Source organism: Platalea leucorodia (assembly GCF_965183815.1).
Source record: "Platalea leucorodia genome assembly, chromosome: 3".
Taxonomy (NCBI): Eukaryota; Metazoa; Chordata; class Aves; order Pelecaniformes; family Threskiornithidae; genus Platalea; species Platalea leucorodia.
This window is the reverse complement of record NC_138825.1, coordinates 89307998-89425024: the sequence shown is the minus strand read 5'-3', so window position 1 is coordinate 89425024 and position 117027 is coordinate 89307998. Positions and strand designations below refer to the sequence as shown.

At 41.4% G+C, this 117027-nt stretch overlaps 1 protein-coding gene across 24 annotated transcripts; it reads right to left on the bottom strand.

The window, feature by feature from the left end:
- Window positions 1–427: 427 nt before the first annotated feature.
- Window positions 428–69414, bottom strand: SNAP91 (synaptosome associated protein 91; the record flags this gene model as incomplete). Of its 24 annotated transcripts, XM_082307804.1 has the most annotated exons (28): window positions 428–520; window positions 2566–2670; window positions 2741–2824; window positions 5041–5064; window positions 5945–6056; window positions 7295–7325; window positions 8688–8837; window positions 10127–10264; window positions 16413–16496; window positions 17369–17452; window positions 17925–17996; window positions 18101–18178; window positions 18384–18641; window positions 19198–19305; window positions 25532–25702; window positions 25848–25862; window positions 32114–32214; window positions 33378–33487; window positions 35442–35469; window positions 36842–36912; window positions 40536–40577; window positions 41911–42017; window positions 43427–43538; window positions 44811–44904; window positions 46868–46970; window positions 48801–48876; window positions 49943–50085; window positions 69285–69414. In XM_082307804.1, the coding sequence occupies 28 exons, from the start codon at window positions 69412–69414 to the stop codon at window positions 428–430; spliced, it is 2724 nt and encodes a 907-aa protein (XP_082163930.1). The 24 variants fall into 24 exon arrangements, with proteins under 24 accessions (XP_082163930.1, XP_082163951.1, XP_082163953.1 ...); XM_082307825.1 differs by lacking the exon at window positions 5041–5064 and having other exon boundaries at window positions 18384–18616; window positions 19194–19305; XM_082307827.1 differs by lacking the exon at window positions 5041–5064 and having other exon boundaries at window positions 8688–8777; window positions 10115–10264.
- Window positions 69415–117027: the final 47613 nt, after the last annotated feature.

The following is a 117027-nucleotide window of genomic DNA, read 5'->3' as shown; positions in this document are numbered from 1 at the left end:
ACTGGAACAAGCCTCTTCAGCACCATTTTGCCCCCAGTATTTGTAGCCTGTTATGATTCTATTTGTGTCAGTATTAATTTCATGGGGAAAAAACAAAAAAACCCAAAAAAACCCAAAACATGAACCCTTGGATTGAACGGAAACAAGGCAAAAAATGGAAGTTATAGATTGAAGATAACTTTTCCTGGCAGTCACTTTCGGCAAGAAGAGCAGCCAAAAGTCAACCTCTCAGGCCAAAATTAAGAGTGTGGACAGCGAATTCGGGTTTCTGTTTAAACCACCACATTATCAGTGCATGTTTCTACCTATCTCTACAGCTACCATTTTATCAGTCATATTCAATCTACCGGCCTAATCGACATCTGTGTGCCAGACACGTACCACAGCGTAACATGCTTAGGTAGGCAGTCACAGAATACCTTATTGTTTACAAGAAATCCTTGATGTTAAGATCCGCTAATGGGTCCTTTGTTGGAGGTTTCTTGGGACTCTGAGTAGCAGGAGTTGGGCTTGGAGAAAGCTAACAGACGCCAGCCAGGAAGGCAGAAAAAAAACCAAAGCAGACAAGGATACACAAGCATTAGGCAGATATAGTTGGTTCCCACACAAGCACATTGCAAGCATACAGAGTTCTAAATTTTCTTTAAGTTCGGCATGTTGCCATTTTGCTCAAGCATTGTTTAGACTCCATCCTTACTCCAGGGCTAACAATGTTTGGCTAGTTTAATGGACACTCCTACAGAAACTGCATATGCTAATTACTGTAGCTTCAAATCACTCTCTCCCTGTAAGACAGAATGGTGTTAGGATCATCAACCCAGACAGAAGTTAAGCAATTGTTAGATGTTAAACACCAAGGTGAAGAATAAGTAGAGTGTGTGCTGCAAAGTATGTGCTGGAGAATACATCTGAAAATCCCAGCAACTGGCACTTAAGTACAAGTTGTCCTACATTGGTAGCGTAAATAAGATCCCAAAGTGTACTGGAGATGTGACTATATTGCACTCTGTTCCTTCTCTAAACTGTCCAAACCAGTTAAACTTGCATTTGCTGAGAAACAGCTGTCATCCAAGAACTTGAGACCTTAGCTTGCTTATAAGCAGAAGGTCGGTTTTCTGAAGAATCCTCTTGGTGGGCTGGGAGGGAAGATGCAGAGTGCAGCTCTAGTAAATGTTGACAAGCTCTGAACAGAACAGGAATGCCCATCAGCTCGACTTAGAGCTTTACTCAAACCTCCCCCAAAAACAGATCTTGGACATAGTTAGATGTAGGAGACTTTTCAAACCTGTTCCATTGGTCTTGTACAAGGGAATTAAAAAAAAAAAAATCAAGGTGGTTCATGCAATCTGTTGCAAGTCAACGGTTGGCTTGGATGGGTATACTCTTCGATCAGTAAAAAACTGGCTGGACAGCCAGGCCCAAAGAGTTGTGGTGAATGAAGTTAAATCCAGTTGGCAGTTGGTCACAAGGGGTGTTCCCCAGGGCTCAGTACTGGGGCCAGTTCTCTTTAATATGTATCAGTGATCTGGATGAGGGATTGAGGGAACCCTCAGTAAGACTGCAGACAACACCAAGCTGGGCGGGAGTGTCGATCTGCTTGAGGGTAGAAAGGCAGAGGAATCTGGACAGGCTGGATCGATGGGCTGAGGCCAACTGCATGAGGTTCAGCAAGGCTCAGTGCCGGGTCCTGCACTTGGATCATAACAACCCCCCATGCAACACTACAGGCTTGGGGAAGAGTGGTTGGAGAGCTGCCTGGCAGAAAAGGACCTGGGGGTGTTGGTTGACAGCCGCCTGAACACGAGCCAGCAGTGTGCTCAGGTGGCCAAGAGGGCCAATAGCATCCTGGCTTGTATCAGAAATAGCGTGGCCAGCAGGACTAGGGAAGGGATTCTCCCCTTGTACTTGGCACTGGTGAGGCCGCACCTCGAGTACTGTGTTCAGTTTTGGGTCCCTCACTACAAGACAGACATTGAGGTGCTGGAGCATGTCCAAAGAAGGGCAACGAAGCTGGTGAAGGGTCTAGAGAACAAGTCTTATGAGGAGTGGCTGAGGGAATGGGGTTGTTGAGTCTAGAGAAAAGGAGGCTGAAGGGAGACCTTATCACTCTCTACATCTACCTGAAAGGAGGTTGTAGCGAGGTGGGGGTCAGTCTCTTCTCCCTAGTAACAAGCGATAGGACGAGAGGAAACGGCCTCAAGCTGCGCCAGGGGAAGATATTAGGAAAAACTTCTTCACTGAAAGGGTGGTCAGGCATTGGACCAGGCTGCCCAGGGAAGTGGTTGAGTCTCCATCCCTGGAGGTATTTAAAAGATTTGTAGACGTGGCACTTCGGGACATGGTTTAGTGGTGGACCTGGCAGTGCTAAATTAACAGCTGGACTTGATGATCTCAAGAGGCTTTTCCAACCTAAATGATTCTATGATTTTAAGTCAGGCAGCTGATACTATAAGAAATCTCTTTTACAGTCCTACAGTTAGAATTGAACTGAGATAATGCATACACACAAGTTACTTTCTAGAGAAATGGAGGGCAATTAAACATTCATCTAGCAGCGACACGTACCTGTACACCAGGGCCAGTGGCAGCTCCAAATGGTGGCCTCATCATAGGCTGCCCGTACATAACTGGCTGCTGAGGCATCATGGGTACACCTGTGCCTGCTGGGGGCTGTAAATTAATGCAGTGTGAGTAGGGTTCTGGGTGAAGAAAGGAGAATAGTGTAGCAAAAGAGACTCACCATCCCAAATGCTGCTCCTGGCTGTGGGACAGGTGGAGTACCTCCTGTGGCAGGAACAGCACTTGCTGGAGGCACAGCTCCTGTCTAAAAATTTTTTTTTTTTTAATTAAAAGAATGCAAGAATCTCTAACACCAACTATCTGGAAACTGCACAGAGTCTCCAGCATTCTCAAAGTTGTTCTGGAAAGTAGGACTGTTTTGTAGCAGATAATACCTAACCTCAAAACCACAATGCTTCAAAGAACGAGAGAGTTAAATGAGTCCTTACGCTGATGCTCAGCTTGCATTTTCATAAGAAAGTAAGGATGACAGACTCCATTCTCTTCATGAATGGAGTCCATTTACTGAATACCACTCAACATAGGCCCAAGAAAATATGTACTCTCCTCTTCCTTCTACACAGTGTAAGAAAGCATCCCAATTTCATAACTGATAGTCAACACACTATTGCACTTGTTGTAGCACTGTATTTTAGTAAAAGCTTAAGCAGATTGTAAAGCTAAGGGAAATAACTGCTATAACTAGTTTCCAATTTAAAAAAAGTAGTATTTTAATGCAGTGAGATTCATTTAAGTTAAAGAATAAGTTCACACATTTAAGCCACAATCACAGACATTACATACTTTACTAAGGAGAGTTCAGTTTATCTTGTTACGCTTTTCATTCATATGCCTAACTTGTTATGATTTTCATTCAAATAACACAAGAAAAAAAAAAAAGGTGATCTCTCACTAGGATTCAGGAAGAGAGAACTGTTACTGTAGTAGCCTGACTGGATAGACAGCACAACAGCATCTTTGAACAAGGCCACTCCACTTATCTAGCAGAACCTACACATCATCCCTTTTGGTTCTCTTGTCTGTAACCTCCCATGCAGAGTCTCCTCATGGCCTTGAAAGCATCCAAGTCTCTCCTTTTCATAGAAGTATGTACAATTCAAATTATTAAAAACTCTGAAGAGAGGCAGGAAGCATTCAAGGAATGAATTTAAAAATAATAAGATTTTTAGGGACCTCATTACTGCTATTGTGCGCCCTAAGTATATCGGCAGAATTTCTCAGGCTACTACAGAAGCTACAGGGTCACGCCTGAGCCTCCACATCCTTACTGCCTACCTTGAGTCAGTTATATCCCACCGCGCTTGGAGAGCAGCTAGCACGGTTTCAATTCAAAGGACAGTGCGTCTCTGGAGATACACTGGAATTACTCACCAAGCAGTCCACTTCTCTGAATACTGTATTTAGTTCCCTTGGTTGATCCTTGCTTCCAGACTAAAATATGCCAGTTTCTTAAGAAACTGGAGACAAGTCAAGATAACCTGTTCCAGATTCACTGATCAGCAAACACCCTACAGCTTCTGGCTAATAATTACAAACTTCTTTTCCAGTCTGAAAGTTTTCTGGGGAGCATTTCAATTAAAAGCTGTACTGAGCTAGCAGCACAGCTGTCTCCAAACTAAAATCAACATCTGGACACTCTCATATGGAAAGCAAGGAACAGAAAGCCACAGATTAATGACATCAGATGCAGTGATCTGACTGCAGCCACAGGAACACATTGTAGCTCAAAACCCAGTTAGGCAGATGCCAAGAAAACCCAGTTAGGCAGATGCCAAGAAAACCCAGTTAGGCAGATGCCAAGAAAATGGCCACACAAACTGAATCTGTTTTTGCCTCAAAGCACTAGGGTCACTCAAGGGAACGGGCTTTAACGAAATTCTGCTGATTTTAATCCAGAGGGTGAAAGGTCACAAGAAAAGGAAGAAGTGACCAAAACTTCAGTGGTTTAACGGTGACATAAAGGAAAGCTTCATTTTGGTCTCCACATTTATTTTTCCTACAGATCTGGTTTTCTTTGATTTCAAAAAATATCTAAGTAGTATGACTTTGAAGAAATATATATATATAGCAGCCATGTTTCATGAAATGCTATCAAAACCACCCAGTTTTCCAGAAAGGCTAGTTACTTATCAGATAGTAAAACCACTACAAGATCAGGCTGATGTTACAGAAGTTAGAAATTTCAGGTAGTACAAGTCAGACAGTTCACGTCCAAGTAAAGCAAAGACAGTTTGAAGCTATTATTTTCAAGCTTACAGCACAGAAATGATTAATCACTACTACCATATTCAACACATTGCCTGAGAATTCTCTGCTGGACAGACAGTCCAAGGAGAGCCATGTTAGGTAGCTTCTAGCTAGTTTTAAGCCAGCAGTAATAACTGCAGTGCAGGTGAGGTGCTGTTAGTATCTTGTGTTTAGTAAGTAAGTATAATAAGAGATCAAAAAAAATTCACTTACACTGTACAGTATTGCCCAGCCTTTCTATTAAGAAAAAAAGTTGACGTTACAACTAATACATTCAATGAAGTACCAAGTTCAGGGAATTCTTGTATCTTCCATAAAGATTAAGGAACAAGCTGGAACATGCTTAGAGTCACATTAACATCTGGCTGTGGCAGCAGGGAACTAAACTGGTCCCTTGACAGTCCTTTCCTTCCCTTCCCAACCCAACTTTTTTCAAATGGAGGCTGTTTTATGCCCTGTGTGACTTTGATGAGATGAGGTATGACCCCTTTTCGGATTACTCTTGTAGCTTACTCATGATCAAGTTGCTCTTGTTCCAAATTTAGATTTTTAGCTCAATTCAACCCTCTTCTCAAAGTTAGTGCCTTCTGATATATTTTACAGGGCAATCTTAACTTTTCCAACAGACTGCTTCACTCTGCTAAACAAGCTACCCACTTGCAATCCAACATCCATCACCTGATCAGTATGAATACTGTGTAGTCTTTTGATCCACTTCACTCAGGAAAGCTTGAGAAAAACCTATTTATTTTGTCTCCTTCCAGTACTTCAGCTTTGGATCAATACTGTTGTCTTTTGGGCAATCGACCTGAGCCTGGTACTGGCAAGACCTATACAGCTAACCACGCACTTGGCAATGTCCACAGCTATTAAGTGCACATGTAGAGTAACCTCTTGATACATACTCTAGCGTATTTTCATTGACCTGCACTCAATGATTTATCTATGCCCGCTGTAAATCTGGTCTTAAAAACGTGACTTGAAACAATCATATCATTTATACAGAAGCAAACTCTTTAGCTGAAGTAGACAGGAGCAGCGCCTACAGGTATGTTTGCATAGTCTCATAAAATATTGAGGTTTCAATACCAATGGTATTGATGGATTAACCACCTACCAATGGACCACTTGGGACACCACCAGTTGACCATGTTGCAGGTGCTACTTTTGGCTGCCAGTTGGCTCCTCCTGTTAACTTTTTCTCTCCAGCGTTCCACTGAAGGTCTCCCCTAATAAAGAGGGAGGAGACAGAGCTATTATTTACATACCCACACAGTGAAAATGAAAACCAGTTGCAGTATACATTAACATCAGGCTAGCAGCTACATTAGTTTATGGTGTATGCAGTTTAAGTTATTAACAGAAAGATACACTTTTAGTGCCACTCAGTTTCAAGGGTTGTTAGCAGTAGACACCAGTACACTCTATACTGAAGTCAGTTACATGGTTACGGCCTTTGTGGTGAGAATTAAAGAGAAGCTTTACTTAGTATTGACCAAAGGTAACATATTATTGCATATACCCTTGCAAAGTAGGAAGAGGGACTGCTACTGCCTATTCTACTGGGACCAGGCAGTAGAGCTGCCTGCTAGAAGTCTTTGAAAGGTCATTTCATTGCTGGAAATCTTGCTCAGACAGCTGAAGGAGGAAAGCATTCAGTTCTGAAAAAAGTTGATAGATACAAGAGAAACAGATCATTCACAGAATAAAAAGGCTGTTGCAAAACCAGGTTTTGTCAGAGGCTGCTCTACCCAGAATAAGCTACACCATTTGAATGAAGCAGATTGAAGGAAGCTAAGTTATAGGGATAAACCTCATGATGTGTTTACGCATATCGCTCCTCTCATCTCCACAGAGGCACAACACATTCTGAAGTACACACATCATAAACTGGTCTTGCATACAGAGGAAGACTCAGCACAGAAGTAAGCAATCAGTTAGATTAAGAAGATACATTAAAAAAAAATAAATGCAACACTGTAAATATTTCTTCTTTCAAAAAGAAGCTTTTCACTGCATGGAATGAACTTCTTTTCTATTTTACAAGTATTCCAATGCCTACACGATAAGCACATCCAGCGTCTGTAAAAAGATAACAAAACTATTACATATTAGCCTAGATTACTGAGGACAGCTATACAATTTATTATCTGGACTATTAGTTCATTTTAAGTTGTTTGGAAATCAGCTATCTGATAGGAAGACAGTGTGGTGTTGGGTTGTTTTTTGGTTTTAAGATTCAGATTAAAGCCAGTAAGTTTAAAAGCTATGTCAGGAACAATTAACCTTAAGTATTCAGTGAACCTTTATAGAATAGAATATTTTTTCCAGAATTTTTCTGAACTGATTTTTTGGGGGTAAGGGGCATATGACCAATTCATTGCTTCTTAATAAACACTGAAATAGACATAACACTATACAACAGATTTGAAAACTTTTTTTTTTTTTTAAACACAGTTGAACTTACTTTTTTGAAGTGGTACCAGAAATTCCAAGATCTGAAAATTGTAAGAAAAAGAGGAAAAAAAGTCATGTGTTGGTTAAATTAAAGCCTGTCAGAGTAACAGCTCACATTTCATTGCACACGGGTTCGTACAGAGTAATAAAGTTTTGGATGTCTTCATTTATACAGCATCAGAGGACTGGCCACATCTACCCCTTTCTCCAGGACAAACTTTTGAGGAACACTGTGGCTGTCTTATACTCAAGGAAGCCATTTTTGCTCCATAAGCAATCCAAAGGAACAATATATTTAGGTCTGCAAAACACTAAGTTATGTAAGAGCACCAAAACTATTTACCATGAATGACAACACTAGTTTCTGTTACTCATTACACATACTGAAATAAAAAGCTATTTTTATACATATAAATCAATGTTACCTGGAAGTTTTGCAGTTTTATCTGCTCTATCATACACAGGAACTCCAAGCAGTTTCCTTAATTACACTTTGGAAGAAGTTTTAAGCTAAGTTTTAAAGAATACTCTTCTCACATGACCAGTACAAGTCCTGTGAGTCACAAACTGCTAAGTTTAATTTTCTCCCCCAAACCTGGATATACCAAATGACTTGCAGAAAAGGTTTCAAGTGATTAAAAGTCCTGCTGACTTCTAAGCGTGGTAGTTGTTGTCCCCCCCCCCCGCAACTGACAGAAGAGTATGCATCATAAGATCAGTTATATCTTTGCTGTGGTGTTTTTACATATATTAAGAGTATTCCATTCCTCCGAAGTACAACTGTAGTAGTATTATACCTTAGCCTAGGTGGGCTTCTTAGTTTTTTTGGGGGAGTTGTGGCTACTAATCTCCAGGTATAAATGCTCTAGACCTTTTCCTACTACAGGAAAGAGAACATTTTTTAGTTTAGCATTTCAAGAACATGTTCACTGTCTGAGAAGGTCTGTTCCTGGCTGTTACGCACACCTCACTCCACTGCTACTCCTCCTCTCATTAAGCAAGAATTCAGCTATTTGTGTCCACCAGCTTTTCTGCTTAAATTCCACAGTGCTATCAAATGCTTTGGACAATTTTCACCTTTCCATCTGTTATTACACAGGGGCACATCCATTAAGAGTCTGATGTGCCTCTGAAAGTACCTGGGACATTCACACGTTACAAATCATACCAACCAAAGAGATCCCATTATTTGATTCAGATCCTGGGCACAAAGAGGGACAAGTTACAACCCCAGACTACAAGCTATCTGAATCAGACCTTATAGCTGCCCATAGCTTCCCCCATCTTCCCAGGGAAACAGGAGGACATTGAAAGAAGCAAGCTAAAATAGACAGGTATTTGGCTCCACAGAAGAGTAACATAGCTATATGCCACACCACTTTAAACCAAAATTCGTTACTTACTGCCTACTAAGTTTGCAAGAGACGAATCAAGATCACTTCCGAGGCCTTTGCTTGTGGCTGAAGCAGTGACTGTTGCTGTGGCTGAAGGTGCTATAGACTGGCCAGAAGGAACCATAGTTGGCATAAGAAGATCACCTAGGCCATCAAACACTGGAAGTGAAAGGAAAGCAGGTTAGAAACAGCCGCTGTGGTAGGAAATATACTACCTGCAACTTTGCTGTTGCTCCAATAAATATAGCACAGACAACCACGTCACAAGTGTTACCAAAACACAGTTTGACATTAAAAGTAATGCCAACAAGGGCATGCATTTCATTTTACTAGACACTGAATGTACAGTAATCCTGAAAGAGCTCTACCAACAAGAACTAATATGACAGGACATGCCTAGAAGGACTTTAATTGAAGAGTTGAATCTACATAGATACAGCACCACTTCCACATGACACTATTTTTCTTACAGTCATCCTTAAAGAGATGTCAGATGCACACACATTTGTCAGGAGATATTCATTTAAAGGCTTTTAAAATGAACATCTTGCAGCAAACACCAGTTAGAATTACTGTGGCAGAGGCAGTCTTACACCTTGACATCTTATGGCAATAGGACTGAAAGTCTCAAGATGTTACTATTCACTTGCAAGCAGCAGGGAGTTGGGGGGAACCTACTAACAGCTTATGAGAGCAGAAAGAACCAGAACCATCCATACTGACAGAGCTAGCCACCTTAGCCCAGCCATCTAACTCCGAAGTTCATTTTTTAGATCCCTTGAAGTCAAACCGCCTGGTACATCTCATGCCAGCATTCTATCTTCTGATCTGTATTTGACGTACATGCTAATGTTAAGTCAACAGGAAGGGGGAGCATGTGCACTGGCAAGCAACCAAATAACCAAGCAGCAGTACTACTTCAACCTTTTTTTCTTGTACAGTTGCAGAACTCACCAATTTTAAGTTTGTAGCAAGGACCCAGCATGGAAAATATAGAATGGAAGAGATACAAACAAAATGATAGCAGTGATGAAAGTTTAAGCTTATAGTCAGGCAAAGAACACAACCTCAGTCTCTGTTTTGTGTACCTTCCGGTGCCATGCAAGCTTAAGAACAGCTTCAGCAGCAGCAGCAAGACGACTGCCTATATACTTGATTTACAGAACAGTGTTTTCCTTGAGTTACTCCTGATTCATGCAATCAAGCACATGCAAGGATGATGTTCACACTAGTTTGTTTTTTACGACATGGAGACATGGTAGAATAAAGAATGGGTACAGAGAGCTCTTGGGCACCCACCAGCCTAAACACCACCCTGAGTTCTTCCAGCAGAGAAGGAACAGGGAAATCACTGATATTCCTTGTACTCAAAGCCTAAATAGGGTGTCATTAACTCATCTAACACACAAAACACATGAAAATTCACAGGAAGAAACCCTGTGGCTCACCTGATGCATCAAACGAACTGCCAGTTGTTGGAGCTGTTGTCCCAAAAGCTGCATCAAAGTTAGGCTGTAGTAAGCTCGTTTGAGCTGGAGTGACTGGGGATGGTGATGGAGAGGGAGCAATGAAAGAACCTCCAAAGCCTTGAAAAAGCCACATAAGAAAGGTATGGACATTAGAGTCAGTCTTGGTGGGCTGTGTTTAACAAAAGCTCAATCTATAGAAGGCAGAATGATAGAAACAATTCTTACTAGACCGTTGTAAATAACTCAGTACTACACAAGCAGCCTTGGTATGCCAGGTATGACCCAGGGAATTCAAGCTTTTGTGAGAGCCACCAATAAAAACTTTAATGTTTGTTATTTAGATTTCTGCAGAGGCAGACCAACGGAGTAGAGAAAACAATTCTTCCAGTACTACACCCTATAGGTCCAGGTAAGTCATCTCACAGGCAGAAGGCAACAAACAAGAATTAGTTCAGAAAAAAAAAAAAGAGAAACAGAAGACCACTTGAGAAAAGCATATGATCACCCATCAACTACTTTGGAATCACAATTCAGAAGGCAGTGTTTTATTGATCCAGTTCAGCTTCTCTCACCATCTTAAAACATCCTGGTCTCCCTTGTCAAGATGTCTTCAAGCTGCTGCCCCTCCCCACTCCCACACCAAAGCAGAATCAACAGCATCCACAAGTGAACTGCTTGTAGGCTGGAGAATCTCCATGATTAAGATTAATGTATATATTATAAACCCTACTTTTATATAAATAAACCCTACTCATGGAGATTCTCTAGCCTACAAGCAATGCACTCCCATGCTTGACTATTCTTAAAATCCCTCCCTTGCCCACTATATAATTTGATCTCCCTTGCAATTTAAGCTTATTTGTATTATCGACAGACTCTGGGAACTGATTAAATATGCAAAGACTCCGTCAAAACGAGAGCAGACATATGACACCTTCTCAATTCTCTTTAGTCTACAAGCCATTCCTCTTATTCAATCTCTTCTTGCCAGTGGTGTCCGAGACCTCTATGCTACATCTTCAGCCTCTCAGCCTTGTTTTTTTCCCAGCTGCCCTTGCATAGAAAGGATCACATCTGAGCTCAGTGCTCCAACCGCAAGTACGCAAATACAGCAGGAAGAGCACTCTCCACGACCTGCAGGCTGGACTTTTTTCCCCCCTATATCCGAGTAGGAAGCATATTATTTTGCCACAGCTGTGCACAAGACAGTGACGAGCCAGCACTCTACCACTGCCTTCAGTTTCTTTTCAGGGAATGTCCTGCCTTACAGTCTACTGTCCTTATTTGTCCAGCTAATCATTGCTGTCTATGGGCAGAAGCTTGAACATGTACTCATTTGAAATCTCTCCTTTAGATCATTTTCTCCAATTTGTCGAGACCATTTTAAATCCTATTCTCATCTAAAGTAAATACAGATCTCTTCACGTGGGTGAAATCTGAAAAATTAAGCATGCTACTCCAACAGTCACATTGTTGAAATTAAATACCAAATACAACTTATCAATTTAGAAGAGATAATCTGTTGACATTAAACCCTTATCACTACTTTCTGTCTTTTTACTAGACAGTTTGTACCACTCTTTAAGCAGTCAACTAATTCCTTTCTTCCTCTTCTTTATTCAGCTTTTTTTAGTTACCAGTTCAGTGGGAAAGTCAGCTTTTTAAAAATGGGAAAATAAAGAAAATTCTGAAGATTTTCTAACCACTTTTTTATCCAAACTGCTTTCCACGGTCACAGGGTCTATCAATTACAGCACATTATGCAGACATCTTACAAACAGTGACAACAGCACATTTCCCAGCTATGAAATCAAGCATCTGCCAGACATTTAACTATGAGACAGGCCAGAACTCAACATAAAGAACTTGTGCTCAAGTTGTGAGCATCAATTACATCAAACATTACGCTGTGAGATCTCAGATGCTTTCCCCAAAAACTTTGCTTTCTCAGAGAACAAAGTAAGACTAAACATCAAACACTTCACAAATGTTGAAAGAACAGGAAAAATTTATCCACACACTCAATGTAAGCATCAGGCTTATTTACACGTCAGGCATATGCATATTGTAGATGAGAAGCAAGTTAGCAGTAGCTAGTTGTATTCAAACCAAAACCCTCACAAGGGAAGTGAGTGGTGTGCCATCACTGGGTCCTGGGCACCTGGCCAGCAACTTGCTGTACCATCAGCAGACAGGCTTTAATTGTGGAACGCCTGGCCTATATGAACAAACACATCGGCCCCAGGCACAGCTGGGAGAGGACAGCAAACCCAGCCATGCACTACAGGTCCAGGAGAACACAACCTGATTAGAAACACCTCATAAATTACGTCCTTCAGCTGAAGCCTGCCAGATTGCAGGTAATGACTGAAAACACTCAGATTGTAACTTAAACTGGTCCCTTCAGATGCTACCAACCAAGGGCACTGCGCTGGAGCCAGGGACGCAGGAGCTGGAAGCAGAGCAGCCTGCTTTCTGCAGTCCAAAGTAAAGAGTATTTCAAAAGCCTGTGTGAGCTCCCCTGTATTTCTGAGGCCTAATCCAGGGTTCTGGCACCAAGAAGCCCTTATCACCCAAATCCTACTCCACAGCAAGTCACACGCTCGCAGGTGCTAACTCTGAATCTGGACAAACGCACTGGGATTGGAGATCTGCCCTCAGCTCTCCAAGGTCTGTTCTTGAAGTGGGTTTGTCATGGGTAATTTAGGTTGTAAGGGACCTCTGGAGGTCAGCCAGCCCAACACCCTGCTCAAAGCCGGTCTAATCAAATCAGGCTGCCCAGAGATTTGCCTTGACACCTCCAAGAGGGGAGATTTCACCACCTCTCTGGGCAGCCTGTTGTCATATCTGACCATCCTCATGGTAAAAATAAAAAAAAATTCCAGTATTTAACTGGAATTTCCCACCCACATTGCCTTTTTCCTATCACTGTGCACCTCCAAGAGGAACCTGGCTAGTCTCCTCTGTATCCTCCAGTGAGATAGTTTAGACACCTATAAGGCCTCCCTTTTGCCTTCTCTTCTTAAAGCTGAATGGACCCAGTTCTCAGCCTCTCCTTGTATGTCATGTGCACCAGTCACCATCTCAGTGGTCCTCCACTGAACTCACTCTGGTACATCTTGATCACCCACATCAAGAGATTCTCTAATATATTCCAGAAGTCCCCTGGATTACCTGCACTCAGCCATATTGCCTTTCCAGCACATACTATGGTGGTTAAAGTTGCCCATGGGTGCTGAAGCCTGTGATAGTGAGGCTTCCTCTACTGCCTCTTCTTGATCAGCTGGTCTGTAGCAGACACCTACTGTAACATCACTAGTGCTGGCTTGTCCTCTGATCCTTACCTACAAACTCTCTCCTGGTTCATTATCTGTCCCAAAACAAAGCTCCATGCATTCAACTATCTGCAAACAAGTACTAATCTCCAAAGAATCAGACCAGAAGCAGGTTGACAAGACACTGGGATGACAACGGCAGCTGACTGCAGCAATTCCTAAAGCACTACAGTCATCTGAAGACCCTGTGCTCCGTTAGATCCTTTCAATTTCCTGAGTGAGAACAAGGAGCTTCGCAGCAGGGCATGACACAATATCCATTTATAAGATACTTTTTAGAAAGTTATGTAAGTTTTTGCAAAGCCCCACGAAGTGTCTGTTTCTCCAACTACAGAAGATACCTCTCACCAGCTTCAGGTGAAGTTTGCATGACCACTGGTCTTAATTCCATAGCTTTTGGCCTCTTGTGCAATTTAACAGCAACACTGGGCAGAGAAGCCATAAAAATGCTTTAACAGATTAAGTTCCTAGTTGCCTAGGGCTTGCACAAGACCCAGAGTAAGTCTGCAGAAACAGCAGCACCCAAGTTACCAAGATGTGTTGTCTGGACATCCCCAACTGCCCGATTTTGAGGTTGCTTTTACTTACACATTCAAGTCAGATTTCTTACAGGAACATGCTATTAGAGTACATACTAGGATATACATGCACACAGTTTAATTGGATAGAAAGATCTAGAAGGGAAAATGGCTAGACTATCGTATCTATCAGTACAGTTCTAGTCTTGTCTGCAGAGAGGCTTGGAAGAGTATGAGAAATATTCCACTACATTTCCTAAGTGAGACAAGAAGAGACTAGTAACTTATTTGGCAGCAGAACACTTAAGACAATGATGCATAGTAAGTATACTCATAACATTATGCATATAAACACTTAGTACAACCATTCATAAACCATGAAGGATAAGCCTTCAGCCATCATATGAAATCTGGACAATCTTAAATTTAAAACTGGATTACACTGCAGGCTATACATCTGCCATTATCTAGGGTGAACAAATGCCTAGCAATATGCCATGATGTTTACAGACTCTCTGTATCTGCCAAATAGAGATCCAAATCTACTTGGAGACCTTTTGAATACATATAACAACAACAAAAAAAAAAATTAAAATCACTTGTTCACCCAAACTGCTTCAGGTCTGCTTGAGTGTTTAGACTTATGACAGCCCTTTAGGTTTTGATTTAATTTAGGTTTTGATTTAATGTGACTCATCAGATTCAGAGAGCAAACTACTGAAGTTTAAGCCATTTGGAGCATAATTCCTACTGGAATTTAAGCTTAGTTACAGATAAGGACATAAAATATTTTGTATTGTAATGCATAAGCAGGATTAGCTTCTTCCCAGCAACATCTTTGCACCCAGTCCCTCGATAATGCACACAACTGCAAATGACTGGCATGTTTCAGAATCTACTAGTTAAAGCCTGATCTCTGGCCTTAAGCTATCCATAGGCTAACTAATACAAAGACCTACTGAAGCAATATTAAAACAACAGGTGGTCTTCTACCTTAAAATCCTGAAGCTGCCTGTACTAAAGCTTTAGCATGCATTTAAGCATTATGTCCCACTTTAAGTAGACACTTCTCCCACTGGAGAACAGACATATGTGTTGTTATTCTCTAGACTACTTCTACGTTCCTGCAGCACAACTAGATGATGCCCACACTTAGAGCAGGTACTAGCAAAAGTGTCCTCTTCTGAGATGGCTTCAGCATGCAAGCACCCACCTGTATCAATTCACAGCACTTAGAGCAGATTACATACTGAGGTATCTCACGTTATATATTTCTCATACAATGGGGCATCTCTCACGAGCATATAAAGGCAAAACATACAGAGGGCTGGACTTCTGATACAATGTAGGCTGGCATGAGAGACCTGCAGACATACAGACAGCAACTGACATCAGGGCCCACCATACCTAGAGTGGTTAGGAGTTGCATAAAGGACAGACTATCGCTCCAGCTCAGAATTAAAGTCACAAAGGTACAACATGAAGCTAACAATCCTCTTTGAAGTTCATGAAGGATAACCTACCAACCAATTCTACTGACAAATTCACCTTTCAGAAACACAGGGGAAACTAAGCCAAGCCTTCCTCAAACCAGAAGTGCATTAGTTTCCTTTAAACCTGAGGAAGACATGCTGGGATCTTGTTCTCTACAAACTTCAGACTGGGATGGGAAGGAGTCACAATTGTTTAGCACAATCACTATAGCCACTAAAACACATCATATAGCACAAATTTTGGAGAATGGTACAAACAGAACTCCGGTGAAGCTGCTTATCTGTAGGATGCAGCCTACAACGATACAGTTATTCAACCTTTGAAATAGGTGTGACAGTGATGCCACATTCAGTACTAGCAGAGACCTCATCTCACCCAGTATAAGGAGAGGGTCTCTATCACTTCTATGCCCTTCTGCTCAGAAAAGCGCTCTCTCATCACCCCACTCTCCTTGGCTAAATACAAGACTGCTACCAAGTCATTCATTCAAGCTCCTAACATTTAAGTGTGTAACCTGCCTCAATCAAATCAACCAAGAAATGAAGATGAATTAGCAGTAAGGAACAAGTAGCATAGCCTGCAATACTACTTAAGTACCACTAGAGTCAGCCAAAGAAACTTTATATATACGCTCCTATGCAGTGAACAGCACAGAAAAACAAGGCTTGTGTAGGAGGTAGGAAAACAAAGAGCATGGGAAAAAGATAATCTAGGAAGTTAACTTGTACTTCAGTATAGTCCCTCCATTATAAATCACTGTAGTTTTAATTTAAGGCGTCTAAAATACTAAGAAATCTTGTGAACAAGAATTTTATTCCACTGCAAAAGTCCACTTACAACCAAGGAACACGAAAAGATTTCAAAGGCCATTTCTTAGTTTTGCCATAAAATAACAAGTTTCTAGAAGTTCTTTATTACCAGCAAGTAGGTCTGCAGAAGCTGAGGAACTAGAAGCAGCCTGGGTTGCGGGCTGGGGTTCAGAAGCACTACTTCCAAAAGCATCTAAAGGGAATTCCAGAAAGCATCAAGAAAAGGTAAAGAGTTCAATATTAAATGCATCAATTCATCACTTATCGTAAACAAAAGATGACAAAAGGATAACCACTTCATTCATCAGAAGAAGAAAATAAAAGTGCTTGGCCATGTTTATTGCAGAGCAGTACCATGGATGCAAAGCTCAGGTGGAAAAAAGGAGGTGCAACAAACCAGCACTTGAAAGAAATCTCTTTTCTTTTAGTTGGGCCTCTTCTCAGAAAACTCAAACTACAGCATTCTAGATGAGAGGGTTAAGCCCTTTGGAGAGGAATGCATCAGATAAGAGACTGGCATAATTCTAGCCAAAACCTACTGACTCACATTAAGTCTTTTTAGAGGAATATTTCACTCATGTTTGAAAATTCACTACTTCTAAGCAACATTCCTGTTCTACAACACTCCTAGAGCTGGTTGTGCTCATCCCAATTTCCATCTTGTCAAATTCAACACAGATCCTGTGATTCAGATACCCAGTTTGAGACAAGTCACCCTCAAAACTTCAGCTGCTTTGAGAAATGGAACTGAGAGAAAACAACGTGACCATAGAGAGTTGCAAAGAAGAAAAAAGAACACAACAGACTTGCATTGGACCTCTGAGGAAGAGCCATACATGCATTGATCAAAGACAGAATGGCAAGTGTCACATCAACAGAATGACCACACTGACAGCTTATTTGCAGTTCGTTATTGTGCAATACGAAGAACTGGACATGCTAGTATTAGCTGTGATGCTACACAGAAAAGCTGTGAGAAGGGGAAACGGCAGCTTTAGGCAAGCGCAAAGGCAATTAAAATGAAGTGATTCAACTCTGAAGTGGTGAGGAAAGAAAAATACCCACCACCAAATAGGTCAATCACACCTGAAGAATCCACCTTTGCTGGAGAGGCAGTGGGTAGAGGAGAGGGGGCTGCAAATGCATCCACTGCAGTAAGCATAGGATAAATAATATTTAGTATCAGCAAGGCAACAACGATAGCTAAATATTTCAAATTCGCAGGGGCTCCACCAGTTACAACCACAGGGTCGGTAAATTCAGGTAACAGTCTTCAGAACTGCAAACAGAAAGCATTACATTTCTCACACAGCAACTGAAAACCACAGTACTTTAAAGAAAGCATTGTTTATTAAGAATTTTCTTATGCTTAGAGGAGGAGTTACTCTCTCAACAACCACTTACTCAACTTCAGTGTCAGCCACTTCATAGTTTGCATCTTCAGCAGCTGCAAGTCTTGTGACCAAAGTGTCAAACCCACAACTTAGTATTTCAGCTTAAAGACGTAAATTGGCAATGTCTTTTTTTTTTTTTTACTCTTGAGGAGGGAAAAAAAAAACAAACAAAACCAAACCAAAACCCCCATAAGCCTGTAGGATGGCCTGTGAAGACAAGCACTCACCAGATAAGAGATCAGCAGTGAGAGAACTCTCAGGCACAGGAGAAGCTCCATGCGGCGGAGATGAAAAAGCATCTTCCAGAAGTGAAAGAGAATCAAGAAGTTAAGTATCATTCAAGTCAGTTTACACCATTACATAGCATCAAAGCAGCAGAGTATTGGAAGAATTCTCTCTTTACCTGTACCAAAGAGATCTATGCTAGGAGTAGCATCTGGTTTAGGTGCTGCAGGTGCATCAGGAACAGACTCAAATAAATCTAAGGCCAAGAACATAACACGTCTTTAACTCATTTTTGAAAGACAGGACTGAAAGCAGAACTTAAGTTTTGCACATCGTATTTAAAGTTAATAGGCTCTCTGGTTTGAAAGCCTAGCACACAGCATGCATGCAACGATGACTTGTTTGTTCTGTACTCCTGACAGATCAATCCACCAGAATCCAAGAGTTAAAAACAAAATTACCACCAAAGATATCTAGAGCAGGAGGAGCGGAGGTGGTGGCGGTAGCAGAAGTGGTGGCAGTAGTGGTAGTGGCAGTAGCCGTAGTAGCAGTAGCAGCAGCAGCAACAGCAGCAGCTGGAGAAGGAGTTGTTGCAGGAACTGGAGTGGCTGCACTAGTTGTAGGGGTAACTACAGGAACAGCAGTCTCTGTTGGCTTCATAGCAAAGAGGTCCAGCTCAGGAGCAGCCTCTGCACTACCTTCGGACGGGGCAAAGGGGTCTTGTAAAAAGGAGAGGGGAAATATATGTGTATGCATACTTAGGATCAGTGAGGGAGGAAGTCAAGAACAAAGCAACTACAGGCAATGCACATACTGCAAATACACGCACACGCACAGAGGAGGTCACTCTAACATCTAGCCTTCTTATCCACACACGTTACTTATGTTTTTCCAAAATAAAGACCACCTGAAAGGCTGAGCAGTCTAGTTACTAAAGGGCAGAGCTTTCAAAGGCTGTTTGACAAGGCCAAAAAAGACAGGAAATATGACAAAAGAATATCCAGTTTAAGAGGTTACTGCTTAGAAAACTCAGCACTGTCAGAATAATTTATTAGTGCTACTGAATAAGCATAAAGTTACTGGGACTCAGAAACAGGCAGTTTTGTTCAGCATGCTCTTCAGTCTAAGGTTTGTTTTGACCAATTGTAAACAGTATGAAAATTTCAGAAAAACACACTGCCATGTAGTTTAAACAACAACAACAAAAAAAACCAAACCAAAACAAAAAAAACAAAAACAGCAAAACAAGAGACTATCTAATGACATAAAACCCACCATTTCCTGAACATGCATCAAGAGCTGCTGCTACAGGGGTTGGGGTAGCTGGTGCTGCTGCCCCTTCAGCTGCTGCAGGGGCTTCCCCAGGAGAAGCTGCAAAGGCATCTTGGGTGCAGTTTAAGAACAGAAATTAAAAGGAAAAAGGATAAAGAGAAGAAAAATATAGTAAAAGAGCCAAGTTAAATTGCACAGGTAGATCCCCTTATACAACATGAATGTTGTTAACTCTGACAGCAAGACAAGTCATGCAGCGCAGAACACTTTGTCTCCCCCAACCCCACACGACCAGGTTCTAGACAGGGTTTGATGATGGAGCTTCTCGGCTTGCCCACAGGAAGTACAGTGAGTGTAAAAGAAGGCATTATTCTCATTGTATAAGGGTTCAGAGCAGCATGCTCATGTACTACCCAAAATTAACTAATGAAGAAAGAGCAAAGGTATGGCAGTAAGTTGGTGTTAATAAAGATATTAAAAACCTGCATGCTCAAAGCCTGTAATACATGTGATTAATCTGCAACTGTGAATTTACTTGCATAGTGCTTTGCAGACTTAGGCACTGTTACGAGTAACAATCCAATTACCTTGGCAGAGATCTGCATCTACCACTTCTAGCTTTTGAGCCAAGTCAGTCATGCAACATCTGAGAAATTGAACTTACTTGTTTCTTAACAGTATTCCAATCGGATCTTTCTGAAGCCATAACCTGATGCATAGGTTATATTTACTCAGCTTGCTTCTGACAGATCAAGAGTGTTCATCTTAACTACTGGCCAGCCATAGTTTGTCTCTCCTTCTTTAAGGATTACCTCTAACGCCAGCCAGTCAAGTCAGGGAAAACAACTATTTTGGGCTTTTGGAATGACTTGCTCATGAGTTTTCTTTGACTGGTGGGGTTTTTTTGTTTGTTTGGTTGGTTGGTTTTGGTTTTTTTGTTTGCCACTTGTTAAGTGGTATGTTTAAATTTCAAGCTCTGAACTTTTACAGTATTATTCCTAGGCTTAAACCACCACCTGTAGCTCTTAATTCCATGAAGTAGTCCTAATGGACAGTGCCATTTGGGCTATCCTCATAGGCAAGCATTTTCTTCACAAAAAGAGTGCGCAATTGAGATGAAATACTTCAAGATGTTCATAAAGGCCAGTGTTCTATTGCTACAAAGTTAGCAAGTTAAAAAAAAACATCTGTTGGGGAATACTACAATTGCACTGTCAAACTAGTAGAGGAAAAAGTTTAACGTGCTTTAACTTGAGTGTCAATTTTAAAATGAAAACAACCATTTTAAAAACAAGTTTGTGCCAGTTAATCTAAAAGCTCAAAAGAACATGCATTGAAACTTCAACAGAAGAGATGCAAGCCAATTAATCTTGTACAATAGAATTAAAATGAGTTAGTAGCAAAAGGCCTGCTAATAAGCCATTTCAAATATAATTCTATTTTTCATTAACAAGGTACAACAATAAAACTGGATGGCAGTTGTCCAAGTAAAAAAAAAAAAAATCATAATTAGTCAAACACCACAGTATTGTATGTATACCAGACACTGGCATACACCACGTAGAAGAAATTCAACACAGAACTGGACTGAAGAGTTTTGAATTGCACTACTTGAGAATTCACTATGCATACGGTCATGTCTGTTGGGTTTTGCTCTACAAGGCCAGCTTTCAGATGGAGGGTCACCCTGGGCTCTTTCAAAAGAGCACATTTCTATCCACACAAGCTTGTAGGCCAACAGCACAGTAGTCGGTCAACACTACTTGTAATTACTTCCCAGCACGAAAGGATAGACTCCAGATTTCACATGAAGTGGGATTTCAGAATGCATAGAGTTAGTCACAAGTTCTATGTTGGGACCGCTTCAGCCTTAGAGTAACACCTATTCCTGATGTAGAGTATTGAAGGTCCATGTGCAGCAGTCACAGAAATTCAGGTGGGCACAAATTTCTTCCAACCCACAGATGGAAGGGAACAGCTAGCTTGGCACTAGCTAGCTTGGCACCAGCTTTATTATTTATTGCCATTTCTGAGTAAGGTTCTAGCTAAGCATTATCATTTGCTTTATCAGCATACTTGGGTTAAACGGTAGGCAGGATAAAAACCTAAGTTTATAGTGGAATATAAAGGAAAAATGCCATATTAAGAACTTTATATATTAGTTACTCTGAGAAGTTCAAGAAACCTATATGAGTGTACAGACAGACCAACTAGAACAGGTGACCATACAACTCTCAGTTCAAACCAAGAGTGTTTTTTTGTTTGGGTTTTTTTTAAAGTTAATGCTTATCTAGTTCTTTGAAGCCTTTCAAAAGGCTCTGCTGCACCTGCACAGATGCCCTCTGCTAAAATCTAGCATCACATGCAGAAATGGATATAATTAAGTGAAGTACTGCACATTTTATTAGTAAAGAAAAAATTGAACTGTTTATTTCCTTTTTTTGTTTTTCCATATTGGCATAGTAACCCTACATTTGCATATCCAGCACTGCAAGAGAACTTCTCCCTTTAAAGCAGTTGCTATATTTACTCAGGTTATGCCACTTCCTTACATTTGGGCATCTTCTGCTTCAAAAGTGAATCTAGCTTTTGACTTCTAGAATATAGTAGCACATGATCCTCACTTGGGTTTATTGACAGCCTGGAAACTTAAAGAGATGTTGCTGAAACCACTCTAAGTTCACACTGCATGGAACGTCTATTAGGAGTGATAGGTACGTATTATGTACTGCGTAACACTTGAATTGTTAAATAAAAATAGTTCTTATTGCAATGACATGCAAACAAGGGCACGTTCTGAAATACTGAAGTAGTGCTTCAATACATCTTGTCTGCAGCAAATAAGTGTTCCTGAAGAGTGATCTGTTTAATTTCACAAATTCAGGCTTTATTTGATGCCATGGCATCAATACGTGACAAAAGTTCACGCATGATGGTACCACTGACTTATAATCATTTATGCAACATGTGAAACAACCCTATGGAAAGTCACGAGTCTAGGAAAGATCATAGAACTAAAGCGTACAGGTGAAAATTTTTTTCTGTTCCCATAGCTTCTTCCTCTTCAGTCATCCTTCATTACTTTTTGACATGGAGGACCTGACCTGAGCTAAGAAGAAATATTTCACTAGGCTCAGTGCTAGGAAAGAATCATAAGAAATAAGAATTATGGGATTTTTTTTGTTGTTGTTTGTTTTTTAAAATAAGTGCTAGTTTGCTATACCAGCATGTTCCAGCATAAGAGGTATTCATTAGCCCTCAAATGCCAAAAAGTCTTGATCACTTTGCCTTTAGTTTCTTTAAAGTGAAAACCACAGCTCTCCTGCTGGCTTGCAATTCATATCATCCGAATGCCTAATAACTGACATTTGCACAGTGTCTGTCGTGACCTGTTACTTGCACCACTTACAGTGTAATCACACAACAGAGTATAACTCAAGAGCACATCACTAGCATCCCAAAACACTGTGTCCGAATTCTATTATTGGAATACAGGACATTTTAAGATATTTAGCCTTTCTTCTACCTTTAGACTTCTCCCTCTCAGGAAAGATTCCAGCTGCACTTTGAGAACAGCCTCCTCTTGTTTCTCTTAGAAACGAGATAAGGAATTCTTCAAGTTGGCACAAGTAACTGAAAGCTTGCCCATTAATCAGATAGAATTCTTCAAAAAAAGCTATGCTGCATCAATCCTGCATTTCTCATCTGCTTCCCAAGACCATGTTAGAGATTAAGACATGCAGAGCTGCTTTTCCTCTTAAAGACAAAGCCCGCTCATAGGCAGCATGCAGGCTCCTATCAGCTAATGTACCAGCGATATCGTGCAAGAGAATAACAGTCAACAGTCATTCCTGCAAAGTCTCCTCTTCTGCTCCTCCATCAACTTGGCTGCCTTCTTCCTGCACCTTTCAGCTTCCTTTTCCTACCCAGGCACTCCCTGCAGACTTTACATTCTTTCTCCTGAGATCACGGTTTCTGTACCTTCCCCTACCACAACTCACCACAAGGAACCATGTAAAGCAACTAAGAACTGGCAAGCTGCAAAAAGTTAAGGTGACCCTGAAGACTGTATCTCTAGAAGACCTCAAAGGTCAAATACCTACTTATTAAGTGTCAGCATGCCTAGCACCACAAAAGCTAGAGAGTAGCGTCTGCCCAAAAACAACCGTTTCTTGTACTGTACATAGTCTTAAAGTAACAAGGAATGTTAGTATGGGACATCAATTACAGCAGAGGCTTCAGGAAAAAAAAAAAAAAAAAGAAACAAAAAACTCCGTAAGTAGAGAGATGGAAGTTCAATATGGACTCCAGGATCTTAAAAGGGTCAGGCCTGTGGGTGCCTTGAAGGCACTGTGAAAGTCCTTTCACTGCTGAGTGTCTTTAGAGCTTTTTCTTGAGAATTAGAGGTTTTCAAATCCAGAAACTTGATGCTATTATAAGGAATAAAATCTTGCTTCTTCCTGAAATGTTCTAGGAAAGACTCGGTATTCATCTAATATACAATCCACTAGAGATTTATAGTATCTGAGCAACAAAATACATTCTCTTTAAAAGAAGAGATCAAGTCATGGAAGTCTGGATACTGCGAAAGTAAAATTCTTTCCACATTGGAGGATGAAGGCAACTCCACTTAACATGTGCTGCTAAGTAATCTAATGATCAGTTAAATCTCTGGAAACTAAAAGCATCCAGCTCTTTGCCACCTTATAAACATGGAAGTAGACACATGATTTGGTAGCAGCCATTTTTCCAGGCACAAAATAGTGGAAAAGGGAGGAAAAGAGAAGGGTACATCTTGCTGCTGTAGTACTGGAAGAATAGGCAAGGGTAGGTGTTTTTCTAATCTGTTTGCAAGTTTACAGTGATTTCTAGCCATTTAGCTATTGTTTAGGGGTTTTTTTTTAAAGTCATATCTATGCTGAATTAATAATGCAATTTTAAAGTGCTGTATCCAAGATCGGCTCGACCCCAATGTCTACACACCAGAAGTTTCACACACTATGTGTCTGCAGGGACGTTAACAAGCACAGGCCTTGGCTTCTGAGAGTACCCAACATCAGACTGTTGCTCCTAGTGGTGTCCAGCACCGCTGCCCACAACTATTTTAAAATTGCTTCTGAACTGCCTGATCCTGCAGCACTTGGACTATTATCCACCTCTGTAAAAGGAGGGGTTAAGTAGCAGGTAGCAGCTGTACTCCTTTCTTACATCTTCACAGCAGTTTTATTGGGGATATCTTGGAGGTATCTGTTGAAGCCAGTCCTAAACAAAACTTCTAATTGGGAACTTTCAGTCTTTAGAAAATGCCTTTGTAGTCAAACTGTTTATGTACGAGACCTCTGCAGCACTCCTGTTACTAGAAGCAATAGATAAACACACCCCCACAGAGAATATACTGGAATTATTTAGTTTTGATAGCAAGTAAGTTATTACTAATTCCTGACATCCACTGTTACGCTGGAAGTATGCATCAGAGGAAGAGACAACTAGAAAAATACAGTGGTCAGGTGATCTCAAGCATGTTAGTGGTTTGGAAATCAGAACATTTGTCCATTAACCTCGGCTGGTTTAGTGTTGAAAAACAATAGTTTCTGACATGCTGCTGAGATGCCTCCTGCTCCATGAGAGCGACAAGAAAGCTGACAACATAGAGAGGGGACTTTATTCTTACTCAAGAGGTTAGCTGCTAACATTACAGACTGAAAGAGCATAACTAAACTAAAGAATATGTCTCTTACACATTATTTGTATAGTTGGCATTTACTACCAGTTCACTGCCACTTTGATTTACTGTTAATCCTATGTGAAATAAAACCCAGACTCAAGAATGCTGAAATATAGTAATTTCAGCTGGATCAATACTATATTTACAGGAAAGATCCAAAAGAAACACAACACAGCTCAAGCGTGGCATGTAATGAAGGGGCAGGAAGCTGCCACATCCATCCTCTCCAGTGCAATAACTATGAAAGCACAACTGCTTTTCCCAGAAGTTGTAGTGCAGCGCATAGTTATTGAATAATGGGGAAAGAATACCTGCTTAGCTCAGTGTGGACCTGAAAACTAATGTTCTTAGCTGTTCAACCATAAGGTAACTCAGTCTTAAGTGTGTACAGTTTTCCATTTCCATATATATATGCAGAGGAGTCTATTAGCTAAAAGCACAGCAAACAAAGAGGTAGTTGGACAGTTTACATTTCCTGTTCCATCTAGCATCCAACACACAGGCACCTCTGGTACAGTTAGTTAAATTAGAGGCCTCGTCACAACAGCAGAAATCAATATTGCTTCATCTACCTTATGAGCTGGCGTAGAGCACTAGAGCAACCAAACTAACCTCCAAAGAGATCCACTTCAGCAGTGGCAGCAGTAATAGTTGTAGTTGTAGCGGCAGCAGGTGAAGTAGTTGTAGTATCAGTAGTTGCAGCAGTAGTTGTGCTAGGCTCTGGGGCAAATGGATCTGAAATCTGTGGCTCAGAGGTAACACCGGAAAGCGCAGCCAGATTATCTATATGCAACCATATAGTGAAGATCAAACAGGAAAAGTAAGGGGAAGAGGGAGAGAGACCACAGTCACTCAACTCCAGAAAGCTGGAGCTTTTAATAAGGAGTCTTAATATTCAAAAGGCTTAGAAATCAAAAGTATTACTCACCCTCTCCCAAGAGGTCTAGTGATTGTCCATTAAAATGACAGCAAAATAAAGAAACAGACCAATTAGTAAAACTGCCAGATTGAAGATGTTCATCAGCCATATGTTCATTCTCTAAGTGACACGTCTAGGTTAAACATAATTTCTGCACTTGATTTTCCAACATTCAAGAAGTTATCGTTACATGACAAAGCTCATTCTGTTTAATAGCTCAATTAAAAACAGAACCAGTACATAAGTTTCACCTATTTGTTAAGTTCCTTAATATCTAATCAGCAACATGTTCAAACACCGGTAGTATTTATCACTTCTGTTTTACATAGCTAGTTTTCTTTTCTTAGACTGTAACAGAGAGAACCAAGTAGTGGCCTGTAAGGGTTGACAGGAAGGTCTCCAACCTTTCACTATCCCAGGGTAAAGCCAAGATCCGCTTCTTTAGAAGCTCAATTCACCACTGTACTAGTTCTCTCTTGCATTTGGCTTAGCAGTGTGAGAGTAAGACCAGAAGTAGGTAGACTTTGAAGTTTATGAACAGCTAACATCCCCCAAGAACACTGAAAATTTTAAATGCAAGTTCCTGGGCCTAACAGTACACAGATTCAAGACTTTCACCAAGTAAAAGCGTACATGGGAAGCATGAGCCCCAATGAACCCCAGTGCTCCCATACGAGTACAGTAAACAGGCATAGTTGAGGCTTATTTAAATCAATGAGCTATTAGCAGAACACAGATACCAGAGAGAATCTCAAGATAATTCTGCTTAGTTGGAAGTATTTTCTAGACCAAAGTAGTCAGAAAGCAGTCAAAACCAACATTACAGTCATTAAAAGTAGACAGAATTCAGCTTACTGTTCTGCCAAAGAAGTGAGCTGTTGTCATCCACCCATCAGCCCTAGAACCCTGCAAAAACTGGCACTAGGGCCAGGGCCCTCTAGCAGAGAGCAGCTTGCAAATACAGGGCTAAGTTACTTCAGGATACAATACATGGCATCCCTACTGCCCCAAGTATATTCTGGGAGGCAGACAGGCTGTGGTTCTTGTATTTGAGAAAACTGTTTAGCAGAAAAAACAAACCAAAAAACCCCCCAAAACAAAAGAGAAAGAGGAGCTCCTCTTTGAAAGCTTTTCCTGCATTTGCAATAGAGCAAGCATACTATGCAGAAACAACCACCTCTGTTAACACTTGCTGTGAGGAGTATGAATGATTGACAGCATTAGCAGGCTGGTTCTGTTCCAACTTCAGTTCCTTAGTCAACTGTTTCTGGAAACCAATGAAGCATCTTTAATAACAGATTTTCCTACAATTTTATGTCCTCTGAGATCAGTCAGATTGAGCTCAAAGACAGAGGAAGCTTTGCCTACATAAAAACCAACTATAAGCTGTAAAAACTCGTGAAAACTAACCAGTTTGTCCTATTAAATTTTTATACTGCAGTTAGAGTAGTCTGAGCTCAACAACTACCTGTTTACTAACCAGTAGCTCAGTGTGGCTCCTAGATTCACAGTAGACTTAACAGGGTCATGGGTTCATCTGATCCACACTGAACAGCAAGCACAGAGTCCAGATGCTTTACTATGTGTCAGTATGTAGGAAGCAAAACGGTTTGAGCAACCACAGCTCAATCTTACCAAGTATGTCTTTATGTTACAACGCTTGTTAAAAAGGCACCAAGAAACCACATGTAGGTATTTTCGTAATTGGTTCCATGGGAGAGCTCTACTTGAGACTGACTGCACAAGCTGAGGTAAGTCAAAATACCATTCTGAAAGAGCGTAACAGTCTAATAAAAATGCAGCACTCTGGTATCTCATTACTGCACACCAGGTGGATGCCTCACAGCCAGACTTGAAATAAACAACTGTTGGCAAATTTTTACCTTATATTAGCTTATTCTTCAATGCATTTTTGTTATCCAGTTATGTTATAGATCACAATACAGTGAAATTACCATTATCCAACATGGCAATCTACACTTACTCTTAACATGGGAAGGATTAAACCAATGTTTTATTGTATAGTAATATTAAAGTAACAATACTAATAGCAAATCCATGTTCTAAGGCACACTGCAATGTAGTTCGGAACAGGAATTCAAGTCAATTTGCTTTTTGTATCCGAGAGTCAGACCTCACGAGGATGCAGAATTTGACCTACTGTATGTTTTGTAATACTACAGTCCAGTTTGCCTGACAAATGCCTACCTATTCACCTTGTGGTATGCTGCAGGCAACTTATTACCCTACCTGGATCATCTCCTGTTATCATAGAAGTGTAGATTTTCCACAAGTTATAGTTCATTTGCTAGGTAGCTTATGTTGTATTCAGAAATATACCAGGTATACAACAAAATATACAGTATACTGTATATACCACTAAATACACAGTGTACTATACCAAATACACAGTATATGCCAGAAACCATAGAATCTACACTGCCAGTGAGACTGAAAAAGCAGGATCATTTGTTGGTGACAGGTATTCCTGATGTTTCTGTGACATTTACAGTGCCAATTTGATGCTGTATCTTGAAGTATTTGATATTCACATTTTCCTAGCTATTCTGAACCACAGCAATTCCTCCAGCTTCCTCCCCCTACTACTTCTTTCTCATTAGTTCCCACGTTAACTTGCTGTGGGCCAGAAGAGTTTTGCAGATGAGGATGAAGCTCAGGTAGCAGGGAGCCACTGTTACATATCCTCCCAAAAGTCCCGAGTGGAAGGAAGGTCGTCTTGTCCAGCCTCCTGCTCAGAACAACATTACGCCCAACACCAGGACAGGGCAGCCATGGCTTTGTCTAGTCAGGTCTTGAAAAATCTCCAGGAACAGAGAGTCCATTCGCTCATACAGGGGATCTCCTCCAGTACTGCCCTACCCTCCAAGTAAAATAATTTTTTTCCTCATGTCCAATCAACCTCTGTCACAATCCATTATTACCCTTCATTATAATCAACTATGATTTCCAAGAAAATTTTGGCTCTGCTCTGTAACTCCCCTTCAAGTAGTTGTAGGCCACTATTAAGAGTCCCCTTTAGCCTCCTCTTTGCCAGATGAGAGAGGCCCAGCTCCCTCAATCTCTCTCCAGAGACATGTGCACTAGATCCCTAGAGTCCTGGTAGCCCTCTGCCAACCCCCTCTCTCCCTTAAACAGGAGAGCCCAGACCTGGATGCAGTATTCCTGATGTGGCCTCAACTGCACTAATTAGAAGGCTCTGTAGTACCTATGAGACCATACAATTTATAATGACTATCAGCTTCATAGAATCATAAAGGTTGGAAAAGACCCTTGAGATCATCGAGTCCAACCGTTAACCTATCACTGCCAAGTCCACCACTAAACCATGTCCTCGAGCACCACATCTATCCATTCTTTAAATACCTCCAGGGATGGAGACTCAACCACTTCCCTGGGCAGCCTGGTCCAGTGCCTGACTGCCCTTTCAGTGAAGAAGTTTTTCCTAATATCCAATCTAAACTTCCCCTGGTGCAGCATGAGGCCCTTTCCTCTCGTCCTATCGCTTGTTACTAGGGAGAAGAGACCGACCCCCACCTCGCTACAACCTCCTTTCAGGTAGCTGTAGAGAGCAATAAGGTCTCCCCTCAGCCTCCTCTTCTCCAGGCTAAACAACCCCAGCTCCCTCAGCCGCTCCTCATAAGACTTGTGCTCCAGACCCTTCACCGGCTTCGTTGCCCTTCTTTGGACATGCTCCAGCACCTTGATGTCCTTCTTGTAGTGAGGGGCCCAAAACTGAACACAGTACTCGAGGTGTGGCCTCACCAGTGCCAAGTACAGGGGCACTATCACCTCCCTGGTCCTGCTGGCCACACTGTTCCTGATACAAGCCAGGATGCCACTGGCCCTCTTGGCCACCTGAGCACACTGCTGGCTCATGTTCAGGCAGCTGTCAACCAACAACCCCAGGTCCTTTTCCGCCAGGCAGCTCTCCAGCCACTCCTCCCCCAGCCTGTAGTGTTGCATGGGGTTGTTGTGACCCAAGTGCAGGACCCAGCACTGAGCCTTGTTGAATCTCATGCAGTTGGCCCCGGCCCAACGATCCAGCCTGTCCAGGTCCCTCTGTAGGGCCTTCCTACCCTCCAGCAGATCGACACTTCCACCCAACTTGGTGTCATCTGCAAACTTACTGAGGGTGCGCTCAATCCCCTCATCCAGATCATCAATGAAGTTGTTGAACAGGACCGGCCCCAGTACTGAGCCCTGGGGAACACCACTCGTGACCGGCCGCCAACTGGATTTGACTCCATTCACCACCACTCTCTGGGCTCGGCCGTCCAGCCAGTTTTTAACCCAGCGCAGAGTGCACTTATCCAAGCCGTGAGCAGCCAGCTTCTCCAGGAGAATGCTGTGGGGGGCAGTGTCAAAGGCCTTACTAAAGTCCAAGCAGACACCATCCACAGCCTTCCCCTCATCCACTAAGCGGGTCCTGAAGATTTAGTTTAAATAAGTAAATAAAAAACCTACAACCCTTAACACAGGCTCAAAGGTTTTCTTATTACCAGATGAAACATTAATGGAAATTTCAGTATTTTCACAACAAAGCCATTCCAATTCTCAATTTATGCATGTCTGACACGTTTGGCAATTATTTAAAAGAGTTTAAAAAAGGAAAAAAAAAAAGGGCAAAAAAAACCCCCAAGATTCCAGTGCAGTGACAGGTCATCATATCTGGACTCCTGCCAGCCGTAAAGCAGACAAAGTTGAAGCTTATTAAGTTACCAAAATGCTATTCTGAAAGATAAGACTAAAGTGTACTTGATGAGGTTAGTGATAATCCCGGCCAAAGGAAAAAAGTTAGCTGTCCTTTTCCGTTGTGGAATAAGAGGACTAGGTGCATTACTAGTCAATTTTAAAGTTTTCAGTAATTGAGAAGAATAAAAACACCTAAGTTCCAAACTACAGGTGCTTTGTCCAAAAGAGCAAAGCAAAAAACCAAATAAATCAGCTTTCAATCGCAATGTGAATCAGTATTTTACAATATTAATGGCTCTTCACTCTGCATAAATGAGCAACTGCTTAAAGTTAGCTGAGAGGCCTGAGCTGTTTTGAACATCTCAAAAGCTTGTGTTCCAGTACTTGGCAATGACAAAGCAAGACAAATAGGACACAATCACAAATTGCAGAATAATTAGTCCCAGGCATCCTAGAATAGATGACTCTTTGGTCTTGCCTTCTGGGTAAGATTACATTTCAGTTAATAAAACTGACAATTCTGAAAAAAAAAATTATATTCAATTCAACAGATTAAATAGGAATATGCAAAACATGGCGTACATGACAGGCACAGCTATCCTCTCATAATGAAGTGGCTGAGATACAATGTCATTTTTAATGAACTAAAGCTAAGAACAGAAATAGGGAATGCAGAAGCCACTAGTACCCAGTATTAGCATTCATAGCAGAGTCAGCATGACTCAGTGTAGCATTCCTGCCGTGAGAGGGCTGATGAGTTCATTAAGCTGCCACACAAGTGAAGATCTCTTAAGATTACACCATAGTGGGTTTACAACTATGTAAGTTAAATCACATTTACTGGCCTAATTCCTTGTCTTCACAGGACAGGAGTGAACATTGCCTACATTTCTTGTGGTCCTCTTCAGATCACCAGCTGCTAGTGCTGCCTGGAACAACAGGCTCAGTTCACCACAGAGCTCAGATTTCAGAGACCTGGTTAGGTATTCCCATCTGAAAGCAGTTAGCCCTCTACTTCTATTTTCATATTATTATTCTAAGCAGACAAGGAAGATTTTAATAAAATATGTTAAGGGTTGTCAGAGGTAATCACACTTGCAGCAGAACTAATTTGCCACCATTAACTTTACACACATTTTTGTTTTAAAAGATATTTTTGATCCTCCTCTTATTGATCTGTGGGCTTTGCTTTATGAACAGAAGAGTTGATTTCTGCCCTCACTTTGCCAATAAGCACATGAGCAGTTCTAGTTCTTCTATTTTAAAGTGCCTACCCTACCTGTTCACCTTCTGCCATCCCCTTTCTGCTCACTTTTAGTCACATAATCCTGGCTCCCTCCAGCTTTGCAGTCAGGTCCTTATAAGCAGCTTATACTATTATGCATATCCCTGGAAAAAGGAGCAGCCTTTTGCTGCAAAGGGATGCTTGACTGTCAGGTCAGCAGAAGCCTGAGAGTGAGCTGGGAACATCCTGTGCTAGCAGAGAAAAAGCCGGGTTTCAGTTCAGCCAGGCAAGAAGATGGAGACTGCAAGAAGAGATGCTGACAATGAGGTTTCTCTACCTCCCCATGAAGTGGCTCCCGCAGGGGCTGCTGGAGCTGCCTGCCCAGTAGCAGCAAAATCTGGCTGAAGATCCAGAAGATCACTGGATGGTTTGGAAGAGCTGCCAAGAAAATGAAGAGAGATATTAAATACAGGAGGACTGTGTCCATTTTAACCAAGTTAAAAAAAAAAAAATCATTACTGGATTGTAGGAATTGCCCTGATTTTGGATTACTGATGAAACCATTGAGACACATTTTTTTCAGGCCTTCCATTTAGAGCAGCAGCCACAAACACCTCTATTGCAATAAGTGCCAAGAACACATTACACCCCAGGATGGGACCTTAACTTACTTCCATTACTTGATAATGACATTATAACAGATCTGAAACTTTTACAATCCTAAAAAAACAACCAAACAAAACAAACAAAACCTAAAAAACTGCAAAACCAAAACCCAAAATCCCAGGTGGTCCCTAAGAACAGAGCAAATAACTGCTGTGACTGAAAACAGCTCCATTTACTTCAATATTTCATTGTGCCATGTCAGAGAGCAAGTAGCCCGCATTTCCAGGCAATAAATAGGTATTAGGTAGAAGAGAGCTGGTAAAACTTCTATGGCTTAAGCCAGCCAGATATTTGCTTAGGAAACAAGGCCTTGTTCATTTAGAACATTTAAATAATAAACAATAGAAGCTCCTTCTTCAGTGAAGTACTTCACTTGACATTTAACTGAAGTTAGTCACATCTTCAGACTTTTGGTTCAAGCTTAGAGCTTTTACATGTCTAGAGTTCTTTCATTTCTGCTCATTACAATGAGCAACAGCAGTTTGTTCTGGTTTTAACTTGAAAGCAAGGTTCAGATTTTGTCATTGGCCAAATGTTTATTTTTTATTTTAACCTCCAAAATTCATTATTTTTGTGCTTCATTCATCGGTTTGAACAGCAAGAAAAAGGAATCTTAATTCAGCAGTTTTAGAATACTGAAGCTCAGCAAAGACTACTTTGGATTTGCACATTACTTCAGTCTATTCAATTAAAAGTTTATGCTGGGAATGGTACAACATCACTACTACACTGAAAGCAAATCAGAGTAGCCACAATTTTTTTTTTTTTTTGTTAGAGCTCATTTGTGATCTATACTGGTAGAATAATGTAGCCCGTTCAATACTGTTGTACACTACCTGTAAAGTGAGCAAAATCTTGCAGCCAAGCCTCTTGTTACAAGTGTGACTTTGGCATCTGCATCAAGCTCAGTAACTCAAATACGCTTTTTATTTTACCTGACTGGAGCAGCTGTAGATGAAGTTGCAAAAAGATCAACTGGAGGAGATGTATCAATAGTTTTCGCTGGAGTAGAACTAGGAGATGTAACAGTTGTGGCCGGAGAAGACTGGAGAAATATTTTAAATATACATTCAATATACCACCATTTTACTGCTAACAACTCATGCACAAACTCACATACTTTAAAAATCCAATTTTGACATCAGGTTGTCTTATTGTGACTTGTTCCCCCCTTTGAAAGAATTTAAGGAAATCTGGGCTAAGATTTCAGAGGGTGGTGGAGTTGAGAAACTCCAAGGTGACTCCAACTAGCAACGCCTGGCTCAAGAGGAAATGCCTACTGCATGCATTCAGAGCACGTGCAGACACCAGCAGCCCATCTCATATGAGCTTAGGCCCTTGGGTTCAAGACTCACCCAATATCTAGGCAACTAACTCGGAAACTTGTGATCTGGAGTTGCCTTACCTGCCTTTTAAAATCCCCATTAGGGTAACTAACAATTCCTATGTGTCAAAGGATTCTCAGCAAATTCCAAGAAAATAGTTTGCTCCCCAGCAAACTCCCTCCTCTCAGTTTTAGGACCATCCTGAAGGTGGGAGGAACAAAGCATTTTTGTGGGTTTGTTTCTACATCTATCAGACCCTTCATTTTGTCCACGGAATCTGTTCATCCACAACAGCACCTTAGTACTCTAACCATAGAAATGGCGGGAGAAGAGAAATGGTTAGAAACTAAGTTAAAAGTGTGTACATAAACCTTCAGACTGAAGACAGTTTAAAAAGCCATCAACAGTGCTAATGGTTAAGTCTTTGGGAAGATATAAAAGACAGCTCAGCCTATGATTTCATCAGCCCCTCCAATTCTGGATAAAGATACTGTATGTATGGCAAGGACAGATACCCAGGACAGTATATTGCAACTCTTTTGTGTACTTGAAGACTCAAGTTACCTTGAACAGTGTCAGTTAAATTCTAAAAGATACTACAAGCTTTGTTACAGCATCTCACATGGTAGAGAGATCCTTTTCCAATGAAACAAGTCGTATGTTTAGTACTGTTCACCATTCTGACGACTTCCAAGAAGGAAAAAGAATGGCAAATTTGAAGCAATTTTCTTCTGAGTTCTGCTACTGCCATCCCATCGTCACAACTCTAGCAGGAGATGGATATAAGCTTTCTAGACTCTCCTCAAGCTTTTATTAAGGTTTGAGACTAAATTGGTCCAAATTCTTCATGTGAACCAGGGAAGAGGGGGTTACTTAACATTGTAAGAACACTTTCTGAGCCATAACGTAGTTCTCACCAACTGCTACGATATTGGATAAGAGGGGGGTTTTGTTTGTTTTTTAAAAAGCACTCTTTGGAAAGAAATTTAAGAGCTTTCACTAGAATCAACCATTGAACTGTCTCCCTCAGATTCAGTTTTCATTGAGTTTTTCCTGCACAGCACTTGTTATTAGACACAGAACTACGGCACCTGGCAATGCTTCAGCAATACCAGAACTATTACTAACACCGTAAAGCTCATTAGTTGATCTGACACTCAAATCAAGATGTTTTCACTGGCAACTCTTGCTTTAGATTACGGTGAGCAGTCTCACTAATAAAGGTCAATTCTGAAATTGGGTACATCAGATGAAAGTTTTCTTGGCTTTTCACATAAATGTGGTTTTAAAAGAGTCAGCACTTCCTCCTAAAAAGCTACAAATAGAGTGAAGAATTTGGAGGACAAATAGTACGGAGTAAGTTTCTCACTGAGATGAGGATTAAAAAAAAAAGTTGAGACAAAGCTATGGTATCTTTTATGTTTTCACAAAGCATCACCAGCAAATCCTGCACTGGTATAAGTGCTATGGCCCTTCAGATCAGCAAAGCGCTTTTATGGGGCCGTTATTTACAAGGCCATTTAAAGATGCAACTTTGTCACTTACGTAGAGCCTAGGTGGCAAAGTCTAAAAAGCAGATTAGGAGATGGAAATTTAACTCCTTATGCCCGTAAGACGTTCTAAAGCATACCACCTGAATAAGAACTAACTAGTACAGCAACTGACAGCATTTACCTTGCTTAGAGGAGAAGGAGCCCCAGATCTAGGGAAAAAAAAGGGGGGGGGGGGGGGAGGGGAGAGTTTCAGATAAGTACATTTTTGGACACTATGTTTCTAGTCATCAAAACTCATGCAAAAAGACCAAAAGGTAAGCATGACAGCTTTCTGAAGATCTCTACAATCGCATGCTCCCCACATTTCTACAAACTTTCACGTGTCACTTTAGATAAGGAATGCAAATTTTTACTTCAAAGCTTAAATGAATCTTTTAAGCTAATTGATATCACAGGATTGTTCTGCCTTTAAATAAGCTCTACTAAATGGAAGAAAGGCAGAGATGCATGCAAGTGTCTTGCATTAGCGCCTACAGGAGCCAGTAGGAAAGTTACTGGGGCAAGACGTCGCCATATTATAAAATCATGCAACAGCAGCAGAATAAGACGAATATCGAAGTAGTTATCTAACATAAGTCTTCTGAGGATGCGTCAGCATATTTTCAAAGTCTACTGTTCTTTTACAGAAAGTCAGAGTTACTTTAAAATAGTGATATTTAAAAGTATGGAAACAATTAGTTGGAAAGTCCAAGCTGAAAGTTCTCCGACATGTGAGAAAGTCACACTAACTGACAGAACCTTAATCGTAAATTAAAATGTATGTCAGTGCATTTGTTTACTTTCATTATTATGAGGTATGAGAATACTGCTACATATTTTTAGAGCTGCTTTGATCTAAAGGATGAAAGGAGGAGTTAAAGTTAAAACTGCACCAGTATTGAACTAGCATCCATCCTATAGGTTACTTGAATTGGATAAGTCCTAGGAGCTGTAGAACTGATTAGAAGATCTGGAGCTAAGATAGACATGACTATAAATAACATAATGACTATATACAAAAGCAAGCAACAGCTTAGGTACAATTTAAAGAAGATATCTATTTCAAATTGTTCAAGCCATCCTAAAAAAAACATAACTATGTCTGCATGCAAGTGATATGTAAACATATGTACTTACCCTTCACTAAATTGCAAGGAAAGCAACAGTAAAAGAGAAAACACAGGTTTAGCTTAATCCTTCCTAGACTTAGCCATGACAAGTATCTAGTAAGAAGATGCAAAGCCATTAGAAAACAAATCAACTTTGATGACAAAAGCCATAGCAGCAGGGAAAAACACTTCCTTCTAGTTTTCCATGGTTAATTTTACTTCATTTTGGAAAGTGTCTAGTTGTTTGGTGTGCCATTTCTGTCCCACCCCCCAGTAAGAAAAAAAGTTGCCATTAAGACACCTTTGTAAGGGAAAGGAAAAGCCTATATTGCAGCTAAGTGACAAAGGAGGTTGAGGGAGGCAAACCTAAACATCAGCTAGTCTCACATTGTTCCTATTATGCCTTGATACATGGTATAACGTATACACCTACTTGTTGCCAGGTTTTTTTCCTTCCAGTGAGTTTAGATGTTGCTCAAGGGTCTCCATGAGACTGCTAGGAGCCTTGAAAGCAAAGAGAAAGATACACTTCTAAACACAATGCATTGACCTAATGATACTTCAAAATCCAGCGCCAACTTTCCTGAAGTCCACCATGTGCATGCTCATGCTGTTATTTACACCACTGTGAAAATAGTGGATTTCCATGCTAGAAGCATTCACACAAAAACAGCTTCTGAAAGATAATACTGTGTCCAAATTTGCAGAGAGAAAACATTTACCTCTACTGAACAGCTCCTGAAGCCTAAATCCAGGACATGCTGCTGGTCATGCTTTGAGTCAGTGTTAAACATTGACAACAGCACAGGCATCCACAGGGTTAATTTTAAGAGTAATAGGTTAAAAGTCATCCTTTCAGTTTTGCTTTCAGTCAGACCTCCAACACCTCTTTCATGACCAGAGGGTTAGATAATATTTGCAGTCTAAACAAAACAAACTAGAAACCCTTTCCAATGCCCCCAAAAGCAGCTACTTTTGGTTCAAGACTCCCAACATCACAAAACCTTATAGCTGTTTCTTCTCAAAACAGCAGCCAGGCACAGGTTACCGAGCCCAGCAGCTAACTCAAAATTCAGAAAGATTACTATTTTAGACCTCTGCAAAAACTAAGGTTTTTCAAGCCTCCCTGATCTTAGGTTTTATTTTAAACAACCTTTTTGTGGTCAGGCAATACCCCCAGGCATGCACTTGCCGTTACAATGGTAGATAGGAAAAGTGGTCATAAATGCAAACAACAGTATGCTTAGCTACTCCGGTATAAAAAGAGTCCAGATAAGTAGAATCCTACAAGATCAACAAGCAAGGAGGAAACCCTTGAGAGACACAGTAGCATATAATAGTCAATTATTTCATCAGGGTTACCAGTTCATCAATGGTACAGCCTTTAAACAGGGAATTCTCTTTATCAGTCTCTTTCAGATCAACCACAATTCCTGACAGCAATACCTACAGTGTTTTTCATAAATAATATCTTTTATTTCAGGGTAGACATATGCATCAAAAATGTCAGTTTGTGATGCTTGAAAACAGACTATCCACTACTCCTATGTACAGTATGCTGAAAACCAGCTGGCTGGCTAAATCAGATGTTTCAGGATGCTTAGTACCTGCTAGTATCGATGCACAGCTAGGTATACTTACAGTGTCTGCATATTAATTTTGGCATTTGCATATAATTGAGCAGTAAGGTAACTTAACACATGCAGAAATTTAAAATGCTCAAAAAATCCTTAAATGATGACTTGAGTTTAAGTATGTCCCACTTACATACACAATGCAGAAACATCTTAACCATTGCTGCTTTTATAGGCATATGTATTAATTTTCAACTAATTTGAGCACAAGTAAGAATTTGGTTAAACACAATTGACTTAGTTACAAGAATTCTCCAGCAGCAAGAAAAAGATGAGCAAAGACTCTCATGTGCTAAAAAAACAAAGATTCAGACTTCTACGTATTCAAAAAGGCTATCGCATAAGATACAAGTTGTGCCTACTTAAACATGTAAGCAGAAAGCTATGTTTCAAAAAAAAAAAAAAATCCTTTATTTCCTGTTACCAGTTACCAATAGCTTTCCAATATATTACTCATAGGTTTCTTAAAAGCCAACAAGGTAGTATGAAACTCGTCTATCAAGCAGAATTCACAGAGGAAGCTTCAGAAAATTTCTACCCAGATGTAACAATTTGGAAATTAAATATTGCCTGGTATCCAATTTGCAACACTGAACATTATTGCTTAATTTCTTCTAGATACTGCTTCAACATTAGACTAGACTAATCTATCGGTCAGCATCATGGTGGAACCTTAGATATGGGTTCCGCACTAGCTACTTGGGGCAAAACTGCCACACTTTAAGAACTGCTAATAAATAAAAATGAGCCAAGCTCTTTAGCTGCAAAGATGCCTCCTCAGCCTCCAAAACCTTGCAGCCAAACTAGAAAGTCCAAAGATGACAGCTATCAACTTGTATTTCAGTACTGTGACCACTTGTTTGAATTTACAGAGTAGGTACACGCATCAAGTGTCAACGCAGTGAACTTCTTGTGGCCTACTGCCACAGCTTGCTTTAGGAATTTAGGTATACCATTGATATTGTATTGTATACAATTATATATTACTTATTAGTTGAAATTCAGTTTTATTATTCACCTTTTATTTATTTCTCACTGAAATACACTGTCTAGGTCTTATACGTAATCTAATCTACAGCATGCTGCAAATCAGCCTTAGCAAGTGAGTCCCAAGCAGCCTTTGGGAGAATGCAGCTATGAAGGACTACTTGAGAAGACCACTGAAGTGGTCAGGCAGTTGGACTAGATGATCGCTGTCGATCCCTTCTTTCCAAAGGAACTATTCTATTCTATTGTAAAATGTTGGTTCGTGAGGTGAAAGGGACCCTCCAGTAGCAGTAACTAAGGTCCTGCTGAGTAAGTGCAGCACTGACTGATGATGCAGAGCACGGCTTGTGCCGTCCCAGCAGGCAGCCTTTCCAGCAGGCTGACACAACACAAGCAGCAGCAGATCAAAAAGCACTACAGGAATTTATGAAGTATATTTCATTAACTGAGCTTAAGGTGAGTTCTTCTGGTTCAAGGACTTAGTTCATGACTGACTAGACCTTGTTAAAAAAGAGCCCCTAAGGTGCAGAGTTAGGTGAACATACTACTTCAGCTATTTCGGAATTGGGTTTGGTATTCCACACGCTGCTAGAAGTCTAAGCTTTCCTCTGCTGAAAGAGTGGCCAGACTTCATAGCCCCGTAGCACCTGAAACCCATAAAGATTAAAACTCTCCACCTTCACATCATGTCTCACTTTCAGAATTTTTAACTGGCTTTTTAACGAAGAGAACCACTATTCTGACACTGATTTAAACCAGGCTTTCAAGAGGCTTTCAAAAACCACACATTCATAGGTTATGAACACTTAGGATTTACAACTGTTAAGAAGTCTGGGATGCTCTCCTGTTCCAATTTTACTGGCATCAAAACTGCCATGAGTGAACTCTTCAGCATGGACCTCTTCCTCCAAGTAAATGGCCTTTTCACATTAAACACAAAGCCAGGCACCCAGACCAATTTGCAAGTGATATTGAAAATGGACCAGCACAACAGAAGTTAAGCAGCTACTGCATAAGTGAATTTTGATGTTAGAAGTTTTGATGCATACCGACAGAGAAGTTCAGGAATTAAATCACAACTTCTGCATTTAAACTTCAAGTTCACTGTACCTAGACCAAGACAGTAGTGCTAGGGCTGCTCTGAATTTCATCTCTGGACCAAGACTGTATCAGGGAGAGATTATGAAGCAAGTCACACCACAGTCTCTACGTTGTCTGTCATCAAAAATGAACTTGAGCTACAAGCTGTGAGAATCTGTCCTTCAGCAAAGAAAGAGCAAAACAGCCTACCTTTCAACCATAGGTCAGAAGTGACCATGAAAGACATTATTTTAGTTATATTAGTCTTCAAAAATAGCTTTGGGCAGTTCTTATTTGCAAGTTGAGAAGGGCTTTAAAATGTTAGGTGGTATGACCTCCAACCAACATTTACATTCCTGGTATGCTTCCTAATTAGAGAACTTTTAGTTATTACACAGATCCAAAATGACTACAAGAGAAGCTTACCTGTGTAAGATCAGGGATATCGCCTTTGTCAATTCCAACTTGCTGTGGATATAAAAAAGGTAAAATGTAAGCGCGTTATTCCACTGCAGCAGGCACTAATTTTGACTAGAACTGTGGTACGCTCTTCAACCTATAATGCACTTTATCTTTAGAAAAAGACTACAAAGTTAGCAAGTGCAGATGCCCATCTTTCCGGTAGCTACCTTCAACAACCTGCAGCAGTCTTTTTTTTTTGTTTGTTTTTACAAATTAAATACCCATTTTAAAAAATTTGATACCACCCAGGTAAAGTTCATACTCCATACTGCAAATCAGGCAGGGCTTTCTGGTCATGTTGTGTCAGAGGACAGCGTTAGTGAACTGCCGAACACATACTATCTAGATACCTATTGTAATGAAGTTCTCTGAAATTCAGCCAGTGAGCAAATCCTAGAAGACATCACTTAAAAAAATGCTAAAGCTCAAGTCACTTTGCTGTTCTACCCTTCTCTCCCAGCATTTCAAACATAGCAAGATGACATCTAAGTCTGCAATCTCCTATTAGTTGTCCTGTTGCTTCACTACAGCTCTTCAAAGTGCCTGTTGGTTTAGCTTTTGCAGAAGAACAAGCTCCACTGCACCTAGTAATCCTGAAGCATCGTCACTACAACCCCTGTCCTGCAAAGCTGACCTATAGGTGTCCAAAGTACTTCACTCCCTCAAGTTCAACATTCGTATCAGACATTACGTGCCATTCAGGAGTCTAGCAGGCTCCTTCATAAATAGTTAAGTAAATTAGCGAAGAAACAAACTTTTTATTCAGCTCATTACTGCTGTCTATTATAATGAAGCACGAAACATGGAAAATGTGCATCTTGTGCCAAGGAGCCAACTACCACAAATGAGAGCCCAGCAAAAGAGTTAATTAACCATGTAATATCTGTATTATCCACATAAGAGGATGATAACAAAGACCATAACCAGGGAAAGCTCACATTCCAGTTAACTTGTAGTTGGCTGCAAAGACTTAAAAAGCAGACTTATAAAACCATTACGCGTTTATTCCTAATTACTCTATCTTCCTCTAATGTTCAACCCTGCCCTAGAAGCATGCATTCCCAGCATTTCCAAGAAATATTAATACGGTTGAAGTCATGTAATCTGTTACGTTACCAGGGAAGTTGAGGCTGGCTACACAGTAGAGATGTGGCAGTCCTAAGCAGGGCTTAACTAACTCAAGAAAAGCTGAACAAGCAGATCCAGGAACTTCTATACTGCCTCACATTTATACACAGTGAGTCAGGTGCTTAATAAGTGCAACTAGTATTTTATACCAGTGCTAAAAAATTCACAAAATACTTACGTGCCAGACTCCAGAAGACTGGAAGTCACTTACCTCTGCAACTTTAAGAAACTCTGATACTCTGGTCATTCGAGTAAGAAATCGTTTGTAGATTTCAAGAGCATCTTTACATTGTCCCTTTTTCATTTCAAAAAATTTCTCTAGAGAAATAATTTGGCAAATTTCAGTTAAGATATCTTACATTAGCTCTGCATTAATCAGCAACTCTAGTTTTCAGGAAAATCACGTTTCAAGAATATTGCACTCCATTAACATTTTTCTACCTGGACACTAATCTAGTGGTGTGCCTAGTCCTTAGTAGAATTTAGAAGTTGGGCTTGCTGAGCTGCTAAAAAATTATATAGACTGGAAAATTGCACCCCAACCAGCCATAGCATTGCGCATGATGTAAACCAAGTTTTTAAAGATAAAAAGTAAGCAGGTGAAGTAGCTACCAAACTTAAAATTCAGAGTAATTAACATATATTAATGTCCTCTCCCAAGTTGTCTTCACACCAAAGAACAGTACTTTTTCCACTTCAGTAGCTCTCTAAAGTTAGTTCATGTCGATTGTCAAGCACAACTGCCACATATTTCAACCTGAGTTTATGCTTTAAGTAGCAGTAGACAGTGAAATCTCAATCCAATTGTTGTGCCCAACACATTTGTATCTGCTCCATAAGCTTCCCGTGCCTATAGTTTCAGTCAAAACACCTGGGACTGACTTTTATGAAACCACTAGAAAGCGTTGCAACATGGATACAAAAAAATTGTCCTGAGCTTTACAGCTCAGGAACATCGTTTTCCCTGTTCAGTCTCTGTAACCTCTCTGTTTCTTCCTGTTCAATTTGCAGCCAGTGTTGCTGGCCAAGCAATCTCAGTTTTTAGCTGTCTATAAAGACCAGCTGAAGTGCTCACAAGTTTTAATAGTTGAAGCTCATTTTCTACAGCGTCAGTTACGTTTCCTGCAGTTTATGGCAACTCCTGGTTTTAGACTCCATAACAAAGCCTTTTGCAGGGACAGCTTAAGGTGTGTTATACTGGTGATCATGCCAAGCTGCCTGAGCTTCAGAATGTGCTCACAGCCTCCTATAGACTTTGTAGGCTGATGGTAGGTAGGGCTCTGAAGGGGATCCAGCTTTGTCAGTCACGCTTTCAGACAGATTAGGAATGTTATTCAGGAGTATATTACTTCATATGAGGCTATCACATAGCATATATATCTGAAGAATCTGGGCATCTTAAAAACGCAACCAAATAGCAAAAGTTGCTTTGCTAACCTTGCAGGACGTATTATGGAAGCTTAGAGACCACTGTACATTTCTTTAGGCACAGAAATGCTGAGTACCTTTAGACTTCTGTACAATGTTAAGGGCAGATGACAATCCAGCCTCAGATGAACACTAATGTAAGAGGTTATGACTTAAAGTTTTCTCTCACTTCAGAATAGAATAGTCAAGAAAAATGTATTAAGTTTTAACGAAAATTAAGTAAAAAAACACCGAAGCAGATCTAAAACTAGTTTTTCACTTGCTCATGGTATGAGATATATACACCCCAGGTTACTTACCTAGTAAGTTAATAACCCCATCGTTGTAGCAAGCAAAAAGTTTGATAAGATCTTTAAATAGAAGCATGAATGCAGCATTTATGACACCATTTGTCAGTTCATTTGGATGAACCTACAAATAAAATACCAGTTATTTACAGCAGATTTACTGAATGCACTCAGAAATTTTAGCTTGCACCGGGTATCTGATGCTGTTATAGAATCAAGCACTGAATACAAGCTTTCACACAAAGAAACCAAACAAAGGTTTCAGTTCGCAGATCAAGGATTGCTTTCTTCACCACTTCAAAACAATCCACTACTGCAGAGGAGCATCCCCATCAACAGTAAACATCTTAGTCTGGAATCCTTCACCTATCACAGAGGTGGAAAGCAGAGATGCTATTAACAAAAAGCTTTAAGGAAACCGGACAAAAGATGTCAGTTCACAACAGAGCTGAACAAAACCTCAGCAGTCTACTACGTAATACAGTTGGGTTAATGATGTCAAGACCCTTCCAGTTCTCACATTAAGTTGGGCAGAAAATAAATACTTATTTATTAAAAGATCTTTGTTTTCTTAAAAAAAGAACCTCCTCTTCCAAGACCATTATCACAATTCCTATGCCATTTAAGTAATGAAAACACATTAGCGAGACATGTATTTCTAAGGCTTTCCTCTGAAAGCTGTAGTGGGCACTGTCTTCCACCTGGGATTGTGTCCTTCTGCCTACCAAGAACAAAAGAACTTCAAGATGGATTCCTTCAAAGACCTCTTTGCAACATTACGCTGTACCTCCTACAACAACTGACTCCTGTTTTTATCCTTAAGGCAGATAATCCCACCAACATTCATAACTTATTACATTATAAATATATTGTAGACACTTATTTCTATGAATAGTCTAGATTAAAGTTTATCCAATCCAGCCTACAGCTTAAAACCAGATGAAGGTTTTGAGGAAGCCAAACAATGTACATGTGATATTTTAACGGCTTTTACTCTCCCCTCCAAAAGAAGTTGGTTGCCAAGAGACAGAAAAAAAAAAAAGATTCTTCAGTCTCCTTGCTTTGTCCATTTTTTCCCTTCACTGATGCAGAAGATGAAACTCCAGCTCTGAGTCAGCATTCAAAAGCCTTCATTTCCCACACTGTTCCCCTACCCTTTTTTAAAAAAAAAAAAAAAAAAAAAGAAAAAAAGAGCAGAATCTGCACATTTTGTACATATAGGAAAGGGCCATCCTTTACCTCACTCTGCCTCAGTGGGATACTGAAAAGGGGAATTTTTTGCCCACATAATGGGATGATCAGTAAAGCATTACCTACAAGGTGAAATGTTTTAACTACAAGGCAGCATTTATAAGTCACTGCCCAGTGTTAATGCTGAGTCAGCTTCAATACGTACATCAAATTCAAGTAGTGCATCAATTTGTTCCTGCAATATTGGCATACTCTTCAGTAGCTTTTCAGGAGCCATTGTTCTCATTACACCGTCAGCTCTGCAAGAGGGAATACAGATCAGAAGCCATGGTGTTTCCCCTCTCCCCAAACTGATTTGTTGTCTAAATTTAAGCTTAAAGCTGCTGTAACCCATTCCAAACATTTGAAGCACTCTCTGATTCTCCAGCTTCCCACAACATCACAAGAGCTGGCATGGAAAATACTTCACCCAGCCACCCTCCCCGACAGCAGGCGAAGAAGGATTTTATGTTAGAGTGATGAATGCAAGAGATTGATCTCTTTATGGAAAGAAGACACAGAGTTAAAATAACTTGACAAGAAATACTGTCGCAGAAGTATTTAGAGAACCGATAGTCCTTGTGCATTAAGTTTGTTATGAATAACTAATGACAATTCATTGCTAGGAGTACTTTTCAATGACGTGTCTGTGATCACTGAAGACAAAAAAAAAAAACCCCTCTATGGGTTGGGTTTTTTCCCCCCATCAAGTGCCACAATATATGCATGCCAATTCACTGACAATTTAAATCAGGGCAATCTTTGCTTAGAGCTTCTTTCCTCAGTATTCCTGGATACTAATTAATTCCATTACTCCTTCATAGCACTTCCACTGACTTTGACCTGCCTTATCAGTCCTGAACCATTACTCCAACGGGATCATGCAGCAGTCATGGATGTGTAGCATTCCTTAATTGCCACTCATAGTCTTATAGCAGTCTTCACGCATGCCCATTTTAATCTCTGAATAGCACAAAGCTGTACAACCACCATTATGTATTGCCCCAGTCTGGCGACTGACAGGTATAGCATCTCCTCTCCACCACTTCTACTTATTTTGTGCTATACTCTGAGGCAGCACCTTGTTTTCAGCACCAGAAATAACACACACAGAAAGCCTTTCCAGGAACATACAGCAAGGCAGGAATAGAAGGATTCCTAGCAACTAAAACTTATGTTTATTTAACATGAAGTGTTTGAAGGCACTAGGTGACAAAGGGAACTTAAGATGCTAACACTACAGCAGCCTGCTGGATCAAAGCCTGCCTGAAACATCAATCCAACTAGCCACTAGTCTTCATGTCAAAAACTTCTTAATGATTTGCATTCCAGATAGGTTCAAGAGATAACTACTTTGGTCCCCACTGTGGGAACTGCATCCAGCTACATGGCAGTTTGAGAAGCAGGAGAGGAAAGCCTGGCAGCAATGCCTGCATTAACAGCTCAGAATCCCAAGCTGCAGAATACACCGAACTGCCAGAACGATCCTGTACACAACTCATGATTAGCAGGAGCATCTTTAGCATGCAGTCAATTAAGCTGCACCTTCAGTGGGTGTTAAGCCACTTGCTGTGTTGTCTGTGCTTCAAGAGAGAATCTAGAGCCATTAAAGTCCCAGTTAGAAGAGTCAGAGACCAAAAAAATGTTTTGATAAATACTCTGGGCTGGGTTAACTTTTTTCCCCCCCCCTCTTTTTTTTTTTTTTTTAAACACAGTATTTGCGGGAAATAAAACCAGTAGTTTACAACCTTATTCTGTCCAGTTTATAACTGTTTGCTGTGTTGCCTAAGAACTTCAGGTGTTCACTTAGGCTTCCTTTTGTAATCAGTCATCTGTCTTATGGAAAGGGTCTGGAGGGTAACGAAACATCCTAAATATAGTTTCAGAGTGCTTCCTTCTTCAAATCCTAAACACAATCTCGCTGCAGCACAATTTAATAAGAGTCAGATTTAACACCTAGCACTAAAAGCTTCCAGTTCTGCAAGGCACTTTACTTTAGTCTTTAGTATTTGCCTTACTACCCATAGTCTTTCCACTCCTCCTTGTGCAATTTTTAACCCATTACAAATACTTAAGAAATCCAACCATTTTTGTGTTTCATTGTGGCTAAACAAGGAATGTAAGAACTAAATCATTGAGACACTAAAATTAAGCATAATGCCACAAACAAGACTTCCATGGGTCAAGCAACCCTATCAGTTTACATATCTAAACTTTGCTTACCCTTTCTTCACTCTTGCAAAGTCAAATGCCATTTGTCTGTAGGAAAATGCTTTTTCATTCAAGTATCTACTGTAACGCCTTATAAAGGTGGACATGTCATAACCTGCAAAAAAAGTTACATGTTCTACATTTAATTTTCATGCTTGTTTGGAGGTTCTTTAATAAATGATAATATACAGTCAATAGGCCCTAAGGTTATGTGATCTCTGTTGCACTAGACAACCACATATACAGAACAGGCATCACAAAACATCTTCCAGCTTCTGAAGAAAAAGCAGTAGTGTTGCACCAAAACAATCTACCACTGTCCTCAGCTTTCAACAGACTCATCCAATGCACCAGTGGCATGGTTCCTGGGGAAACCTACTAGTGGCTCCTACGCAGTTATGTGGTAACATTATTTGAAGGCGAACTTAGTTACCCCTCTATTAACAGGGAAAAAATGCCAACTTAACAAAAAGTTTATACTTAACTGGTACATGACTTCCAGGATAAAGACAGATTTCAACCTAAACTCTCCCACTATTTTACGTATGTCAGTCCCTCCAGCTCTTACATCAACCTTCAAAATTCCCTTGACTAGGTTTACCAGAACAAAGAAATTATGATGGCATTCACAGAAATTAGTGCCTTCTTTGAACTATTACACCAGAGACCTTCAAGGCACATAATACTGTACAAGCAGCCTCAAACTTCAGTGACCTTCAAGCCTGTACGACTTCTGAACAGTTAGTATTACAGTCTGTCCTTCAGGTATTTCTTTCAATGTTTCTTCATCTAAGCTACAAAAATGTGTGCAGAAGGCACATCCTCCTCTTCAGTACAAGCCCCTTTTTGCTACCTTTGTTAAAATCCACACCTCTTGACTTAGTCATTGACTGTATTCTCCCTTAGTATCTCTCAACTATAAGCATCTCTGCCAACTCAGGCTTAACACTACCAACTCTGATGCCTCATTATCTATGACACACTGTTGTATTATCTATGAAACAGCAATTTAAGCTTAAAGAAAGTGGCAAAGAACACATTTGATAGAATTCATTGCCGCCAAATAACAGTATCTTTGAACATGCATAGCATGTTTTGCTTAGACAAACACAGTTTTAATATTTGTTTGGCTTTGTTCCTGCCCTGCATTACCATTTCTAAAAGATACTCAAGTATTTTTGGTGTCACATCTCCATTGAGAGATGGAGTAACGTGGCATTGCTTCGATCTTGCCCATTAAGGCCAATTGCCCATTATGCCCATTATTGCCCATTATTGCAGCATTCCTGCATTCTGCATACAGTCTACAAATACTCTCTGACAGCTGCCAAATTACAAGTTTCCTCTCTTCTCTACTAGAGCTACCATGAAACAAGCTTTTTCTCTAAGTGAAGCAACAGGAAAATTCACTAATAATTTCAGAGTCAAAGTAGAAAAGCAGACATTGTAAGCTTTAGAGAGAACAACTCCTTAATTTTTGCCTAGACCTTCTAAATTCCCTACTCAAATCAAAACCAGCTCGTTCTTTTGGTGCCTTCCCATTGCCTCCCCAAATTAAACATTTGTATAGACAATTCCTAAAAGTGCAGTGTCCCCAAGCAACCAAATTAGGATTTAAGACTGAGTAAAAAACAAAAACTAAATGGGAAGTTATCCATTTCATCCTTAACTCCCATAACAGTTAAGGCAATAGCTGACCCGGCCCTGATTTCAACCAGCGCTTTCTAAGGGAGTTGTACAGTTTCACCTCTTGAGTAAAAATTTTGAAGGAACTGAGAAACATTGTTCGGAAGTTGTCCAGCTGTTAACTTGAGCTCCAGTATTCATTAAGTACTTATAAAAAGGCACATATTTTATATTATTTGCATCTTATGAATGAAGGAGCAAACTAACAATAGTATCTTACTTGGAATCTTGTTAGGATTGTAGACATGAGTAGGCTTACCATGAGATCCACTTTTGTCCAGAAAATTGCTGAGATTGAACAATGTGTTTCTAGATGCCAGGTACTGAATAAATCTCTGTAACACAAAGTTATTTTCTTATCACAAGTTGTATCTGAAGGCTTTGTACCTCCTAGCAGGAAGATTACCAGTCTAGCTCCAGCATACACACATGAAAACCCAGACTTTTGTCTTAGCCTGCAATGCCTTCCTCAAAACCTTTTTCATCCGTTCAGATTAATTATGTTTACCCTGAATCTCTACTAAATATCCTACTGTATACATAAAAATAGATTCTGTGCAAATACAAACCAGATTGTGGAAAGAGCAGTAAAAATGGTTAATTCTCAAAGAGATTTGAGGAAGCACAAGATTTATTTGCTTGCAAAGTCCCAGACTTTTCAATCCAGCAGCCCTCAGTTTCAGCCAAGCCGAGGGCCTGTTTTAATAACAAGCAGGCCCCACACCAAGTACAGGGACTAACAGACTAAAACAGTTACAGAAAACAAATCAGAATATTGGCCAAAACTTGGAACAGAAAAATAGGACAGGAGTAAAAATTTACACTGCGACATTGGACAAGTTCATTGCATGAAAACACTTCACAGACAGCCAGGGAGGAATAGTTTCACAGTCTAAAGCTCTTTAAGTAAGCTTTTTGGTTTTACACAGACATACCAGTCTATACAGGTCAATAAAAAGCAAGGACAAGGAAAATGCAATCCAAAAGGCTATCAATCAAGTTGAATTTACAGCTCCAGGAAGATTTTAATGCTTATGCAGAGAGCATTTGGATGGCAGTACACATATGCCAGAACATCAACTTTCACTCCAGTCAAAAAGTCCCAGGTAATCTTTAATCCTGCACAGCTCTGTTTTCAGATAGCGCATAAATTGTCAACATCCTGGAACAGGCTGCTGCTTGCTCTTATGCTACGGTTTTGTAAATGAAGAGACAGATAATCGGCACGCCTCCAACGATGTTGTTGAAGGTAAGTAAGTTTGCTCCTCATCAGGAATCATTCTTGCCCTTTGTTCTCAGGTCCTTACTGGTTCAGAAAAGATGCCTTTCTGCTACTAATGTTTTTGACCTGGAGTCTCCTCAGTGCCAATGTGGTTTCAAGAGAAAGCTGCTTACACTTACCTCATTGCCATGAACCATTAGATGATGTGTGGTAACTAAGGCTTTGAATACGACCACCCAGCTACTATTTGTTGCTCGCTCAAAAAGTGTATCAGCCATCTGAGGAATATTCACGTTCGTTTCATTAGTTGCTTGGATCAAGTCTGTAAGAGAGAAGAGGAAGGTGTTAAGTGCTACAAATAAGACTAAAATTTTGCAGCATGGCCAAGCTCTCAGCCCACCAGGCTGCAGGCCGTGGTTGTGACAAACAGCAAGTTCAGTGTTTATGTTCTACATTAAAAAAAAACAAAAAAACCCAGCACCAACCCAAAAAAATTACATTATATTAGTACACGCTGACAGCAACACTGGTCTGACTCTTTTATCCAACAGTACTAGCTTTCCAACGATTCTGTCCTGAGCTACATTCCAACCTTTCTCCATCTTCATCCCAGATGAAGTTCAGGTGCACAACATCACATGACTTTACTGCTTGCAGGTTTTCAAGTTAATTGTGCCACTTCACTACCTCTGGGTTAGACAAGTAAGTATTACTGAATTCTTCACTTACAGGTAACAAGCACGCTGAACCCAGTCACATCAGCAAAAAGAGGTATCACCAGAAACAGATACTCTAGTCATCTCAGAGGTTAGAGTTTCATCGGCATGCTACAGCACACCTCCTAGAGTCTCTACAGACCTAGATAGCAGAAGAGTGCATTCAGGCATGCATTAAGACCTCTTTAACAGTAAGAAAGGCAAGGATAGACATTAGCTTATACTGAAGAATAATAGTCTTCTGCAAACAACTGCACCTTACATAGAAGAAATTAGACAATAGACTGTCTTAGGGAACAAGAATAAAATACAGCTTTGGTGTCCTGTACATTAGGAAGGTGTAGACTTGCACAGGAGAGTACATGAAATTAAGATAAGTACTTAAATCATGAACAGTAGGGCAGCAAGCTTTCCACTAGCATCTCTATCCCACATCTACTGATAGGTGATGTAGTAAATCAAAGAACCTATTACTTACATTTGCTAGGCAGCCAGCAATGACCTTCTACAAGCTATTATCTAGTTTTTGAGACACAGTTGGAAACCACATACTGCAACTGCATGACCAAAACCCACGTGATGCCAGACACAGCCCTGGCAAGACTTCATGCAACACAGAGTACAGAATACAGAACTAATTGTAGGGCTGAAGGCTTAAGTTTGAAGACCTAAGTAGAAAGAGTTAAACATTAAAAAGTTTAACTACTAGACTAAGCATTATCTGTGTTACTAATGAAAATACTCATCTTTTACTTTCCCTGAGAGGACAGTTAACACTGTTAATGATTTTCCACTTATTTCTAAACCACCCCCCCAGAGCAGAAATGTTCATCCAACTATTCAAGCCATCCAGTGATGACAGATATTCTACCCTAGAAGCAGACAGGCTATTCTTTGACTGATCCTTGCACATCTAAACTATGTGAGTCTGCTGTAAACACTCTACAGGAGTTCAGTTCACCTGGGCAGCAGGGTAACTTACAGACTTGCTTTCCCTCCCCAACACAACCCCATATAATGGAGGGCATTAATGCCGCTAAGAGCAGAAAGCCAAGGTCCAGACTGCTGTGAAACTACTGATTCTGCCTCTGCAGGGCAGCAAAAGTCCAGAGGAAAGGTCTATCTAAACAGACCAATGAGTCACATCAGCTATTGAGGACCACCTGGTGTGTTCAGAAACCCACACTGCTGTACTGGAAGCATTCAAAAGTTTACTAATTTTGGGGTTTTTTTAATTTATGGCAAGTGATTTTTATGGGTTTTTTACTTCTACTAAACAGACTCATGTAAGATACAAGAAATCCATAGCTCAGAGTCAGAAGCCTGTGAAAACTGCAGTGCTTGTGTTTAAAATTGTCTTTTGCTTGGGCATAAAAGCTGCAAGTTGTCTTCAGTTTCAGGTCAGTGGAATGACTTTCTGCAATGAGACGGAAGACAAAAATTATGTGATCTGTTCACTAAGTTTAATTTTAAAGTGTTTGTTGTCATGGTGTTTTTTGTTTTGGTTGTGGGTGTTGGGGTTTTCTTTGCAGAACACCTTCTGAAATGTAAAGTTAACTTCTATAGCCTCAGTAATACTACCCTTGAAGGAGGCAGTTCTGCAGACGAAGTATTACAGTAGTAAAGCCATGCTACTGAATGACTGAAGTTCAAGCTCAGAGCTCCAACAATTCTCCTTGATCTTGTTGTACAAACAGGCCAATAATCTTTTATTCTGTACTGCTGATTAATGCATTATAGAAGACAGTGGTTTGTAAATGCCTAGAAGCAACTCACAAGTGGCTTGCTCACCATTCACCCTGTTCAGAGGTTTTACTGCAGATGACAGCATTTGTCTGTAGCATAAGGAAATACGCATCAAATTTGCAACCGCTCAGTCCTAAGTTTCCGTACATCGCTTGCTATGGAAGAGGGGTGCTCTAAATTGTGTATGCCATCAGCAGACGTTAGATAATGAAACCTCAGAGGACTCCACCCACAGCAACGCTGGCAACGGAGGCTACAAGGCACTACTATACACTACTGCAGCACTCCTTCTAAAGTCACTCAGTCATTTCCACCTCCTCTCCAAACTGCTGGAGGGTACAGCATCTCAGTCTGCAGCTCTGAATGCTTTAGGACACGAGTAATTATAGTGCGCTGAGTAGAGAGGTGTGATTAGATTTAATCCTACTACTTTCAGTGCACAGAAAAGAATTAAACCACGCATTATTTCACTCATCATCGGGGGGGGGGGGGAGAAGGAGATAGGGGTTAGTTCTTGCAGAGCTGTTTCCCATTATGTCACACCACAAAGTTAAGGAATTCAAGCTTCCTGGGTTTCCTTCCCCAATACCACAGAGTCTCAGCTTATCCAGCAATCGTCAGCACCTGGAGCAACTCAGAAGCATAGCTAGCTTTAACAAACTCTGAACAGCAGAGTTTGGTGGCTAAGCAGAATTTTAAAATAAGACTTGGCAAAATTAATTTGCCTTCAGTGTGGTAGGGAAGAAGATGTACAAGGAAAAAGAAAATGCATACAAGAAAATCTAGAAACTACATTTTCAAAAGATTCAGACATTTACTGGTGGGACAAAAACTTAGTTTTCAAAAAGAGACAATGAAGTTCAGAGTCTTCCAAGCAAGTCACAGGTGGGCTTGGTAATACAAAATAGATCTTATTAAGAAATACCAGCTGAAGCACAGCCCATCAGAAGCCATATGAAGCAATCTTAGAAAGGTGATTCTGTCCAAGGTACAGAGAAGTAGTACAAACAAGGATTAAAGGTACCTTCCTGATGAAGTTTCTGCTACTGCAGGCATCCATGTCAAGTACACTGATGGCTAATCCCCAAACCCAAAAACTGAGCTCAAGTACAAATTCCAAGCAGAGTAAGAAACCAGAAACAGTACAGCAACAGCAGCCAGTGCTTTCACCACGACTTTCATACAAGTGGAGAAGTTGGAGAATGAAGACCTATATCCTTCATTTGAATCTGTTTTACTGTGGGACTAAATTATAATTGCCAAATGACAGTATATGATTTCTCCTATTTTCTCTCTTCACATCTTGCTAGCTGCTATTTTGAACACTCCTTCAGTCTAGAGATCCTCGTTTAAATTACACATTTAATTTGGACTTGAATATACTTTTTCTAGTTAAGTTTTCAGATGCAAAACCTATGCACATAGAAGGAATAAGTGGTTGTCAATTCTTTGACACCATAACTTAAATCTAAACACCACTCTTTAAACTCTTTGACTAGCCAATTTTTTGACTTAGCCTTAAGACATTTGCAACTTATTCAGGGAAGAGAAGCAAGGCTAGAGTATGATTAACACCTTCATTAATAAAAAGACAAACCTGCCACACTGAGGAAGATCAGTAGAGGGTTCAATGAGGAAGACCAAAGTTAAGACACCTTAGATCTTCATGACCTTTTAAAGAGACCATCAAAAGATGTAAGTAATGCTGGTGTTTGACTGTTAAGCTCATAAGGTAAAAAAAAAAGAGAACAGTGAGAAAGTTTCATTGTCTTCAGAATTTCAGAGTTCTTCAGGCTCATTAAAAACTACTTCCTGACTTTGATATTTTTTAATTTTAATTTTTTTTTTTTTTTTTTTTAAATGAGAGAGATTCTACAACACTTTAAAGAATCTTATTCCTTTACCTTTTCGGATTGTATTCTGGATCAGGGCAGGGTTTTTTCCTAGTTTGGTTTTTTGGGGGTTTTTTTGGGTGTTGGTTTTTTTTTTTTTTTTGGTTTTTTTTTTTTTTTAACTCAGTTGTTTAATAAACAGACCTGGGATTCTTCAGTTCAAAGTTAATTATTCACAATTTACATTTCAGTATGCAGAGAAACAGCAGCAGAGCACAAGACCTCTCTGTTCAGAGGGATATTGGTGCCAACTTAAGAGCAGCTGTCATTCCGGGTTGAATTAACAGGCGAGCTGTCTCAGCATCTGAGCTGTGTCATACATTCAGTTCCTGTACTTTGCCAAATGTCTCCGAGAGTAAGCCCCTTACAGACTTTCCTTACTATGATGCTGAATGCTACAATAGTCTTCACAAGTTATTTTTCTGGCTTATAAGTACTTAAATAACGCCTTGAACCTATAGAAAAGGAAATGCAGGATTGTTCCAAATCCAGGCTAGTCAAGAACAGAAAGAAGTGGCTTAAAGAGTTTAAAAGCCTCAACCAAAAAAGTTAAAAAGGCAAGTAACAGTAGAAGTCCTCCCTTGCAAGACACAGAACTGTATCAGGAAGCTACTACACCGTTGTGCTAACCAATGCAGGAGCTGAACTTCCAGGTCTACAGAAGACTGACCGCAAAACAGTACTGGAAAGCAGAACAAAGTTATAGGTTTCTGCTTATATGATAATTGCTCATAAGAACATTAGATGATTTTAATGTTGTTGGCTTTGACTATCAAGCAATTCCACAAATGCAAGTAGGGAATTTATCTGTGGGGTTAAAGTTTACCATTTACTCTTTTCACCCCAGCTTGCCCCATCTCCACAAACATGCAACATAATCTGGCTCGTAATAATCTCCCCAAGCAGAACAGCAATTCATGCTGTCTCCTCCTTCCTCCCCAAAAAGTCTACCTCAAGAGTTACTACATTTCACCTTAACCCCAGCAAGCCTACCCTTTATCAAAGTTCAGCATCTTCAGATATTGCCTATGCAGTTTCATGCCTATGCCAACTCAACAAACCTAAACACAATCTTCCACAGACTGCATGCTCTCCAGGTACTATAAACTTTCGCAGTAATGCAGCTATAGTCCTCGTGACTACAAATAACTAGAAGGACTGCTACCTCCTCTCTCCAGCCTTACTTCACAGACCTCCTTCTTCCCAAACATATGTCAGACTCTTGTGAGGACAAATATTCGCTGCACATCCTGAAGTTTGAGAGCTCATGGCAGTCAGTCTTTGAACCACACAACTGCATCCCACACCAAGACAACCTTTTATATACAATTTCTTCCTCTCTGCCTACTCATAGGCATACTCATACTACCCACAGTATTAAGTGTTTTGCAGAAGAGAAAAAGGGTTTCTTCTTCCCTGTCAATCACATGAAGAGTTTGCAGAGAGACAGGGCAGATGACTGAGTACCAGCAAATTTCTCTTGAAGCTTCCTCCAACTTCTCAAACTGAGATTTTAATTAGCCTTAGAATCATCTTATCACACTACTCCTTTTCAAATGCCACCTCCTATATCACCAAATACCTGTTTTGAAAACAAAGCTGAAAAATCTACTGCCTGTATACATTGCTGGATTTTATTCCGATGCACTTTCATACGGTCTGCACTCCTCCTTCCTCACCATATCAAGGCAAGATATTCAACTTTTAAGTCATCTGCAAAACCCACCCCAGCTCATTAGCAGTATTAAACCAGATACGTTGGATTTGCGTCCCTTTCGGTCCTTAATGATTTATACATATGGCTTTTCCTCCCAAGAGGTTCAGATGCAGCTCTCTTGGAAAGGGGAAAACAAAAGCCAATTGTCAGGTAGTCTTCTACTGGATCTGAAAGGGTGCAACTAAGGCAACTGTTTCCCTAAGTACTAATAATGAGGAAAAAGTGTGATTATAATGTGTCAAAAAAATTCTTGCCATAAGCAACTCCTTCATGTTCCATGAACTATGAATACTTTTTACTTAACACAAAAGTTCCCACAAACTTATAGCTCCACTGACTCTGGGGAAGAATAGTGTGCATTACCTTTAGTGTTTACATTTGAGTTTTCTCCTTGAGGGTAATACAACTGAAAGATGACATTCAGGCCAGCTGCAGAAGCTCCAGTTTAAGCGGCAGTCATTGGGGTTTTAAGTATGGTCTTCAAGACTGCTAATTAATTACTGATTAATGTATTTTATGGACAAAGTCCAAGACCTTACTGACACCTGTGATCCCACTATTCAGAAGAATAAAAGCTTCAATTTTACTCAGGAATTAAATATTTGGAACAATAGAGCTGTCACACAGAAGATGGGCTACACAAACTCTTTAGTACAAACATACTAAGGAAAGCAGCTTTTTAGCCTCACACGCATGAAGCCAGAACACTGAGCAAAGGGGAAAAGGTCCCCACGGTCAAAGAATCCTGCCTGGCTTCCTCCAAACCATAGCCACTGCAGCTTTTTCAAGCAGCTTCACTGTAGCAAAAGCCTTAGTTTAATTAATCGTGGAATCTTTCCCCTGTCCTAAGTAGTAAGAAGCTCAGTCTTGAACCTCATTTATACAGAATTCACTCACTTTGAATACCCAAAAATTTGTCTCAGGCAAGAATACAAGTTCAGCAAAGCAGGGGAAAGAAGAAAAATCACTGCTGTAATGTTCCTTTCCTCTCACCCAGAGACACCATTCTAGACCGTCACTCCACCCAAATCCTGCTCCACAAATAGCTCAACAGATAAGTGTATTCTTCTGCTCAAAGACAAGAATTGAGTAGTTCTGCTTACGTCGATATGAAACATCAAGTAATTCTGGAGCTAGATGTGCCACTTCTCTATTTTATTGACTTACTGCAAATAGCAGCTGAGCCGCAAATCACCATTGTGCTACCTTTTTTGCACAGCTCTCAATAGTTTAAGATATACAAAATGCCATTTGCATATGGTGGACGCCAGCTGATGGTTATAAGGTTAAAATATAAAAGCAATTTTCTTGGAGAAATGCTATTCCCCATCCTATTGTAATACAGCATCTTAGATGCCAAACTCTAGGGGAGGCAGGGGCATGGAAAAAACCCTACTAACATTACAAGTAGCATTTGTGTTAAGCATCTGACCAATAACTTTTTGCACAAAAAGGAACTTTTATCCTGCATGGCAAATCTCAGACCTCATTCTACAAGCCATTTCCTTCAGCAGTTCAAACCTGGAAGCCTTAACCAAAATACACATTAATTTAGAGAAGAAATGAAACTGCGGCCACCAGCCAATCTTGTGCCAAGCCTTCAAAGCATTTATTCAATTTCATCTAAGGGGCAGAATTGTTCTCTCCATCCATGCAAGCATTAAAGCCACAGTCCCGTTGCATCCTAGGTCTTGCTGCATACAACAGAATAAGTTTAAAGGGGATATATTGTTGCAAGATTATTGCTTAGAAGGAGAAAAGCAAACAAGATCTAGTTAATTGACTGCTGTAACTGGATACCAGGATTCCAGCTGTGGCCTGCGATTATCCTTCCATGAGGGTGAACAACCCCTAACATTACCTGTTGGTTATATCAATTCATAACTCTTATCACCTCGTTATTTACTAGAATATCAGTAACAGGATCAACTGCAGCTTTTATTCGGAACTGCACGGCTACACTAGAAAAGTAAGGATTTCATGTTTTCCACAGCAACGTGGGGTCATTTACTGTAATTTCTGCACTAGAGCATTTTCTAATCAGCCTTTACATGTTGGGCTGATCTTACACTCCAACCACATCTGGCAGAAAGTGGTAATCAACTGGGGCATGGTACATGAGCTATTTCAGTTGCCGTGCTGCTGCCGTTTTTATTCTGAGAAAAATAAACCTTGGTTAGTGCTTTCCACCCCCAAATGATCTACATTCCTCAGAAAACCATTTGTTTTTAATAAACTTGTAGAAGTGAAACTGTCACTAGCCTATCAACTGTGCCCAGAACAGCAATTTGTAATCCACTACAAATCTGAATGAGACTGAAAATATGTCAGAGGCAGCTTCATGTTTCAGCTGCACTGCTTAGCTGTCACACATTGGGAATACATAAAAAAACAGGGTGGGGATGAGACAACATGCAAGCAACTTCAGTGACATATTGGCTACAGCCTGTATGCTAGAAACAGGTCATCTGAGTAGGCAGGCTCAGCAGCTGACACATCTAACTTTCAATATCCAGACCACGGCCTCTGGTTTTCCTACTGTCTCAGCCAGATTCTTCTAAAAGTCCAGCTATTTTGTCAGTGAACATAACCTTCTGTAGGGTCAGTCTGAAAAATAACCAAACAAGGCCAGAGCCCATGCACTCTGTCGAGCTGACAAGCCACGAGAAGCTTAGCATGGGTTGAAATTTTTAACTGGGAAGGAAATGCCCACAACCATGCATTGAAAACATGAACATATCCATAGGAAAAAGAAACCAAGTGTAATGCAAGCCTGTCCATACAGTCGGTGCAATAGTATGACCTCCTGGAGGCATACTGAAGCAGTTGCAACTAAACAGCAAGTACTTTGCAACATGGGTACAGTCATTTCAATCCATTTTGTCTTCTATTTATGTATCTGTAACACAACAGAAAGACCGTAAGAGTTCCTAAAAACAGACAGCTGCCTCATATCTGAATGCTGTACCTTAAAACAGGTGGGTTTTGGGTTTTTTTTTGGTTTGGCTTTTTTTTTTTTTTTTTTTTTTTTTTTTTTACAAACTGACTGATGTCCTGATGTCCTTCATGATTAGATGGAGCTTTACACTCTCCTTGCTAAAAAAAATATGAAACCAAACGTGCAATTCCTTTATGTTCATTCCCCCATACTACACCAGTTAAACAAGAATCCTTTGCTTCTGCCACACAGACAGGTGAGTTTAAGTCTCAGAAATCTTGAAAAAAACATCAACTACCAGCAGACTTTACTCTTCAACATGAGCCTCCAGCCTTTCATATACTGCAGATTTCTTTATGTTGCAAAAATTCTGTTAAACTCAATTGAACATCCACCTGAGAGATGGAAGATGCAGTTACGACTACTAACATTTACAAAAACTGACAGTAGTAAGCTGCTATCTAACCGTTCAAAGTCACCAGTGCCTCTGGAAGGTGCGTTTGGCACTGGCAGTGGAAGTCTCCTATCAAGCTATTGATGAGCGGGGAAGTTGGAATCCATCACGCAGGCTCACATCCAGGCAGCAAAGCTTTGCGCAGAGTCAGATCTCTAAACTGGAACATCCAGAAGTGTCAATTAAACTCCTAAGCATGTTATGGAGGTGAGTTTTGAAAGGCAGCTTCTCATAATACTGCCTAAGCAATTTCCACCTTCCTGATAAGCAAGAGGAAGTTCTTTAAACTCACCTGTTCCAAACATAGCAAACTTTGCCTGTTAATACTCTCATCATTCACAAACAACAGATCAATTTGAAGTTTAAATCAAGATTAGTAAAACTAGAAAGACTCCAAATGGCTTAGAATGAATGATCAGAAAGTCACAGGCAAGGCTTACATATGAAAATAGCATTCTGTTTCCGATGCCAGTAACAAAACATCACTCATAATAAAATTTACATGTTTTCAAAACACTGGCATACTAGATATGCTGACTTCCTCTGGCTTGCTGCCCCTTAGCAGAATGTACGTTCTCCTATAAATAGGTTGAGATGAAGCTATAAACTTAGATTAAGAGCTATGGGCACAATACCCATACATTGGATTCCAGAGTCACACAGCAAGATGCAAACCCAAGTCTCCATTTCAAACGGTTAGGTTTTAAAACTCCAGGGTTGCTGAAGAACTGATGCAACAATATGTTAAAGCTTGTGTCTATATTCGACCTCTACATAATGAGAAACAGCAGCCTTCAGAGCGAGGAAACAGGCCAGCTGGCTTCCCCCTTTCACACAAGTCCTACACTCTGAAATGAGAAGTGAAAGGAACAGTCCTTTTAAAACCAGTTTGAACTCCCACTTAAGTGCATGTATGCAGGCTCTTCAATTATGTGTAAAGATATATGCTCTAGCCAGTGCAGTCCCGCACTGTGGCAAGATAACTGATCATTGCCTTATTTTGAGGACCTTCCTCTAAACTTGTAAACTTGCATACATTTTAAGAATGTGGGCGACAAGTCAGCATGTTTTATTCATGCTTTGAGCAGTCATGTCTTTCTCTCACTTCTATGGAGGACCATTTTAGAACATGCTGTAAACTATCAGAGAGACTTAAGAGATGTAACAAAACTATGCCAGAGGCACTAGGAGCCTGCCAGGCTCTGCAGGCTAACTGCTGACCATCTGCTATGGAAGCACCCGCTGCCATTGTGTCATCTGCACGTGTGCCAAGCCAAGAGTCAGTTTGAAGTGATGGGCTATACTGTCAGTAGTCAAGCCACAGTCTTGTCTGACCTCTTTAGGACAGCAAAGTTTAAGACACTTTCTTGAAAAGACATGGTCTTTGGTCCTTTAAACATATGGTAGAACAATCTTAGCTCAAGGGGACACCAAACTCTCCAATCTACCCTTACCAGTGTTTTACTTCTCAGCCATAACCTAGTCTCCTAAATACCTAGAAACAATTAGCAAAGAATGAACATATTGCTTTCTTTTTCATTCCTTCTTTGAGAAATTAAAGCCACCTTGGCAAAGCAGACGGCTCAACTGTTTTGTTGGAGCTCTGTGGCCCAACTACAACACAGGAGTTCCTGCCAACTTGCTTTCTACCTGTAGTAATTTTGCATATCGGCTTCTGACCAAGAAAAGAGTTGACTGCCATGAGTCAAATCCAAGCTGCAGACACGTCAGCAACTTGCAGTTCTCAGTACATATGAGAGGCAAGGAGTGCTTTCTCGGTGGCCTTCAAGCATGATCAGGCCTATGTAGTCACAAAATCTCCTCTACAAGAAATATCGTAATACATTTGAGTTTTATCGATAGCTAGAAAAAAGACTCTAGGAAAGGCAACAGATTGGCACACTGCCTCAGCTCAAATGGCCAGAGTACAGATTACATAAATACGCAATATTAGCATGGCACCAGGACTTTTCAGCATCCAATCCCTTTCATCAAACTAAGTTAAGATACAGATATAATCTAAAGCAAAGCATGAGATTGCATTATCTTGAGCAGGGAGGAGGAACAGAAGGGTATTTCGACTTGGTTCATCCGGAAGTCGGTGGCAATACAGTGCACTGCCATTTCCTATACTGTGCCTACGACTAAGCTGCAAGCCTCTGACACCCAGTGGATGCACCATTTGCCAGCAGCCTAGAAAATACTGTTCTAGTATTCCACCTACATTCACATTGACATTTCAAGGCTGATGTCCAATACCATTTGTAGCACTAGTCCAGATTGCTGGTATATTCCCCTCTCCTAGTGGACTACAACTCTCAACTGCTTCAGCAAATGTGTGTTTCACAACCTAAAGAGAAGAATTTTTTATGAGCACAAGCACCTTACTGGCAACCAGCTATGACTGTCAAACACACCTCTGAGACCACCCTTGCAAAACTTGTTTTGTATTGATTTTCAGAGTTTTCAAGCAGCTCTGCAGAAGTAAACATGATGAAAATTGCAAGATTAAAAGTATTAAAAACAGTTTTAAGGGTCTAGCATGTGGTTTGCAAGACTCCAGAGACAGCAGACTTAATCATACTCCACAAAGTGACAAGCTAGCCTTTGCCAAGTATTCCAGTTGCCTTCTAGCAATTGCCAACATCTGGTTTATTCAGGTTTTATTTAAGCCACCAAGCTCTCATCCAAGCAAAATTTTGGCCAGTAGGAAAATCAAGCAACCATGCCGAGTCTGATGGGGTGGGATACTCTAGTATCAACTTACCAACGAAGCTTCACACTGCAATTTTGCTGGCACTGCTGACTCAGGGGAACAAAAGTACTGCTGCGAACCCTGTGCTACAGATCACTGCCTGCAAATCTACTAGGAAGGCTTCTTCTATCATATCATTTAGTTTGAGTTCAGGGTTCAGCCCTGTGCTAGATGACCTGTTCTTTCAGCATGCTAGCCATCCTGCACTGACGTTCAGACCCTGATTTCCTGGCTTGCTTTATTCCTTGCTTTTTAGTTTCCATGGTATTTGAAACCCCTCTCTCCAAGCCAGGCAGAATATTGTTACTAATCTGCACACCATGTGTTGAAGTTTGGAGATTCAAGTTTCATCAGACACTCAGTAGGGAGACTACTGTATTTCCCCTGTGCACACACCAGAACTTGTGCTTTTCCACCCTTACCCACATCCTGATCTGTGCCTTGAAAAGAAGCTCCAAAAAGGAATAGGGCATGTTAACTTAATGATACTGTTTGGTACCACTGACTCATCTTTAGACTATAGTAAGACTAAGGGAAGGGATATCATGTCATCCCCCCACCCCCAGTTTTTCCCCACCCCCAGAAACACTGCAGCCAGCTCCTTCAGCAATACCATATGTCCACAGATGACTGAGGAAGGTCTCTCCCTTTCTTTTCTTCAGGGACAGGGGATATATTGGGTGCATGTGGCAAGGTTTTGGTAGCAGGGGGGATGCTGCAGCTGTGAGCTCTGAGAACAGGGGTCTCTTCCACAGGTTGCAGCGGATATCTGCTCCAGCACCATGGAGTACCTCCTGCATCTCTGACCTTGGTGTTCCCTCTGCCATTTTTCACTTTTTCCCTCCTCCTCCTCTGCCTGTCCAGTTTTTTCAGCCCTTTCTTAAATACATTTTCCTGGAGGTGCCACAAGCTTGGTGGACAGGCTCAGCTGTGTCCTGCGGTGGGTCCATTGTGGAGCTGTCTGCCTGGCGTGGAGCAGGCCCTGGTCCCTTCTCACAGAGGTCATCCCTGCAGCCAACACCTTGCCATGGACACCCAGTATCAGGAGAAGCTAAGTAGCGTAGGAAGAGTGAAGTAGTCTTGAGATTCTTGAACATAGGCAGAAAAATACTAGAGGCAGGTGTGCCTCTACTATATTACCGTTTCTTCAGAAGTGGGGAGTAAGAGGGCAGCAAATTCTCCTTTTTGGCTACCAATTTCTCCATCCAGCAAGAAGCAGAGAAGACAAATAGCATCCAAAATGCTGTATGCCCTTCAGAGTTATCCTGACTGTCATCTACTTTCAAGCACTTCCGAGGACCCTTCATGGGGCAGAGACACAGAAGCATGGACTGACCACACCAACAGAGCACTTTCTTGTAGACTTCACAGAATTCCTCGCTAGTGGCACAGGCCGAGGCAAGGCACACACAGAAGATGGAGGGTTTAAGAGCCAGGCTGGGAAATCAGAGACACAGATCAAATCAAACCACTGGAAATCAAACTGCAGATCTTTTGTTGTTGTTGTTGTTTAAAAGATGTTCAATTGCTGCCACCCAGGATGTAAGGGAGTAACACTATGAGACTATTACAAAACACATTCAACTACTAAATAGAAGTGATTAAAACAATGGACTGGTCACTGTCATACTGACCATCTCATGAGCAAGGGGCCTCAAAGAAAGACATGGCTACTCCATTATCGAGGTCTACTAATGGAAGTCAGCACTGCAGAAAGACCTGACTTGTCCCAGAATTTGTCATCCATGACCTTGACAAAGCATGTTTAATAGAAGGAGCTTGATGACTATGAAAACAGACTAAGAATACATGCCTTCAGCTGAGGAAAAGCCAAGGGGAGGGAGGGTAGGACTAGTCAATCTAGCTTTATCAAGCTACACTGTTTGGATGAAAGAAAGTTTAATATTACACTGTCTACCCATTCTTCTGTTTCCTCATCCTCCCCTTCCTTTCCTTAGCATTGTACCGTAAGACGACGTAAACACAGAACAGTTCAGATGCACAAGATCCAGTGCTCCTGCTCATGTTTCAACCTTTGTATCTTAACATGAATTCAAATTCTACCTAGCTTCATATTTTGAAAAAGTATTAGTTAGCTAAATCTTCGCTTAATTAAAAGGGTAGCCTTCTCTTGGTACTACATGTGCCTTAAAAACAGTATGGGGCCAGGGGAGGAATTGAAAGTTAATGCCATTGTAATACTCAATATTAACTAATCTAAAAAGCCTACTTATTATCTCCCCTTACCCATGACAGACATTTCTACTCCTGTTCAGAGATCTGCACACTTCCAAAGGAAGTGAGTCTCCAATACTGTTTTGGGAAAGGACACGAGAGAAGCACGCAGAAACATAGAGCTATTCTACATAGAGACTGATCACAAGTCCTGACACACACGTGAAAAAAAAATTGCTAATCCAATATCCATTAATGAATTAAAGAAAATAATTGATTGCTTGGATTTTTTTTCTTTTGAGGTGTAAAAGAGATTCATTGGGGTGACAAGGAGGAGCTCACAATTTAGAATACACCCCAGCTGTGACAACAAAAACCAAGACACTGTATTACAGCTAATCTTCAATGCTAACTTTTAAACAAAGTCAGTTCTCTTGTGCATGGAAACAGTGACAAATTACTGCAACACAAGATACAGCGAGACATAAAAAAGTAGTTTCATTAGTCAAGTGTGAAGGATTAAGCCCAGTTTGTACAGGGACTCCATTCTTGGCAATTTTCTTGAAGGTACTTCCACGGCTTGTAAAGACAAAGTGTCACCTGGACTGCAGAGCAATGCAGTACTCATATGTCTGCACTACTCCCGCTAGGAAAGGGCCCCAAGTGCCAACAGACCTGGAACATTCCCCAAATCACTTCAACAGCAAACAACTTCTGAAATACACATCCAAGTTAACCTTAACAGTCACTGAAGTCTAGTGACTCAAGACAGTGAAGTGACACGGACTCCCACTTCTCCCAAAAAACAGAGACAGACATATTCCTCGGGAATGAGAGAGAGGTCTCTAAGACTAACCTGTGGGATCTAGCAACTTTACTGAGCCTAACAAAAAAGTTTAGCCCATTGCTTTTGGTCAACAGCCACTTGTTTCAACACTAGAGACCACAGTGATTCAAACTTGTTAGGTCATCCCCACAGTTTGCAGGAGAAGGGCAAAACACTGCAGGAACAAAAGTGTCTGTATAAGCAAAATACTGACACCAGCCCTGCAGTTCAGTTATCAGCATGAATTAAACTATAAATTTCCTTTTAGAGCCTTTGTTTGCAAGCCACATACAAATATGCAAAATCAGACATGGGATGGAAAGATGTTACTACAGATACACAGGTCATCTCCACAGCCACAGAAAATCAAATCCTGCTCTACATCTGCTGTGTTTCCACATTTCATGAAAATCTCCCAGCTCTTGATCAGGCCTCCGGAAGGGCCTTCTACCGTATGAGAATTATTTTGAAGAAGTAAGGAGGCACCACATGTTCTTTTCAGAATACACACTCCAGAACTTCCTCCAGCTTCAAAGCAATTCACTCAACAAAATAAGTCAAGGAAAATCCCAACCATTTTGATCATTTTTCAGAAACAAGAACTTGTTACGACCAACTGAAGACACAACAATCTCACTGGTTTCCAATTCACTTCCCTAAATGAAAGCTTGACAGTCTGTTTCTGAGTGAGATCCTGCATAAAAGAAGCTCAGTTCAGATCTACCTATTTTTTCCCTCATCTGTCGTGCGTTTTAACATTTGAAAAATTATTTCCCTTCTCCGAAAGCTTCACCCTGTTGATACCATCAGAGTCACCCCCATACGAGGCTGCACGCTGGCTTTCACTTGCCCCACAAAATTAAACTCTCAATAAAGCCTTAACATATCTTTCAGAGCAATTCTGATAATGAAACTTCTATGCTGTGCGCTAGGATTGCCCTCCCAGTTGAGTTACCACAGCTCATATATCCATAACATAGTCCATAGATCTCATTCACCCACTCTGCAATGGCCCTTCTCACTGCAGCAAAATCAAGTTGCTAGTCCCCACTTCTCCACGGAAATGCTTTCCTCGCTCTCTGTATCTAATTGTAATTTATTTAGCATAACATGGTTAGCCGAGGGAGGTAAAGCCACCACAATGATATGGCTTCAAGACGACAAGTTTTTTAAGTCAAAAAGGGTCAGAGCTCTTAATGTGCCAACTGCAAAGGCTTGCCCCAAACCATCAGAGCATCCTAGATTTACATTCCTTTTCTCCCCACAGGGACTTGGGAAATGCATTTAATGCCATCTGGCACTACTTCCCATAGTTGCTGGAAATTCACTAGTATGAGACCTGGAATTCAAGAAAATGGTAAATCTTACTAATGAGTACATGATAGCAACCTAATCATACTTCAGTACTTCTTTACATGACAAGCCTGGGCAGCACCCAGAGCCCATTGCCAAAGGACAGCCACTACGCAGCATCCATATTAAAGCCTGCACTTGTAAGCTATGCAAGTACAGAAAAATCACACAAAGATAAACACTTCGCAGCTCAGCTTTTGTTCACAGAAGAGATTAATTCTGTTCTCTCCTCCCTTCCTCACACACATGCAGTCATACCCAAATCATGCTTTTTATTCCTCAGAGCAAATTCCCTCTAAGTAATACTCACTAAAAAAAAAAAAAAAAAAAACAAAAAAACACTAAACCAAACAAATGAAGACACCCCACACTTTGTCACCCATCATCTTTCTATAACTCTCTGGAACTAATATCTTCTGCAGAAAACCTATGAGGACAGGCATCATTGTGTCCCATCCTCACAGGACTAAAGTTAAATAGTTGATCTCTCCATTTAATTTACAAAGCCCATCTGCTAAGCAGGGCAGTGGAAGATAGGTTGTGCGACATGACACCTGGCCACTAAGACACTAAATAAATAGGGAACTATGGAGTTCCCTAAGGACACAGAACGCCCACACCAATACTAGAATTGCAGCTTTTCATAAAGCATCGCTCCAGCCATCGCTCTCTGGTACCTTAAATTTTTATCGTCTAAATCCTTCGCACCTTGACTCAAAACTTATCTTAAGGCATTGGCAAGTTTTACCTTTCATTCCCTTCTCCATGTCTTCAAATGCTACTTATCCAGCTTGAAATGCAGTCAGCCACATGCCTCAGACCTACCTCCACCTAGCAGTACCTCCTGCATGCATGCAGGAATTGCTTTTTCAGAGGATGAACTTTTAATTTCCTCTCTCACTACAATATATAAGGCCCATTTTAACGCTTGTTCACAAGATATAAGTCAGAGTTCAAGGAATTGCCTAACAATTCATAGTTCTGAGGAGATGCCTCAGGTTTAAGAGCCTAAGAATATTTTTTCTTCTAAAACATGAACTTGATTTTCATTTATAGTCCACTAATTTGAATGTGCATATCTCTCACTGACAAGATTCCGTCTTCAATGATACCAGTTAATTAAATTCTTAACTGTTATATACAGCTTGGAAAATAGAAAGAAAATGATCAGGGAGGTATCTTCCCAGGAAATGATCGTTTCTCTTCCTCTTGTGTGTCTTACATGCAGGTGGGTACGAAATTGCATGGAATGCTACCGGCTTCCATCTCTCCCACGCTCATTTTCTGTAGTAGTAATATTAGTACCAACATCCAAACCCAATCCCTTTCCAGACCTTAATATAGCACTGGTAAATTATTTCTACCTCACTTTAATCCTGCCTATTCCAGATAGTGCTTTTATTTATATATATATATATATATATACACACACACACACACACAGAGACATACCTATATATGTGCATGTGTATATATATATATATATTAAAAAACACACACAGAGACATAGCATGCTTTTAAACACATGAGCTAGGGTTTTTTTTAAGCTAAAGCTTCTACTAACAGTTACAGTAGGCCTGTCCAGACACAACCTACAGATTAAGCAGTGTTAACAGCTACCAAACAGCACATAGGAGACATCAATAACCAAGATGATTTTTTAAAATATACAAGAAAACAAGAGAGTATACATGATATCAAGACAGCTGATCTATTTAAACAACGGTTTAGACTCAAGTCAGTCTTCAATCAATGCTGCTTAGGTCAGCATCTCTTAGACATATAAACAAGAATATTTAGATATACTGGAAGACCAACATGCTGTTTGCCACTTCATGGGTTAGCTATGAAGTCATTAGCACTGAAATCCGGAATTATTTTCCAGAAGTAATACTACCTCCTTTTAAGAAATACAGCATCATCAGAATTGTACTTACAGGCACCTGCACCAGCATTACTTGGTAACGGCCAGCAGCCAAGAGAGTGCTTGGTATAAAACCTGCTGATCTTCACTTGAAAGTGTTTCTTATCACACCCCCCAAAAAATGGGAAAATCACTTAATTTTAGACACTAAAACCTGCTGTTGATCTACTGAGTTCAATGCCAGACAGAGTTACTACTGGTAAACAAGGCCAATTAACACCATGAAATTAAATTCTTCCACCATTCTACTCCTTGCTGTCTCCAAGCAGGGACTGACAGTTGAGTGGGTTGAAAAGAAATAAAATTGTCAAGACAAAACATCACTAGCTCATTGTTTTTTAAGAAACATTTTGACTTCAACCTTGTTTCATGCATTAACTGGCTAATGCCAGTCCAGAATAGATCATAAATCTATGAGACAAAGCCACCAGCCATCTTCAATGAAACATGATGCAAACCATCAGGCAGCTCATGAAGCTGCTCTCTGACATTCGGAACCTCAGCAACAGCCCTTGAACTCTCAAAAGGCTGTCCCAATCTACAGCGTAGCGATATCCAAGTGCTTTGCCATTTGAGGACACCACCATCTAAGCCTCTTCAGAAGTCTACTGTGGCGATGGCCACACTCCTACCGGTGCTTGGCCAGCTCCTGGCATAGCATTTATGTCTCTGCCTAGGTTAATCCTGACCAAAGCAGGCAGTGACAGGTGCGTGTCCATTTTGCCCTGTGTCCAATTCCCTCCCCTCTTTCCAAGACCCTGCTCCGCAAGGCATGTTTTGCACTGGATAAAAGGCAAGAGGTCATGAGGGGGGAAAAAAAATGGCCGAAAGAGTGGTATTATGCAATAAGAGAAGAAATGCAATAATAACTCATCCTCTCCTGGAGATTTCTCATAACCCTTACAGTCTGCAAGCTGGATTACAGCAAGTGCGACAGCCAGACGGCTCAAAGGCACGCTACAGAGCCCGGCGGGCAGCCTCCTCAGCCCCGGGTCTTCGCTGGGGAAATAAAAAGGGATGCTCACAGTCCAGGTGCTTTTTCTTGGGCCCCATCACTTCGTGCGTGGTGGCTTTGCAGACGGCTCTGGCTACGGCTGATCCCGTAACGCTGTACTGAGCAGCTGCGATGCGATCTGTCAGCGTCTGACCCGACATCTTCGCTGGCGTGCCTGCTGCTGCCTGCTCTGCAGAGGCGGAAAACACGGGAGGGGAAGGGGAGATCCCGGCTTTAACGGCGACGGGAGGCGGGGGGGGGGAACGGGACGGGGACGACACGGCACGAACACAGGGACGGACACACAGCCACGCCACACGGACAATGGTCCCTCAGGCAGCCCGGCCCCTCCCGAGGCGCAGCCCCCCCCGCCCCGTTGTGTAAGCCTTTGCCTCACCAGAAGCCGCCTGGGGCAAAAATAAAGGGCATTTTAGGCGCTGCAGGGAGAGGATGAAGGGGAAATAATGACGGTAGCAGAAGCAGGCTGCACACAAATAACATATGAGCCCCCTGGGGGTGGGGGGGAGGACGCCCCCCACCTGCCCCGGCAGCGCCCGCCCCCCGAGCCGGCCCGCGGGGGAGCCGCCGCCGCGCCCCGGCCCCGCCGCAGCGCCCGCCCCGCCGCCTCCCCGGTGGGAGAGATTATGGCACCGTTGCGCCATGTTATGCCCTCCCGGTGCCTTCCCCCACCGCCACCCCCCGGCCCCGATGGCGACCCCCCCCCCCCCCCCCCCGCGCCGGGAACCGGGGCGCCGCTGGATGCGGCGGCGCCCAGCGCCATGCAGCAGCCCGGGGCGGCGCGGCGCGGCTCGGCTGGGCGGGGGGAGACGAGGATGAAGCGAGCGCCAGCGGCCGACCTGTCAGTGCGTCCTTCCCTCCCGTCCTCCTGCCGCCGCCGCTCCGGGGAGGGCACCGCCGCCTCCCGCCGCGACCGCTCCCCGGCCCGGCCCGCCGCGCTGCCCGCCGGCCAGGCGCCCCGCGGCGCAGCAGCAGCAGCAGCAGCAGCAGCCCCCCCCTTCCCCTTCCCCCCCTCCCTCCCCCCGGCCCCGGTAGCCCCAGGTGCGGGGCGGGCTGCCCGCTGCCGCCTCCCGCCGCCGGGGATGCGCTGGGCGTCCACGCCCGGGAGCCGCCGCTGCTATTTCCAGCCGGCGGCTTAATCCTCCCGCAGCCTAATCCCCGCGCTACTGCCGCAGCAGCGCCGCCCCCTACCCCGGTGCAGAGGGCGGGACGGAGCGGAGCGGAGCGGCGCGGCACGGCGGAGGAGCGGAGCGGGCCGGCGCTGCCGTTGCCGCCGCAGGTCGGTGGCCCGGCGCAGTCAGGTGACCCCGCCCGGTGCGGCCGGGCCGGGCCTGGCCGGGCCGCCCGGTACCGCGGGGCAGTGCCCCCCGCCCCGCCGCGCCGCGCCTCTTAAAGGGGACGCCGCGCCCCGCCGCCCGCCCGCCCGCCCGGTGTACGGCGAGGCGCGGCCCCGGCCGCCACCCCTGCGCCCCGCTGGCCTCCCGCTTCCCGGCGGGGGCGGCCGGGCCCAGCCGCTCCTACGCGGATGCCGTCTGGGGGAGCCCGGTGGGGATCCTCCGCGGGGCCCGGAGCTTGGGGGGAGCCGAAGCTACTGATGCTTCCCCTGTCTGCAGTGTGGTCCTGTCCTTAAGGCTTATAATAACGCATCGAGGGATCCCAAAACTGCACGTGCACTAGATCCCTCCAGAACCTTTTTATGATGTTGTTGTTGTCATCAAAGATACCCAAAATACATCCCCAGAAAGGCTTTCTTTCTGTTACCTAAGATATCCTAAAGGTCTCGGTTACAACGCAGCGCTACGCTAGGGAGGATACATTGCCACAATTTTATTGTGTAATTGAAGCGTAACGGAGTGATCTGTGGAGTATGGAGAAATGTGGCATACATCTATTACCATAAATTGGCTGAACTTAGTTTTGGAGTAAAGTGATTTAAGTGGGTGGGGTCTAAACGAAATCGTACTGGTAGCAATTACTTCAAGCTGCCGTTAGAACAAATTTCAGAAGACGACGTAAGTGTGTGTTATTAATTAGCTGAAGAAAACAGTATGTACAGTCGGTATTGAAGATTTGTGCATATGAAGTGATAATTGGGTTGTGTTGCATACAAAGACATACGGAACCATTTTCATTTACTATGCCAGGAGCAGAACACTGACAAGGGATTGTGGTCTGTGACAGTATGAAACAGCAGCTTTTTTACTTTTTTTTTTTTTTTTTTTTTTTTTTTTACCTGACAGCCAAGAGATTTTAAAGTCCTAGGTAGCCACAAAGCTTGGGAATCCTGTTAAACCAATCATCAAATTTCAAGTCACCGTTTCTATGGAAAATCTCTTCCAAAATAACTGTTCAAATGGTGCCTGTGTCCATTGCAGAAATGGGTTCAAATTTTGAGGCTTTTGATATTGGTTAAATCTCCTTCATTTCTGCAGAGCAGACACGTGTGGATTTCAAGATTCGAATGTTTTCTCAAATGCAGTGTTTCAATATGGAGAGGGATTTAATTTCAAAAAAGGATGTAAAGTGTATGCTACTAACTGTTAGCAGTAAGTGTTAGGCGTTTTCAGAGTTTGAATGTTCCCATAAGTGAGACTCTCATAATCCAATGATGAGAACGTGTATAACCACAGTGTCCGTGCTTGTCAGCTCTATTCAGTAATGAGTGGCAAATGAATAAATGCTGGAGTTGCACAGCAAGATAATATAACACTGTGTTCTATAGCATTGCTATAGTCTACTGTTCAAGTACAGACAAATTTTAGTAATATTTAGAAATCATGTTTCATTTACCACAGAAATGTTAACTTCCATTCCTAGAAACTCATCATTAATGGGGTGATTCGGGGCAGCTAGAAGCATGTCTTAGCAGAAGGCACACACACAGTTTTCCCTCTGTACTTCACGGTCAGTTATTGGGGTCATAGTGCCAATTGACTTCAGAGGAAAGAAAAAGTTGGGATCTGCAGATACTGCATGTTCCATTACTGGAATTAAGAGTGACTCTGAACTCTTCGTGGTAATACTGACAGGAGCTTAGAATGGCTTGACTTTCAAAAAGACAAGAGGCTTCTTTTTAACTGGTATGTTATAGAAGAAAAAAAAACCCACACAAACTCTTTCGGAGTTTGCTGATTTCACCCAACAGAAGTTTAGAGTAGCTTGGCTTGCCGCAAGCAAGATAGTTTTCAGCTTTACACTAGGCAAAGTATTTAATTAGTGATGCAACTTTTTATTAATGTCTAATGCACATCTTCTGAATCAAGTTTCATGTGAAGATCTGGATGCTTTCTGAACTAGTCCATATAGTTATCAGCAGTTTCTGTCACTGAAATTCTCATCTGTGTTGCAAAAAACTATGATTGTTAATAGTCGGCTCATTTTATATCTTCACATTGTCAAAATATTTAAGCAAAAGATAAGTGAAACAATTTGTACTATTGCGTTAAAATATATGTATTGCAAACTGAATTTAAATGCAAAGAATAAAGAGATCCTCCAGTATTTTCGTTATAAGCCAGCAGGTTGCTAAGTCCTGAGCTGGAGTATGCAAAAGGAACGCATTGCAAGATTACAATTACAGAAGCGTTTCTAAGATGTTAATTTATCTCCCATTACTTGCGTATTCAGCAACAAATAACCAGTGTCATGAATACAAACCACTATGAAAATTTGTCTTATTTGCATCTGTATCGTGTTTGGTCAGTACTGCTCTACAGAGGACTCCTCTATTCTTAAAGTCGGTGGATGGACTTTCATTGACTACCGCATACAGAGATTTTGTTGAGCAAAACCAGGATGACTTGACCCTGAGAGGTTCGAGAGGTATTTCAGACAAATCTCATTCTCAACAAGCATGTTATCTGAATTTTTGGTGTATGACAATCTTTGTGAAAACCTAAGATGCTTTAAGAGGGTGAGACAAGAAGACAGCAATACTCTTAAAAGTCAGAGTAAAGGGATGTGATCTACTGAAGGTGTATTGCTTTTAGATTTAAAAACAACCACCACCACCACCCCCAAAAAAATCCCCCAAACAGGAGGTCGGATTTGTAATCAAAGCCACACAGGAAATAGGAACCAGCTTGAATAAGGAGAGACCATGGAGGGAGCTGCCCAGGCCTAAATAGACAGGGGCTTGGGGTTACCATTTGACAAGGTGGTTTTAGACTCAGTCCTGAGATGTCTGTGCTGGGTCTGTGAATCCCAGGTTCGCAGCTTGGCTGGTGGGGTGCACCGGGAAGCCTAGACGAGGGCCATATAAGCAGCTGGAAAGGGTTCTTGCTGTTAAGAATAATCCAGAATTGTGGGTTTTTTCTTGGCTGTTTGTAACTGTGCTTTCAACTTCATAATGAAGACCCTAAAGGAAAGAAGATGTATTAATGACAAGCTGAACAGCCGTTCTGAGACAAATGCTCAAACTTAACTGATTTTGCTTAACTGATTTTGAAATGAGAAAAAAAAGAGTTGGTCTGTGTTAATCTCACCTTCAGGCACCCAGGTGGAGGGAAGCAGGCGTGTCTAGAGGCTGATTCATCACACCTCACACCGGAATTATGCACCACAGATGCCCGTGTCTCAGGTGATGTAAAGCATGTGGGACTCTGTTTTGTGCACTTTAAGTTAGGGTTTTCTCACCATATTTCCTTATGTTCTTCTTTCCCGTTTCCTCTCCTGCTTCCCAGTTTTTCCTCTCAGGTATTCCAGTTCTTCAGCCAGCTTCGATACCCTTTCCTCTTGCCTTCACAGCCCAGGCAGAGGTTCAGACCCCATCCTATTTATACCTGAGCCAGCATCAGGCCCAGCGCTGTTGGTTTGCTTCTCCCTCTTGCTCTTAGGGCCAGTGGTAGAAACAGAGCTCCTGGAGAGGCTGGCTGTAACCATAGTGATAGCAGCAGTCCTGAACAGATCTGTTTAGCTCTGGGAAGCGGGAGAAAAGGACTTTTCAAAGGAGGAGCATCCTCCCGACTTTGTATCAGGTTGATGGAGACAGGTAGGTAGCAGTATTCTCCCTCTACGACACCTGCGCAGAAGTTGCAAAACACCAGTAGATGCTCAAATTATGAAATACACGTGAGTTTCTGTGCTTCTGCTCTTAAATATAACCTCATCGCTTGGTCTTGTGTGGCTTCTGTCCACGGCAATTCATTCAGCCTCTGTACTCACCGTCTTCAATGGCCGCTGTTCCAGTAGTTCCTTTGGTTACCGTGATAAAAAGCACCAATGAGAAATTAAAGCAGGCTGTCAATTTTCCAGTCAGAATTATGGCTCCAGAAGGATGTAGCCTGGATGTGCTCATACACCCCAAGTAGACTATTTATTAAATTTTGGGGGACCACTTGAATTACTTTTCCTGTGTATGAATCTGAGAGAATAACAATACACAGTGGTAAGGGTACAGGCTAGGAGGTGTGAGTACATACTCTACATCCCATAGGAAATGCCTTTTTATGTGTTTGAAGAACTTCAAAAATTAAAACAATAATTTAGATAAGGGAGAAAATTAATATGAGGGAGAAAGTTATACGAAGAATAGCTAAGAGGCTCTTTTACTGGTCCACAAACCGTGTCAAACAGAGGTCATGTTCTGCAGAATGTGGAGCGATTGGCATAGTGCAGAATTGATGATTACAGAAAGGTGGTAACTGGCACATGTTGTGCTGTTCTGTACAGAGCAACCAGCTATGTTCCTTCCCTTTAGCCAGCATGCTGGTTCCCACAAGGACAACCTTAAAATCTATATAGTCTTAGAGACCTCTGTTGTCTGATGCATTAGTGGACCCAGTTATCCACATCACAAGGATAATTTTTACTGCTGGAGTAACTTTTGGCTTGGGTCTGGCAATAACACCAAGGTTAATAGACCAGAAATGGGACAGATGGACACATGTATCAGAAATGGGACAAAACTCCTGGAATCATGAAAGTCAGTACCTGTGAAACTCCTCACTATTTGGTATTGATTTTGGTCATTAATTTTATAGTCTTGGTAGAGCCTCCAATGCAAAAGTCTGGAGTTACGAAGTAAATTGCACTTCCGCACAACAGAGTCAGGCTGGGCTTAAAGTGTTTGTTTTTTTTTTTTTCTTTTATACTGAGCACTAATCTTATTCTACAGATTTATTTAAACAAGTCTGTGTACCAAAAGCTATCTAACTTGCTGCTTCTATATGTAAGTGTATTCTAATATATTCAATGTAGAAATAGAAGCTTTATATTGATATTAGACAGATGTGAGAATTAATTTAAGAAAGTCCGCAGGTCAGCTTAAATGCAAATATTTACTATTCCATTGAAGCTGCTGATAGCGGGAAGGGGAACATCTGTCAAACAATTTAGGTGAAGTCATGCTAGGCTTCACAGACATTAGCATGAAACAGATTTGCAGGAGTGTACAAAACCAGATAATTTACTACTAATTGACTTTTAAAATTTATTACTCATTGACTAATTGACGGTCCTGTCTTTGACCACAAAGTAACTCTGAAGGCATTGATCACAGCTGCATCATTTCCTCTAAGAGGGAAGGATACTGCCTGAAATAAAGTCCAAATTTCATTTCTCCATGTGCCATAGAAATTGTGATCCATGGAACAGACAACAGACTTTTAACCTGCCTTGGCTTTGTGGTCATTAAATTTTTCTGTTCAAGCAAAACCAACATTTTTTGATAAAGGTGCATTATTTTGTTATTCTTACTGACAAAGTGCCAGCATTTTGCTGTTAGAGGTGAATTGCTGTTGTATTAATAATTGCAATAATTGTACAATTGTATATTAATACAATAGTGGTTGTATCCTGGCTATGCCATCGTGTAGAGAACCAGGGATGCTTCACTGACTGTCACTTGTCTGGCTTCTGTCTGCTTTGCCAGTGCAAGCATTAACGCTGCTGCAGCTTACATTGAGAGGAAGCAGAACAAGTGGTGCAAACTATGGCTGAGAAGCACTCAGCAGTGATTTGCAAAGGAGAAAGCTTCTCTATATTCTTCCAAAAAGAAAAGGCTGTCAAGAGAAGGCAATTTCGTTTCTTTGCTGTGCTAAATGAGTCAAGCATAGCTGCCGTCCTGAAGCGTAAGCCTGGTCTCTCACCTACTTGTCCGGCTCTTGGCAGTAAATCTATATGGAAAATTGTCCATTTCTGCAAAAACAGGCTGCTGTTAAACAGTAACTTTAATGTGCTGAATACTTTTCAGTAAATTATATGCATTTACAGCATGTTTTTATTTTACATGTTGTCCAGTATCTGCAGGAGCTGACGGACAGGGAGTGTTAGGCAAAGGCTATTAAGACAGTGGGCCTTCAGCCAAGGCCAGGAAGGACGACCCACCTCCTGTTCAAGGGCTCTGCCACGTGACGTGAACTGTTTATTTGAGTTTTTTGGCATCCTGGAAGCAGGTTTAACCAAGTAAGAACTTAGCGTGTTGTAGAAAGAAGTTGAACTACAAGGAAGAGGTTGCTGGGGTTCAGCAAAATGCATTTTCCTCACAGTCAGTGGAAGCGTGGTACCATCCAAACTTCAGGACTGAGCTTTCGACCATGTACCACGTGCCCCATCTACTGCTGCTCTAGGCTCAGAAATACACAGCTGCACAGTAAAGCGACAGCAAAGTATTGTCAAAGTCTGCTAAGAAATTTCTGAAGTTGTAATTTCAGTGACAGATTTGTTCAGCAGAGGTTCAATAGATGTCAGATACATGTCAAATAAAAGTAAAATTTTCAACCCAGAGGGCAGAATACATTTTAAGCAAAAAAAGATAGGCACGTATTTAATAGGGGAAGGAGATTATGAGTTGTAATACCTTATGACAAAATATGACCTCTGTTCACTTGAAAAGAAGCTGGATTAGGCAATTAGATACATGAATGTATGCTAAAACTTATATATGCAGATATGTATATCATACCAATTTTTTTCTGTGTTTCTAGCAATACTTAATCCCTAATCTTTTAATAGTTCTGGTATTTTCAGTGGACATTATAATTTTGCTAAGGCCTCTGAGCATAAAGCTCAGACTGCTAATGTAAGACCAAATTCTTCACCTATGATTTTGAAGTGGTAGCATGACCGGTATTGCTTGGTACGTTCTCACTTACTACTCTTCCAAGCTTGAAGCTGCTCTTTAACCGAATCTGTCCACCCACAGGAGGACATTTTTGATTGTACTGGCCTCCAGTGGCAACCTAAGGGCCATTTCGGCGGTGAGATGTAGTCAGTCAATTCCTTCTTCTTGACTTCATGCATTATACGTTTAACTGGTCTTGCACAATGTTGACTGTGTCACAACCATGTAAAGGACTATCCGCTTCTGATTTTGGATTGCTTGGCAAACTGGGATCATTACCAACACTTTAATACAGTCAAGTGCATATATCTAGAAGCAAATCCTATAAGATTACTTGCTGGAAAGCTTTTACTCTGAGAAAGGATTAGGGGTCATAGCAGGCAAACAACATATTTGAACTTCAAGTGTGATGCTGTGTGGAAAGACCTGGTCAGACTCATGGCTTTATAATCAGATACCACCAACAGGACCGGGGTGTGATTTTCACTTCTACCTATGGCATGGATGACACTGGCACTACAAGACTGCTTAAATTCTGATTTTCATGTCCTCTTTAAAGAATTTTGAGAAAATGGACTGGAGTGTTTCTGTCCTCTTGATAGAGAGGTCCATGTATCCCCTCATAATAGACATATGGGGACCATGGCTGTAGGCTGCTTTCCATAAAGGGGAAGAATTTTTCTACTTCTCCAAATTAGCTAAACTATTTGATAAAAGAGGAAGCAGAAGAGGACAAATAGAATCATAGGATCATAGAATGAATCATAGAATGCTTTGGGATGGAAGGGACCTTTAAAGGTCACCTAGTCCAACCCCCCTGCAATTGGCAGGGGTATCTTCAACTAGATCAGGTTGCTCAGAGCCCCATCTAGTCTATCCTTGAATGTTCCCAAGGATGGGCCATCTACCACCTCTCTGGGCAACCCGTTGCAGTGTTTCAAAAAATAATTTTCTTTGTCAGGAGCATCTGTAAGAGGTAGGATTTTATTTCTGGCATTTTTTTTTCTGCCCAGCTGTAGATGTTGCTACTATTTCTGTAGAGAGAGAGACTCATCCTTTTGCACAGGATGGTTGGCTCAAGCTGCCTCCAAGCCAAAAGAGAGATTTTCCACTGGCTCTCACAGGGGCAGGACCGTACTCAGGCTGTTTGCAGTCTCCAGTCCTGACACAGAGAACTGTAATGAACAGTGCAAATGTAAGTTCCCCTTCCCATTCCTTAGCTCACTGTGCAGTCTGATAATGACCACTTACTTGGAAAAAATGTATATTCCAGCACAGGAGGAAAACTGGCCACTCCTACGTTTGCACACACGCACCATGCAGGTGAGTATAGGGCATAGGCATTGCCCAGTGCAACCCTGATGCACACTGCTGCTCTTCCTTCAGCAGTTCTATCTAGTGCAGGTAATGGGGCCATGTTTGCTTGCCTATGGAGCATTCCCCATTTCTTTTCTTGTATCTTCTGGTTGTGGGATGATTTTCTTGTTTCATCAAAGCTGCTTCTACTGGAATAGAAATCCAGAAAAGCAGCCCTCAACTTCTTGAAAATCGGGACTATAAAAACAGTCATGGATTTGGCACTGGGTAGACAGATGAGTTCATTTATTCTTAAGTCCATGGTAGGAATGTTTCCTCGTAGGCTATCACAAGAAACCATAATTTCCACAGCAGGTGCAGGACCTGACTTTAGTTAGTAAACTGAAATAGTACTTAAAGAATATGCATCAAAGTTCATTTCTCCTTGAGTTTAGTCCAGTTGGGTAAGAACAATGTTGACTGCTCAAAATACACAAAAATATACCAAATATGAAAAAAAATAAACATCGTCTTTAACTAAGCCAAACTGTTTATCCTGCTGCTGTAGAATACTCACTCTAAGAGGAAAACAACTACCCCTTAATTGCTTTGTGTTCAGAAAAAGAGCCAAACATTTCCTGATGCCACACTGAGTTCAGCCTATGAGAAGAACGACCCCAATATTATTGAGATTTTTCAATCTTTGTTTAGCTATCTGATGAGACAGCTTGTTTTCTACAAGTGCTGAGTGCCGGCGCTCGCCTTGGAAGTGGTGGTACTATGAGTATCTTGCAGCTCTGGAAAGTGTTGTTGTTTTTTTAAGATCCAAAGATTGACAGGAGCAAGTTATTGACCCTGCCTCAGATTAGAAATGACATATGTGGGAGCTAATATTGTGCTAAGTTTGGGGTGAAGGAAGGAATTCAAGGCTAGAACTAGAAAAGGCGATGCTGTTAAGCATGCACGCTTATATATGTAGCATGCATGATTTCATCAAGAAATGCTGCTTCCAATGGGCAGAATGGTGAAAATGATCTCTAGGAGGAACTGTGATAAGGGAAGTGGCTTGATAATCAGATTCTCCCAGAGTAAGGCCAGAAAAAGAAAGCATAGTAGAGCCTGCAAGAGCAGGAGGCTAAAGATGATTACAAATTCTTGTGCTTGAAGGAGAGGAACAGCCTCTGGAAGCAAACATGGATCGGGACCAAGATGTGGACAGGGATTGCCTTTCTGACCACGTTTACTGGGCTACTTATTCATATCCCTGGGTATATAATTAAGTGCCTATATGGAAGCCTTCAGTCTAAACTAATAACTGATCCAGATCTAGCATGAGTCTCATTTCCATGTGTTGCTAATAGAAAAATTATGGCCGCTACTGAACAGCATTGATTGTTGACATTTTTGTTTCACAATGTACTTTGCTTTAGCCTTCATTTCTATGGCGTCCTCCATTCAAAGAACTCCAGGTACTTCACAAATGCTAATTTAACCTCCCCACTTCACTGTGTGGAAGGTAAGTATCATTACCCCCAGGGACTGCCTTCTCTTTATGTCGAGGAAGTGCTTACCACATTGCTGGCACTGCTAGGGACCTTCTATAATAAGCTGTTTGCGGCGCTAGAGACCTAAGGAGCAGAATCAATGAAGGGCTATCTTTGTTCAACGTGAAACAATTCTGCTAGTAAATCTCTAAACAATAAGTTTAAAAATGGGCAGGAAAACGCAGCTTGGTGAAAAAAATAATTTAAAAAGACATGGCAAGGATGTCATATAGAAAATACATATGTCATGTTATACTCCATTTATATTTTGGTGTACAAACAGTATGAATAAGCACATGGATGCATATGTGTGTCTTTCAGCTGTGTAAATGGCAGTTAATGAGTCTTACGGCTGTACTTAAAAATGGAGAATATGGAAGTTTATCTTTTTGCATCTTTTTTGCATTTACAGTGTCAGACTTGGCAGATCAGGGCAGAACACTCAGTATTTGTGGGTGTTTCATCTTGATGAGTTTGAGTGGGACTATTGTAGAGGGAGGCTAACCCACTGCATAATGCTAACAAATTTATATGTCTTTTCAATAATAAATGATATGCATTTATGTCTCTTTAGTAAGCATTCATAAGAATAAACAGCCTTTTCTGTATGTCTGGATTAGACACTGCTTTTTACTTACACTGAATTTCACTGGAATTATAAAGCTATTTGATAACTACTCATGAAAAAAACAGAAGGTGCATACCATTCCCTTAAACCTGGAATGTATGCATTTTATGTACATTAATAGTAGTATCATCGTTAAATAAATTAATTTTTCAGTAGGGATGAACTGCTCTTTCTCTCTCAAGACTGATGTTGGAGGGTTCACTGAATCCATTATGAAAGTTTGATATCCAGAATGCTTGATAGTTGTTCTGATCTCCGATAATGACTTTGGAATAGATGTAATGAAGTGGAATAACTCATTTAGACTGCATCTTGTCAACATCATTATTAATTTAAACCACCTATTTTTGAAGATTAATAGTAGCTGTTGACGATGTACATTGGCAAACAAAGAACTGAGCGGAATAGTGGGGCTGGATTTCCAGTCTGCTGCCACCCTTTCATGCCACTCCTGCCCCGTAAAGGATCGGGAAACCCACCAAGATCATCCCACAAGTATTTCTATTGGCATAAAACCAACATATGGATGGCATGCTGTCTCTTTCCAGCCCTTGGGTAGGAAAGATGGCAGATCTCAACCATGAATGACAGTAGGGGGGACACTGCAGCCCCTCATCATGGTTTTTCTAACCTGTATCTGGCACCAAAGACAATTTTAGTGGTCACTGCAATGCATCAAATAGACCATAGCTCAGCCATATTGAAGAAGCTAGGCCTAAATTTTGTGGTAAGCCTTTATTTAAAATGCCAGAGCAGTCTGTAGAGTTAATTCAAACTGTTAGAGATTACCATAGCATTTAGACTGTTTGGATGATATGAGACAACGCAGGAATGCCCCTGCATGCTCTGATTTTCAGTGTGTTGGTTCTTCACTGCACTCAGACATCCTTGAAATGTTATTGAACTGCCTCAAAAAATTCCGAAGGAAGAAAAATATGTTTGCTCCTGGATCACTGGCTCACAAACTGGGAAAAACAGAACCAGAATTCTTCAAGCTTAGTTTTTCCTTGTGCACTGGCAGCAAAAGATCATGAGGTAACACCTTTTTACCCAGATAAAACAGATGCAGGCAGCCTTGCCCATGCATCCCTCGCACGCTTACGATTCTCTGCACTCATTACCTTGGAGGGTTAATGTCTGCTTGCCTTGTTTTACATTTCAGCCATGCTCTGGCCCAGTAGTCCTGTAGAAGGTTTTCATATAGATGCTTTACGAGAGCATGGAATGTAAGAGGAGGCTATATAAAAGTACAGAATATAAAATGTTAAAATTTGGCAGATTTTCCGTATGTGTTTGATGCAGATATAAAAGAAGAACCTGGGTCTAACAGGATTCATTCACAATCACTGGTCCAAATTACAATAAGTGTAAGACCTTGCACAAAGGCTCTGTAAGAATGACATGATTCTTCTGAGACAGAGTGGGGTTAAGGAAGACAGAAGTCTTCAGGAAAATCAAGCACATTCTCTTTACGATGCCAAAGCCCACACAAATGCAGGAATCTGAAGAAGCCAGATACAATAATAGTTTTTTATCACAGTTTTGTCATTCGCATTGCTGTAGAGGTTTATCAAAACCTTCAGAAATTTCTCTATTCACAGGTCTGGAAATCAGGTTTAATTATAACCTTTGCTGTCAACCCTGACACACAAAGCTATAAACAAGTAAAAATTCTCTCTGAAACTCACTGAGCCATCTTGAAGTTTTGCACTGAAGTTTGCTGATTTTGAACAATTGGATGAGGTGGATTCTTCACGACTGCTAAGCACTGTGAGTCCATAAACTTGGTTCTGGCTCATGTTCAATCCACAGCAGCAAGAAACTTCTTTTGGTATTTTAGGGGGAAATTATATAGCTGAGATATCTGTTCAAGTGCATGTGCATCTTCAGGTTGTGTTTTTTTCAAAGCAAGGATAAATAAGCATTTCTTCTCCATGTAACATACATAGCAAATAAAGAATTAGATAATATTTCTGAGTGGCTTTGGGGTCATTGTATTTCTGTGGGTCATTGTATTTGGGTCATTTGGATCATTGTATTTCTGTCCTCCCAAAAGGACAATACTAAATTACAAAAATTGCCAGGAAAGAAAATAGAATCAAGTGTTCTTAAAACAATAATACAAACTGCAGTGAACCTGCTTCAAGCACCCACTCGAGGGACAAGTAAAAAAACCAGCTACTTAACATTTAATGATCTATAAAAGATTAGTTGAGTCACACTCAGCTTGAAATCAGTTGAGGATACTTTGGGGATAGTTTCTTGAGAGGAGGTTACCTAAACAAAGAATACTTTCATATTGCTTTTTACAGTAACTAACATGTAAGTATTGTCTTGAAAAGAGTAAACAATGTGAAATTTTTGCAGAAAAATAATCACTGGAAAAAAAAAAACAAAAACAAACCAAAAACCAAAAACCAAAAAATGAAAAGAAGCTAGACACCTGTAACTGGTGAAACAAGATATTGTAGAAACATTGCTCTCCAGTGATGTCCTTGTCTTTGGCTGTGTCTACATTTTATACCCTTCTTCAAAGTTACGTGTGGTTTTAGTCCTCATTTACACTCCTGTCATCGTTACAACAGAGTACATTGCACTGGCAATACCACCAGTTTGAAGAGATGGAGATCTAGCTCTAGGAATGTGATTCATTGGTTGAAATGTGGACATCCATCTGAGCTATTTATCTGCTTTCTAGCCAAGAAGTGGCAATTCTGAGGTACAACCCATCTTATCATAAAATAGGTGTCTTCATAAACATCAGATGAATCCCACGTATTTCTCTCCCTTGACAATAAAGGAAAGCCAGGTAATGAGCTCGCATACAAATATCCATGGTGTGGGCACATGTGTGTGTGTTCTAAGATGAATCTAAGTGTTCTAAGATGAATCTTAGCCCCAGCTTCACCAATTTAATTTTAACTCTGTGGCCTTTACTTTGCTGTTAACACTGCTGTTGTCCCTGAATGAATGATGTGAAGCAGAGACAAAGGGATAGGACACTTGAAAAGTATTAGCTCTGGAAAGCACATATCATACTGGAACCTCTCCAGTGTCTTTGTATGCTTCTGCCAGGGATTTCAAGAGTGGCACCAACTCCTTATAGCTGACAATTTCAGAGGCTGCTGAAGTGCAGGATGAACACCTGGTCCTCAGCAATAATAAAGGCTCCAGGCTGTATCAAAGGTCACAAAATCTGAGATCTGCTGAACTGCTGAAAATATATCAGATCATCCTTCTTTGCAGTCCTCTTTTAAAAGGAAAAGAAATTTTAGAGGGGGCGAAATTAGAGCTCTCCACAAATCCTGAGTAAATGGGCTTTAATATTCTTCCTTGAAACTGAGTGGGAGAGGTGGGGAAAGAGAAGGGAAGGGAAATTCCCTCTGTTTTGCAGACGCAGATGGAGGAGGAACAGGACATCTGCTCCTCCAGCGGGCTGTGGTAGTGGCTGCTTCCCTGGAAGAGACCGTCAGGAGGGTTTCTGACCTATTTGTGCCATGTCCTTTTATCTCCTGCTACTTACATGACCCAGTAATACTAGAGCAAAGAAAGTTACTGTGATTTATTCAGCTGTCTACATAGCTGTTGTGGGGAGTCTGCTCTCACACTGCTCAGGCACCCCACAGGCTAATCCCACCCTGTCCATGTGGCTGTGTAGGATGGATAAAAGGGTTTTACCTTAATATTACCATCCCATTCCCTCAGCAAGTTGACTTCAATATGACAGATTTTACTAGAAATACAACACTAAGATCTTCATCCAGTGTAAATCAGAGTTGTTTTATTTTAGGAGAAGAAACTGTCTGCAAAATTTAGAAAAGACTCTCTGTACTGTTGTACCCAGTTCAGTGACACTTAGACCCAGAGGCAGCTCTAGTGGCTTTTAGCTAGCGGGGGTGTCAGAAGAAAATTTAATGAGAGACTCTGCGTGTGTGTGCATGTGCAAGAGTGTGCCAACAAGCGCACATAATGCGATGGAGATTTTAGAGATCACGATCACACAAAACAAGAAGGCACCACAACACATGGGAAGTAGTGCCTGCACAGTAGCCCTCAGTGCTTTTTCTAAGCTCATATAAACTTGGGAAAAAATCTTTCCTTGAAGGAGAATAGAGTTTAATTTGCTTATCTTTAAGCACCAGGGAAGCAACTAGTAGGAAAGATGCAGGTCACTGTGTATATCTACTGGTAAGTCCCTCATTGTGGAAGGTGACTGCTGACTATAGTACTACAAAGGCAAGAAGTTATTCTTTGATGTGAATAAAAGTTTTAGAATTTAAAGCTAAGAGAATATCCTGAATATTTAGATTTCCTGTTTAGATTTCCTTTCCCCAGGTTTTGAACTTGCATAGAAGTGGCAGGCGTAGATCATCACGACATACACTGCTCCAACACTCTTGCAACGAACAGCTAATGCATAATCTGTCAGAACTGAAAATAGTCTTCATTTCATTTAATGTTTCTCTCTATGATTCAGTACCTTCTGTGACTTCATGATGCATTTGATTACTGACTAATATACATGCATTTCTTGTATGTAGTTCCTTTAGTGTAAAAAAGCAATGCTTTCACTTCTGGGAAGTAAACTTTCATAAATATTATTCTTTATAATATAAAACTTTGAAAAATATTATTTTACCTTCTGACAAATATATGTATAATTTTTTTGCACACTGATGGATGACCCGTAAGGTACATATTTTATTCCAGATTACCATGTCATGTTTCTGTAATAAAACAAACTGGTATTTTATCACTAGCTAGCTAGCATCCTTGCCACAGGTTTTGAAGTCATAGTTAGACATAATACCAATTCTACTATTAAAAAACAATCATGGAACAATTCAGCACTGTAAACCCTGAATTCAGCCCAATCTGTGCACACGTGGGAGATGCTAATCTTTTTTTTTCCCTTTTTTTTTTTTTAATTAAAAATCTGTAAGACCAAGGAACAGAGTTAAATATGACATTGATTTTATATGCTTGCATTCTGTCTCACTTCATAGAATCATAGAATCTTTAAGGTTGGAAAAGACCCTGAGATCATCAAGTCCAACCGTTAACCTAGCACTGCCAAGTCCATCACTAAACCATGTCCTCAAGCACCACGTCTACCCTTCTTTTAAATACCTCCAGGGATGGAGACTCAACCACTTCCCTGGGCAGCCTGGTCCAATGCCTGACCACCCTTTCGATGAAGAAATTTTTCCTAATATCCAACCTAAACTTCCCCTAGCACAGCTTGAGACCGTTTCCTCTTGTCCTATCACTTGTTACTAGGGAGAAGAGACCGACTCCCACCTCGCTACAACCTCCTTTCAGGTAGCTGTAGAGAGCAATAAGGTCTCCCCTCAGCCTCCTCTTCTCCAGACTAAACAACCCCAGCTCCCTCAGCCACTCCTCATAAGACTTGTGCTCCAGACCCTTCACCGGCTTCGTTGCCCTTCTTTGGACACGCTCCAGCACCTCAATGTCTTTCCTGTAGTGAGGGGCCCAAAACTGAACACAGTACTCGAGGTGCGGCCTCACCAGTGCCGAGTACAGGGGCACTGTCACCTCCCCGGTCCTACTGGCCACACTATTCCTGATAGAAGCCAGGATGCCATTGGCCCTCTTGGCCACCTGAGCACACTGCTGGCTCATGTTCAGGCGGCTGTCAACCAACACCCCCAGGTCCTTTTCTGTCAGGCAGCTCTCCAGCCTCCCCAAGCTTGTGATGGCATTGCTCAGAGCATGCCAAGCAATGCTTGTTTAAGATAATTTACATAGTTATTCTTCCTGATTTTTTCCTCTAAAATCCAACTCATTCTGTCATTGGTAGGACCAAATATCGAAAATATAAATCAGTGCAGTTGCTAAGATAAGGGTATACATATTTAAAGAGTTATTAGAATAAACTATAATTTAATTCAGCAGGCTAACAGTCAGTAAAGGCTAAGTCCTATTTGCCTTACTTATGTGAGTTATTATATTGCAATGAGATTAGTCACCTAACATAAGTAGGAGTTGGTTCTGTAACAAATCTGCAAACACGTACAAAAAAATGGAGTTAATCCTGAAATACCATTTTTAGCTTGCTCTCATTGTGTCTCTTTAATATTATAGAGGTCTCCTAGTAGTGACAGTTTTAACCTTGGCTCTCTTGGTTTTTGAGACATGAAATCAGCCCTTCATCTGAATGTTTTTTTAATAGTTTAATATCCTCATCAGTTTTACTTGAAAGCTAGACTAAAAAAATGAATAATAAATTTGATGAGAGCCAGTTAAAGAAGGCAATGCATTGAATCTGGATTGCTCCCAGCTGTCTTAATTGAACAAAGGGAAAGTTTCCAAATACACCTTCTATATTGGCTGACTGCCCTAAAAGTTCTCTGAAGCTAGACGAAAAAGTCCTTCCTCTCCAAATTAAAACACATACTGTAAAAAAAATACCCTATTAAAATCTGTTGTATGAAGTTAGACCAGAAATAATATAAAACAGATCATTTCATTACAAGTTGGCGGCAGAATTAAGCTATATCATGTATCTGTTTTGCTGTTGGCATAGATAACAGGGTTCTAGTTTTTGTCATTGTGTAATTTTGCATATGGATAAAAACCTGATTTTTAAAAGCAAAGAGTCCTGTTCTTATTTGAGTAGACGTAAATCAGTAGAAGTATTGGCATGATTTCCTAGTGATGTGGAAGTTGGTCTGCAAGGTCTGGCCCCAAACTGAAACGGGGGCTGCCGATACCTGGAAGCAGTTGAAGAGAGCTGGCTGGTGGCGTCGAAAGAATCGACTGGAGCTTGTATTATTTTACCATCTAGAGAGAAGACAAACCTGAAACGCGATGTTTCATCGAGCTGCATCGTCCCTTTGAAATATTACCCCATAGTCTGTCATGGTCATAGGTCTGCATAGCCTGGTTTTCAAGCAGCAGCTGAAGGGCAATCTGGTAAACAGGCTGATGACTATCAGTGAAAAAAATTCCAGCCTTATTATATTGGTGCTTTCTGACAGTGGGATGGGGTTTCAGTATCCCTAACCTGCCAGGGAACTCCCTCTGGTGATGGGGAGGGCCCGTAGGAGGGGCAAAATGGAGCTAGTGGTGGCAAAGCCTTACAAGGACTTTTCCTGGGGCAGAGGAACGGCAGCACAGCAGTTGCTAGCAGTTGTTAGCATCCCTTCACCATATGTATTTTGAAACACAAGATCCAGGCATCGGTTAGCAAAAATACCTTTAAAATCAGCGTGTTCTGGTTTTGTCTGGGACAGCACTCCTGGGGTGTGGTCTGCCAAAACCCATGGGTGGGATGTCACGGACCTTCTGCAGGTTGCTCTGTAACGCTGCAAAGGTGGCACTTCTGTAATTGAAGGCAGCAGTTTGTATGTTGTGTGTAACAGCCCATGCTCCCACCATGAGACCGAAGATTTTTCCAAATGTAAATTATACCAGCTTCTCCAGAGCAGCAGAAACATGTGATTTTCATAGCAAATAAGCCTGAGCAGAGGAAGGCAGCACAAAAAGTACATATTTAAAACAAAGGCATGTTATTGATTATTATCTGTATGTGATATTTTGGTCTGCTCACAACAGCAGCCTGGCTTACCTTCTATATACATAATTCACTGTACCCATCACATAAATTGCAATGGAGCTGCTATTTGCCATTGGGTGTACGGCAATTGCACCCAAATTATACTAAAAAAAATTAGTATACATAGAATGTAGTATGCAGAGGCATGTAATAAAAGAATGTTAATATTTTTAAAGAGCTATTCAGCCTCTTAGGGGAGTAACTCGAATTTAGTTCACTTGTGAGTACAATTAATAATACCATACCTAATGACACAGTCACATCTTTTTCCCACAGCACTCCTGCCTCATTTTGTCTGGAGGACGGACAGACGTCACTGAGGGGCAAGGCAATCAAATATTCCACTTTCAGTAAACTCAAGCCTTACTTACACATTATTAGCACAATTATTCAAATCCTCTATTGAATCATTAATCTCCTCATGAGATTTACTACGATGATCTCTTTGCAATATTATCACTGTTTACCAACATTAATTGATGTATCACTACAGCTGTTTTGAGGTTACACTTCCCTCAATTTTATGCCCAGGGACCTGAGACAGAGAGACCTGAAGAACAGATGTTAAACCCAGAATTATCAAGCATTGTCTAAATTTGGGTGCCCAATTTTAGAAGCTCAGAGCCTGATTTTTTCCATGTGTTCAAATCACAGCTAGCAATTTTAAGTGCAGCTGTGAACGTTCAGCCCTTTTCTAATTTAGACCCAGATGTCTCCCGTTGGGCCACAAGAAAATGAAAAATGACAGAGGCAGGGATAGCATCAATCTCTCCAGGGCAGCATTCAATTGCCTGCAGTCCCCTGCCTCATTCGCTGCACATTTTATAACTTCTGGAGCTAGTGAAGCAGGAGTCACACTGACAACAGCTAGACTGGCTACGTGGCCCTGAAACACTCTTTAATTACATGATTGCATATGATTTTTTTCCAGTTATTTCCACTTATTCAGTGCACAGAATGATCTTCAGAAAAATATCATAATTTGGTTGGACATAAATCTTCATTCTAGCATTTCCCAAATATTGAGAGCCCGACTTCACAAACTCTGCATGCTACCTAAGCCTTCTTTAGCATATTAATGCACTAATATACTGGGGGCATCTCCATGCAAAATATTGAAGTGATTTCTTAATAACAGGTGGGGGGGTTGGTTTTTTTTATTTTTTCGGTGTTATGCTCTGGAGAGGAACAGTCTTGTGGTGAAAGCCTCAGGCAAGGAAATAGGAAATTTAGTTGAGAATCAGTTCTGCCATAGACTTCCATAGTGACCTTAGGCACTCTTTATCCTTGCTGTCATTCCCTTTCATCATCTCGAGTTTGGGACTAGCACAAGGTCTGCTTCAGGGCAGTTTTGTGGAGCTCCACTCATTATTCTTGGTAGAGGGTCAGATTCTCAGGTGGAATGTGCTATAGAAGTGTGAAGTATTATGCAACAGCATGCTGCAATAGAAGTGTCAAACACAAGGTGGTGTTATGAAATACTAATTGTGGTATAATTGTATTAGGACATAAGCCTTTATAAATAGTTTACCTGCTGTACAACATATCTTTATTAATATCATTATTTCTCCTTAACCTGCCCATGATAATTAGGTACCAAGGCTCTAATGGCCAGTATAAAATGTCCAGCATTGCTGCCTGACTTCAGAACTGTATTTATACAGAACACCAAGGAAATACATAGAGCTTGCCTTTAACTGGGATGACTTGGAGTCCAAAGAGCATTTCACTGTAGTTTTAAGAATTTAATACCCTGCTTCTGGCAAATTCTTTACCTTTTCCATTTACTGCTATAGCCTTAGTTTCGTCAGCTTCATAGGAGTCTTGGCTACAGGAGCCTGGCCCCACATACTCCATTTCTCTATAAGACTCTAACTTCAGTTGATAAAAGTAGCAATGTGATTGCCACCTGAGGGACTTTTGCAAGGACATTCACCTGGCTTTCCGAGTATGGTTAAGTAAAGTAGTGCAAAATACCAATAAAGAATATTTAAACAGGACTGAGAACAAGCTAAATGGAGCATTTCTGAATTGTCCTCAGGAATTACTATCAAATGTGAGTATTTCTAATGGGGGTCTACAGAGGATGCATGGCTGCAGCATATGCAACACTCTCCGTGACCTATAACAGATCTATAACACTCCTGGTCTACAGAGGACAAGGACTGGCAATATGGTAAATAATGATGAGGACTGGGCTATCAGACACACTGATATGAACTATTTGATTAACCACACCAAAATATATTTTAATATAGCCCAAAGCAGTCTTATTCATCTGAGAACAATGTACTCAAACTGTGTCTACCTAAGGGAGATGTGTCCAGGAGAGGATGTAAGGACAAGCAGACAAGCAACTCATAACATGAGAAGACATGGTATGCTTGGATGGGGTTGCAACCAGCAGAAGTTTGGGAAGATAACGATGTAGGTGGAGCTGGTGAGATGGGTATTGAAACACCACAGAGTCCTTTGTACACATTTTTTAGCAGATAGGGGAGAATGAAAAAAAGTACAGGCAAAAGACACAAAACCGAGACAATTTCTGGCAAAGTGCCAGAAATTTTGGTCATTACTTGAGGTAGTTGAAGATGTTAGAATTTTAAAAAGACATTTAATTACAGTGAATCAGCATCTTTCTGGAGAAAATATGATCAGTAGCATAAGTCTCTTCAATGTGGGAAGGAAAGCTATTAAAAAATCAGTGCCTGGAATTTTACACTGGGCAAGCTCAATAGGAAAAAAGATATGATTTTTTCAGTGAAATGGTAACTAATCATGGGAACATGTCACCGCCAAGGATAGTGGTGGATTTTCTGTCCCTTTGGATTCACAGCCTGGATGCCATCTGGAGGATAGGCAGTAGTCCAACACACCACCAATATCAATGATATACAGGACGATCTAATGAACCCTTTTGGCCTGATACTGAGGGAACTGAAGTTCACAGGAGTTCTGCCATTGACTTTAACGAAGGCAGGATTTCATCTTCTGTTCCCAAGGCTTTAATAATGGAAAAGGTATTAATTACCTCTGCTCAAATGAATGAAGGCAGTGATGTGCAATACCGTGGAGGAAAGCTGCCAACAGAAAGCAGCAATGATGCAAGTTGAAACCAACTACTTTTTTTTTTTTTTTTATGAGTATTTTCTGCGTTTCAGCTGCATAGTCTCTTGAAGCACATCTGTGTGGTCAGTTCTAATTATAGAACACTTCTGGGATGTAACCCCGCATACAGTGGGAACCAGGGCTGCATCACAGGCTTTGGAAAGCAGCAGATTGAGAGGGGAGGCCCTAGCGATCCAGATTTCACTGAAAGAACAGATGCAAATTTGGTAATTGAAGGCGAGCAAAGTTGTCAAAGATGGGGCAAATTGAAGGTCATCTGCATTCTCAGTGAAGGGAAGAAGGATTAACAGCAGTGGATAATTGTGGGCTTTGGAGATGACTGCATCCTGTCAATGAGCCAAGAGAAAAGATAGATTCTTCTGCTTCAGCGGGGTCGACTATTGCTTCAACTTCAGAAACTGGCTTATTTGTATAGCTGCATTTAGATGCCTTGCCAGAAGTGAGGCTGCTGGCTATGTACTAGTTTCTTTTAATAAAGACATGTTCAAATATTACAAATCTGCAAATGTTTCTTTCCTTTCTATTTCTGCAGCATACCCTGCACGTAAAAGGCTGATGAGTTATTTAACCCCTTCCATGTTAAGAAGGGCTAGAACATTTGCTATAATAAAAAATATTCTGGGCTTAAAGGTCAAGTACAGCAAATACTCCGATAAGGCTGCAGTTACTGAAAGCAGACTTTTGATTTTCCTGTTTTCATTTAGATTTGCCTTTTGAGGCACCGAATCATGAAATGCAAGAGGTCCCTCTAAGGTACGAACATGATCCAGTAAAATATGGACATATATCCAAGATGAATGCACACCTACAGGAAAAAATACAAATGTACAATTGATCAGAAAGTCTGTGAAATATCCCCCAGAAGGATTTCAACATCAAATATTTCAAATATTTTTGATAGTGAGTATGTACAGTGAAGCCATCAGAATAGTCAAACAATAATGATTAATTTTAGGCTTTATCTCTTCGAAAGTACCAGTTCCTCCTGTGAGCATGGAGAGAAAAAAATGCATAAATCAGTGGGTTCCAGGTTATCAGCCCTCCCTGGTATATGCCTTTCTCATTCAGAAGACCCTTAAATTCCAAATTGAATTTGTAATAACCTCATCCTGGAACAAAGATTATGTGAATACCCCTCTGCCCTAGCCATCCAAATACAGAGCTTGGTTCTCCTGGTCTTTCTCAGGATGCAGAAGCCTTTAGGTTCTGGTCCACAGCGTCTTAGTTTGGCCTCTGCTCGGGGGTGACTGATGCTGGGGCCTGTCTGGTGCAGCTGTGCAGAGCCAGAGCCTAGGAAGACAGGACAGCCAACTTAAATCACAGCACTGAGGCAATATGAAAAACCCTCCTCCATCCTCTTACGGGTCTGTTGTGTTAAAAAGGTCAAAAGAAGGGTAGGCTTCATTAAAAGTAATAAAGAGCCGACGGATCTTATACCATTGTACGCTCTACTGTGAGTCTCTGCTGGGGCACCATACCAACATGGTCACTTCAGTGACAATATCTGTATTTCTAAAGTTTGTTGTACCTTTTTTTCCCCTCTTCTGTTTTTTCCTTTTCTATCAGGCTGGTGGAGAATGACAGCATGTCAGAGAGGTCTGCCTGGCCCAGCCTTACTTCTGCCTCTGGCCTAAATTGGAAAATAAGAGGATAATTGAGTAAAAGACTTCTTAAGAAATTGCTGTGATTATTAGACTATTAGGGGATAGTTTTACTATCATTGACCAAATTCAGACACTCTTGGCAGTGCCATATCCAATCCTATTTCTTGTACTTTGGATATTAGAAAAGCCATTAAAATTCTTTGTAAGTGCTGCTGCAATGTTACAGCTACTCACCTTGAGAAGAAAAGGTACTGGTACTACAATGTTTTTGTCATTTGACAGTTTCATCATATTAAACACTCTCTTTCAGTGAGCCTGCACTCACTTTTGGTATATTCACAGTTGGCTTTTTTTGCTCTTTAATATTCTTGTATATTTTGTATGTTGAGGATACACATCTGTTTTGTTTTTTTTTTTTCTTCCCTACTCCGCAGCTACATTTATTGCTTTCTATTGTATACATCTCTTAAACAGTTTACATAACTAGCATTGGTTCATTACATTTGGTTCCTACAGATGCTGGAATACTTGGAAGCAGTACCTCTTTCTAAGTATTGTCATTTTCTAAAATCCAACAAAGTAATTTATAGCCTATTGGCAAAGTAAATGTCAAAAAGAGTGAGGAGCTTTCAAATTCCAAGCCTTCAAACCCCTGACTAGTAAAATTCTGGCTCATGTGTGGTCTACAGCAATGTTATTATCAATGTGAAACAGCTGATCTTAGTCAAAATATGGGAATGCATCTCCCACCCCCTTTCTCTGGCTCACAGAGACAACATGCAGATGCACAACACCTTCTTCACTCGAGTATTACATCTGAAACTTCACTGATCTTATCGGGAGATGCACTGCATGAGTAAACAGCAGATGATTGAGACTACAGATGTGGATCTGTAGACAATTTTTGAGTCATTTGGCTATTTAAATAAAGAGTTAAAATATCCTCCTTCTTTTAAATTCAGTAGAAGTTCCCACAACCTAAACTGACTAACCAGCATTGCAGCTGTTCATTATGTCAGTAGAAATTATTGGCGCAATATTATGAGTAATTGGAGGAAATTCTGAGGTCTGTTTTATATAGAGACTGCACCAGCTGGTTGCATGTTGCCAATAGCTCTGAAAAGATAGCAATACAGTCAGTGGGATTCAGCTCTAGGTCAACACACCTGAATTTCAGTGCCTACCATTGCCCACACACAGACATCTAGAGCCTTTTGAACATCTCTTGGGTGTCCTGCTGGGCCACCAGCTCCTGCTGCAGAAGGGGGTTGGGTCTCTTGCAAGTCCTTCTGTCGTGTGTGGCGACTCTGTGTGGGTGAGTGAGATACACAAGGACATCTCGAATGGCACAACGTGCCTGTGTGTGGGTGCTGCATCCCACGCATGCCCTCCCTCAGTGGTGGTGGGAGTTTGGACACTTGGCCCACAGACATCTATGTCCAGGTGTTTGCATCCTTCCCTGTTTGCATCTAGGAGAGAGATTGGTCCTAGCCTTGGTGTGCCCTAAATTTCTCCAGAGGTACTTTGGGAGGCCTCACAGCCATCCACAAATGCAGAGTCAGACAGTGGGACTGAACCAAGAGGGAGGAGAGAGGAGACACAGACCGCTGCCTTGGGACGGGGAAACTCTCCAGGCAGCGCTGGGTTTGTGCACATGCCCTTGCCGGTGCCGCTGGTTACCGCCCGCAGAGGAGCTGCTGCTGGGGAGGGAGTCGATGATAGGCAGCACTGCCGACACTGCTCGCCAAGAGATGGACACACAGACATGCTGCAGCACAGCCGGGGATGAATGATGCTGCCAATGCCTCTACTTAGCTTCTCAGTAGCTTTTACATCTGAGAGCTGTCTTTGCAAAGCCATGGGCATGACCAGACAGCATCCCCCGAAACAACACAATGACGTCTTGCCGTGGCACTGACTGCTGCCCATCCTTGAGGATGCATGGGAGGAAGAAGGGGATGACACAGCAACTGATGTCTGTAATGAATACATCATTCCTGTAGAAAAACAGATGCTGTATGTCTCTGGCACCATGTTTTCTTTTCTCCAGTAAAGTTTCCTAACTCCATACCCCAAATTAATATACTGTGCTTTGGCTACAAAGGCCAATCTGAAAAGAATTTATTAATTCCAGAAGCTACTAACAGCCTTTAGGAGCTCACTGGTAGTGTCCAACAGCTGGCAGAGAAGTGATACATGAATATCCATAGATATATTTATAGATACATTGTATATCAGCGTAGTTGCTGATCTCATTAAAACACATCTGCATGCTTGCCTTCCTAAAATGATCCTGGGATGTGTGAACGAGTATCTGGCCGTAGATGGCACCAAACAACCACGAGCGGAGCAATCCCTTCTTGCTGCTGGAGCAGCCTGGCTGAGGCTGCTGGCTTGCGGCTGCACCCCGGGGCAGCCCCAGCAAACAGACTGTCTGCCATGAGATGCTATAAATTCCACAACTTCTTTTTCCAAGACACGATTCTGTATATTCCCCAAAAATCAAATAGCCTTTCTGAGCTTCATAACTGTTTTTTCCTGTTTAATTCCCCCCCCCATAATTTTTTTCTTTTAAATACAGCAGCACAAAAAAAGCCCTACCATGGTCACGGATGTAGTATATTGGCACTTTGAAAGAGCATGGGAAGGGACCATTGCTGCTCTGAAGACCTAGCAGTCTGAATAGGCTGTTGCATAGGACTGTATGTCATGAAGCCTAATCTTTGCTTTTGCAAGCAATTAGGTAAAGTAATCCTCTTCATAAGCTGGTGAAGCTCTATCTTAAAATCTAATTACTGGGTTTTATTCCCACAACAGTTATCAGGATGGTGTTTTGCTCCTGTGCCTCTCTGAAGCTTAGAAAGGTTTTAATTTCCAGCCTAGATTCATTTGTGGACATATTATCCTTTTTCATTCCTGTACCAACACTGCGTTTTAGCTTAAATAGCTCTTCTCCCTACCTGCTATTGCCTGCCCGACAGAGCTTCCCATCAGGCCCATTAGACTGCGTGACTCCCAGCCACATGGTCCCAGGCTTGGGAGGAAGACATGTGCTCTTTTAGCCTTCATCTCCCTACCCTGAAGATATGCCCAGAGCTTTTTGCTCCTTGACTCCCAACAAAATGCCCAACTGCAGTTGGGGCTAGAGCAACTAGCTTTGCAAGCTTCTGCCATTGCCTGTTATGAGCATACCAGGGAGGCTAGAAAACAAGCATTTTGGTCCACATATGAGGACAAGGCCTCTCTCAATTCACTTCACGCTATAATAATTCTATTGGGAGTTTTGCCTCAGTAAAGACCGAACACAAAGTGCAGAACTAGAATATAAAAAAGGCTCAATTGGCTCAGCCCAAAAATTCATATAGGGTCTTCATCCTAGGAGAAGGCAAAAGAACAGGGGGAACATAAAGGGATACTGCTTTACATTTGCAGCTGTCAGGAGTCTGGCTCTTGTTCTGGTTCATGTTCTGCTTATGCTCAACTCATCTCAATGTTGTAGTAAAATGCACTTTGAGAAGTTGCATCTTGTTAAATAAGAGAGGGTTAATAGCTCTTGTTGCTTAGACATTTCATGTCCTTGACATCTGTTTCTTTCCTTTTGACCATGTGGTGGTGGCAAACCTAATGTAGTCTCAAGGCTTCTGACTAACACCAACATTTATTTGAGCAGGTGCATAAAATATATGTAAAATAGATAAACTGATATCCAAGCTCAGATATCACAACTTCTTCTCTCACTTAGCACAAAGTAAAATATCTTAAGCATCCCTCTTCTAACATATTTGCTACTGGTCATACGTGATTACTGTGATACATCCAAATAACAGCTGTATTCCATGTTTACAAGTGTTCTGTAATTTGTAATAGTCTATTTTTTTCTTTAAAGTACATTTCTCCATTACTGTCCAACAGAATGAAATGCTGAGTAATGTCAGCTCACTGCAGGAAAACAGAAAGGAGAGGTGGGATAACTAGACTGGCCACTACCCTTATTTGAGCCTGCTGGAATTAAACAAACATTTTCTATCCTTCTTTCCGTTTGTTTAATAATGTAATAGCAATTTTATTTTATAGCTTTCCCTGAACTTCATCTGTCCTTCCATTCCTTTTAGCTATTCCGTCTTATTTTTTCTTCTGATTTGCTTTTCTGTATTACCAATGACCGCCTCTGAATTAATATTTGTATAAAAAAGGAGAATATTTTCAGCTTCAGTTTGGAATTTATTTTCTATCATCTCCTTCAGACAGATTAAGTCCAAAGCAGAGTACCAGATAAATTCACCTGCCTTCCTGCAGATCCCAGGACACCTAATATCAAACTGATGCTGTTTAGATAGGCTGAGCATTACCCGTTTTCCAAAGCCTAGCAGCACTGAGGGTGGGTTTGTATGATCTCCACATGCACAGGCAGGTAGAAAGCTCCCCAGGGTCCCCAGCATGCCTGAGCTCATGGAAAATGAAAAGACTCTCCTGGCAGGTCCCGGAGGGATGTGGAGCATGTACTGGTGGTTGGCATGGAGGGTGTTATTTTTTTCCTGACCCTGAAGCCTTGAAGCATGAGATTTGATTATAATCATTGTCCCATTGCAGAGCTGCAAAATTTATGAGCATTAAGAGCACAGCAGCAAATTTTCTTTTCTCTGTAGAAGACCACCAGTGGGTACATGGGAGTAGCCCCAGATTTCAAATGCACACATATGCAGACACACACACAGCTTTCCCTACCACATCCACAGGCAGCAGGGAGAGAGCTAATTCACCTGAAAGCATGTCAGCAGCATCTATTGCTTTTCTGGGTAAAGTGTTCAGTCATTCACTCCTCTTTCTGTTCAAAGGAAGCTTAATATCATCTAAGCTCAGCTGATAATTCCCTGACCACATTTTGCTCCTGTTTCCAAGGATGAAACCACCCCAGCTTCTCCATATGAGACAGATTTATCGAGGCACCTCCCAGCTTCCTTCATTTCCAGCATATTCTCTCACACTGAAAATGCATAAAAATAAGCTTTTCCCCCCAATAACCAGATCTTTCTTTTGTAGATGTTAGAACAAACCTTACTGCATTGGGACCACGTACACAGCAGATCCAGAGCACTAAGTAGCCGATTCCTACTATGTGTTACCAATGCAATCTACTGAGATTGAAAATCTTGTCAGCAAAGACTTTGTGACTCACCCTGTGAATCATCAACATAAGTGCTGAATAGCCTTGGACGAGAAACTGAATGCTGGGAGACCCAGCAAAACCAGCCCTGTTCATCGGAGGTCTCCATTCTCATCTAGCTTGAGACCTGTCTGTGAATGTCTGGATTTACCCCTTGCCTTCTTAATTTCACTAGGTAAAAGCTTTTAAATGTAAATATGTAAATATAAATATTTTATATATATATATATAATTCTCTGCAGAAACCCAAGTAGTATTGACACATTGTTGCTATTCCCCAAACTGTAGCTGAGTCAAAGACAGTGAAATTTCATTTGAGAAGATCTACCTTCCATGAAACCGTGACATTGATTACTTGTATTTTTAGCCTCTGCCTCTTTGCTGCTACAGTCTTACAGAAACCATTCCAGTGTTTTGCCTACTAGGTTACCTTCCGTATATTTTCCCCTCTTTTTAATATTGCAGATGAATACATTGAAATGTTTCAATGCATTGAAGTATTAGTGTTAGTGGTTACAAGATCTTTTAATATATTTCCTTTAAAGTCTTTGGTGTGAAATCTCTAGACCCGTACATTTGAAAATGTTTAAATTTAGTAGGCCCTGCTTTGCATTCTCCTGTGTTAATTTTATAAAAACGAAAAGGAAAACTTCTGTGCCAGCTGAAAAATTATTGCTGTGGTTTGTATTTTTCTTTTTCCCTACATAGGCTGAGCAGAGAGCTGGTTCTTTCATACCCCTGAAGTCTACTGAGAAAATCTGAAACTCATGTGAGAACCTCACCCAAAAGCTTTTAGGTAGCAGCTTCGGGGAGCCCTCCCTGCCACTGTGGCAGTGGGTGCCTGGGGCTGCCCACTGTAGCGCCCATCCCTTGGTGCCTGCCATGTTCACCAACGCCCACGGCACGCTCGTGGCTATATCATCTTCAGCTTCCTCTTGAGAAGCAGCCGTAAATTGAATTCCCTTTCAGCTATGTGATTTGCAGTTTTTGGATTTGCATCCTGAGCAGATACAATGTGATTCATCAGATGATTTTTCTAAGCATTCGGAGAGCTGCAAAGAAAGCAGCATTTCTGGTTTTAGTACTCTAACCACTGTTTAATGGTATGCTGTGCCTTTACTTCCCCCCTACTCTACAGCTTTTCTCTCCCCAACACTTAATTCTGATCTTCAGGGTGTATTTAAGACCTACAAAATTTAGCAGATTGCAAAGCAGTTACTGTGCATCTTGGCAGTAACTGCATTACCAGTCCTGTTTTCTCTCCACAGTTATTACTTATGATACCTATATCAGGCCTTCCCTTAGACAGCCTAATTGATATTGATGTTATTGATGGCTGTGGTTTGGGAACTCTGCTTCTCTGTTGCAGTAGGGCATTTTGCTCTCAGATTGCACCAAATATTAGTTATCATTTTTAGCATATTGAATTTTAAATTACATAAATGGGAGCAGATTATTTAAATCACTTTGCCTTTGGTATGGAAATAAGCTTCCTACAGCTAGCTTACATCCATCACTGGCATGGATTTTGGGCAGACATCATGTGTGGGCTGACACCCATGGGCTAGCTTACATCCATCACTGGAGTGGATTTTGGGGAGACATCACAGTGTGGCCGCAGTAACCCTGAGCAGGCGACTGCTGGGGTGGTTCGGGATCAGTCAGTGCACTCCAGTGATTTCCACATGACCTACATCCATTTTTGGTTGTTTCTTTCTTGTCACATTGCACAATGACACCCAGAAGTTTTTTTTTCCTCTGGACTACCGTTGCTAATGAAAAATCACAACAAAAAGCTTGCTGATTCATAGAATCATAGAAGAGTTTGTGGTGGAAGGGACCTTTAAAGGTCATCTAGTCCAACCCCCCTGCAATGAGCAGAGACATCTTCAACTAGATCAGGTTGCTCAGTGCCCTGTCCAGCCTGACTTTGAATGTTTCCAGGGGTGAGGCATCTACCACCTCTCTGGGCAACCTGTTCCAGGAGCTTCAGAAAGCTTTGCTTAACCTGAAGAATGAAATTCACGGCATAATGTGAAAGTGCTGGGAATTGGTTTGGTTCTCATGTACTATGGATGTGAACCTAAGCACCAGCTGCTTTAACTGAAATATTAAAATAAATCCTAAAGGCTTTCTGCTGTCAGTTGGTTTTGTAAAACACTTTTGATGCTTTAACCAAATTGCCCACAAGAGCTAAGCAGGTAGACAAAATCTTGTCCAGCTAAGAGAAAGAGATATGATTAGATATACTTAAATATTGCATTGTACTATTTTGGACTTACTTAAATTACCTGACAGCATCTTCCTAAGTTAACATATCTTTGAAGGCATACATGTGTAAGCTTAATTCATTCTTACTATGTTAGAGCATTCATATATAATCTCTCACTCCTGTTAAGTAAGTAAGTGAGACACATTCTCGAGGAAGTTATATAATAGTAAGGGGAAATATTAAACATGAACCTATTTTTTATAATTAGTAGCTGTGTCCCCAGTACAGATGAGAAATGCTAAAATATGTTGACTAAATGCTGGCCTATGTTGGGCAAGCATGTGAAGCAGCTGAAGAGCAATATAATCATAAACATATAATTTAAGGTGAATTCTTCATCCTAAAGGAACCAAGCCAGCCCTTCAAGGAACTGCAAAACCTGGGAAGTCTCACCGACACTGGATCCGTGCACAAGCTGAGAGCAGTTACTGGTCCTCCATGCCTGGTGCTTCTTTCAGCTGAGCTGTGGTTTTGTTAAAGTATCAAAGATGCATAGCATCAAAACAACTAAATATCACAACCGAGCCTTTTTAGATCACTCTGCTTTTTATACATGACAATTACAGGTTCCCTAGACAAGTAGGGATTCAATAGATACATTAACACAAGTCACACATGCATTCATAGTGCAATAAAACTGTTAATGTACATCTGGGAAAGCACTGCTTTTATTATAATGCAAACTTGTAAATGCATTTGCTTTGTGTGGGAGCTCCTCCACTCCTCTACCCATGAGACATAGAGGGGATGATGAAAAAATCAAATGAAACACCTTGCAGCTTGAGAAGAGAAGGTGTATTTCCCTGGCTTCTTGTTAGAAATGCAATTAGCTTTCCGAACTGTCACTTACTTCCTTCTGTTGGTAGCATGGAGGATGCAAAAAACTTACAGTGCTCAAGCAGAGCCACGAAAGATGGCAAGTGATAGGGAGGTTTTGTCCCAGATCCTTTGAACAGGGCATGGGACTTCTGCAGTCTGCATGGCACCTCGGCCTGAAACGACGGTGATCCCCAAGCATGCTTTGAGTGATGGGTCAGCAAAGTCTGAAATCAAAGGCAGTTGCTTTCAGTGAGCTGATCTGAACATGGGAAGAATAATATCTTTTTGATGATTCTTCCCCAGGGGATACCCATGTGGGAATTATAGCTATAACGTGGTGCAGTTTACTTAAAGGGCAGTGCTTTACTTAAAAGATGTGAGACCATAACTCAGGAGTTATTACTCACTTGCAATTGGTTCTGAACTAATGATTTGGTTGTAGTACATTTTAAAAAAGTTGTTAATCTTTAACATGTCTAAGCTAGTAGCGCAGGAAAAGAGAATAAGCATTAAAGTCCAGAACATGCTCAAATGAAACACTGTCATTAAAAAGCTTTTTTAATCAAGTGTCCAGTGTAAATAAGTCTGCACTAGAACAGGCTGAATGGGCATTTCTGAGGCTTTCAGCATGGCCGAGATGTTAAAAAGATGGCTCCTGATGTGTGACGTTACAGAGCTTCAGCTTTTGTTGTCTTAGATGCTCCAGTACCCCTGTGAGACCTGGTTTCCAGCGAAGTTAACTATGGGAGATTTAATCACAGATCTAAGACCTACATTTTTTTCTTCTACCTTAGATTCAGTTATTAGGTTTCCCTTTTTCAGATTTATTTGTCCTCCTTCATATCATGAAATGTAACACATATGTACTTGCACAGCCAGCAAACCCCAACTTTGATGCTTTAGCAATTGTGACAAGTGTGAGATGATGAAAAACTTCATAATAAAATGCCTGTGAGGGACCCCCAAATTGAAATTCTCAGGACATTGCTTTATTTTGTGTTGTTAAATCTAACTGAAAGAAAACAGGATCTTTGTTTCTTAAGACTTTGTTTCCTTCCACTATTTCTTTCCTATACTAAACTGCAGATTGTAATCCTGTTTGTCATCACAATCAGTCGTGGGAATTATGATATGATGCCGTTCTCACTGATGGCAAAACTCCTTTAGACTTAGGAACACAGGCAACCATACTGTATAATCTCTTTCCTCAGTTTATATGATATATAGTCAGCCCTAAGGTATCAAATGGGATCAAGAGTAAAGCACTCAGTTCTCAAATAAGGAAAAGAACTAGAAAGCAGAATGTTCTAGATGTAAGAGAAATAATTTCAAATTGATCTGTTTCTGTGTCAGGCTCTTTTAAAGTGTGAGCATCCCTTACTTACTGAAAGCTGGTTTATTCACCAGACTCAAGGTGTTCAAATATCTTATGTAAGGCTCTTGACAGAAACAATATACAGGGTATCGGGTGCAACGCAATGATCTGCAGATTTCCCACTATGCTTTTTGTGCACCTGTAACAAGGAATGTACTTTCAATCTATTTTTATTTTACATTATGGAAATATGCAGCCCAAGAAGGAGGTTAGACAAAATCTCCATGGGTTAGGAGAGAATATAAAGATCATCCTCTAAAAGACTGCTCACCTTGAGTGTCTCCATAGGTGCTGCCCAACAAAAAGACAAGCAGTCTCTGTACTTACAAGTTATTGTACCTGCAAACTCTATACTCATTTTGTGCATTGTGTCAACTGAAGGTGCAGCCAGATCTGCTCGGAGAATTGCTGATGTTATCAAAATACACTCTCAAGGTTTACAGCAAGGCAGAAAAAAATGAAAGGTTTCATACTAACAGCAGAGATAAAGAGGGAAGAGATTCAGACAGCACACAGTCAGCTTCTTTTCTCCACTGATCTCCGGAGAAAAGGCAGCTTATTCTCATATTGAAGAAATGCCGACAGGTGGAGTTAAAATTGGAATTCAGAAACCCGGCACTGAATGTAAGGAAGGTGAGTAAGCAGGAGAATAAGGTAAAATCAGCTCTGAGAGCCACCCTATCAGTGACACAGTTGGGAAGGGAGGTTGTCAACGAGGAAAAAAGACAACGTCGGAAATGTTTCTGCACAACTCTTGAAAGCAAAGGAAAAATAGACATATATATTTGAGCTACAAAGTACATTTTAACTACCTAACCTGTGAATGAGGATCTTGAGAATAGTCTGACTTTCCTACTCCCAGGATAATCATGCCAATAGATATAAATTACGTTTACGCATCTGACAGCAACCTCCTCCCGTGGACTGCAGGCGGAGGTTTCGGTAGTCAGGCACTCACTCCCGATGGCTGTGTCCTCCTCCTGCCAGCCCAGTGCCTCTGCTCCCTGTCTGGCTGCTCTTCCCCCTGGTCCCCCCTAGGTGTTTTTCCATGCGTCCCTCTCCTTACATCCGTTTCCCCAGCTGATGCAGGTGATGTGCTGAGAGGCCTTGGGCTCCTACTGTCCTCTCATGACCTGTTCGCCCCTGCAGATTCAGGAGATGCTTTCCTCTATCTTATGGCCAGTGAATCCTGAAATATTTTTCTCAACAACAGAACGAGTGTCCTCGGGAGAGTTAGAAACCTTCTCCCTCCCCCATCAGGATGGCCTGTTGCCTCCTGATTAGGCCATTTTCTGAGGAAGTTTCAGTTCTTTCAGCCTGAGATAACAGTTAAACAGATATATCCTGGGGCAGAACTCAGCTGAGATCTCCCAGCTGGGGAGGATCACCAACCCCTCTTCAGCTGATAAATAAGGCAGATAAAATGGACATATCCCACAGCAGTCCGTGGTCCACCCCGCCTTATCCCTGAATTTAGCCCTTCAAATGCAGTTATTCGTTTTTCTGCTCATTTCAAGATACACAACTCTTTGGATACGAATAGGAAGTTCCTGTGCACATTACGTCTACGGCATTTCTAATTGTAATATAATTTTGACTTTCAGGAAGGCTGGTCAGATGTGAAAATGTAAAGGGAACTGATCCTGATGATAACGATAAGGACAACTAACTAACAAAGGGGTGTTTGGTGTTTAGCTCATGTTCTCTGAGACAACAGCCTGATAATAAAAGGGAACAAAAGAAACGTGATGAATGGGAGTGGGACTCCTAAGAGGAAGCAAAACACAGTTGTAAATAAAGATAGTGAAATAATAGGGATCCTTTAAACTAGTCGGCGCTTTCCTGCAGAACCTACAAGACACAAAATTCACATAGGCCAAAAAGGCTGATTGCTAAACATGTATGCATTTGTAAACAATATGTAGTTTGGAGTCAGGAAAAGGGTAAGGTCTAGATGATGTGTTGACTGAACGGATCATTAATTAGGTCAACTGAGCTTTCAGTGCTCATAAAACTTCAAAGACTTATTTAAATAATATTCCTATCCTGTATTTCATATGAACAATAATCTTGGATGCAAGCACTTCCCTATTTTCAGATTTTGTAACACAAAACTTGCCACTTAGCAGTAGAACACAAAATGACAAGCACAAGAACTCAACAACTGAATCTGTTTTTTTGCGTCCAGTTTGGATGAAATGGAAATAATAAAGAGTATCAAGGCAAGTAACCAGGCTTAGGCCTGATGTCTTCCAGTGCAAATGGATGCAGGTGCTTTGGTTTCCTTTCACAGAAATACTGACAATTTAGAAACCCCTTCAGCTTTCTCTTTCTACGTTGTAATCAATCAAACACGTAAGAAACAACAATAAAAATCCCATTTTACCATATTTTCACTGCTGAGTTTAAACATGGCTTAGTTCAAAAGCGAAACGAAATCCAACTTCATTGCTCGGTCTCATTAACTCTAAGTTAATACTACTGCATTTCTGATACATCACTGGGCCAGTGTGCAATGCAGACATCCCCACAGTGCTCCAAAGCCGCCTTGCCCAAAACCTCTAGGGAAGCATCACAGACCCTCCAGCAGGCCCACAGGACCTCAGCCATGCTGCCACTGGTAAGCCATCACTCTGCCGCCTCGTTGCTCCCAAATCCTCTTCTTGTGAATGAGTTAAAGGGTTAATGGCTGCAATGCTGAGTACGCCCTGAGCAGAGCCCTCCTTCCCCAAGAGACCCAGGAGCTCCAAACATGTGCAATCACACGACACTTCCACAGTATCAGGATGGACAATTCCTGTACAGTTCCTCTGAGTCCCCACCTGCCCATCTCAAACACCAGACAGCGGTTAAAAAATCAACACAAATAAAGTAAATTCTGAAGAGTGGAGCATTACACAGCCCCTCAGATGGGGAGAAAGGTCTGCTGTGGCAGCGTGAGCAAGTGATTGCTCTGGCACAGAGATGCAATCCCTATGTTGATATGTCCACCTGAAATTTCTAGGAAACGCTGGTATGCCAGTGTTGGCACCTTACTGATCAACATACGAACTCATGTATAACCGTACACATGCCTGTGTACATGTGCCTTTTACATATCTGTGTAAAATGTAGATTGGCCGGATACAAATTTGGACAAAAGTAACTCTGGCCTCTCCAGACTGTGGTGGGGGCTGTAAAAATTCCGACCTACTCCATGTCACTGGGGAATATCTGAAGATTTAAGTTCTAGTTACCTGGGGCGTTGGGTTTTGTTGTTTTTTGGGTTTTTTTAGCTCCAGTAGGATCATTTAGAGGCTTCTCAGCACAGATCCCCCCCTCCTTACCCCAAGGAAATAATTTCTTGTATTCACACAAGAGATTCTACTCATAAGATACAGAATAACAAAGTAAAATTACCTCCTTAAGTGAGAAGTGCGATCAACACTTGCTAGAAAACCTTTCAGGACCATTTGTAAAAATAGCTGAAGTTGTGTTGTTTGTATTAGCACTCTGAACTATTCCCAAGCTGAGGCCAGATCTTTGTGTTCGCTCAGGCATAAGGGGAAGTGTTAATGTTTACTGAGTCAGAACGCTGTTGCTTAAGGAGCTTAATTAAATTTATCATTCCTGGCTCGTGGTGTCTCCAGACAAGTCACAGAATGCACCAAGCCACCACAAAAAGGCAGATAAGCACAAAACCGTTTTCCGTGTTTTCTCAATAACTAACTGCGACAAGGGGAAGCATCAGTCTGAAAATAACCCTGTTACTGTTAACAATTTTTCTTACCAAGTTCTCACTACGACAGAAGAATGTGAAAGTGGAAATAATCGAATTGCGCATTGAGAGGGATATATTTCATATGAGTTAAAGATGTTTATCTTCATTGAAATAACCAGACAGGGGGCTGCTGTGCTTCATTCAGTTAAGAAAGACTTAGTATTCATGTTTATTTTCCATTTACAAATGAGAGCCCCTGGGATATGATAACTTAGCTGGAATCGTTCATCTTGAAATTATCGCTTGGAATCCAGCCCAGTTTGCAATAATCAAAGGTTATTATCTGATGGGTAGAAGTGGAGAAAATAGTAACCCGTTTTTCCCTCCAACTTTTAAGTGACTTTGGTGAGAATGTAAGAACAGCTACCCCCGGCCAGGCAGGGCGCCTGTCCCGTTCAGTCTGCCACACTGGATGCTGAGAAGGCTCAGATGTATCTGCCTTATCTATGTCTGACACTTTTTAAAACTCCTCTATGCTTTTGGTCTCTATGGTACCCTGTGGCAATGAGTTTCTCAATTTAATTACACATTATATGAAGAAGCATTTTCTGTTAATTTTAAGCCTGCTACATAGCAATTTTATATGATGCTTCTAGATCTTAGGTTATGAGAAATAGCTGTTTACTATCTCTATAACATTAATGATTTACACATATTCAATAAAATTCTTTAAGTCACCTTTTTTCTAAGCTGGAGTCCTGTAATGTTTCTTCCCCTTGCCTAGATGCTGTTTCCAGTCTCTGATCCTAACTGCTGCCTTTATGTACCTTTTCCAGTTATACTGTATCAGTGGAACAAAAGTCCATGCAATATTCAAGACACGGTTTCACCAATGGCTCACAGGGTGGTATAATCATGGGTTTTGTTTCATTTTCATATCTGCATTTAATGAGTTGTGGATACCTTAAACAATGTCAAGTACGTTGGTGAAGTGTGACTTCCACCTATACAAGCCATGCTTACTCTGTCACATATAAAACATTTACCTTTACTTTATTCTTTTGTGACTCCTGTCATTTACTTTTGACTAGCTTCATCATTTGTAAGCAGCTCCCTTCTGGAACTGGGGATGTTGGTGCCTTTTCCATTTTTGCAGGGACACTGGATTTGAATACCTCAGACTCACTGCTATAGAGTAATTCCCCTATAGTCATATGTAGAAATAGCTCCTGCAGACTGCTCAGGATTAAATCTAGAGTGGCTTTTCCTCTTGTGGATCATCTGACTAGTTGGACCAAGAAGTAAAACTGTCTAGAACTGTCATCTCTGAATAATACCGTGCTATGAACTTTTCCTAATCCCCCTGCAGACAGCTGAGCTCTCCCATTGCGCCTACCTGACCCTTGCAGGCTTTCATCTGAGGGTGTTTTGCAGTTGTTGTCACCACATGATCAAAGTCACTAGGAGCACAGCCTCGATCATCAGGTGGATTTATCATGCTTAACTTTACTCATTGAACAGGTAAGCATTTTGTGTCAGAGCTTGCCAGGCAGGCTCCTGAGCTTGTCCTCAGCAGAGAGGGACGGGCACTTGCAGAGCGGGGCTCACTCCACCTCTTTGGCGCCCTGCCTTGGGGTGGGCTGTCCTCTAGATAGGTCTGACCTCTGAGTACAGGACAACTGGGTTTTGGCTATCATTTGGCTATCATTTGGCTATCATTCCTTCTCGACTAGGGAATTCCAACCCAAATTGGTTTTATGGCACATTTTCATTCTATTACCGGTTTGAAACTTAGCTTTCTCTTAGCAATGACTGCTGCTTCGCTAATGGCATCATCTTCTCTGTTATTCAGATATATTTGTACTCTACTGTATTACAGTACCCCAATGATTATCTTCTAGCAGATGCCTACTATTACATACATTTAAAAATAAATGTTCCAGTTCACTAATCTCCATCCTTAGACTCCCAGCACTCACATAGAGCACTTTTATGTGCAATCTTAACCTAATCCCTTTTTGTATGCCCGCTTTTCTTTGGATTGTTTGCACCAATCTTTGTTGTTTCCTATCTGGATTTTCTCATCTTCTCTCAGGCATGCAGAGTGTTTTCGGTTTTACCCTTTCGATAATGAGTCACTCTGACTGGCGTGCTCTCCTGCACCTGTCATCTTGTCCTCAATCCTCCATTTAAATCGCTCCTACGGTCTTTTTTTAATCCTGAGTGCTAGCAGACTCCTTCTGCTCCACATTGAAAGCTGGGGTTTCCACACATTCTGCATTTGCCTTTATTCTGTTTACTGGAATGCTGGTTTATGGAAAGAAAGTCTCTTAAACACAATGCTGGAGATGTTCAGGGAAAAGAAATCTTAACTGATAAATATGAACGTGTGTAATGTCCTCATGGGAAACTTAATCATAGCAGTCCAATTCAACAAGAGAGCAGAGAGACGTGGTGAGTCTGTCCATCTCGCTGACAGAGTTCCTTGACAAAGTTCAGTTTGCTTAGGAGGAACTGCGAAACCAGTTCGTGCATAATTTATTAAAAAGAGAGGTGCATGTTTTTAAAGAAATGAACAAAAATCAAGCATTGCTCAGCCTGTTCACAGTTATATTGCAAAAATAAAGAAACATGCACACTCGAACACACAGAGATGAACCTTTTGAAGTAAACAATTTGTTGAAAATTAAATCCTCGGTCCCAATGTTCACTGAAGCATGCTATTAAACTGAGCTAATTTCTTGTGTCTGTATCAGAAAGCCATTCCCCCAACTGTCACTATGGTTTGCACGCGCAGCACGGAGGAGGACACAAAACCCATGTCCTCCTCCTCCAGGGAGCGTTCCCAGAAAGCTTACGCCGCCACTGCTTTCTGTCCTTGAGATCCATCCAGATTTGTCCTGCTTCTTGGCCTGTGACAGGAAATCCCACGTCCGTATCAAGCCCATGAAAATAACAAAGCCTTTTGCCACACGTGCCTCTGCTCTTCCTCCACCATCAGCCTTACGTACAAAGCTGCCACAGGCACCTAAAGGATGTGCTGGGGAGGCTGAGGCTGGGGCCGTTCATAAATCCCAGCCTTTGCAGAATAATCCCGATGCTTCCTCTCCCATTCCACTATGCCAAGGGCATCTTGGATGCAAGGGAGGATTAAGCCTGGTCAAGTACATACTTCCCAGGGATATTACCTCCCCCCCCAAAAATACATTTGAAATTCTTCAGAAGATTAAAGCTATTAGTATTTACAATACGATGACTGAGAGCAAGGAACTGAAAACTCTATCTGGAACTTCCTATATGTGTTTTGCATGCAAAAACCCTTGGGTATTTTACACAGAAATGTTGATTATAATTATAGTACTAGAACATCTTTATCTGCCAAAGCGTCTGCCTTGCACCTGCTCTCCTGCCATGGAAAGAGAGCAATGAGAGAGAACAGAGACTGCAGCACGAAAGGGAAGAAAAATAGTAACCTCTTTAGAAAAGCTCCATCATTTTTTCTTCAAACAATTTTTTTCTTGGCCTCCGTGTAGGGAAAAACAAGCACAGCTCCTCCAGTTTCCTTGCTCATGGATGTAAGCAATCCTGTGAAAGGCATCTCAGCTCTACAGTTCTTTGAAGAATTGAAATGAAAGGATGGATCCTCAGAAGCTGATATTTTCTCTTTGTCTGATTGAGCAGGCACAAGTCTTGCAGTGTCAAGACACGCTTTCTTTCCCTCCCACCGATGGGAACGTGTTTATTGGCACTGTGGCATCAGCTGCGAACCAACACGACTCCCTTGCAGTTCAAAGTCAAGTCGCTGCAGGTATCAGAGGGAGCCAGGGCAGGCTTTAAAACTGCCTCTCCTTTTGAGGACACTGAATCCCGTATAGCTTGCCAGCTTGATGCCAGTCAACACAAGGTTTTTTTTCTGATAAAAGCAGAAAATGCACCAGGAAATTAAGCCTCCACCTGTTCTGTAGTTACTACATAGCCCTGGTTTTCATCCGTTACCAATATAAGTCCAAACTCAAAGAAAAAGACTTTCTTTCAACAAGGTGCTTAAGAACATATATGTATAAGTTGCTTTAAGAGAGCGTTCACTTAATATTTGTACAAATTAAGCCTAGCACTCCCTATTCATGTCCTCTGAATCCTCTCTAAGTAAATCAGTAAATAAATAAAAGTGCTGTCAAATATACGTGTTTAAATGTATTTAAAATATTTATTTCAGACAAAAAGCTACTTGGTGTGCATGTCAAACAATATTTTATTTTGGAGCATTTGCTGAATGCTAATGTCACGGACAATATGAGGAGTGATCTCTTGCAGTGCTAAGATAATGAATACCCAAGGTAATAATTTCCATGATGAGCTCTGCATTTCAGCTGGAAAACACTCTGAACATTATTTGCATTTTAAATTATTTCTTCTTAATAGCAGCACCATTTTAAAAAATATATATTTGTCAAAACTTATGTACTTAGGAAGAGATATCTGACAAGGTTCAGATTTGTTACATGTCAGGTTGCAACTAGGTCATATAGATTCAGGTAAAAGTGTATTTAATATGTATTTCATATATATATAAAAACATACCATATATATATATTCATGGCATCTATATATAAAATATATATATTCTGGGATGGTAAGAATATATATATTCTTCTATATATTTTCTATAATATATATTTTCACAGCATAAATATAAATATAATAAATACATATTCTGTGAAGGTAAGAAAAACCAAACAGAAAGAATTTACAATGTCTAGTATAGCCACAAAGGATTTCAGTAACAAAAAAAAAATCGATATAATACGAACTGTTATTTCAGAGAAAGAACTAGTTTAAGAAGACAGAAGGCAAATGTAATGGAAAAATTTTCGACTTTTTTTTTATACTTATGCTGCAGTAATGCCTGGAGGCCAGAGAGATACTTGGCTGACTAACAAAATGCTAATTATTCGGAGACTTCTGTTCCACAGAGTAAAGCCACATCAGTAACTTGGAAAGTGGGATCTGTGGAATTCTTAAAGCGTACTAATGAAAAAAACCTGTCAGGAGAAAATTTAAAAGATGAGACAAGAAAATTTACAATAATGTGATATCACACTGATTTGCTGTTCTGTATTTCATATTGTGAATGCTAGGATGCACAAGAATGCAATGTGTGATAATGAGACTGAGGCTGCAGGTCAAAGAGGAAAGAAATCAATAAAATGTTGAGCAGAGGAAGCTGATAAAAATATTGAGGATGCAGCTTTAAAAACATTGTGATAGTGATCTTCAATTTCTTTAAAAATGACAAATTTATGCCTATCAGAGAAAATTTTCTATCCTCTACTTTGAAATGTTTCCCTGTAGTAATCTGAGTATATATATTCATATCAAAACCAAACATTGCACCTCATAGTTTATCACCCACTGTAAAATATACCGAATATTTTGATACATTTTATAGTGAATACTCTAATATCTTGAATATTAAGTTGGGGCATATAAAGACATGCACAGAAGTTTTGAGGGAAATTAAAAAGGGGAGGATCTTAGGCAAAATCTCCAGATGGAATAAACCAGAGACACATCTGTCTCACACTCCCAGACAATCATTTGTCAAAACAACATTATTAAGACTGTGATAGCGAGCACCAGAAAGTTAGAAAAATGCCAGAATCATGGTTGTCTACACAACTTAAATTCAGTTCGTGTGCGTATACGCATTACGGCAGTCAATGGCATCACCATCTTCTGTTTTTCACAAGTCCCTTCCCTCTCTTGGTGCTCAGAATAGGTGAGGACAATGTATTGAATTGCTATTCAATATATCATTTGTTCTCCGTACAGCCTGCACACTCTGATGATTGTCTTGCATAGCAAAAAACTCACAGACAGGATTTCAAAATGCTGCTCTGATGAGTTTTCTGCAGTCCAGTAACCATGGTGGCTGCAGGAATTAATGAACAGTCTCCACAGAGCCTTTAGGGATTGCAGGTGCCTTACTACTGCTGCCATTTGATACACAGGTAACTAAGGACACACACTAATGTCAGAAAGGCTCTTTAAATCTGACTGGCCAGTTTGAGATAATTATGATCTCATTTCTCCATAGCCTTGAATTATATAGTACTTCATTTAAGGCATGATTCTCATTAATTTCAGCTGCAGTCATGAGCCTCAGATCCACAGTGTCCAAGGTATTTAGGACACACAAATGCGAGAGGGAATTTGCACTTACAAACCCTGGGAGTGCTGGACTTAAACATTTCTACAAATCATACTGCGGACTCTCATATCAGACACACAAATATAGAAACATGTCATTGGGATTCACATTACCTAGCTTAAGACATCTAAAAGCTATTTTCAAGCTAAACTAGATGTTTCTAAGCTAAAACTAGATGTTTCTAAGCTAAACTAGTAATCTTTTAGAGTCAGTAGAGAGACATAGAGTGTGCCAGAGAGCTTGTCATCTTGCCTGCCCTGTACATTTTAGACATGCTAGACATCTTATCTAGTTGCCCTCTGAAGGTTCCTATCTAATGGCAGCCTGAATTCACCATTTTAGAATTAGATGACTAACCATTAAACACTTAATGAGATGAGATGAGATATAACTCGTATGTGAACCTCACAGAATTTTTTTTTTTTCAGAAGTTTCAGGATTTTTGAGTGATTGACTTTGCAGTGTTAAAAGTGTTCCCCATCACAGTCTGGAGGTGGATTCCTATGTTTGTACAAATGCAAATGGAACAACTGGGGCAGGAAAAAAATCATCAGGTAATGCAATAGTAGCATCTGGATAGGAAAACCTCAAGTCTATGAAGCAGGCTCTTGTTACTTGAGCTAACAGAGTAACTGTTAGTGGTACTGACTTGGAGCCTCCCTAGAAGGTGATGGGACTTTGCCAGCAGGTTTCTCAGGCTTTGCTAGGGTACACCTTTGGAAAGGTGTACACTGGGCCCACAACTCCTATACCTAATTTTTTCCAAACTTGATTCCTTCTCTTCCCAGTGTTGGCTCTTCATCTCACTTCTTATTAACCAGTCCCAGATTCTACCCTTCAGACCTCTCTCCAGACCTCTTAGTCCTCTGGGACCAAGACATCCAGGCCCAATGTCCTTCACTAGGAAGAACCTGTCTCATGCCTTTTGACTGTTTTCCCAGTCTTTTCTCCATTTGTAGGCACTTGGAGCTCTTCCTGGCCTCAGTCTTTCACCTCAGTCTTCTTACCCCGTAAGTGCTATTTCTCTCTCCCAGTTTTTCCTCCCATCCATCTTTCACCCTTCACACAGAACCTATTCGTGTCTGACATCAGCACGTTACTCTTTTCCAGTCCAAACTGTCCTTCCCAAGCTCAATGCTTTCTTTTGCCAGCTCCTGTTCCAGCCATTCTTGCTTTGCTTCTGCATCCTCACTCCCCCTCTGACCTGTCCTGCCCCTTCCCTCCTCCTGTTCTCCACTGCCCATTTGGGCTTGGACACAGTCTCTTTCCTCAAACATGGCCTGTTCTTCCCACATCCTCAAGCTATCCTTCCCCACGTCTACTGGAGATGATTCCTCCAAGATGCCTCCACAGGACTTAAACTCTTTGGTCAGCCAACTGCAATGTCCCTCATGAGCTCAAGCCCTGCTCCCAGGTGTCCCCTGGATTCAGCTCACATGGATCTCCTGCTCTCCTCGCCTCTCTCCACACCCAGCTTGGTTCCAGTGTCAGGGCTCTGGGTGCACCAAAAGGCTCTGCCATGCACTTATGTGAGCATTATTTTTGTGGGCAGTTTCTGCTGGAGGGTGAAGGGTGACCCACTCAGCATGGAGGAAGTTGCTGTGACACTGGAGGTTTTGCTCCAGGATTTGATTGTCTCTGCCTGTGGGACAGGGGGTGGCATGAGGGGGAGGGGTGAGTTGGCCTTAAAGGATGCCCAGGAGCTCCTTCCAAAATCTGGTAATGGGCTCCCCTGTTTGGTAATGATAGAACGTGGGAGGCCACAGCACAGAAAAACATGGCAGGAAGAGTCAGGCAGTCAGCAGGGCCATGGGCAACTCCCTGAACGTGAAAAAGTGAGCCGTCTTGGTGAACAGTGCCACCATCACCAGAATGGCTGCATGTCCTTGTGAGGGGGCAGGTCTACTGTGAAACCCACGGGCATGAGCTGCCACAACTGGGTGGGTGAGGAGAGGGTCTCCAAGAGCCCCGGGATGTTTGCAGAGGTCCTTGGTGTGGGCGTAGGTCTCTCAGGCCAGAATGTAATCAACGACACTGGCCCATACTCTGGGCCACCCGTCTGCCCAAGCCATCAGGTGGTGTGTCCTCCAGCAGCCCCCATGCCTGGCTGCGGGTGCATTGCTTGGGGACTGGTGTTTGCCATGGTCCCCAAGCAGCATACGGCTGCTTGCTCCAAGTACAAAAAGATGTCTTTTTCTTGTAAGCAGAGGAATGGAGAAAAGAGAGGCTTCAGACCCTGTTACTGCAGTCGGGGTCCTTTCACCCAGTCCCAGTTCCCCTTCACCTCCTTTTCCAGGCTTAGTCTTCCACTGGGCTAATTAAACCTCCCCACTGCCCCCCCGAACATAATTTCTAGTCCTGGTTCTCAATATCCCACAAATCCCAGCCTCACCCCTACTTCCCAGTGTGCGTCTGCCACCAAAGCACTTGTCCACTTCTTCCTTTCCTCCTCTTCCTCCTCCTCCTCCTCCTCCTCCTCTTCCTGCCACCCTCCTCTTGCTGCGGCCTGGGTGTTTGGGCTATGCAAAGAAAGTGGAGGAGAGCAGAAGAAAAGCAAGTGCCTCCCAGTTTGGATAACTCGCTGCATGACATATCCCAGCCTCCGGCAACACAAAGCTTAGGTTGCAAGGAGAGCTCTGGTCAGTTCTGGACGAAATGAGCCCCAGGCAGATTTAATTCCTCAAGGAATTTGGTAAGTAAATTCTTCAAAGTCTTTTTAGTGAGCAACTCAAACTATCATTTTTGTAGACCTAGAAATTGGCTGAATTTGAGTGGATTTTCAGAGAAAAAACAAAAGGCAAATATCTGGCGCAATGGCAAACTTCATGGTCCAAAACCATGCAGCACCCCTGTACTTGTTAAACTCCTCCCCAAAAAAGGCCCTAGAAGTTTTTTACGTTGCAAGATGATGTTTCTACCATTTCTCCCTCATTCTTGGAAACGGCTCAATATTTTGAGCTGTCTTTTTTTGATTGCAGTTTCCCCCCAAACTAAGCCTGAATAAACCTGCCACGGAAAAAATTCAGTCCAAATAAAATTTGGAAAGTTATAAACCATGGAAAATGTGATTTTTAAGGGAACTGACAGGCAGTCTTAAAAATAAGTGATACCAATATTTACTTTTTGTACCTCTGCCATTTATCTGCATCTTCATTAAGACAGGCAGACTACCGCCAGCCCGTACAATAAGCTCCCTATTCCTGGTGTTCGATGCTGCCGTTACGGATCACTGGGATGTGAAGAATGAGGAAATACTGAAATTCTGTCACGATGGAATTTGCAGCCTCACAGCCTCAGTCACCAGAAGCCAGGGAGGAACCGCAGGGCTAGGGGGTCTCTGTCAGCGCTTATCTCCGGGCGCCTGTGTAAGAGCTCTGACATCCCCGCAGCGCAGTACAAGATACCGCGTGTACTCCTCAGGGCTGGCACTGCTATCTTTGGGACTCACGTTGCCTTTCTTAGGTGCTTGTTTGTCAGAGGTACGGCTCGCACATCGCTGTTTCTTACAATTCATTCCCTCCCGCCAGAGGTTAAATGCTGCCACCAGCTTAGTGGCATGCATCCTTTTTGAGAGTTGATGCTGTGTTCATGTCTTAGAGATAGCGGGGCAATTGAAAAACAACCATTCTGCTTCCATTACTATCTTTGTAGCCAGGAAAACAATAAATCTGAAGAAACAGTTAATTGAATAGAACATTGTGAGAGGAGAGGTGACACTGCTAGGGACTGTATTACCATCCAGAGAAGTCAGATCAGGACATTCCAATGATTATCTCATTTCTTCATCTCTTCTGTCAATAGCTGTTGGGCAAGAGCAATTTCATTTCATTTGGCTGCCTCTCACTCCTTAGTAGAGGCGAGAGGGCAAATCCTGCCAGTGCCACTCTGCAGCACTGCACACTCCAACCGCAGCAAACGCCGTGACACTATGCTGCATTATGCTGAGCGAGCCAGACACTTCTGCTGAGCCCCGGCATTAATGATGTATCAGTGTTTCACTGACTCCCATTCTATTAAAAGAAGTTACAAGATTGGTGTTCAGCACCGATGTTCCTGTTTCTTATCTGCATGGAATTTCAAGTGCCCATAACTCAACAGCAAATGATATTCCTATTTTTTAAAAGATCCCTGTCACCGGTGGCTGATCCCATTACACATTCTCAGTCCCTTAATGTGTCACTTTCCCATGTGGATACATTATCCTTTACCATTTGCCAGCCGGGGCCTGGGAGTGGAGTGCAACGGGGGAGGGAAATTGGGAAGCCCAGCCTGCTGTGTGGAGTCACACCTTGCCACATGGACGCGCGGGGGGCTCAAGTAGGTGTGCGTGTGCCACACACACGCAAACACAAACGTATTGCTTATTCCACAGC